Source organism: Canis lupus, chromosome 3, assembly GCF_048164855.1.
Source record: "Canis lupus baileyi chromosome 3, mCanLup2.hap1, whole genome shotgun sequence".
Lineage (NCBI taxonomy): Eukaryota > Metazoa > Chordata > Mammalia > Carnivora > Canidae > Canis > Canis lupus.
Window position 1 is genome coordinate 77824350 of NC_132840.1, and position 121896 is coordinate 77946245.

General features: G+C 45.9%; 2 protein-coding genes, 1 long non-coding RNA gene and 1 other non-coding gene across 6 annotated transcripts; 1 reads left to right on the plus strand and 3 right to left on the minus strand.

Moving 5' to 3' along the window:
• Window positions 1-15408: 15408 nt before the first annotated feature.
• Window positions 15409-20246, minus strand: HSPA8 (heat shock protein family A (Hsp70) member 8). 2 transcript variants are annotated; one of them, XM_072822423.1, is made up of 9 exons: window positions 20123-20246; window positions 18996-19205; window positions 18477-18682; window positions 18093-18245; window positions 17432-17987; window positions 17008-17210; window positions 16563-16761; window positions 16132-16364; window positions 15409-15834 (listed from the first exon to the last, which is right to left on the minus strand). In XM_072822423.1, the coding sequence occupies exons 1-9, from the start codon at window positions 20142-20144 to the stop codon at window positions 15649-15651; spliced, it is 1968 nt and encodes a 655-aa protein (XP_072678524.1). In that variant the 5' UTR covers window positions 20145-20246; the 3' UTR covers window positions 15409-15648. The 2 variants fall into 2 exon arrangements, with proteins under 2 accessions (XP_072678524.1, XP_072678526.1); XM_072822425.1 differs by lacking the exon at window positions 20123-20246 and adding an exon at window positions 19848-20007.
• Window positions 17281-17368, minus strand: LOC140631346 (small nucleolar RNA SNORD14). The gene has a single exon (XR_012028972.1). It is a non-coding gene; the product is annotated as a small nucleolar RNA SNORD14 (small nucleolar RNA).
• Window positions 20247-20316: 70 nt separating the features above from the next.
• Window positions 20317-22492, plus strand: LOC140631146 (uncharacterized). Of its 2 annotated transcripts, none has more exons than XR_012028794.1 (3): window positions 20317-20465; window positions 21113-21209; window positions 21629-22492. It is a non-coding gene; the product is annotated as an uncharacterized lncRNA (long non-coding RNA). The 2 variants fall into 2 exon arrangements; XR_012028795.1 differs by lacking the exon at window positions 20317-20465 and adding an exon at window positions 20699-20860.
• An 87-nt stretch (window positions 22493-22579) lies between these two features.
• CLMP (CXADR like membrane protein) lies at window positions 22580-121642 on the minus strand. The gene is given in 8 exon segments (XM_072822426.1): window positions 22580-25524; window positions 25527-25774; window positions 26890-27031; window positions 27830-27952; window positions 28766-28933; window positions 29629-29830; window positions 45033-45190; window positions 121518-121642. Coding segments are annotated over 8 exon segments (1158 nt in total). The 5' UTR covers window positions 121552-121642; the 3' UTR covers window positions 22580-25441.
• Window positions 121643-121896: the final 254 nt, after the last annotated feature.

The following is a 121896-nucleotide window of genomic DNA, read 5'->3' on the forward strand; positions in this document are numbered from 1 at the left end:
AGTTAATTTTATGGGCTGCTGTAAAATAATGAGGTGCAATATAATATCTAATACTTTGTGGTCTACCAATTCTGTGATTCCATACTCTTAGAAATGAGGACTTTGTAACCTCCCAAGTCATGAATTTACTTTTTAACTAGCTTTCATAGCTTGTAGGAAAAGCTTTCTCAACAATGATAATTACATCAGGGCCCAATTAGGAAACCAGAAACCACAGAGATAGGAGCCGTCACCTCCCCTAAGGCTGGGGCAGGCTGTGGGAGGAGGGGTCCCTAAGCCCCCAGACCTCTGAGTGCTACCAGGCTGGTTGCTATTCCCTCAGAAACTCAGAGGAGAGCCTCATGGACTGGGATGCAGACCTTGGGGTGGGGGTGGGGGTCAATCCACCCAGTGCTGACCACCTCTGAAGGGCCACAGTGCTATCTGTTCTGGGTGTGCTGGAAACTAGAACCAACTATCACTGTCACGGTGGAGGGTGTGATGCCATCAGCAACAGCAAACAAGAGGGTGAAGTCCTTTGTCCTTTCTCCTGCTTTCTAGACTCCCTTTGACACCCCTACCAGGGAGACTTAAGAGGGATCCAGTTGGCAAGGAGAAATGTGATTTTCAGAGTCCCAGGCCCAGCATCAAAGTCTTAAAGAATGGGGGCCCCTAGGTGGCTCAGTGGGTTGAGTGTCCGACTCTTGATTTCAGCTCAGGTCATGCTCTCAGGGTCTTGAGTCGGGCTCTGCACTCAGCATGTTGTCTGCTTGGGATTCTCTCTCTCTCCCTCTCCCTCTGCCTCTTCCTCTACCCATCCCCCAGCTCATGCCTACTCTCTCTAAAATGAATAAATAAAATCTTGAAGACAAAAAAAAGTCTAAAAGAATGTTTTTGGAGCTAGAGGCAATAATCAGCATATTAAGCCAAACTTCTTCCTGTTACCTCAAGTCAACCATGGATGCCGGTTCTGACCTCCAGAGTAATACCAACATATTCATATTCTCCAACTATTCAAAAATTGCCACCGCAACCTCCCCAAGCTCTCCGTTTCCTGCCTAACAGAACCTTTTGTTGATTTCTCCACTTTGGACTCCTTACGACAGGGGGTCCAGGAGTATCGTTTCAATATGCCTCTGAAATCAGGGTGACAACACCACTACCACACCAGGGGCTTTCTCGGCATTGATGTGAATTGTCAGGTTGTTCTAAATATTAATCAGTCTTTGTATGGAGCCCAAATCAGCCTGTCCTCAAAGCAAGTGGCTCATCTTCACCCCTCCCAAGCCTCAGCTTCTCTGCTATGATTACAGTTCAGGCATTCCCCTCCAGTGAGAACGCTCTATCCCACACTCAAGGGTTGAGAGAAAAGAGACTAGTGGGATGTGTGCCCTCAGCACCTCTCCCTCACCCTTGGCCTAACTGGTCTTTCCTCTTCACACCAGTCAGAGGGCTAGAGTGTCAGCCCATGGAGATCCTTTGTAAGAGTAGTGGGCCATCAGGAGAGGTTAACCTTTGACAAGCAACAAGGGGTAGTCTTGCTTGTGCTGCTCACAAGAGTCAACGTAGTGTGGAGAGTAACCCGTCAGGTTCGGGAGTCAGATTCCCTGTGAGGCCTGATTCCTTGCTCTTGACTATGGGACCTTGGACAAGCAATTGGGCCCCACTTACCCAACTAAAAATTAGAAGTACTAAGGGCAAGAAACACAAAGGCTAGTTCCTATCCGTGACAAATGATGGATGCTCAATATGAATTAATTACTTCTGAGGGCAAGGTACTTGGCACTATTCCAAATGGCATTTACACCTGTCCTGTCATTTATACCCTTACACACCTTGCAACTGGATACATCACACACACCCCTTTTATAGGGTAAGAAACTGGAAGTCAAGGAGCCACATAGACAAAAAAAAAAAAAAAAGGCAGTGCCAGGGTAACTCCAGAATCAGGGCTTGGGGTGATACTGCCCCCTAAAGGGCACTTAAGAAATTTGTGGGAACATTTTTGGTTGCTGCTAGGATTGGGGTAACCACCCACCTTTAGTAGGTAGAAGAGAGGGATGCCTGGTATCTTGCAATATTCAGGTCGGTTCTGTACATCAAGGAAATTTCTATATCCCAAGTGACTTCTGAATATCTTCCAATTAGTCTTACAAAAGAGAAAACTTTCCATATTTAACTGTTGTACAGCAATAACATGAAATATTTCTTTCAGTTAAAACATACTGAATTTTCCCTGGCTGCAAATATCACGCAAAATGAGAGACGAACGCCCTTTGTTTCGTCTGGGACAATACAAAGATTTGCTCACCATTTCAGAAAAGCATGTCTCAACAGGAGTGTCCCTGCTCTCTGAGCCACCAAAGTATTGGCCTGAGTCTGTCGGAATTTGTAACTGGCTTTCACCAAGTTTCTGTAGGAGTGAGCATCTCACTCAGCTCTTTGTGCCTTCCTGTTCATCTGAACTTGAGCATTTATCTTTTGAAACATAATATTTTACAAGTTGTTTTTCTTTTTTTTTTTAAGATTTTATTTATTTATTCATGAGAGACACAGAGAGTAACAGAGACACAGGCAGAGAGAGAAGCATGTTCCATGCGGGGAGCCCGATACAGGACTCGATCCCAGGTCTCCAGGATCACGTCCTGGGCTGAAGGCAGATGCTCAACCACTGAGCCACCCAGGTGTCCTGCAAATGGTTTTTCTTTAATTCTCATACAGATTTATATTTATGATGGAATATTTTGGTTATTTATGAATTTCACTCCATGATAGGAAAGAGGATATTCCAAAATATTTTTTTAAGATTTTATTTATTTATTCATGAGAGACACACACACAGAGAGGGGGGCAGTGCGGGCAGAGACACAGGCAGAGGGGGAAGCAGGCTCCATGCAGGGAGCCTGATGCAGGACTCAATCCCGGGTCTCCAGGATCACGCCCTGGGCCAAAGGCAGGCGCCAAACAGCTGAGCCACCCAGGGATCCCCCCAAAATATTTCTTATAAAAGGGAGGTCTGGGGATGCCTGTGTGGCTCAGTCAGTTAAGCATCTGCCTTCAGCTCAGGTCATGATCTCAGGGTGTCCTAGGATTGAATCCCACATAAGATTCCCTGTTCAGCAGGGAGTCTGCTTCTCCCGCTACCCCTCACCCTGCTCTCACTCTCATGTACTCTCTCTCTCTCAAATAAATGAATAAAATCTTTAAAAAAAAAAAAAAAAAAAAAAGGAGGTCTGAGCAGGTTAGGGACCTCACTGCATTACAGAACTTACTTTCTAAAGCCTGGTAGGATTTAATTAATCAAGTTTCCATTCAATTCAGGGATCATGCAAGATTATCTCTTTGTTCATGTCTAGGCCACACCTCTGTTCCAATACAAAACTGTGTCCCTTCATTCAAGAAATACGCACCGCTACATAAAGAGCAAATAGCAACCACCTCTAAGATAGGTATTATTTTTCTCTTTTTATAGATGAGAAAAGGGAGTGTCCAAGTAGTATTAACCTTGGTGCAAGTTCTTAGAAGGGAATTATAACCTAAAGAAAAGTATTTTCAGAGGGAAACTTGCTTGAGGTTTTCACAGCTGGAGAAATATGATATGCAAACCCCAGAGCTCTGACTCTGCCCCATGATTCCCAGAGAGGCAGGGCCTACAGAAGGCAGATGTATGAAAATAAAGGCACAGCCCCTACCTCAGAGGATCTCTCTGTCCAGTGGAGGGGATAGCCAGGCATGTGAACATCTCCGAAACGTGTGGAAAAGGCTATAATAAAGGTGCAAAGCATTTGGAAATGCAGAGTGGAGAAGTCACCAACCGCATCTAGGAGAATTCCAGAAAGGGGATATTTCAGCTGGCTGTTGAAAAGTGAATAGATCCCCAGGTAGAGAGGAAGAAAGAAGCCATGCTAAGCCCACAGGTCCTGTGCTGAGGATGTTATTCTGTCTTGGTTCTACCTTTCTCCTTTCTTCCTGGGCTATTTCTGGAAGCAACATCTTGCAACCCTTCTTGCTACTTCAGTTCCAGGCATTTCCTCGAAATGGTGAGCAGCTATGTTTACATGCATTCGCCCTCTTCCTCCATGCTGGTCTCCACTGGCAGTTTTGTCATGCATAGATTGCCATGCTCAACGAATTTGACACTGACTATAATCATAATACCAAAACCCAGTTTGTTAAAAAGATCTATGAAAAATCCAAAGTTAACATCACATTTAATGGTGAAATATTAAATGCTCTCCTCCAAAGATCAAAAACAAGGCAAAGATCTCTGCTTTCAATGTCCTTCTACTCAACATTTTACTGGAGCCTTGCCAAAGTGATAAGGAAAGAAAAAGAAGTAAAAGGTGTAAGGACTGAAAAGGAAGAAGTAAACCATCTTTCCTTTTAAACTACAAAACACTGCTGACAAAAATTTAAAAACACTTCAGTAGGTGCACCTGTGTGGCTCAGCTGGTTAAGCTTCCAACGCTTGATTTCAGCTCAGCTCTCAATCTCATGGTAGTGAGTTCAAATCCTGCATTGAGCTCTGTGCTAAGTATAGAGCCTACTCTAAAAAAAAAAAAGGCTTAAACAAATGGAGAGATACATCATATTCTTGGATTGGTACTCGATACTAAGATGTTAGGTTTATCCACTTTAATCTGTAGAGTCATTAAAATCCCAATTATAATTCAAGCAGGCTATATTTATGGTAGAAATTGAGTTGGCTTTTTTCTTTAAAGATTTTATTTGGGCAGCCCTGGTGGCTCAGTGGTTTAGCACTGCCTTCAGCACAGGGTGGGATCCTGGAGACCCGGGATCGAGTCCCATGTCAGGCTCCCTGCATGGAGTGGAGCCTGCTCCTCCCTCTGCCTGTGTCTCTGCCTCTCTCTCTCTCTCTCTCTCTCTCTCTGTCTCTCATGCATAAATAAATAAAATCTTTAAAGATTTTCCTGGGGGAAGCCCGATGAGGGACTCGATCCCAGGACCTCAGGATCACAACCTGAGTCAAAGGCAGATGCTCAACCACTGAGCCACCCAGGCACCCTGAGTTGACTTAAAATGTACACAGAGGGATGCCTGGGTAGCTCAGCAGTTGAGCATCTACCTTCAACTCAGGGCATGATCCTGGGTCTGTGGATTGAATCCCACATCAGGCTCCCTGTGAGGAGCCTGCTTCTCCCTCTGCCTATGTCTCTGCCTCTCTCTGTGTGTCTCTCATGAATAAATAAAATCTTTTTTAAAAATATACATGGAAAAGGAAAAGATCTAGAAGAGTCCAAACAAACTTGAAAAAGGAACAAAGTTGGAGAGTCATAACCTGATTTTAAGACTGTAACTATAGGGATGCCTAGATGGCTCAGCAGTTAACTCTGCTTTCATGATCAGGGTATGATCCTGGAGTTCAGGGATCGAGTCTCACACTGGTTGCCCTGCATGGAGCCTGCTTCTCCCTCTGCCTGTGTCTCTGCCTCTCTCTGTGTCTCTCACGAATAAATAAATAAACCTTAAAAAAAAAAAAACTAGGACTACAAAGCTATAATAATGAAACTTGATCAAAGACAAATTTAATCAAATCTAACTGTTCCAGTTATCTACCACCATGTAACAAGTCACCCTGAGACAGTGGCTTAAAACAATGACAATCATTTACTTTGGTCATAAACCTGGCGATTAACTGGGCTCAGCTGACCAATTCTCACTCAAGTCTCTTTGAAGGAAGATGTAGTCAGTTGAGGGCTGGGGCAGAGTCATCTTCAAGCCTTTGTCACTCACATGTCTGGGGCACAGACTAGGACCATTCAGTAACTAGGGCTCCTCCTTTTTTTTTTTTTTTTTAGTATGATTTTTTTAAAAAAAGATTTTACTTATTCATTTGAGACAGAGCATGAGCAGGGAAGAGAGGCAGAGAGAAAAGGAGTAGCAGACTCCTTGTAGAGCAGGAAGCCCTACACAGAGCTCAATCCCAGCACCCCAGGATCATGACCTGAGCAGAAGGCAGATGCCCAACCAACTGAGCCACCCAGGCACCCCAGGGCTCCGTTTTCTATGTGGTCTTTCCACTTATGGGCTTCACGGGGGCAGAAGTTCCTAGGGGGCAGCCAAAGATTCCTACAGTGAGTGTCCAGAGAATCAGGTGAAAGCAGCATGGATTTAACAGTCTAGACTTGGAAGTTACCCAGCCTCTGTCTCTAAGCCAGCCCATGTTTAAGGGAAGAGGAATTAGACTCCATACACTCAGGACAGTAGTGTCAAAAAAAAGTTGCAGGGGGCAGGAGCACCTCAGTCGGTTAAGTGTCCAACTCTTTTTTTCTTTTTCATTTTTTAAGACTTTATTTATTTATTCATGAGAGACACAGAAGAGAGAGAGGCAGAGACACAGGCAGAGGGAGAAGCAGGCTCCATGCAGGGAACCTGACGTGGGACTCGATTCCGGGACTCCAGGATCATGCCCTGGGCTGAAGGCGGCACTAAACCGCTGAGCCACCTGGGCTGCCCAAGTGTCCAACTCCTGATTTCAGCTCAGGTCATGATGTCAGGGTCCTGGAATCGAGCCCCACATCAGGCTCCTTGCTCAGCAGGGAGTCAGCTTGAGATTCTTTCTCTCCTGTTTCCTCTGCCCCTTCTCTCTCTCTCTCTCTCTCTCTCTCCAAATAATAAATAAATAAATAATAAAGTCTTTTTTTAAAAGTTGCAGGAAAAAAAAAAGTACAGACATCTTTTAAAACCACTACCTGGGTCAAACAAGTGAAGAATCAGAAATAAAACTTCATATTTGGCCTAAAGAAGAGTATAGCAGAAATAAGAAAGCCTTGGATAAAATGATGGGAAATGTCACTTGGGACCTGGATGGAGCTTATTTGAAGCTCCTGATGAGATTAATCCTCAATTGCAGGTGGGTAAAGATAAGAAACCAGGGGGCGGGGGTGGAGGGAGACTTCTCCCCACCTTACTCAACTAGGGGAGGTCCACAAAATTTCATGGGCCTTCTCTTTCAGTTCCAGGCCTCTTAAACATGCTGTTCCCGCTGACTAGTATGCCCTTCTCCTGTCTAAGACTATCTCCTACTCATTCTTCAGGTTCAGCGGAGCATTTGCTCCTCTAGGAAGCCCTCCTTGACTGACTCTCCCCTCCATGGGCTGCCATAACTCCTGGCACTTTGCCCTTTCTCGATGCTTATTAGTGTCTTGCTGCCTGTTTGCTATCGATCCCTCTCCCAGATCCTTTACTGGGGTTGAAGCTCCCTGAGGGCACGAGGCAGGATTTTGTACACCTCTGTCTCCACAGCACCCTGAGAAGGGTGTGGCATGTTCCTGAGCTACGACGGGACTCAAAGCCACAGGAGGAAGCAGCCACAAGATCTCTCGCTTTGTCCCAAAGTGCCGTCCCGCACAGGCAAACCAGAAGTGGGCAGAGCAGACCCGAGAGCACGATTAGCGAGTCCGTTGGTGTGAAGAATCCACACTGCAATCTGCTCACCCGTGGTCTCCCCTCCGGCCTCCCCAAATCAGCCAACTCCCCTTCCCACCTCCTCTCTGACAGCAGAGAGACCTGCCTCCCACTAAAACCACAGACACGATAATAGGAAGGGGACAAAATGTGGATGGGAGGACAATTGGTGGCAACGAGATGAACACAGATTAATGATGTGGACCTCACCCTGGCCACCCCAGCCCGGGCTGGGGAAGGTTCATAGTTGATACCCATTAAAGGGCTTAATGAAATAATTATAATTCGCACCCCAGAGCATCAAAGAATCAATGCAGGGGAACTCTGGACCACTCTGGGGGTGGCATCCCACTGGCTTCGCAGCTCAGCGCAGCAGGCAGAGCTAGTGGAAGTAAATGCGGCTGACACGGGAGTTGCATTAAAAGAGGGCAATGAGAGATTAAAAGCTGCCGGGATCCTGGAGACCAACCGTCAATATCCTTTATTCCCTCCCTCGTCCCAATTCTGCCTCCTTCCGGCACTATTAGCCCAAATCAATGGGCTGTCAATTGACATCACCAGATCCAGCATTAATGCGAGCTCACAAAAGAAGTCCGGCCCTATATTATCACTCCTCTCGCTTCCAAATTACCACATAATGCAGGCCGCCGGCTGCCTGTGACATGTTAACACTACACACGATTTGTTGGGATTGGACTAAACATTTCATGGCTAAAGATTTCATCAGAGACTTGATGACAGAAATAAACTGCTGCCCACGGGGAAATCACTGGCAATAATAGAATTAGGCATTCGTTTGGGAACCTGGAGGGACGGTGGGCTGGCGAAGGGACGGAGGGAACACTGGTGCCCACAGCTGGTGGCCTGTGGCGGGACCCTCGAGGGGAGACGAATGAAAACGCCTTTTCGTTGGTCCCATGAAAGAAGAGATATTTGGATTCTCATGGATGGGTTTCGATTTTATTTTTTTAGAGATTTTATTTATTTATTCATGAGAGACACAGAGAGAGAGGCAGAGACACAGGCAGAGGGAGAAGCAGGCTCCCTGCATGGAGCCTGATGCGGAACTCGATCCCAGAACCCCAGGATCACCACCTGAGCCAGAGGTAGATGCTCAACCACTGAGCCACCCAGGCGCCCAGGGTTTTCTATCTTTAGGCAAAAGCTGGGCAGGGGACTCCTGTTCTGTGATAACAGGGAATGTGACTGTTATGGGTTGAATTGTGTACCCTGCCCACCCCACCCCACCCCCCAAAAAAGTCTATGAAAATTAATAAAGGGAAATCTCAGTGAAGTGGACTCAGGATGCCAGAAGGGGAGGCTGGAAGGGGAGCCTGGACCACTCATGTCAGTTATAAGAATTGTCAGGTACAGATCCCAGCAGAAGATAAGCCAACAGGAAAGAACCATCGATTAATTATAAACTCCAACAGAAAAAAAACTCCAACAGAGAAAGAGGCACACTGCATCTCCTGCAAAGAGATGGACTATCCCTGCCACTCACCAAGGGAGAGACCATCATCACCCTACCTCTTTCTTGCTTTTCGCCAGTAACCATGTCTTCAACTCCTCCCAACGTCCTCCTTCTCCTGGGTAAAATAAAGTTCCTCCCCTTTGCATGTGGGACTTGCCTCTGGTGTTGCCTGAGCTTCCTTGTCTTACGTTGCAATTCTGTTATTCCCACATAAACCCATGTGGCTGGTAAAATAAGCGACAGCTTTATTTTTAAGGTAAACAAATCCTAATCCCCACTACCTCAGACTGCAGTCTTGACCAAGGAGATCAAGTTAAAATGAGGTCATGAAGGAGGGCCCTGCTCCAGTACGACTGGCGTCCCTGTGGAAAGCAGAAATTTGGACACAAAGAGACGCACACGGAGGGAGGTCAAAGTGAACACACGCAGGGAGGAGACGGCCATGTGACTGGAGTGGGGATCTCCAAGCCTGGGAACATGTGAGGCCACCAGACCTAAGAGAGAGGCACAGACCAGCTCCCGCCTGCCCTGGTGCATTCAGACAGCATGGTCCTGCCAACGCCTTGACCTCAGACTGCTGGCCTCTAGAACTGCGAGACAATACCTTTCTGCTTTAAGCCACACAGTCTTTGGTACCTTGTTATGGCAACCTTAGGAAATGTTAATAACTATTATTGTTACTTAACTAATCATTAATAATAATAGCTGTTACTGAGCACTTATTCTAGGAGCCAAGTAGAGCGCTACATACTCCACATATCCTCATTTAATTTGCATAACAAACCTAATGGTTGATTAATTTAATCCCCATTCCATAAGATACTCAGGTTTTTTTATAAAGATTTTATTTGGGACGCCTGGGTGGCTCAGCGGTTGAGCATCTGCCTTTGGCTCAGGTTGAGTCCCCGTATGGGGCTCCCCGCAGGGAGCCTGCTTCTCCCTCTGCCTGTGTCTCTGCCTCTCTCTCTGTGTCTCTCATGAACAAATAAATAAAATCTTAAGGACCCCAGGATCACACCCTGAGCCAAAGGGAGATGCTCAACCACCGAGCCACCCAGGTGCCCCAAGATATTCAGGTACAAGAGAGAATAATTTGCTTAAGGTCATACACCTAGTAAACGACAAAGCAGGTCTCAGAAATGTCATAAAAGCTCAATCAACAAGCAAATAAAAAGGTTTCTGCCTCCCCCTCCACCCCCCCATGGCTCACTTGGTTGGGTGGCTGCCTTCAGCTCAGGTCGTGATCTCGGAGTCATAGGATTGAGCCCCGCATGTGCAGGGAGCTCCTTCTCTCTCTCACTGGCTCACTCACTCTCAAATAAATGTAAAGATCTTTTTTTAAAAAAAGGGGTTTTGGTGAGTATTTCCAGTTTTCAAATGATTACCTGCTTGCTGCCTGCTTTCTTTCCAGTCCAATCTAATTTTCTCAATCCCTGGGTGTGGAACCTGTCTCTACTTGGATTAAGAGTCCACATCATCTCCAATAGAAGTGCAGACGTTTGAAAACAACCACAGCGTGGGTGGGGACAGGCTGGTCAAAGGATATACACTTTTGGCTGACAGGGTAAGTACGTTCTGGGGGATCTAAGGCACAGCATGGTGACTGTCGTCAACAATACAGTAGTATGGATATTCTTGAAAGTTGCTAAGACAGTAAATCTCAAGTGTTTTCACAAGGACATGGTAATTAATGTAAGGGCATGGAGGTGTTACCCTCCTGTGGTTACCACGCACACTACCAAAGTATCGGATCGACACGCTGTGCACCTTAACACTACGCAACAGTGTCTGTCAAGTATGCTGATAAGGCTAGGGGAAAAAAGGAAGGAAACAACCGAAGAGCCATGATTACTGGTTTCCTTGAAAGTAAGAATTTTATGTATTTCAAAAAAAAAAAAAAAGAATTTTATGTATTTCTATTGTTCCCCCCTCCTTCACCTACCCATTTGCCACTGGCGGGGGGGGGGGGGGGGGGGGGGGGGCGGGGGGAGCTCTCTCTCCCTCCTCCTCCCCATCCCCTGGGGAGGCCAGCCTCTTTTTTTTAAAGATTTTGAGAGAGAGCAAAAAGAGAGAGAGACACCATGAAGGGTGGGGGGCAAGTGGAAGGACAGAAGGAGAAGGGGAAGGAGACTCCCTGCTGAGTAAGGGGCCTGATGTGGGGCTCGATCCCAAGACCCTGGGATCATGACCTGAGCCAAAGGGAGATGCTTAATCGAGCCACCCAGGTGCCCTGCCTCTCCTTTTCGGGCTTAAAAAAATCATAAACTGCTTTATTGAGACATACCACATATATGCCTTTGGCTCAGGTCATGATCTCAGGGTCCTGGGATCCAGTTCCATGTCACTGGGCTCCCTGCTCAGTGGGGAGCCTGCTTCTTCTTCCTCTGCTGCTCCCCCTGCTTGTGCTCTCTTGCTTGCTCTCAGATGAAGAAACCCTTGTCTAATCCAAGTCAAGAAGATTTGCAGTCTTTTTTTTTTTTTTTTTTTTTTTTAAGATTTATTTACTTGAGAGAACACACAGAGGGAAAGGGAGAAACAGACTCCCCGATGAGCAGGGAGCCCAATGCGGGATCTGACCCTAGGACTCTTGAGATCATAACCTAAGCTGAAAGCAGATACTTAACCAACTGAGCCACCCAAGTGCCCCTGCAGCCTTTTTTCTTGGAGCTCTGGGGCTGGCTGCTTCCCTTGAGTGCCCTGAACCATGGCCTAGCTTCTTAGGAGAGGCCCCATTCCCAGCAGGCTAAGAGGTCTGGCTGTCCTCTCGTATTGCAAAGACTAGCTGCACTGGCTCTGCGGGTTCACCCCACTCACCCCATGTACTGGCCACATTTCAGAGGCAATCTAAAGACATCCGGAGTCCAATAGGCCAAAGGTTTTTGACAGTTGTTACTGTCAACTTTCATTTGGCTAGAGCTATTCCCAGCTTGATCATTCCCTCTTCTCATCCAGCTCTAATCTTGGCTCCCTAATTCTGCAAGGAGCAACTGTAGAAGAAAAAAAACCTATGGGGGCGGGGGCCTGAGCTCAGCCAGCCTCTCACCACCCCAAGAACCATGACTATGACCAAACCCTGATAAAGCCCAGAGAACATTCCACCACTGAACTCTCAGTGCTTAACTCCTTTTTATTCTTTCCCTTGACGAATAGAACGTGCCAGACACTGGAAATATAGGAGTGTGAATATTCTTACATTTTTGGGTTTGAGTTTGAGGGAGGAAAAATTTTAGCATCTCATGCAAATATGATTAGATCTCAGAAGCAGTTCAAAGGTGATAAGGGAAATAAAGCAGGGGCTTGAATGAGGAAAAGCGTGTCAGTAAAGACTACTCTACCCACTGAGATATACCTTTTCCCCCTTCCATGTTTCAAAGCTTTAAATCTCCCCACAACCCCCAAGGACCCTGAGTCTCTACTCAAAGCTGTAACCCCAACCAGGGCACTTGCTCAACTGTCAGCTGGGAATACTCTACCGGGAAACGGCATGTGAGAATATTCAGGACTGACTTCCCTCCTCAGCACTTGCTTTGCTTCTTGTAGACAATTTGTGAAACAAAAAAGCACAGACTTCAGTGGACAAGGTCCAGTAGCTTTCCTCAGCTATCCCTGGAGTGGTTTCCTATATAGCTACTGCCATCTAGTGGGAAAAGAGGTCCTTACGTCCACAAGCCGACCTCAAAAATGAAAACTCTCCACTTTTCTTTGTTCCACCAATCCCTCCACTCTACCTTACCAGAATCCAAAAGGCTGTTTTTCCTCTGAAGGTGGAGGATCTGGAAAATTAGAGGTACTCCACAGATACTGTTGGAACAAAGGACTGTTTGCAGCTATTACAGTTCCATTTCTTGGTATTACATTTTAAATAAACAGTAATACTGTTGGAAATAAAGGCACTGCTGTGGCTTTACAGGTAAAAACTACTCCCTTAGTAGTTTAACAAGTGCAACAATTACTGGTGACCAAAACTTAAGTTCTTGCTAAATATGGTTTAGCTGAAAACAGCACTAACTCTTGAAAAGCTGCTCATGGAGATGGAGTGGACTTTTTGCTCCCTTTCTCTGATCCAGTGGGGCCCTGTGCAAATTTAAGAGACAGCCGTCGAGCACAACATTGCTACTCAGAACCACAACCTCCTTAACACACTGGAACTAAAACTGCCTTTGCCACCTGTGTAGATTTATGCAGGTGTAACTGACCAGCCAACCATCCTTCTTGAACGTTGTTAAAAAAAAAAAAAGTGGAAGCCAAGTGTTCACTCTAAACTGAACAGTGATAAATACTGCTGTTGTCTTTTTCCACCTTCTCTCATGTTCTCAGTGTGCACCAACAACTTCCTATACTTCTCACCAAGGTCTTCCTGCAAACATGTCATTTTATACTTTGTAAAACCACTTTGTAGTTACCAATTTATCTTTTGTCAGAGGCCAGAACACGTTTCTACCAATTTTTTATCTTATCCTCATAAACCAGGCTTATCTCACAGCAAGAAAATTGAACACAAAATATACAACTTGATTGGACTCATTGAGCTCCTCAAACGACCAGATTGCTTAGACTGCCACTTGCAAAAGGCAAATCTCCATGTGTGAACACCTCAAGTATTGAAAAAGGTCACTCACCATTAACTCAAACGAGGAATTAGCAAAGGAGTAATATCAGGACCAAGTTACCAAGTACACAATTGCAGGTGCTGAGCAAGATTGCAAAACTCCTTTAAAGAAAATATTCCTTGCAGGAAGTTCCAGATGCTGTTTCGAGGAGCTTAACTCACACGATGAAGGAGCAAAAACCAACACAGGTTTTGGAGTTAAGCCTGCCAGAATTGGATTATCTAGATCCTCTCTCCTACTATGCAATCTGAGACCAATTCAACTTTGATCCTGTGTCCTCAGCTGTAAACACAACCTTCTCTGGATAACTAAGAAAATCTAGCAAATAGTTAAATTTCCATTTTCTTCCCAAAGCCCCATGATTTTCTAGTACACAGGCCCAGCTTCTCCCATATGCACTAAGGAAAACCACCATTTCTCAATTTCCAATTTGTTTCACTAAGATTCATGGACAGAACATTAACTTGAAATTGAATTGAACTTGAATGTTGAATTTCAACATTAACTTGAAATTCAAGTTGTGACTAAAACCTGTTAACTTTAAGAGGTCTTATGTGGTTTCACGATCACATTTGATCCCAATCCTGTTTCAGAGCACCAAGAGCACATTCTGAGCGAAGTCTCAAACCGTTTGCTCCAGATTCATAAGGAATGTATTAAAATACCTAAAACCCAGATCAGATCAACTAAGGGGTGGGGGGGAACCATGCAGTTTCTACATACAAGCCATGGGCCTTTCCCCATGGAAAGCATTACTTTCAAATTTCAAATGACCCTTAGAAAAAAATCATGTATGGCACCATCAATCTCTGCAGACTCCAAGCATTACACGGATACAGTACTAAATCATTAGTCAATGTAGTATCAACCACAGGAAAATGATCTCTATGAAAGGTCTTAGACCTTGCCTAATGCTCTTAAGTATTGAATTATTCTACAAAACCCGGGTATATGTGTACAATATTAGGTCACTGAGGGACCAAGCTTTCTGAGACCGGTTAAGGTTGCAAGTAGATCAAAGCTGGGCTCCTCTGCTGGGAGCATTCTTAACACTTAGTGGAGTCCTAATTGACCACCAGGTGGCAGATGTGTAGCACCCCCAGATGTCAGATTTATCACCCTTAACCTGTTTTTTTGGTTCAGGTTTTAAGGACTGAGGCCTATCAGAACAAAGTGACATAGGCACAAAGGACTTCCAGGACTCCAATTCCAAGGCGGAGTACTTTCAGCCTGTAGCTAACCAACCATTATTTACTAAGAAACCTAAATTCAACCCCTTTCCTAAACATCGCAAAGAACCAAGCCACGTAATCTTTAAACGAGCCAACGATGTAGTTTTCCTTTATAAACCCTTTACCTAAAAGCAAACCGGTAACCTGTCAAATACAACTGTACTAACATCAGCTCAGCCCATGGTTCAGGGTTAGCCTGGCGGTTTTAAGACATGAATGCACAATTAGCTGCTCTAGGCCTTTCCTTTCCAGTTGATTCTATGGTAAACTCCAGAGTTCTATGGGTTAGCACCCAGCTCAAACAAGTCGAAAGGGAATAAAGGATATGCTACAGGGGTTTAACTTGATTTATTCCTACATGACCAACTACTTCCCTTTTAGGTATCTATTATTCAAATTTTCCATTCCCAAACTACTTTCTTCATGCCAGATGAAGCAGAAGTTGGATTCTTCCCTTTTTTCTTCCCCATCAACTTCAAGAGCACCGAGTGCCTAGATCTGCAGCTAGCTTCAATTTATCATAGCAACCATAAGCCTAGCTAATGGCAAACCCAAACTACAATTTTATCGATTTGGAACTAAACCTGAGCCACTTGACAACCCAGTTTCACCACTAGGCCAAATATCCAGCCCTCCCAAAAACCAAATGCTACCGGTTGCCCTTGTATACATGGAGTCAGACAACTTTATGGTGCCAATTTTAAATACAGTTTTATTTAAGACATTGCATTTTCCACTTAACAATACAGTGCTTATAAAGTGCAATGTTTATTTCCTTTCCCTGTGCACATATTCCATATTCAAGTATCAAGAATGCCCAGTATATTTACTATAGCAGCTTCGACTTTAAAACTGCCATGGAATTTGCTACAAATTTGGGTCCTTCAAATGTGTGGAACAATGCTAGACCTGTCATCAGGTTGGCTTAATCAACCTCTTCAATGGTAGGCCCAGAGGAGGCACCACCAGAGGGAGGAGCTCCACCACCAGGAAAGCCTCCAGGCATTCCTCCTGGCATGCCTCCTGCACTCTGGTATAGCTTCGTAATGATGGGATTGCAGACTTTCTCCAGCTCTTTCTGCTGATGTTCAAATTCTTCCTTCTCTGCAGTCTAAAAAAAAAAAAAAAAAAAAAGACATACTATAAATTCCTCAAGAAACTTCATGCCTGGTATAATCTGACAGTAACACTAAACAAAAACCTATCCCTATATTCAAGTCTTGGTCACCCATGAAATGTTGGGTCACTCAGACATCCAAGGAAGGAAGCTAGTTGCCAACACGTGGAATTCTGGTGGAAACCGCGAATGTTTGGACCATTCATCATCGTGACCTGTATTTTTAGAAACCCATCTAATCTTTTCCTGCTGAAGCCCTATACCCACCACTATTCAGTAGGAATCACAAACCTGGTTCTTATCGAGCCAGTTGATGATTTCATTGCACTTGTCAAGAATCTTCTGTTTGTCTTCATCATTGATTTTGCCCTGAAGTTTTTCATCTTCAACAGTTGCTTTCATGTTGAAAGCATAAGACTCAAGTGAATTCTTGGAAGACACCTTGTCTCTCTGCTTCTCATCTTCGGCTTTGTACTTCTCAGCTTCCTGGACCATGCGCTCAATGTCCTCCTTGCTCAAGCGGCCTGTGAAGTTTAGACACGACCTTAAAATGTGAACCTTCTAGTTACCCTATAACATTTATAACCCATGAAAGAAAGCTTCTAGGATAAATGCCTTCAGGAGGGCTTTGGGAAGTCAAAGGTTTTGGAAATACTATCCTTAATGACCCACACCATCTTGTAGAACATAAAATAACACTCAAACCTGTGTTTAACACTTACCCTTGTCATTAGTGATGGTAATCTTATTCTCTTTTCCTGTGCTCTTATCCACAGCAGACACATTGAGGATACCATTTGCATCAATATCAAAAGTGACTTCAATCTGAGGAACGCCACGAGGAGCAGGAGGTATGCCTGTGAGTTCAAACTTGCCAAGTAGGTTGTTATCCTTGGTCATAGCACGCTCACCTTCATAGACCTTGGTAGGAAAACAAATCATTAAGAAGCCGCAAAAGTTTAGCAGTTTGTAGATTTCTGCATAAAGTCCATTATTAGGAGGAAAGACTGATCGCTCAGACATCCAAGGAAGGAGTTGGCCAACACAAAATCTTCTGGTGGAAACTACGAATGGTTTAGGTCAAATCATCACAGCGGGACAAGTCTTTCCAAAGCTACATAGAACCCCTAAGTATAGCCAAATCAGTACCAACAGTATAATCCATACCTGAATAAGCACACCAGGCTGGTTGTCAGAGTAGGTAGTAAAGGTTTGTGTCTGTTTTGTAGGAATGGTAGTATTGCGCTTGATGAGCACAGTCATGACTCCTCCAGCAGTTTCAATACCAAGAGAAAGTGGGGTGACATCCAAGAGCAGCAAATCTTGAACATTTTCAGATTTGTCACCAGAAAGAATGGCTGCCTGGACAGCTGGTGGAATAGAAACAGTGTTAAAAAAAAACAATCCCAACCACCCTGTTAACTCCCTAACAAAGGTCAATCGCTCAGACATCCAAGGAAGTTGGACCATCATTAGCTAAGCTTTTGGTGGAAACTACGAATGTTTAAAGAATCAATCATCATAGCGAAGCAGCCTAGGGCTTAACAAGTCCACTGGTTACAACTGTTTAAAGGTTGAGGAAATAATTTACCTGCACCATAAGCAACAGCCTCATCAGGGTTGATGCTCTTATTCAGTTCCTTTCCATTGAAGAAATCTTGCAGAAGTTTCTGAATCTTGGGGATACGGGTAGAACCACCCACCAGGACAATGTCATGGATCTGAGACTTGTCCAGCTTGGCATCTCGAAGAGCTTTCTCTACAGGGTCCAGGGTGCCACGGAAGAGGTCAGCATTTAATTCTTCAAACCGGGCACGAGTAATAGAGGTATAGAAGTCGATTCCTTCATACAGAGAATCAATCTCAATACTGGCCTGGGTGCTGGAAGAAAGTGTACGCTTAGCCCGTTCACATGCAGTACGGAGACGGCGGACAGCCCTCTTGTTTTCGCTGATGTCCTTCTTGTGTTTGCGCTTGAATTCTGCAATAAAATGGTTGACCATTCTGTTGTCAAAGTCTTCTCCACCTAAGTGAGTGTCTCCAGCTGTGGACTTGACCTCAAAGATCCCATCTTCAATAGTAAGGATGGACACATCAAAAGTGCCACCTCCTAAATCAAAGATCAACACGTTCCTTTCAGCTCCAACCTGCAATTAGAATATGAGACAGTTACTCATTACGCACACCTCCTAGGTCTCTGATCTATATATAATATAGTAAGGTGAGTCCTATTCTTCACACGTGGTACATACCTTCTTGTCTAAACCATAAGCAATAGCAGCAGCAGTTGGCTCATTGATAATTCGAAGTACATTAAGACCGGCAATAGTTCCAGCATCTTTGGTAGCCTGACGCTGAGAGTCATTGAAGTATGCAGGTACCGTGACAACTGCATTGGTAACAGTCTAAGAAGACCAAAAAATGGCTGTAAATCATCTGTAAAATTGTCCGCAGTCACATGGCCATCGTCTACTTTTGTGTGCTCTCAAAATATCAAAAAGCGTGTTTTAAACGTTTAACTTATTAGTTGTGGCCACTAGATGTTCCACAGCACTAAAAATCCCATGCATTCATCAGGGAATCTGGTGCATGTTTCAACCTCCAACTACCTCCCTGTAGGGATGCACACTACTTACCTTCCCAAGGTAGGCCTCTGCAATTTCCTTCATCTTCGTCAGGACCATAGAGGACACCTCCTCTGGATAGAAACTTTTGGTCTCCCCCTTGTACTCTACTTGGACTTTAGGCCTGCCAGCATCATTCACCACCATGAAAGGCCAATGCTTCATATCAGATTGGACGACAGCATCATCAAACCTACGTCCAATCAGCCGCTTGGCATCTGTAAAAGGTCACCGAATGGAAAAGTTTTGTTACACTACTATCTACCGAGGAAGAACCTAGTCCGCCATCACTCAAACGCCACGAGGACTAGTAACCAAATTACTTTCTAGTAAACGGACTCCTCCTCTGACAGTTATCCAAACTATTTCTTAAAATACCTCAAACTTTTGCAGAACGTTACGTAATCACCACTGCAACAGATTTTACGATTCTTTTCCAGGCTTTCACGGCTGCCTCACACTCCATAAACTTCTGACTTCCACCACCCGCAACCTACACTCCACGCCAGAAGATCTAAGCCAACGGCTTACCGAAAACCGTGTTGGTGGGGTTCATCGCAACTTGATTCTTCGCAGCATCACCGATCAATCGTTCGGTGTCCGTGAAGGCGACATAACTTGGGGTGGTTCGGTTTCCCTGATCATTGGCAATTATTTCCACTTTCCCGTGCTGGAAGACACCCACGCAGGAGTAGGTGGTGCCAAGATCGATCCCGACTGCAGGTCCCTTAGACATAATTGCTAGGACAAAAAAAGAAAGCGAGCCCCTGGTTTGAGAACGGGATTGAACGCCTCGGAACGCTTCCTGCGACAACTAAGCCACCACCGGGCACGAGCCCGCTTCCCCCGCCCCGAATCGCCGCCCATGTGGGAGAACCCCGCGGGACGCCGGGGCCGGCAGCGCTGCAGCCGGGGTTGCCGTGCCAACGGCGGCGGGGCCGGCCCACACCGGAAGGTGCACCTGCCCCGAGGGTCTGCGACAGTTCCGAGCACGTGGTGTCGGGCCCTGGAGCGCCGCTTCCCCCCGTCGCCGTGACCCGCGCTCCCGGAGACCACACAATGCGGCCCGGGGTACGTGCTCCGGCCGCCCCCCCCCCCGCCCCGCTCCCGGCGCTGGCCGCACGCCAATGGCGGCTCGCTCCTCACAGGACCTGGAACTTCCGCGCCCCGAGGGCGGAAGCGGCCCGGACGCCACCCGGCCGCCGCCGGCCCCCGAGGCTGCAGCCCACGCCCCGCGGGGAAGGGCGCGCCCCAGCCCGGCAGGGAGGCGAGCGGCGGCTCCGGACCCCCCCCCCCGCCCCAGGACCTGCACACGAAGGCTCGGGGCCCCCCGGGCGCCGCCCACCCGGCCCGGCCGCCGCCGCCCGCACGCCCGGGCCTTACCTTCTGTGTGGGCCGGGCTCGGCTCGCGGAGACAACAGCCGTCTGCAGATCTGGCGCCGCGTTCAATGAGACCGGTTTCCGCCCGCCACCCTGTCTCTTATACCCTGCCTCAGAACCTTCCAGAAGGGGTCCACCCCTGCCGGCTGCCCATCACGGCGGCGTCGGCCAATGGGCGCGCGGCCACCTCGGCGAGCCCCAATGACGACGCCGGCTCCCGCTCCGGGCCTCGCCCCCTCCCGCCCCCATCCCACCCCCCCTCGCGATGACGCACTCACCGCAGCGTTCTGGAACTTTCATTCTCGCCCCCGCGCTCCGAACGGCCCCGGGGAAAGGGAGGGTGGAGCCGAGAGAGCCCGCGCGCGGGAGTCCTCAGTCACCTCAGGCGGAGGGGGGGCGGGGGGGGGGGCGGAGGCCGCGTCCGCTTCTGCGCAGGCGCCGTCGCAAGCGCGCGCGGGAGGGGCCGGAAGGAGGAGGAGGGAGAGGGGCGGGCAGCGTGAGAGCCAGCCAATGGCAACGGCCCTGGCCGCCAGCGGGCTCGGACGCGGACCCGGGGGCAGGGCGGACCCGGCGGCCCGGGAGGGAAGGCGGAAGTGGAGCGAGGGCAAAATGGCCGCGAAGGTTGTGCGCCCCTCCCCCCCTCGGCGTCGCCCGGGGTCCCCGAGGCCCTCGCGGGGCCCACGTTCCCGCGTCGCCTGCCTGGTGCTTCGGGCCGGGTGTGCGCGCTGGGGCTGGGGGGCGGGAGCGGGAGCGGGAGCGGGGGCGGGGCGGGTGAGCCAGGCCGGCGCCCGGAATCCTCAGGCTGCGGGGCTCGGGCCCGCGCCCTGCCCCTCCCCCCGCCCGCCGCCCGCCGCCCGCCGCCCGGCCCCCACCCCTACTCCTCAGGTGTCTGTGGAAGGAAAGAAAGGCCCGCGGCTTGCTTCCGCCGAGGAGAACCAGGCATGAGCGGCCTGGGCGCCGGCGGCCCCGTGCCCTTCACCTGGGGCTTCCCAGGCGCCCTTATTTTCAGGGACCAGGTGTGTGGTTCTCTGCCCTTCCTGGATTTCTAAAAAAGCCCGCGGAGCAACCGCCCAGGGGCGTCCTGGAACAGGCTTAACCGAGTGCGCGAGACGGTGGTGCTGATAACGGAGCCGCGCGGCCTGGGGGCCCCAGTTCCTTGAACTGCCTTCCAGGGGTGTTCTCTCCAACAGGCCCGGCCGCTGGTACTCTTATTTAATGGATAAATGGGCGGATGAAAAGATTATTATTATTTTTTTTTTTTTCTAAAGACCACCTAACCGTGCTGTGGCTGTAATCAGAAAAGCCCTGCAGACGGTGCCTCCACAAAGCCTGTCAGAAGAGGACACCTTGTCCTTGTCCAAGACAGTAAGGCCTAAACACAGATTCAAACATGTGAAGGAAGGGTGGGTTTTTGTTGTTTTTTTCATGTTTTGCCTTTGCATTTTCCGGGGGTGGGGGGGTGGGGGAGGGCAGCGTTGGCTTGAGCACGTGGTGGCATGTGCTTGAATTTTGCCCCACTTCCCAAGAAATTGTTTTTAGGGTGCTTTTACAACATATAGAGTTCTTTCATTCGTTAATATATAACCACCGGAGCAGATTTCTGGGGTACATATCGTATATTCCTGTATTAGAAGGAAAATGAGGTCCAGAGACGCTATCTGTAGGATTTACAGTTGGCTGAGCTAGAATGGAACCTAGCGCATTTGATTCCAGAATCCTTGGTCTGTTTTTTTTAGTTGCCCTATAGTGCAGTTTTTTTGTTTGTTTGTTTGTTTTTTTTCTAGAAACACATGTAACTCCCAACTCGGAGGAGGAAGATGTGTGCCGTGGGAGGCTCCTTTCCAATTTCTTTGGTATCTACATCTTCCTTTTCCCACTCAGCCTATCAAACACAATCTCTGAACTATATCCTACATTTTGCAGCTTGTGACCTCTGGACTGCCTCACCTCGTTTTAACTATTGAGCCACCCGACCATGGAAGAAGGTCCCAAATCCAGTGCCTTGGAGTATCCCACCTAAAGTCACTGATGAAAGAAAGTAGATAACCTGTGTGTGCGGTCACTCACAGCACGTTGTAGAACTTGGACTGTGCACTCATTAAATAGAATGATTCAGAGTGTATGTATATAAAGTTTATGACCAATGTCCTGTCTCCGCCTGTTTACAAGCTTTCAGACACATTCAGGATCGAAAGATTAAAGTTTGGGGGCATAGGGACTGCAGTGAAGTCTGAGGCATGGGGTTTCTGGCTGGGGAGTGGGGTCGTGAACTACTGGAGTCCCTGTCACATATCCAAGCACTAAGGGTTCTAAGGGCTTTGCATGTATTACCTCATTTAATTTTGTGAAGTTTTTTTTTTTTTTTTTCAGATTCATTTGAATCTCTCGGTGCTTACTCCTTTTGAGATTTGTTTGAATCCTTTAGTGTGTAGTTTTGTCGGCACCTCACCTTGGCATAAAATATTTGCATTGTGAATATTAGTTATTTTGATAAGGTCCTTAAAGGCAGCATCTCTGTCATAACTTGGTATTCTCCCGTACTACTAAGCATCTCACTTTGTTAGGAAACAGTACTTTAAAAAAAAAAAAAAGGAAACAGTACTTTGGTGTATTTGTGACTGAAATCAATAAATAATAGATGATATTCAGACTGAGTTCTGTTCTTCTTTTGGCAGCAAGCTAATGAACACATTTCCAGTGCAGGTTATATGACCTTCAGCTTCTCCTACAGTATATCACCTTTACTTATTTATTTTTTAATTGCTGATACAGATACATCTGTAATAAATATTTGGTTTCTGTGATCAAATACAGTCTCAATTACAAGGCAACTTAGAAGTTAAAATATAAACAGATTAACACCAGAAATTAAGCAAAATTGTGTGTTTTTGCAAAAGCAATTCTGAAATTATTTTTATACAGTGTAACAACAAGGGCATCCACTTCATTGTTTCACAAATTTAAGTTTGGTTTATATATTTTACTGAAATGGTTGTTCTCCGAACATTCACATCCTTCTGTTGGAATCTTCACACTAAAAATGTTTTTCTTTCTACTTTTTAGTTATCTTTTTTGTTTCATATTAACGGATCAGATTTATTTGACTTAAAGTTAATGGAATATGGTTTGAAACCAGTAGTGTCTCAAAACTTTATCTTAAGCCCAGAGCTTGCCGTATCTAAACCCAAAAACCTGACTCCAAGAAAAGTGCACTATCATTGCTTAAACTTGAGCACCTTATCTCTCAGAAGTTTCAATTCCTTAGAATTTCTCAGATTTTAGGTAGTTATCAGTCTTGTGAATTTTTTTGTAGATTGCCGGTGTGAATAGATTTCCAAAATCTGGCTATTCAACGGGTATTTTAGTCTTTTAGTAACTAACATGTTTAAATAACCTCAATCTTCATATCATGCAAAGGGGACTGATTCCTGCCTGCAAAGACATATGCAGGAAACCTTAGGTTCAAAGGTAGTAAGTAACGATTAGAGCAAATTGCTTGTGATGATAGAGCTGCAGCCTCCATAGTGACTTGTTTGGCTCAGGTGCTATAGGAATGAGAATCCTCAGAATTACATAGCAGAGGTGATAGGTTACCACATTACCAGAAGAATAAAAAAGTATAGAGCATGGAAGGGGTTTTATCTTACAATGAGGCAGTGTTAGTATTAAGCATTCCACATATACCAGCCTTCTTAAATTAATAGACATTCTTTACATTACTTCCTCAATGTCTCTTATCTCCCAGCTTTTTTTTTTTTTAAGAGGAAGACAAACCTCAAATTACAATTTTCACCCAAGCATAAACCCCCTCATTTCTTAAAGAACCTTAGAAAAAAATGTATTTGCACTATATGAGGGCTGTGGTAGAAGAATTAAATGTAGAAAGGAAAAACCAGAAAAATGGGGCCAAATCCCAGATCTGCCTTTTCAAGCATCTGATTCCCATTTTAGAAACAATGCTTTCATCTCCAGATTCAGCATGACTTTTTCTTTCCTCTGACTTGCTGCCCTTTTAATCATAAATATTTTGCACTACCAATGGAGATCTGTTGACATTTGCCCTGAGGTCCTTGCAGGGCTTTTTCAGGTCTATCATTCTTGCCATTGGATGCATTTGACTCACAGGATAGTCAACACTATTAAAAAGGCAAGTTCTCGTATTGGAGGCTGCTGCTTGCTTTTTATTTCTCACACACCTTTCTTCCATGAATCAACTCTTAATGATGGTTATTGTGGTGAATCATTTCTGTTCATTGTTTCCAAGATGCTGACAGTTCAAATGTTAGCAGTCACTAATCCGGCCCTGTCCTGCCACCCACGAGTTATCCTCACCATCCCTTCCCTAAATATAATTCCCTTTCCTTCCAAACCTGGACTTCCTCAGAGGCTAAGCTGGGAAATTACTGAATTTATTTCAGCCTCTCAGGAGGGAATGATTATGACGTCCTTGTAATGCCATTAGGAAACGCTGGCAATCCCTGATCTTTTTGATAATTTAAGCCCTAGAATTATCAAAAGTCCCAGGTTCACATCTTTCTCCTAAAATGAAAGAAATGGAGGACGCTCCAGGTTTGGTGTAATAAACTTCCTTATATTAAGAGATAACTGATCTAAGCTCCCTTTATAGTTTAGTCAGTCTTAGAATTCTGATTTTATAGGTTCTCAGAAGAGAACGCAATGATATATCAATGATCTTTTAGCATCTCTGAAAGATCTCTCTCTCTCTCTCTCTCTCGAAAAAGCTTCTAAGAACATTGTCAAATGACACATAGTGAACGTTGTGCTCCAGAGATATCCAGCAGGGAAGTCCTCAGAGACATCTGATTTGAGGGTTACTCCACAATTGGTCCAGTATGGATTTCTGGTATCTGTCAGTGACCCTCTAAATGAACATCATTAAGATGGAAAGTTTTTCACAGGCCCCTGTCACACATTTTGAATTCCTTTCTTAGTTCTCTTACGGTTCTCTATAAGTGGGAGGTTAGGAGTGGATAGAGGGGGGAGAAACTCAAATTATTCTTCACCTCCTACTAGTTCAACTCCTTATAAAATCAATATCCAAACCTTATGGTAAATGAAGTCAGAAGAAACATATTTCCTTTTTTGAAATTTCTCAGAAGCAATATGCCCAGTACGTGGTGCAGGTAGGTGAAATATAAGGCTGTGGGTTCCACTTGACTGAATAAGCACAATAATCCAGTAGGTTTGCAGAAATGCATAGAAAATTTATGAACAACATTTCATTTCTTCTTGACAATGGTGAGTCGAAGTATTGATACAAAACATCTCAGGTGAGAAGTTTTAAGTGTGTGCAGTTCCCCTTTCCCCAACCTTTTCCACCACAGGTCCTGGTCAACAAATACACAGATTAGGACCCCTGCTTTCCCCACTCTGGTCTCAAGGCACCATGAGATGCCTTTCTGGAGATGATCAGCTTACATCTTTTTCTTGTTTGGTGCCATATAAAGAAAGTGTTCATTTGAATTGGGTCCATGCAATGCTCACTGCTACTTAAATGGCCTGTCATCTGGTTCGAGGGGGTTTGTGTGGCTGGTGACTGAGCTTCAATGACTAGAAGAGTCCTAAGATCCTGACTCCTAGGAAAGCATGGGAGTCAAGTCCACTCTAATTCGGATGGTTTGGAAGGCTCTGGTCTGGCTGGGGATCATGCTGGGTGTGGCTCTGCTTTGGTCAGGGTAGCATGGTGGACTTTCTTTGGTTCAGAACCTCTGCCCTCTGGCCCCACTAGGCTGTATGCATGGGTGGCCAGCCCTGGCTGGGGCGCTGCTTCAGTTGACAGTGTCCGCTGGCTGCGTGAGGCACTATTAGCTGTGGAGCGAGTGGAGGAAGAACCAGAGCGTGAGCTCCGAGATCCTGAGGAAGAGGAACTAGGTTTCACGAGACGGGCTTTTGGGGCTTCTGCATCTTCCCTGAAGAGAAAAAACAGCAAAGGTAAACTTCAATACAGGCAAGACCAAGATAGCTTCCACTATGGTTGCTTCCTTCTGAGGTTTTCCAATAAAGTCCTCAAGCTGTAAACTTCACATGATCCCACTGAGGGGCAGCCCTTTAGGGGAACGGGGACTTCCCTGGTCCCTGAGACTGTATCAGGTTGGTTTGGGCAAATGGATGTTTTGTTAGACCCGAAGTCAACTCTATTACTCTGGGAAAGCAGGCACTAACCATTGAGATTGATTTGGGGTCTGTCTACATAAACCTTTTTTTTTTTTTTTTTTAAAGTAGGCTCCACACCCAGCATGGAGCCCACCACCCAGCATGGAGCAGGGCTTGAACTCATGACCCTGAGATCAAGACCTGAGCTGAGATCAAGAGTAAACGACTGAGCCCACCCAGGCATCCCTAAGTAAAGCCTTTCATGGCCCATTCTTCACCTCATGGCCCTTTGTAAGTGGAAGTGAATCAGAAGTAACAAAGTTGATCTTTTTTTCTTTTTCTTTTTTTAAAGATTTTATTTATTCATGAGAGACAGAGAGAGAGAGGCAGAGACACAGGCAGAGGGAGAAGCAGGCTCCATGCAGGCAGGCTCCATGCAGGACTCGATCTCGGGACTCCAGGATCATGCCCTGGGCCCAAGGCAGGTGCTAAACCGCTGAGCCACCCAGGGATCCCCCAACGTTGATCTTTTAATTCTCAGTTGAGGACAGTTTCACAATAAAGGCAAGGTAAACCTGACCTGTCCCTAGGCTGGAACTCCTTACCTAACCAGAGTAATCCTTTGAACAGATTCATAGTTAAGAGGAAATGGGAGGGGTGCCTGGATGGCTCAGGTCGTGATATCAGGGTCCTGGGATTGAGCCCTGAATTAGGCTTCCCACTGAGTGGGGAGTCTGCTTATCCCTCTGCTTCTTCCCACCAGGCTCCTGCTGTGTCTCTCTCCCTTTCACTCTTTCTCTCCCAAATAAATTTTAAAATCTTTTTAAAAAATAATTTAAAAAGGGGAAATGGGACATTTACGTTGGCTAGTCACTATGGAGCTAGCCCAGTAAAGGAAGTCTAGTAGAAGGGATTTTGAAGGGAGGTTTACCGAATTTCATTAGGTCTCTCTTCTTCCTCATATCTCTCTTTGTCTTTCCTTCTGATTAGCAGCCATACCAAGAGGAAAATCAGCAGTGCTCCAGCCACCATGCCTGTCACTGCTCCTGCAACCATGCCGATGCTTTGTACATCTATTTTCTCAGAAACAAAAACAGAGGGAAAAACCAAACATAAGCTAAGGAAATACATGAATTTAAAAAACATAAGCCCTGGCATGCCTGGCCAGCTTAGTAGGTGAAACATGTGATTCTTCATCTCAATAATTCTTGATTTGGGGGTTGTGAGTTTGAGGCCCACATTGGAAATAGACTTTACTTAAAACAACAAACAAAAACATAAGCACCAGATAAGATGAGTATTTCCAGATCTTTGTTTTTGAGTTTCCTATTTACTCTTGGTGTATGACTAACCTTCTTGATATTGAAAGGTAGCAGATTATACTACCCCCAAAGTATGCCTCTTTACCATTAGGACAATTTTACACTGATTTTTTTGAAGGAGTTTCCACCCAGTGTAGGGCTTGAACCCATAACCCTGAGATCAAGAGTCTATCCTCTGCTGACTAAGCCAGCCAGGTGCCCCCTTAAGCTGATTATCTTTGAGACACAGCAGACCCAGGAGAAGTTCTAAAAATAAAGTTGGCCTTTTATAAGGGAAATTTAAATTTACATTTATAAAGGACATCTCCATTTGGTCCCCTCCTGGATATAATAAATTTCTTTAGGGAGCTGACAAGTTCACACATGTTCCTAAATACAGAGTTAGCCACAAGAGTGGAAAGGTCATTGCAACTACTGAACTTACCTTATTGATAGCCGTGTCCTTCTGGAAATAAAAGCTTTTACCCTGACCTTACTCTTATTTGTGACTAAAGTGTTTTACACGGAACTATCAATGCAAAGGCGAGAACAAGCCCTTGGGATACTTACACCGTACAGTCACTCGCACCACACAGCTTTCCTTCCCAGCCTCATTGCCTGCTGTACACTGGTAGAGCCCAGAGGAGGACATGGTGAGATTGTGCAGCAGAACGCGTCCAGGGTTATTGTAGTCTATACAAGCAGAAGGAATGATTGTAATCCCCTTAGTGACAAATAAAGTTTATTGTTTACTTTATTGCATCATTGACCTAAGATTCTCAAATACTGTTTGGTAAGAATGAGATGATAGATTTTTTCAGAATGTGGAAAGAAAGGTGAACATTCTTTTAAATTGCACATCCTCTGAATACCTACCATTTACATCTACATGGATGGAACTGGAGGGTATTATGCTGAGTGAAATTAAGTCAATTGGAGAAAGACAATTATCATGAGGTCTCAGTCATATGTGTGGAATATAAGAAATAGTGAAAGGGACCATAAACGAAAGGAGGGAAACTGAGTGGGGAAAGTTAGAGAGGAAGACAAACCATGAGAGACTCCTAACTCTGGGAAACAAACAAAGGGGTGTGGAAGGGGAGGTGGGTGGGGGATGGGGTGACTAGGTGACGGGCACTGAGGAGGGCACTTGATGGGATGAGCACTGGGTGTCATGCTATATGTTGGCAAATTGAACTTAAATAAAATTTATGAAGAGTCTTACAAAAAAATCGCACATCCTCAAGAGTTACAAAAGACTGAATGGGTAAGGGATAGTGAGCACAATAATAAGATATCATGGGTATGTTGTACATTTCCCCCTCACTTCTTTTGCCACTTTTATGTGCCATTTGAGGGAAGAAAAGATGGATGAAAAAATAGAAGCTCAAAGAGGTTCAGCAGTGTGTTCAAGGTCACTGGTAAGTTGCTGACAAAACCAGATTTAGAACCCATGGCTAGAGTACCATTCTGTTGCCTCAGCAGACTGGTGGAAGGATGACCTACCAATCCTAGACTTGGGAGGGAGATGCTCATCCTCTCCCTCCTTCTCCCGGATCCGCTGCCAGTAATACATGATGGGCTTTGTGCCAGAGGCTGACTCACACTGCAGAGTCACGTCACTTCCTTCTGTCAGCTCTCCTTCCAACTCACATTTGGGCTTTGATGGTCTCACTGGCAAAAAGAAAAAGCTTCAAGAATTGCCAAACACCAGATTCAGTGGAAGAGCTATGTGGTGTTGAGTTGTTTCTCTAGCCATCTGTTATGGTCAACTTCTGAGTGGGGGGATTCAGTGACCTTTTGCTACGTAACCATGCTTTATGCCACCCCCAGAAGTACACCCACCTCCATCCCCTGCACACACACACCCCCAATTCCAGCTGCTTCCAGTGGCACTACTGTAATTTTCAGAGGCTGCCCCAGAAACTCTCTCGTCACTTCTCAAAGAAGACACTGTTATTTAATTGGAAATTTTATGACAGTTGAGTGTGATTTTACTAATACTGAAACAGGGATAGAAGTCCACTAACTCAGAAGCAATTAAATACAACTTAGTAGCTCTTGCTGCCAGAAATGGAGTTGAATCGTATTTGAGAGATGTCAGGTAAATGTAAGAATATCACTTAAACATTAGAGGAGATTTAAATTTTGAAAATGGTCTATGATGGAAAATTGTGATTATTCATTCTTCTTTTATTATGTATAGAATATAGAACATACTTCTTCCCAGGGAACTGGACTAGGTGATCTCTGAATGCATAATACAGGGTATTAAACAAAGTTATGTACCACCATGATGCATTTGGCTATTCCTCGCAGAGACCGTATTAATAAGATGGAGGCATTTACCTTGGAACACTCTAGCTTACCTAAGACTTTTAAGATGACATGGCTCCACACATAGCGCCCTGAATTTTTCACCTTGCAGCTGTACCGCCCCTCATCACTGGGCTTCAGAGGCTCAATCTGCAGGGAAGCATCTCCTGCCAGGAAATTGGAAGCAAAGGCCACTCGGCCCTTCTGTTCCTCAGTCAAGTTACTGTAGACATGACGGCTGGAGTAAGTGATCACCTGTGGAATAGACCAAGTGGCTCTCAGCCTTCATCTTTTGATGATGTCAAGATAAGGAAAGGGAATACTGCTAATGGAACAAAGCAGTCAAGCCCAGGGCTGATTCTCAGGGTCAAGAGACCTCTGATCTAAATAAAGTTAAAAGCACAATATGTTTGGGCTTGGGCCTTGCTTCTTCCCAAGCTAACATCTCTTATTTGGGTAGCGTTTTAATTACATAGCAGTAACCATTTCATTAAATGCTCAGAAGCACTTCATTTCATAGGTAAGGAATTTTACATTTGAATTACATGTTCAATCAAGTTCACATAACAGTCATGGAAGGAAGGGAATGCACAATAAAGGCATATAATGGTATGAAGAGTTGGCTGTGAGATTTGGTAGAAAAGGATAGGGAGGAGGGAGGAGACTTCCCTTTCCCTTGCATACCTTTTTTTTTTTTTTTCTTTTTTTTTGAGAGAGAGTGAGAGACAGCACAAGTGGGCTCTACACCCAGCCCAGTGTAGAGACCAACACAGGGTTCAATCCCCGCCGACCTTGAGATCATGACCTGAGCCAAAATCAAGAGTTGGACACTCACCGGCTGAACCACCCAGGGCACCCCTCCCCTGCGTACCCTTTCTGACTTTTTTAATTTCCTTCCACCGTATATGACCTATTCAAAATACACTACATTCCTTTTGCTCAGCACTTTTACATCTAGTTTATTTATCACATAATGTTTTTGCAAGTTAAGTAATTCTTCCCCTTCTCTGTGGTTTCACTTCCCGTGATGTCAGTTACCCAGGGTCTGGAAGCAGATGATCCTCCTTCTGCCATACTGTCAGAAGGCCAATAGTAGTCTAACACTGTATCACAGTGCCGTGTCATCCCCCTGACTGTCTCATTGCGGAGGCACTGTATCATCTCACATCATCACAAGAGGAGTGGGTATGGTACAATAGGATTTTGAAAGGAGAGAAAAACTGCATTCACAGAACATTTAAATTATTATCGTTAATTTTTTACTGTGCCTAATTTATAAATTAAACATTACCATAGATGTATATGGATAGGAAGAAACATATATAGGATCGTATATAAGATTTGGTACTATTCATGGTTACAGGTATCCAGGGGAGGGGGAGGTTGGAACATACCCTGCACAGATAGGAAGGGAATACTGTAGTCATTATCCCCATTTCACAGATAAATAGCATAACTGGGATTTGAAAATAACCATCTAAAACCATTTAGTTCATTGTCCTGGTACACCAGTTACCTCTCTCCCACTTCCTGTGGCCATCTGCATTCATTTTACTGCTAATTAAGTACTCTTCCAGAAAGTTTGGAAATGAAGGTGGGAAAGTGACACTGTAAAATCCACCTGCTTTGTTCTTACAAAAGTTTAGAGCCCAGCCAAAGGGACCGGAGAGTTAAAGAATAGAAGTCAATGCTTAAAATTGGAGTCTGATACTGAGGACTTCATTATTGGGCTTTCCTTTGGGCGGCTTCACTGCCAACTAGTAAGAGGAAGTCGGGGGAGAAAATTACATCCCTTCCTACCATAAAATACACATGAGCATCATGTCTTTATTTTTCCAGGTAGAGACACCAAAGTCTAAAAATCCTGGGGTGGCTGGTTGGCTCAATGGGTAGAGCATGTGACTCTTGATCCTGAGGGTTGTGAGTTCAAGCCCCACATTGGGCATTGAGCCTACTTAAAAATCATAATAATCTTAAATTTTAGTGAAATTCCATCTGCCTGCATCACAGCCGATAGTTCTTGAATCCTTTCCTGGTTCTGTTTGTCCATCACCTCGGTAGGTCCTGTCAGTCACAAAAACCATGCTGATCTAGTCCACCAAGACTTCAAGCTATACAACTTCAGCTTTGCCCTTTCTGCCACTCAGCGTGCTCTTAAACTCATTTTATTTTTTTAAAAGATTTTATTTATTTATTTGAAAACTCATTTGATTTTAAGTGTCAGCAGACATGAGGCTACTCAGATGAGTAAAACCCTCTTCCTGTCTTCAAGTAATTTATCATCTAATGGGATTAACAAGTAGAGAAGTACAAACATAGAAAAAGGATTAATTACTTGAAATAGTATCAGGGAGCAATGTCCCAGAAAAGTTGGAGGCATTTGTGCTAGGCTTTGAAAGATAAGCAGACTAAATGAGAGATAATGGAGTCAGGGAGAAGAGGGCTGCAGGGAACATTCCAGATACATGCAAGGACACTACATGCAAGCATACAGGAGTCTCCTCAGCACATTTCTGGCTGCAGCTGTTCAAACTGGTTGCATCAACTCAAGTCAAACCCATCCTCAATCACGTGACACCCTGCAACCATACATCAAATGCTTTCCTGACAATATTTGAGGCCATCCAATAAAATGCCCAACAATTCTCTCTCCATTATATCAAAACTCTTCAGTAGAATCCGTTTGCCATCACCACCTTTCTGAAAAATGTGTTTTTTCCTTTCTCTGCATGCTCTTTTTCATCAGCAAATATTTATTGAGCTCACATTCCAGGGTACTATGCCGGATGCCGGAAAAGAAGCAGGAATAAGACAGCTCCTACATTGAGGACCTCACAGTCTTGGGGTGGGTGGGGGTGGGGGATGAATATGGAGGTGGGGGAAAAGTAAGAGAAAAATAAAAGACACTGTAGCTGATAATAAGTTTAAGACATTTTCAGATTTCAGCTTTGCCCACTTATTTCAACCAGCACCACTACTGTGATAATTCTCATATCTTTATCTCTATCCCATCATAGTTTTGACCTCCGGTTTCATATTTCCAACTGCCTGGCTGCTGTGAATTTCTGCCCTCTCCAGTCTACCTTACATAACAATATAAGTGGATGCCAAGTTAATACATCAGCTCTTTTCCAGCTCAAAACCCTACAGTGGCTTCCTGCCACCTCTGAATGATGGCCAGATTCAGTCTCTAGTCCTCACAGTGACTTTTACATTACCTTCCCAGTCTCTTTTCCTCTTTTGTCCACCTCCCATACCTGGGTACCATCAGATAATACTGTTTCCCCTTCTTTAATATGATTCATGCTTTCTTGTACTCAGTGACTCTGCCCACTGCATTTTTCCATGGAGAAACTCTCCACGTGAAGAATTCCTATTTATTCTTTCAGGGCACCTGGGTAGTTCAGTCGGTTAAGCATCCGACTCTTGAGTTTGGCTCAGGTCATGATCTTAGGACACAGCTCTGCATTGGGCTCTCCACTCAGTGGATAGTCTGCTTGAGATTCTCTCCCTCTGCCCCTCACCCTACTCACATCCTTTCCCTCTCTCTCTCTCTCTCAAATAAATAATTTTTTTTAAAGGAATGCCCTTTCATTCTTTAAAATCCAAAATCAGTGTTAATTTCTCATGAAACCCTCCCTGATGACACTCAAATGGCCTTTTTTTTTTCTCTCACCCATAGCATCTCCTTGTAGCATTTTTATGTGAAGAGAAATGGTGAAAGACTTGGATTCATAGGTTGCTAGATCCCCTTCCTATAATGCTTAGTGTTGTCCAGAAATCTATGGGGCCATTCTGGTTTTATATGTCTATCACCCTTAATGATCTTGGCTAAGCTATGTTGCAAGTCTGCCATCCTTTCTTTTCTTTTCCTTTTCTTTCTTCTTTCTTCTTTCTTTTCTTTTCTTTCTTCTTTCTTTCTTTCTTTCTTTCTTTCTTTCTTTCTTTCTTTCTTTCAATATTTTATTTATTTATTCATGAGAGACATAGAGAGAGAGAGAGAGAGGCAGAGACACAGGCAGAGGGAGAAGCAGGCTCCATGCCGGTAGCCCAACAGGGAACTCAATCCTGGGACTCCAGGATCACGCCCTGGGCCAAAGGCAGGTGCTGAACGGCTGAGCCATCCAGGGATTCCCTGCAATCCTTTCTTGAATACACATTTACTGAAGATTACTGAAAACATACTCTGTGCTTAGCACTGTGCTAGAGATGATACCAATACAAAGAAAACTGTTCTATGAAAGTGTTGAGGACCAGGACATTAAACCCCAGAATATGCCACTTTGCATGTGCATAAGAATTAATTTCAGGGGCTCCTCGGTGGCTCAATAGATTAAGTGTCTGTCTTCGGCTCAGGTCATGATAGAGCTCCACCACGTCAGAGCTGCTCAGCAGGGAGTCTGCTTCTCCCTTTCCCTCTGCCCCTCCACCCTGGTTGTGCTCTCTGTCTCTCTCACTCTCTCTGTCTCTTAAATAAATAAAATGTAAAATAAATAAATAAATAAATAAATAAATAAATAAATAAAATGTTAAAAAAAATTAACATACTAAATGAATTTGAATTCCTAAAGTCCCTTGACTTAAAAGCAGGGCCTTCCAAAACAATTTAAGTGTCGTAAATCCCCTCCTGAGAATGACTCTAATCTTCTCTTCTGGGAGACCAGAACTCTATACTACACCCAGACAGACAAGGTCACAAGCTAACATATCTCCCATCTGTTCTTCAAAGGGCCTGTTTATCTTCTTCAAAAGTCATTTGTTTTTCGCTAAGTGTCCTTCTTCCTCCTCCCTTTCCCCTACTAAGTTGGGTATATAGTCCAAATACTAACCACCCCTTGGAGTTACTCATTTGTGGGTTCTTACTCCCACATGTTACGTACATGGTATACAGAAGTTGATAAACTTGTTTTTCTCCTGTTAATCTGTCCCTTTGGTGTACACCCAAAACTAACATGTCAATTATATCTCAGCAAAAAATTTTAAAAATTTTTAAAGATTTTTAAAATTTATTTATTCATGAGAGACACAGAGAAAGGGGGGGCAGAGTCACAAACAGAGGGAGAAGGAGGCTCCATGCAGAGGTCCTGAGGTGGGACTCGATCCAGGGACTCCAGGATCACCCCCGGGGCTGAAGGTGGTGCTAAAGCACTGAGCCACCTGGGTTGCCCTAAAATATTTTTTTTTTTTAAAGAGAGAAAACCAACCAACAAACCAATAAAAATTGTCTTTTACTGGCCTAATTTATAGTGCCCCAGCTGGAAAACCTAGGAGGGGAAAGGGGAAAAGATTTTTTTCCCCGTCTCCTTTAGTTTCAAAGGACAACTTTAAAACAAAAAAAAAGTTAAAACTATGGCCTTCACATACATAGAAAATAAGCATATGTCAAAGATTTTATTTAACCCATTAATAAATGATGGAAACAGAAAGATTTTACAACAGGTTCAAATGAGAATCGGAAAATATTTGTAGTCTCTTTTGGACAAAATTCATTTGTATCTCTATCCACAGGAACCACTGAGGTGCTATGAATAGGAAACAGGGATGTCACTATGGGCATTCCACAAGTTAATTTCTATTTCTGTGGAAATTAATCTCATCTCCTGAAAATTTGGAGTCTAAGCTTGAAGATGATGGTTAGGAGGGACCTCCCTATGGTATACTATGTGTGCAGAGGTGAAAGCAAGTGTTCAGGCTGGGGTAGGGAGAAACCATTGGTAGGACAGTAAGGGGAATTAGATCCCTTGAAGGCTATTCACTTCTGCTCCCACCCCTTTACTGCTCCCTCCCTCAGCAGGTGGTTTCACAGTTCAACTCTCTGGGTCTCTAAATTAGAATACCTACAGGCCTACTAAGAAGAGCGTGGGGGAGTGTTTCCTTCTGACTAGGATGAGGAGTGATGGAAATGGGAACTAGCTTCACTGGGACAACACCACCAGCTGCTTCACGAGGCTATGATGAACTCTTTGGAGACATTTTACAGCAAATTGGTAAGCACGGCCAGTTAGAGAATATTTAGGAAAGAGAATAGAAGGTAGGAGAAGGAGTGATCTATCCACATCCATCCAGAGAGTGAAGGAAAAGCTGAATTTGAATGCTGACCTAAGGAGACCCAAGATGGGTCATTTATTCAACAAATCCTGAGGCTCCACAATTTGCCAGCACCTGTGGCAGGTACTTGGAAGATCTCAGTGAACACAGCACGTGAAAATCCCAACCCTTGGGGATTACATGTTCTAGTGGCAGGAAAGACATGAAAGAACACTGGACAATACTGTGAAACTAATAGAGCAGGGAAGGCGGTTGTAGGCCAAGGGGACAGACTGCTATTTAAATGAGGTGGCCAAAGTAGACCTTACTGGAAGGAGACATGAGGGTTAACACATGAAGGAGACCCAGAATTAGCCCGGGAGCTATGTAGGGGAAGGAGTTGTAGGCAGAGAAAAGAGCCAAGGCAGAGACCCTAAGGTGCAAGCATGCCTTGGCATGTTCGAGAAATGGCAAAGAGGCCAGGTAGCTGGAACAGGCCAGGGGAATAGTAAATGAGGTCAGGCAGGGGAGCCACACCCTGCAAGGCCTCTGGTCCATTGTAAAGATGATGGCTTTTGCTCTGCAGGAAGGGGGGTTGGCTATTATAGGATTTTGAGCAGAAGAATATCATGATATGATTTGGTTTTGCGAATAGGCATAGGAGGCCAAGAATGGAAACAGGAAAACCAGTTAAGAGTCTTTTGGAGTCAGGGCGCCTGGGTGGCTCAGTTGGATAAGTGTCTGCCTTTGACTCAGGTCATGATGTCAGGGTCCTGACTCAGGTTATGATCTCAGGGTCCTGGGATGGAGCCCTGTATTAGGCTCCCTGCTCAGCAGGGAGTCTGCTTCTCCCTCTGCCCCTCCCCACCTGTGCTCATGCATTCTCTCTCTCTCTCTCTCTCTCTCTCAACTAAATTAATAAAATCAGGACGCCTCGGTGGCTCGGTTGTTGAGCGTCTGCCTTTGGCTCAGGGCCAGATCCCAGATTCCTGGGATCCAGTCCCTCATTGGTCCCACTTGCATGGAGCCTGCTTCTCCTCCCTCTGCCTGTGTCCTGGCCTCTCTCTCTCTCTGGGTCTCTCATGAATAAGTAAATAAAATATTTAAAAATTAATTAATTGATTGATTGATTGATTAATTAACTAATAAAATCCTTTTAAAAAGAGTCTACTGGAGTCAAGATCCAGGCAACAGATGCACACCGTCTCCAGGGTGGTAGCAGTGGAAGTGAGAAGAGGTGATCAGAGTATTTTGAAGGTTCTCTCACTAAACTAACCACCTTATTTAAATGTGTATTTATGGTATGACAGAAATAGAGGAGGCCAGGACCACTCTCAGGTTTTTTGCCGTTACCCCATGAAAAGAGTGAATGGCTATCAAACAAGAGAGAGGAGAGGGGGCAGAGAAGGTTTGAAGTCAGAGTGTGCAGGGTGAGGGGAATCGGGAGTTTTGTTTTGAACTTACTACATTCGAGAGACCTATTTGACACCCAAAGGAGGCATGGGGTAAAGCAGTTGCATATAAATGTGTTGGATTTTCAGGGGGAGGCCTAGAAATACGCATTGGGGATTTCTAAGCGTGGGGATGGTATTTAAAGACATGAGACCAGATAAGATCCCTGAGGGCACAAATATAGAGATTTTTAAAAGGAGGGGAAAATAAGGCTTTCCAAATAGTGGGTATCTAAACACAAAGATTAGAATTCATTAAAATACCACCAACCTCAGAGTAAAATTGATGACTGTCCTATCTCTTTAGCTGACTATTCAAGTCCAGCCTTTGCTCACATTCCCAGTCTTGCCCCTGATGGCAACTCTTCCTCCTACCCTCTCTTTCACAAAGACTCAGTGAGGAAACCCTGAAGCCACCTGCTGAGGAAGGAGGCAGTGGGGAAGTGGGGGCCAGGGGAACAGCCTTGAAGAGGTCTGATTACACTCATTATCCTCCTGATTGAGGATCTCCCCCAAACCCAGCCTGAACACTTGTTCCCCAACCCCACATACCATAGAGAGATCCCAATGGAATGTCATCCTCATGCAGAGGAATATCCTGGAAAGTACAGGAAATACACGATTTCAGTCAAACGTCCAGTGCTTACTCCCAGACAAAAATTTTGTCTTGAATTTCTGCATTCTTTTCAAGAGAAGCTGTAAGTTATGGGGGAGTAGGTGCAGGGAAAGAAAGGGATTTAGCTTTAGGAATTAAGGGTTTAGATCCCAGCTCTGAAATCTGTCTTGGGCAAGGGCTTTCAAAGTCTAAAAGGCATAGAGCTCAAGTTTTCTGGGGCCAAGTTTGAGATCCAATTTTCCTCATGCATTAAAAGAAAATTAGGACAAATCTTAGCTACTGACTTCACAGGCTTCTAGTAAGAATTTTAAGAGCAGAAATCTGCGAAAGGACATCATTCCTTTGCTTGCTTAACCATTCAGTGACTACTCTGTGCCAAGCACAGTCCTTGGCTCTGGGCTTAGGAAAATATGCATCAAGCCTCAAAATGAAAATCCATCAACACAATGCAATACTTTCAGGGCAGGGATTTCTGTTTTTATTTAACAAACACGTATGAGGTATTTATTTTGTGCAAAGCACTGTTTTAAATACTTCAAAAGTATTAACCCCTTGCATTAAACAGAAAAATACCAAGGCAGTGAAAAATTCATAAGATTAAGGAGATTAAGGAGTGGGTCTCCCCAACAAATTGCTTAGACTTAAGGGCATTCTTTTGTTTCATAAATATTTAGAGAGGGCCTTCGATGAGGTGGGAACATAGATCCTACTTTGAAATTGGGGCAGCTGCAGTCTATCCTGCTCAAGTGGGATCATTCTTTTGGACTCTCCTGTGTTCACTGATTCATAACTGTATTTCCCATGGAGACTGGGCATCCCAGGAGAGAGTTCTTAGGGCCAGAGAGAGGTTTCTTTCTTATCCCTTAAACTGCAACCAGCTTCCTGTTCCAGGGTGTGGCCAGTGATGTGGAGAACAAAGGCAAAAGAAATGTAGATAAAATTAAATCTCCTTACAACTTGGAGCCCGGGACAAAGACTTGAGACCCGCAGAGTAAGACATTCCTCCAGCTACTCACAACTGTCTTAATGGTAATAACTTGCTAGAGGCTGAAAAGCAACCTTAGCTTGATAATAGCCAGATCTCCAGGATCCTGTTAAGTCTTTAACATGAAAATCCTTTCGGAAACCTTTATCTCTGACCCTCTCCATCTGAAAGTATACAATCGGGGCCCCTGGGTGGCTCCCTACAGGGAGCCTGCTTCTCCCTCTGCCTTTGTCTCTGCCTCTCTCTGTGTGTCCCTCATGAATAAATAAATAAAATCTTTTAAAAAATAAAAAAATTAAAGTATACATACAGTCAATCGCTCCTCACAATCCCAGGGTCCTATCCCTGTGCTTTAATAAAAGCCACCTTTTTTTTTTTTTTGGCACCGAAAAACATCTCAAGAATTATTATTATTTTTTAAGTAGTTTCCATGCCCCGCATGGAGCCCCAAGTTCTTTCTTGACTGCTCACTCCCGGACCGCACATCACATCCTATCAGCCAGCACCACGTCTGAGGAATTTCTTTGTCCTACACCTCACTGCTTTTTGTTTTTCTCCCAATCAGATAAAACCTATTAACTCTGACCCAGAAAAAAACAAAAAAAAAGGTACATATTATTTTGCAAATAATTTGATAGGGTTCCTAGCATCCAGTTAGGGCTCTGTACTTTAGAGACTCAGACCAGGAAGAGCCAGGGTCCCAGCCCTTCTGATACAGTAACTTGTTTGTTTTAAAAGTTTGCAGGATGTTCATGGCCACACATCCTGTTTCTTGCGTAAAAAGGCTAGGTTTCTTGGGGCGGTGGAAGGAGCTGCCAGAGAAATGCCAACTCACTGGGACAATAAGGAAATATATTAGCAACAGAAAGAAAACAAAAACAAAAACAAAAAACCCTGGAAGCTTTAGAGCTTACGTGCTCTTAAGACTGAAAGTGGGAGACTGATGTTTGGAGGTAGGACAAGTAAGCTGGGAATGCCTAACAGGTACTCAACTAAGGTTACTTTCTTTCTGACTTTTTCATATTACCTCCCAGGTTCATAATCTCTATGAGGAAGTTAGTCTGCTTCCTAGGAAGAATGAAGAGATTCTAAACCTAGAAATCAGTAAAAAGCTGGGGATTTGTTTTTAAATTTTTATCTTAAGTAAACTATGCCACACATGGGGCTCAAACTCACAAGCTCAGAGATCAAGCGTCGCATGATCTACCGACTGAGCCAGCCAGGCATCCTAAAAGTCAGGTCATTTCTTAGGAATTTGGGGGTTTTGTAGGATTTGGGAAGTTGATGAACCTTTTTAGTCTAGGGGATTTCTTTCTTGTTCATGTTAATATTTGGGTTAACACCAGGAAATACTTTTGTTTTGAAAGCCACACTTGACGTTGGAGAGACTTAGTAGGTGTGGTCCACAGTAGACTCTGGCTGTTTTAAGTATACTACACTAGGAGCTTTCAAACTTTGAACAGACTCACATCAAGAAATACTTTTTTCAGGATGCCTGGGCGGCTCAGTGGTTGAGCATCTGCCTTCTTCGGCTCAGGTCCTGATCCCGGTATCCTGGGATCAAGTCCCGCATCAGGCTCCCCACAGGGAGCCTGCTTCTGCCTCTGTCTGTGTCTCTGCCTCTGTGTCTCTCATGAATAAATAAATAAAAGCTTAAAAAAAAAAAAAAAAAAACCTTTTCCACCATGACCCAGCACACACAGAGTTTACACATACAACTAAGCATAAATTTCATGAAATAGCATATGTGCAATACACTCTGATATTTTCCGGTCTGTGTTAAAAAAAAAAAAAAAGTCTGCTGGCTTAGAAACCATTACTGGGTCCTGATATTGAAAAACGCTGCCCCAGGACACAGTGATTGCGAGTGAGCTGGCAGGGTAGTCAACTGGTTTACATTCAAATGGGAGCCCCTCTGCTCTGCACCTTTGGTCTGTTAATTAACCTTTCCAAACCTCAAGTTCCTCAATTGTAAAATGGAGGTAAGCCACTTCATAGAGTTTTTGTGGGAATGAGATAGTAAGCACTCAAGATCACTTTTAGTAGGCTGGTTCTAGGTTCGTGAGAGCCCTTAAGATTACCAAAACTGTCCAGCCCAGTATTCAGAGAATATTAGTCATTTCATACATTTGTGTGTGTGTGTGTGTGTGTGTGTGTGTGTTTAAGATTTTATTTATTTAGAGGCACCTGGGTGGCTCAGTGGTTGAGCATCTGCCTTTGGCTCAGGTTGTGATCCCATGATCCTGGGATCAAGTCCTGCATCAGGCTCCCCATAGGGAGCCTGCTTTTCCCTCTGCCTACGTCTCTGCTTCTCCCTCTGCCTACATCTCTGCTTCTCTCTGTGTGTGTCTCTCATGAGTAAATAAATAAAATCTTAAAAAAAAAAAGATTTTATTTATTTAACACACAGAGAGAGAGAGAGAGAGAGGCAGAGACACAGGCAGAAGGAGAAGCAGGCTCCATGCAGGGAGCCCCAGGTGGGACTCGATCCGGGGTCTCCAGGATCATGCCCTGGGCTGAAGGCGGCGCTAAATCGCTGAGCCACCCGGGCTGCCTTTTTTTTTTTTTTCTTTTTTTTCTTTTTTAAAGATTTTACATTTCATACATTTGTATAGCAAAGCTGCCCTATCTGAAAACCTGCGTCTGCTTTCCATCACCTGGGCACACTGTGGACTCAAGCTCAGCCCTCTGAAGGTGGCACCTAAGGCCAGTGCAGCCTGGCCTATGCCTCATCTTTGGTCTCAGTCCTTGCATCTCTGAATAGCCTTGTACCCAAACTCCATGTCCCTTGATTCTGAACAACACCCTCTGATGTGCCTTTGCCTTGGATCATGCAGCCTTCTCCTTTTGAAATGCCTCTCTTTTATTTTTGCTTAAACAACACCTGCACAGGCCTCAGGCTCAAGCTCAAGCAAGCTCAAGCTCAAGGGCTACCTTCTATGTATTATAGCCTTTCCTGGGTCCCCGTGTAGAATCACTGACTTCCTCCTGCGAGCCTCAACCCTTTGGACTTATCTCCACCACAGCACTTAGTCATTGAGGCGGAACTGACTCTCGAGTGCTTTTCTCCTTTTTCCCCCAAATCCTGTCCCATTATTTAATGAAGAAAAAAGAGTGGGAGGATTGGGGGGGGGGCGGGGGGAAAGACAACTAAGGAAAGTATTTAACATCTTTGGAAAGCAGACATTGCACAACTCCAAAATAATCTTACTATAATTAAATAGCCATTACCTAATATGAACATTTCACACCCACTTAGGACACAGGCTGGGGCTCAGTTACAGCCTTGGAATTTGGCGCAGTTTTTTTCAGACATACACTGGATATCAGATACGTGTGTGTCTCTTTGTTTTAGTGTGGCTTTAATTCTAGAAAATGTGGAGCTGAGACTAAGCCCTTGTTGGGGTGTGATGGGAGAACGGTGAACATAAATTTAATCCTTTTGCATACAAACAGAAATATGAAGTGTATGAATTACAGCTGTTGTGATGCTGTGTGTCTTAGGACTTTCTTGATGGACCTGTTCATGACGTGGTTTGAAAGACAGGAGGAAGAGACAAGACAATTTGTTAAGACCTGATGGAACAGACGGAGCAGCTCAGCTTTCTGGCAGTTGCTCTGGTGTGCCAGGGCCCTGCGTGGCAATCATGCAACCACCTTGAACAGAAATGCATGGAGGCCCCCCTCTCTGCTTTTAATCAGTATTTTTCTTTTCTTTAAAATATTTTATTGGGGCACCTGGGTGGCTCAGTGATTGAGCATCTGCCTTTGGCTCAGGGTGTGATCCGAGGGTCCTGGGACCGAGCCCCACATCAGGTTACTCGCAGTACGCCTGCTTTTCCCTCTGCCTGTGTCTCTGCCTCTCTCTGTACCTCTCATGAATAAATAAATAAAATCTTAAAAAACAAAGTTTGTTATTTTGTTTTAATTATTGAATGGCTTTGCACTGTAAGCTACAGGAAGGTAGGGGCTTTGTAGCCCAGTGCCTATCTTGGCATACAGTAAGTGCTAAATAAATCCACATGCTCTGAATGACTGCATAAACGGTGACACTTACTTTGGAGTATTAACTGAAGACAAGTCGGGGAACTGTGGCTGCTTAAAGCCTTATCAGTTGCCTGCTTTATTTTTTTTTTTTTTCAGTTGCCTGCTTTAATCAGCAATGAACTTTTCTTTTTTTTTTTTTTAAGATTTTATTTATTTATTCATGAGAGACACAGAGAGAGAGAGAGGCAGAAGCAGGTTCCATGCAGGGAGCCCCACGTGGGACTCGATCCGAGGTCTCCAGGATCACGGCCTGAGCCAAAGGCAGCACTAAACCACTGAGCCACCCGGGCTGCCCAGCAATGAACTTCTAAGCCTTATATTCACTTGGTTACATAAACAAGCAACTCTTTTTTTTCTTTAGTTTAAATGAAAACACTTGGGGGAAGTTAGATGAGTGGAGTCATTCTTTTTAAACTTTTGTAAAAGGAACACAGCTCTTATTTCCTTCATTCAGAACAGACAGTATCATGTCTACGATTGACAAAGAATCTGCTAGAAGAAATACGCTCAGTTTAAGGTGACCTTGCCCTACAGAGAACAGAGTCTCAGGATGACGTACTAGGAGAACAAAATGACAAGCAGTATCGAAATGATAAAGTGACGTAGGAGCTGAAATCCAACAATGCTCCTGGATTTTATTTTAGTGAAAACTTTAGCTTCTTCCAGCACGGAACCATCATATGAAATCAGGAGTACAGACAGAGAAGAAGAAAGGATAACCTTTCACTTTGTAGTAGGGCAAGAGGTAAAGTTCTGAAAAGGAAAAAAAGTCTAAAGTCAGCTTTTCCCTGGGTTATTTTATGTGATTTTGTTTAAATCACAAAACTATCAACCAAAAGTTTTGTTTTATTTTTAGGTTTTATTTTATTTTTTTAAAGATTTTATTTATTTATTTATGAGAGACACAGAGAGAAAGGCAGAGAGAGAAGCAGGTTCCATGCAGGGAGCCCGATGCAGCACTCGATCCCAGGACCCTGGGATCAGGGCCTGAGCCAGAGGCAGATGCTCAACCACTGAGCCACCCAGGTGCCCCTAGACTTTATTTTTTAAAACAATCTCTACACCCAACATGGGGCTTGAACTCACAACCCTGAGATCAAGAGTGGCATGCCCCACCAATTAAGCCAGCCAGGCACCCACACCCAAAAGTGGGGAAATGGAATGAGAAGAGTTGTGCTAGAAAAGCCAGGCTGAGGAAAGCTACAGTGGCTGAATGCAGCCAAGGCAGACAGATAATACAGTAGCTACTTACTTCTCACTCGCCATAGACACCAGCCTCATGGATCATTGGGAGCAAAGCACTGCAAATTCTGTTCACACTGCCCAAAAGCCCATAAGCACCAATGGACCTCCCCATCCTGAGCACATAAGACCCAGGGCCAGATCCTTCATTTTCCAACTCCAGAACCAGCATTAATTCTTTCATTGGCCAATTATATATGTGTTAAACATTTCTAGTCATGTCCTGCATCATATGTTTCATCATATTACACAATCTCAGAGCTTGAAAGTCATGAATTTGTGCAAAGCTGCAAATAAGCAGGCGGTAATGGTTTCAGAGGAGGAAGAGGAGCAGGTTTCCTAGTATAGATTTGGGGTTCTGGCCACTGGGTTAGGGTATCAAGCTACTGCATGCTAGCTCCCTTCTTAGGAAAGACACTAAGAGTACAGATTTCCTCTTTGAACAACTGATAGGTGGCTTTCTTGCTTGCCCAAAGAACACAGAATCTCTTATCTTTAAGACCCAAATACCTTTCCTTGTTTATAATTTTTGTCTTTAGAGTCTTTCAACAATAAGCTAGATGAAAGAGCACTTCTTTCTTTCTTTTTTTTTTTTTAAAGATTTTATTTATTTATTCATGAGAGACACACAAAGAGAGAGTCAGAGATGCAGGCAGAGGGAGAAGCAGGCTCCCTACAGGAAACGTGACGTAGGACTCGATCCCGGGTCTCCAGGATCAGGCCCTGGGCCGAAGGCGGTGCTAAACCGCTGAGCCACCTGGGCTGCCCTTTTTTTTTTTTTTTTTTTTAAGATTTTATTTATTTATTCATGAGAAACACAGAGAGAGAAGCAGAGACACAGGCAGAGAGAGAAGCAGGCTCCCTGTAGGAAGCCTGAAGCAGAACTCAATCCCAGGACCCCAGGATCACGCCCTGAGCCGAAGGCAGACGCTCAACCACTGAGCCGCCCAGTTGCCCCTGAAAGAGCAATTCTAGCTCTTTCCAACCCAACAAAAAACTGGAGGACTGAGGAAAGACAGCCATAGGAGGATGAGGGGAAGAGCAGGGGTAGAGGAGGGAAGGCAGGGCTCGGGCCAGTTGTATACTTACCACTTTCTGGTTCCCTTCATTATCAGTCAGCAGCCATTCAATATCCAGGGTATCTTTTTCTGGAAGCCCCAGTTGATGGTGACAAGGCAAAGTGACCTTTTCTTCAGCCACTCTCTTGATCTCGGTGTGAGTCCCCAGGGTTCCAACATAGTAGGAAACTGGAAGAGGAGAGCCTCTAATGAGTAATGCAGAAACTGGATAGCAATGTGTGGGAAGCAAACGTTACAACTAATAATTCCTAGGTGTTCCTGTAGGCAAGGGGCAAATCATGGTGTTAGAAGAATCCTAGACCGCAGGTACCAGAAGTCCTGGAATCTCACACTGGCTCCTCCATTAACTGAACTCATTTATTTTCTGTAGCCCCCCGAATTATACTCTTACCGATGTCTATCTTTCCTTCCTTATTGTGTTTTTATGAATTCTCTCCCTTACCAGTAGAGACTTCCAAAAGGACAGAAACTAAAGGAAAGGCAGGGGTTGGCACCTCCCAAGAAAGGCTCCAGATACCACTTCACTCCTTGAGAGTCACCGTAGAGACAGGCTGCCCCAGGATGCCTCAGGGAACAAGTGGGATCTTACAGGCTGTTCCTGCTTCCCTTAGGGACACTCATTCTCTTTCCCCCCAACTTCTGTCTTCCACTCTCTATAGTTTCATCTCACATGGCTTCAAAATATGAAGCAACCCCTCCCATCCAAAATGAAATTCCAAATTACCACATTTGGATGCTGTCCCTCCACCCATCCGGGATCCCTTTGGCCAATGGGATTTCAGAGTCACTTCTGGCTTTATCTCTGATTTTCACCTTGTTCCAGGAACGGTATCCTGTCAGCAACTCTAGGCTCCCAGCTCACCCTCTCTCTTCCCTATTGATTTCGGACATTGTTGACTATGAAACCCACAGTGTTAAATAACCTCACTTGGATTCAAGGTCTGATATGTCCTGCATCAAGATGTGCTTTAAGATCCTCCTTTGTCTCCTTACACAGGATAAAGAAGCTCAGTGGGAAAAGTGGTCTCTTTCTAGCCATTCACAATGTTCTAGTGCTACATTCACAAGGTAACAGAATCATACAGCCTCCACGCTGGAACAGCCCCAAGGGTCAGGGCTTCTGGTGACGTCCCCTCTCCTGGGGAGCACTCACTCTGCCATGTCAGAGGGTCTTAAGCACTAAAGATCAAGAAACATGACCAACAGAAGCACATAAACTACCTCTCGTATTCCCTGTTTATTTCCCAAGATAGATTAGCAGTAAATCTGTTGGGAAGGAAAAGGGCCTGAAAGGAGGAAGAAGGGAACAGGGGCGACTGTAGTTCCCTCTAAACGGGGGTGCAGATTGGGTTGACATTGCAGGGTTGGATCTTCAGAGGCACCCACCCTACGAGAAGCAGCAGGTGGATTCCCAAGCTCTGTGGCAAAGAAAGGGAACCACAGAAATCTGTGGGGCATAGAAAGGGCTTGCAGAACCAACAGGACAAGACCCTCGTGGGGCCTTACTGACATTCCCAATAAAGTTTCTGTTATCTCTGTTTAAAACTTAAAATTGCAATGAGAGTAGCCACGATTTAATGAGTCCGTTGTGTGGTCTGGCTGTATACTGAGCACTTAACCGTAGGAAGAAAGGGTGATTACCCAAATCTATGGATGAAACAGAAGGGGCAGCTTAGCAATTTGCTCAAGATCATACAGCTGGCAATGACAGATCGGGAGCTCAACCCCAGATCTGCCTCCCTGCAAAGCTCAGACTCTAACAGTCATACTCTGCTGCTTCTGTCCTATGTCTTATGTGGCTTCCTGGACCTGCTCCTGTTCTCCCATTAGCCTGTAAGCTCCCGGAGATTCCCCGTTAACCACTACATCCCCATAGCGCCCAGCCCAGAGTCCCTGACACTGTAGGTGCTTAACAAACAGTTGTTGGATTGACTTCAATTTAACCCGTGTACTCATTTCACCCATAAGCAAACTGAGAGCCAGGGATAAATGAGTTGCCCTGCAGTCCTACAACTCCTTCAAAGACAGAATAACCCATATAAGACCCATCCTCCCCCATCCCCATAAAGCAGCTATGCGACAGCAGGGAGAGCAGCCAGTGTGCATTGCACTAAGCTAAGTTGTAAGAAGGAGCTCTCCCCTCCAGCTTCTCCCCCTGCTCCCTTTCCACCGGGCACAACAATGATCAGAGGAAACCAGCCTCCCATGCCCCTGGCAAAGCTGAGAACCCAGCAGCAATTTGGCGCATACAGTGGGCTCTATACATTAAATAAATAAATGCAAAGAAACAGCTATGAAAGTTGCTGATTTGAGCCACTAGAGGGAATCAAAGGCTCAGATTTGCTTGACGTCCCCAAAGGAAAGGAACACAGTGGTGGGTGGTGTGCTTTGCCAGAGTGCCAAGTTCTATTTATACCATAACCAGAATTAAATACGGGAGTGCAGGGAGGGGGCCGCCCAGTGAATACAGATGACTTTCCCGAAGCAGAGAAACTTGAGATCAGAGTGCATTCACCTGTGGAGAACCTCAGCTCCCCAGACTTCAGGGGTCCCTGGGATCCCTGCAAATTTCACAAATTCCTCCTTCTGTGTTTCGCCTCCCCGCCACATCTGTGATGTGCAGCCTAAGCAGGTAGGGCCCTGGGTTCTGTATAGAATTCTCAGGCTTGGGGATGGGTAAGGCTGCCAAGCACAGGTGTCTGCGGCCCGGTGTGTGAGTGCGCAGAGCCAGCCCTGGGCTCCCAGGCATTGAAAGGTTCCTCTTCATTAAGAGAGACTGTTAGGGGACACCTGGGTGGGCTCAGTGGTTGAGCCTCTGCCTTTGGCTCAGGGTGTGATCCCAGGGTCCTAGGATCGAGTCCCGCATCAGGCTCCCTGCAGGGAGCCTGCTTCTCCCTCTGCCTGTGTCTTGCCTCTCTCTCATGGCCTCTCATGATTAAATAGATAAATAAAAAAAGAAAGAAAGAAAGAAAGAAAGAAAGAAAGAAAGAAAGAAAGAAAGAAAGAAAGAAAGAAAGAAAAAAGGACTGTTACAAGATCATCAAAATTTAATTTGGTAGGAAACTGAGAATTTAAAAGTTAAGTCACACTGATGTGGGAAACAAAGGCAGAAGGAAATATAGATAAAATTAAATGTCCTTATCACCGGCAGCCCACTGACAAATACTTGAGGCAGGCAGAGTATAATGTTCTTTCAGGAAGTTCCCAACCTTCTCAATGTGAACGCCTTGCTAGAGGGAAAAACAACCTTGGCTCGACCAGAGCAAGGCCTCTGGTATCCTGTGTGGGCTTTAGCATCCGAAGATCCTCTTGAAACTTCCCTGATGGTTGCTTTACCCAACTCCAAAGTAGATCATCAGCTGCCCCTCACAATCCCGGGCCAGCAGGGAGCTGCAGCCCTTTCTGCCCTTGGGTCCTGCCCTCGGTCCTGTCCCCGGGCTTTAAAAAAAACCCACCATTTTGCCCCAAAGATGTCTCAAGAATTCTTTCTTGGCCGTGAACTCTGGACTCCACCAAGCCTCACCTACATTCTAAACCTACATCAACAGGGCTGGCGCTGGTGGCAGCAGGCCACAAGTAGGCAAATGCAGCTGATTCTGGAACAATGCAGGTTTAGGGGCATCACCCCCCCCACACCCTAGTCCCAAGTCCACATGTGACTTTTGACTCCCCCAAAACTTAACACTGTGGACAGGAAACTTTACATAACATAACATAATGTAGCCAGTCCACACATAGACTGTATGTTATGTGTACTATATACTTTTTGTAATAAAGTCAGCTAGAGAAAAGAAAACATTAAGAATATTTTGCGGAAGAGAAAACACAGGCACACTAGTGTACTGTAAGAGCTCCACGCATAAGTGCAGCCACACAAGCCAAGCCTGTGTTGTTAAAGGGTCAACTGAAGTCTCCACTGGGCCTCTAGGATGCTCTGGGCACTTGATGGTGAGGGGAGGTGCTAGAAGGTAGCAGTGGTGCGAACATTCTCTGTGTGCGTGTGGCAAGATTCAGCCCTGGAAGCCTCACCTCAGGCTCTCCCTAAGGGAAGGAGTCTCCTACAACTCAGGCACTTAACACAGGCCCTTGAGAGCTCGAGCTTGGGACAATGACCCTCGCTGAGCCTTACTGTTCTCATCTGCAAAATGGGGATTAAAGGACACCCTGAAATAAGGCACCCAGCGCAGGGATGGCACATAGGGCATTCGTTTCCTCCTAAAATGTCAGTTCCCTTCCCCTGCTTTTCTCCACTAGCAGAAGGGTTGTTTTATTTTCTACATTCAGCTAAGATTAAAGATTTTATTCTCTAAAGGATATTTACATTTCCCAAAGATTCTCTTGAGCCTTTAAGACCTTCAAAGGTGGGGGTGGGGGGGAAGACCTTCAAAGGGATGGGGCAGGGATAACTTTTTGTTTTTCTGTGTATACTTTTATATAACTGAGGGAAATAAGACACATATTTTGAAGATGAGTCTATTGGGAAGATAATAGTACATTTTATTTTATTTTTTTTCAAGATTTTATTTTTATTTTTTTCAAGATTTTATTTATTTATTCATGAGAGAGAGAGAGAGAGAGAGAGGCAGAGACCAAGGCAGAGAGAGAAGCAGGCTCCATGCAGGGAGCCCCATGTGGGACTCAATCCCGGGACTCCAGGATCACACCCTGGGCCGAGTGCAGGCCCAAACCGCTGAGCCACTCAGGGATCCCTCAAGATTTTATTTTTAAGCAATCTCTACACCCAATGTGGGGCTTGAGCTCATAACCCTGAGATTAAGAGTCATATGATCTACTGTCTAAGCCTGCCAAGTGCCCCAATAATAGTAAATTTTGGGCAGCCCTGGTGGCTCAGCGGTTTAGCGCCACCTTTAGCCCAGGGCGTGACCTTGGAGACCTAGGATGGAGTCTCACGTTGGGCTCCCTGTGAGGAGCCTGCTTCTCCCTCTGCCTGTGTCTCTGCCTCTCTTTCTCTCTGTGTCTCTCATGAATAAATAAATAAATAAAATCTTAAAAAAAATAAAAGGATGCTTCTATAACCAAAAGACTATTCCATTCACATCAAAACATTTATAATCAAAGCCTCTTAAAAATGTTATGCTCAGAGAGCTAACATTCTTTCTGCTGTCGGTAGATGTTTTGGATAATCCATTCAAGAAAGTCCACTTAGTCCAACTAAACGAAGCCTATATAGGCTTCACATACTGTGTTTCCATCACATATGGGGACCATATTTCTGGATCGGCCTGTGCCAGTTTGAGCAGACACGGCAAGAGCAAGGACTTGGCGAATTTTCTCAGATGACTCTAGCAGAGCTGCTGGTACCCATCTTGATTTCACGGATGCAAGGAGGCAAAAGGCCAGGATAACTTTTAATAGAACCAGGATGCTGCTTTTAAAATATCTACTCCTTCTTCTTTCTCTAACAGAGAATTCTTCTGTTTCTTAAATACTTACTGATGCCTACAGGACACAAGTTGCCCTAGATCTCAAGTTAAGTCTGCATGCTTACTCCTTCCAAAGGATGGGTCCTCCAGCACTGCCATCCTCAACATTGACATTCAACATTCTCTGGGACCTTCATCTAAGAGAGGCCACAGTGCTTGGTGCACAGGTCAACAATGGGTAGCTTTTTTTTTCTTTTTTTCTTTTTTAGATGTTCTTTATTTTTGAGAGAATGAGTGAGCACAAGCAGGAGGAGAGGCAAAGGGAGAGGGAGAACCTCAAGCAGACTCCCTACTGAGTGCAGAGCCCAACACAGGACTTGATCCCACAACCCTGAGATCACAACCTGAGCCGAAGTCAGATGGTTAACTGACTGAGCCACCCAAGCGTCCCTAGGTTGGTTCTTTTCCTTAAGAATTGGGTTGTTTACCAGGGTGTGTACACATGCAGTTTGTGAGTACCAGAGTTAGAGAGCCATGGTAGTTACTACCTAGTGTCAGGTATAGGAGCTGTGCCATCATACTGTGTAATGTACAGGGGAGCCCCCACCAATGGCCCATCCAAGTGTGCAAGCACCTCCTTCCACTCGGCAATTGAACTTTTCTTAGTGGACCTGGTCACTTAGCTGGATGGGAAGATAATTTCCTTGTGATTCCCTTTACATATTTTGGAAAGCCTCCAGAGAATCACAGTTACTGAATGTCTGTCAGAAAAATAAAAAGGACTTTGGATATTTTTTAAAAATATTTTATTTATTTAGTTGAGAGAGAAACAGAGATAGTGAGTGGGAGGGAGAGAGAGAGAGAATCTGAGGCAGACTCCTCGCTGAGTGCAGAGGCCAACCCGGGGCTCGATCCCATGACCGCAAGACCATGACCTGAGTTGAAACCAAGAGTCAGATGCTTAACTGACTAACTGAGTCAACCAGGTGCCCCAGACTTTGGATATTTTTAAATCAACGTCTCTCATTTTACAGATCAAGAAACTGAGGCTTAGAAGAAATGACTCAACCTAAGGCCTCATGACTTTTAGACTAATGACATACATAAAATTCTGTAGGGGTGGGATGTGTGTGTGTGTGTGTGTGTGTGTGCACCTTCCTGACTGTTTCTGGAACACAGAGTGCAATTCAAGAGTTGGCATGATGCAGGAGACGGAGCATAAACTTTGGAGTCAAATCAACAGAAATTTTAAGTAGTGCCCATTAGTCCAGTTAATTTCCTGACCACTCTGGGTCTTTTTTTCTTCCCTGTGAAATGAAGAGAAAAAAACATCAGCCAGGGAAAACTGTCGTAGGATTATACATGATGTATGTAAAGCGTGTAGCACTGACACTTGCACACAGGCCTACTCAACACATGGCAATTATTATTCATAGTTGTACATACTGTACTTCCAAAGACAAGAAAAACCAGAAGAGCATATGCTGAAGAGGTGAAACAGGAGGGTGAGGAGTTTGGAAGTCATTTTGCTTGATAACTGCTAATATTTGGCCATATTTGCTTCATCTCTCTATTTTTTGCTGCACTGGTTGAAGTTAAGTCACAGATAGCACGACTTTTAACCTCTAAGTGTTTCAGCAAGGACCTCCTAAAACTCAGGGCATTCTTCTACACAACCATAACATATTATTGCACCTAAGAAAGTTAACAATATTGTATGGAAGGTCATTTTCTTTTTTTAAGAGATTTTTTATGGCACTTGGGTTGCTCCATCAATTAAGCATCTGCCTTCAGCTAAGGCGGTGATCCCAGGGTCCCAGGATCATCGAGTCCCACATCAGGCTCCCTGCTCAGTGAGGAGCCTGCTTCTCCCTCTCCCCTCTGCTCATCTATTCCTCTCTCTCAAATAAATAAAATTTTTGAAAAAATTAATTAAAATGAAAACTAAAAAATTATGAAGACTTTTTATTTTTAAGCAATCTTTACATCCCACATGGGGCTCAAACTTATCACCCTGAGATCAAGAGTCACATGCTCTACTGACTGCGCCAGCCAGGTGCCCCTGGAAGATCATTTCTGACAAGACTAAGGAAGTGGGACTGACCTAGTTCTAGAAAGGCAGACATGCATTCCTGCACGGACCCGAGGCAGCTGTAGGGGCAAAGTGAACAGTAGGCAGCACTGTCTCCTCTTGTCCCCTCCTTCAGGCCCCCTCACTGTGAACTAGGGATGTTTCTCTTCTATACATTTTGCTTTCTCAACCCCATACCCAGCCCAACCCCAGAGTCCCTTGGGTCAGCCCCCTTTTTGAGATCTTAGGAAAAGGAAAACCACATTCACTGTGAGCTGTTAGGCAACTAATGTTCTAATGTCTTCTCAAATACAAACATGTCTTTGATGTTTAGAGACAGCTACAGCTAACACAGTGAGGCTTGCAGGTTAGCAGCATAATTTCAGACATCTGGGAATCAGTGTGGTGCCTTCTGGTCACCCCACCCCACCCCCAGGGGGAAGTATTTGTTCCTGGAGTCCCTAAAATTAGTGGTGCGTGTATACAAGGACTGAGGTGGCAGCCTGAGAGGTGGGCTTCAGTGTGTGGCCCCCAGCCAGATATTAGGCTTCCTCCCCTCCCCAGTCTGTGGGTTGGTTTTGGAGGAGAAGAAGGGGGAGAGAAGGCTGGGGAAGGAGGGAAGAAGGAAGAGAAGAGGAAGATGGAGTGGGGGAGGGGTGGATGAAAGAGGAGAAGAAATAGAGGTGCTCCTGGCAGGAGTTATAGGGGAAGAGGGCAAGTGAGAGCCTTGCACTGGAGAAGACAGTTGAGGTCTTCAGACTAGACCTGGCCTGATGACAAATGATCAAGTCACCTCCCCTCCCCCTCTGTGACAACTGTCTAGTATATACATTGTTTGTATTTATCCACATTAAAAAACTCTATTAAGGTGCACCTGGGTGGCTTAGTGATTGGGCATCTGCCTTCTGCTCAGGTGGTGATCCTGGGATCCTGGGATCGAGTCTTGCCTCAGACTCCCCAGGGGGAGCCTACTTCTCCCTTTGCCTATGTCTCTGCCTCTCTCTCTGTGTCGAATGAATGAAGAATGAATGAATGAATGAATGAACAAATAAATATCTTAAAAAACAACAACAACTCTACTAAGATCTTCCCCTGGTCTAGCACTGGGAGTGCCAAGTTGGTAACCTTCACTCCTCACTCAAACCATGTGAAAGCTACTGATTAATAGCACTTGAGGTTTGTTAGCTCAGCTCACTCCAGTGCATTATCTCATGTGAGCCCCATGACTACACAGTGAGCTCATGTCATCACCTCTGTTTTAGAGAAGAGAGAATTGCGGACTACGCAGCTGATGGGTGGCACTGTGGGGACATGAGCCCATCTTCTGTTTTTATTCTATTCTCTTTGCCTAGAAAAGAGAAACACAGGGAAACACAGAGACCATGTCGATGGCACAGAGCTAGGTGGCAGAGCTGGTCTGATCATACACACTTAAGATGTATCATTATCTTGCTCGCTGGGATCCTGAGCCAAAAGTGAGAAGATATTTAAACAGAGACAAATGTTAGAAGTTGCAGCTAGACACAAGCACCGAGTGGGAAGATCCAGAGGACACAGGGCTCTACAAGATTTAAATTAACCACCAGTGGGATATGGCTGCTGAAAAAAACCAACAGAGTCTGGGCTGCGTTAACAGAGGTCTGATGCCTCATACATGGAGGGTCACAGTTCTATCGTACTTGATACTAGCCAAAGGAGGACATCCAGAGCATCAGAGATGCTGCATGCTAGGAGGGGCATTGACAAAAATGTGGGCATCCAGATGTTTGTAACTGGATATTGGGGTCTGAAATACATGTCATATGAAGAAGAGTTGACACAATTATAGAGGGCAAGTTAGGAAGATGGGAGACTAAGGAGCAGCATCGTAGCTACCTTCCAACATTTAAAAGGCTATAAAACAAGTATTACTTGTCACTTGTTGGGTAGAATCAGGTCCAGATGGCCTAACAGCTTCAACCATAAAATGATAGACTGGAAGATCTCCAATACCTCTTTCTAGTTCGGAACGATCTGGTTTTCTTACAAAAGATTTATTCTATGTAGGCTTCATATGTTGATAGATTTTCTAACAGTCCTGCCTGATAAGAGAATGAGCTGATTCATTTAGTGAACTTTCCATTACTGGAGTCATTCAAGTAGGGTTATGTCAGGAGCTGTAAAAGGGATCCTTATACGTGGAAGACGAATCAATATTTAATGTCCTTTCTAACTATAATATTGTATGAAATATTAACTGATATATTAATATTCAAGGCTCTGTCTTAGCTGAATGGAATGCAAAGAACAAGATACAAATATATACTATTATCTGTCAATGTGTTTTGTCACCATTGGTCAGCTCTTAGGCAATTTATACAAGTGATTTCATTTTGTTTCATTGTTAACATTGTTTTTAAAGATTGTTGAAGTGCTTTTTATTTTTATTATTTTTTAAAGATTTTATTTATTTATTCATGAGAGATACAGAGAGGCAGAGACACAGGCAGAGGGAGACGCAGGCTCCCCACAGGAAGCCTGATGTGGGACCCAATCCCAGGACCCCCGGGTCATGCCCTGAGCCAAAAGCAGACGCCCAATCACCGAGCCACGCAGGCGTCCCAAACTACTTTTTTAAAAGTAGAAAAAGAAACTGACCCAAGCAGTTACAGCACTTCTTTCCTAGCTGTGGATGTTTTAATCCACAAGGGGGCAGGATTTACTTAGAGAGGATTAGCCATGCCTCCTGTTTAAGGCAGTTCTTATATTAGTAAGAAGGATTATAATTGACAAAGAATTATAGATGACCTTGGATTTAAGCTTGATAAGCACTTTGTTGCCATTTGTGATTATATACTAAATTTCAAACGACCCGCATTTAATTTTCAAGGGCAACAGAAATCAGAAAATATGGTCAGACATTTGCGAGGAACTTACTAAGGAAATAGAAACATACACTACTCTAATAGCTTAAGTTCACTATTTTCACTTTTTCCAATTGAAATCTGTGTTTACTGTGAGACCAACAACCTCATTTTAGTTGCAGAATTCATTATGAAACAAATCAATTACTCAGGTGCTGTGAAGAATGGTTTTAGTTGATAGTCAATAAAAAAGGACAAAAGGAAGGAACAAAAACCCATCACAGATGGTTTTAGAGAGACTGAGGAATCAGCAAAAGAACTCTCAAGGTCCTTTCAGTTTTGACGTTTAGTCTTGGTTCTAAGCCAGTCACTTACAGAATTACAAAATCCTGGAATGTTTTAGTTATATGTAATTTTCAATCTCAAGCTTGGAAAGGCCTACAGAAGGTCACTGTCTTGCCTTCTGGACAATTTTATATTTAAAACCTGTCGGCTGAAACATATCAAATGGTTCATATTCTCTTACCATCATTGAGAATCTGAAATCACAGCAAAACTGTTCCATGATATTGACACTTCTCTGTTGGTATCAATTTTTTTTTTAAGATTTTATTTATTCATTCATTCACGAGAGACAGAGAAAGAGGCAGAGACACAGGCAGAGGGAGAAGCAGGCTTCTTGCAGGGAGCCCGATGTGGGTCTCGATCCCCAGACCCCAGGATCACAACCTGAGCCAAAGGCAGACACTCAACCGCTGAGCAATCCAGGTGTCCCCAAATTTTTTATTATTGTATATCATGAGATACTTAGGGATACTGAATTCTGTATAATAGGATAATCAGGGATACTGACTTCCATAGAATATCTTCTTTTTTTTTTTAAGATTTTATTTATTTATTCATGAGAGACACAGAGAGAAAGAGAGAGGCAGAGACACGGGCAGAGGGAGAAGCAGGCTCCACGCAAGGAGCCCTACGCGGGACTCGATCCCAGGACTCCAGGATCACGCCCTGGGCCAGAGGCAGGCGCGCCAAATCACTAAGCCACCCAGGGATCCCTCCATAGAACATCTTTAAACAAACACCTTTTCCTCAATGCTTCAGATTCTGGTACCACAAAAAGGAACATTGGCAAGATAGTTGGCACCCATAGGGGATGCACTTTTGTTTAATGAATATGAGTGGCATTCCTGCTACCATACCAGGTGCTGTGGGAAACAAAGATCAATGACATTGTCTTTTGTCTATGAAGAGATCATAATTATAGAAAAACAAACAGGTATTCAACAGACCCAGTTTAAGGCAGTGTGTGAGCAATACCAATATGAAGTTGGGAAGTGGTAAGGGAATTCAGGAGAGGAAGATCACCAAGGCGATCAGAGATGGCTTCATAGAAGAGGCAGTATTACATCTGGCCCTTGAAAAATAGATTGCTATTTTAGCAGTTATAAATAGGGAATGACATTCCAAAGATTGGAAATGGTGGCCCGACTACTTAGAAAACTAATTGCGAGGCTGACCTCTGTACTTGACGGATTGGAGTATCACCATGGACCCTTGGTCTTGAAAATTCCCACAGAATGATCAGTAATATAACCCAATATAATGGTCAAAGGGCATGTGAGCTGTGTCACAGTCCTACAGAGTGGGCATTGACTACAAGAGTAATATTTTATCCTGACATCTCTAGTAATAATTGTCAGAGAAAGAATACTGACCTGGTCCACAGGGATCAATCATCCCACCGCTCAGAAATACACCGGAATCCTTCAGAATTCTGTTCTCAGGAATGTTCTAGTACATGTTCCATACATGTATTCATGTTCACATATGCAAAAAACCACACCCGTGCAGGGAACCTACAAGCATGCCTGTGTCCATACACAGATCAGACAAGAAGGTGTGCCTCTGATTCTGAGGCACTAAGAACTAGATCCCTCACTAACCTATTTCATTGACATGTCTATTTATAGCCTTTGTCTCATTCCAAATGCTAAGTCTCATTCTAAATCTAAATCTTTTATTACCTTTGGCAGGGAGACTTGAACAGAGGGAGGAAATTAAAAATCAACACAGACTTACGATGGAGAGTAATTGTCAGTTTTTAGGGGTTCATGGCAATGGAGAATTGAGATTATGCTCATAAAAATCCACTGATGAATTAAAGCATCAATTCAGCCTTTATCTATCTCATCTACCTTCCCATAAAAACTAATAACCAAGGGAAGATGATCTTCAAAGAGATCTCTTTGTCATTAAGTCACCTCCTCCAAGGGTAGAGAGTCAAGCCATACTTTGAAAATGAATAAAGTAAAAATTTCATTCAAAACAGAGTTGGGAAGTACTAAAGTAGACATACTCATGAAGGTATCACTACTTGAAGCTTACTTTATCTACACCAGCAGGAAGAAGGAAGGTTTTCACTTTGCCCAGCAACAACCTAGCCAATGAGAACCATAGCAACTCAGACAATGAGAAGTTGCCACAACCTGGAATTCTCAGCCTTGTGCAATGGACTTTACTTTTTTTTTTTTTTTTAAGATTTTATATATTGTTATTCATGAGAGACACACACAGAGAGACAGAGACACAGGCAGAGGGAGAAGCAGGCTCCCTGCAGGGAACCCAATGCGGGACTCGATCCCAGGACCCCGGGATCATGACCTGAGCCAAAGGCTCAACCACTGAGCCACCCAGGAATCCCAGTGCCACAGTGTAACTCCAGCCATTTTAACTCTACCATCCATACCCTTAATGGTATATTATACTGCCTTCCAGCACATATATTTAACAAAAATTTCACTGATCTTGTGTTATGCTAGTATTCTTGTGAGTTCCTTCAAAATTTTTCTACTCTTGGTTATATACAGAAATGCTTCTTAATCTTTCTCTACTTATACTCCCATTTTTTACATATATATAAACTCACACTCTACTATTATTTGGAACATACTAAATACTATGATTAAGCAATGGCATTTTTGAGTAAGCTTTTAAAAAACTAGACATGAATATAATGTGGATCAAAAGAAGGTACACAAAAGAGTACATACTATATGATTCTATTTATATAAGGTATAGAAACTAAACAAAAAATTAATCTATGCTGTTGGAATTCCAGAGAGTGGCTACTCTCAGAACAGGAGACAATGAGTAGAAGGGAACATTGGGGAGGCTTCTAAGGTGCTGACTAGGCATAGTCTATATCTTGATTTGAGTGCCTGTTTGGGAATGTTCATTCTGTGAAATTCATCAAGTTGTACACTTACAATTGTGCATTTTATATATTTATACTTTTTTACTAATTATCTATTGGTACATAACTGTTCAAAAATGTAGCAGATCAAAATAAGTTAAGTAAATAAATAAATATCTTATCTCAGAGTTTCTGTGAGTCAGGAATCCAGACATAGCTCAGCTGGGTGGCTCTGGCATAGGGTCTTCATGAGGTGGAATCAAACTGTTGGATAGGGCTGTGGTCTGATCGGAAGGCTCAACTACGGTACCGAGAATCCACTTGTAAGTTTACAATGTGGTTGTTGGCAGGTCTCAGCCACCACACGGGCTTCTCCACAGGACTGCGTCACCACATGGCAGCTGGCTTCCCTCAGGGTAAGTGATTCGAGAGGGAGCACAAGAAAGCGCCTAAGATGGAAACTCAGAGTAGACATCTGCTGCCATGTTCTATTTGTTATAAGTGATCAAATAATTCCAGCCCACATTCAAGGAGAGGGGACTACCAGGAGGCAGGAATTATGAGGGACAATCTTAGAGGCTGCCTAACCACACATAAGAAAAGCTTTAAAAATTCCACAATAACTTCCTCTGCCTCTCCACTCACAATGATTATCATTGTCATATAGATTTTTTTTTAAGATTTTATTTATTTATTCATAGAAACAGAGAGAGAGAGAGAGAGGCAGAGACACAGGCAGAGGGAGAAGCAGGCTCCATGCAGGGAGCCCGACGTGGGACTTGATCCAGGGTCTCCAGGATCACGCCCTGGGCTGCAGGCGGCGCTAAACTGCTGCGCCACCGGGGCTGCCCTGTCATATAGATTTTAAAAGGCTTTAATAATTCACTAATTTTTTGGTAACCACAACATCCCTTAAGAGTAAATGGATGGCATGGATTTTTCATTCTGTTTTATGGGAACATAATAATAAGCTTGATATTATCACTTTTATATTTGCAAAACACTTTTTAGGTTTCACAATTCTTTCCCATCTATATTGAGTTTTATTATGCAGAATAAGTAAGAATTACAGTTTAGTGTTCGTTTATCTGAAAGTACTATGAATATTGTAAAAACGTTTTACTATGCCAGTTACTGGGGAAGCCTGGAATGGCTCAGTCGGTTAGGAGTCTGACTCCTGGTTTCAGCTCAGGTTATGTTCTCATGGGTCATGAGATCAAGCTCCACATTGGGCTCTGTCCTTGGCAGGGAGTCTGCTTAAAGACTCTCTCCCTCTGCTCCTCCTCCCACTCACTTGAACTCTTGGTCTCTTAAGTAAATAAATAAATGTGGGGTGCCTGGGTGGCTCAGGCAGTTGAGCATCTGCCTTCAGCTTGGGCCTTGATCCTGAAGTCCCAGAAGGGACTCTGCTTCTCCCTCTGACCCTCCCCCTTATCATAATCTCTCTCACACACTCTCTCAAATAGATAAATAAAATCTTATATCAAACAATCAATCTTAAAAAAAAAACCCTATATGCTAGTTACTGTATGCTAAGGAATACATATGTGTGCATATATATATATATATATCATTTATATATATTCATTATATATATTTATATATATTTATATATATAAATGATTAAATGAAATAAATGAGTATATACATTCACTTAATCATTTAGTCCTAGGAGACAGGCTTTTGCTTCATTTTATGGAGTAAAATCTAAGATTCAAAGAGGCTAATAATTTGCTTAGATTTCAGAGCTAATACTTGTTACAGCCAAAATTTCAATTCAAAGAGTCTGATGTCAGACCACCTAGGTTCTACAAAGAAGGTAACTATAATCTTCATTATCACTCTGATAATACATTTTCCTGGATATGTCATGGGGAAATTTTTATAAAAACTGTGCCATCCTGATCTGGGTGTGTGGGGGGAGGAATAGTCTTCAGAGATTATGGCAGATAAAATGTGAAAGACACTAATTCCCCGTATGGTGCTTGTATCTAACAGTAAAGAATATTATAATCTTTCTCCAAGAGGCTGATGCTACCGACTTGTGATAGTTCGGGTAAAGTGCTTAGAATATATTCTTACTAACATGTTTATAAAAAGTTGACCATAGTCATCATACTATTCATTGAACACCAACTCTTTTTAAAGGGCTTAAAAATAACTAGTGTATTAGATAGATATACTCTTAAGGACTGCAGTGGGCTTTAATGCTTCTTACATCAAGTGTGTGAGCTGAATTATAATCAGGCATAGCTCATGCTTCATCGGAAACATCTCAGAGCTTCTCTTCTCTCAGAGACAGATAACGGCAATTAAAAATCTGGACCTTGATTTGTATGCTGCTTAATGATGGTATGCAGATAAATCAGCTAAACCAGACTTCAGCTTCTCACATTAAGGTGGCAAGAATAGATCCAAAATTGCAATTTGGCTTCCTACAGTCAGGATATATCCCTGGAGACCGTGTCAGGTCTCTGCAAGGGAGGATTCGTAATGCCAAGTAATTTCCCCTAACTTTGCTCTCTTCCTGTTACTCACCCACACCCAAATGACTCAAATGGCTGCTTCATGCTCATTTATTCATTCATTCACTCATGTGTTTATTCAAATGGCCTAATGATGAGTCTTGGCCTTGGCTTGCCAGAGGATTGTCTTCCAGATGATCTTTGCATCAGCAGTACAAACAGGTTTCAGCTGAGCTCCCTTCCTGCCTGCCTCCACACCTGGTGTTCTTCACGCTTGCAGGAGAGGACTAGGCAAGAAAAAGACATCACCCAAGTGCTTTTATAATTTAAGATGGGTGACTCCCCAATCCAGTGAATTATTAGCATCACTTAAAAAGCTTTAAAAAAACTTATTTGAATAATGTTATAAAAGCATATGCTAAACAAACAGAACGAAATGGCATACAGGCAAATTAAGTCTCTCGCCCACATGTGGCCCTCAGTTTCCCTCCTACAGGTAACACTCGCCATCAGTTGCTGTGCATTCTGTGTGTCTCACACCTCATTCACGCTTCCACTGGGTATAGAAGGTTAGGTTGGATAGAATTCTTCCTCAAATTTCAATTGTTCCACTGGCTTTCAGCTTCCAGGTTACTGTTGAGAAATCTGATGCCATTTTTAATTCCAATCTTTTGTGATTGACCTCTTTTTTCTCTCTGGAAGCTTTTAGGGTCTTAACTTCATCCCCAGAGTTGGAAGACTTTGCTAAGATGGGTTTTTGTTTGTAAGTCTCTTTTTCTGCTCACTGATAGCCTAGTCAATCAAAAAACCTATCTCTTTTCAATGTCAGGAAATGTTATACTACTTAGAAATAATTTCTTCCATTTCCTTTTTTTCCTGTTTGTGTATATATGTATGTGTGTGTGGCAGATATTGGACTTCCTGGATCGATCTTCTAATCTTCTTTTTCTTGTGTTTTTTTACTGAATCGTTCTAAGAGTTTTTTTTTTTCATAGGGTCTCTTGGGGGGCATAAAGTAGTTATTAAAATCAAGGATTCAAAATATTTGGGAGATGCTCCTTTCTGGGTGTATAACCTTTGACAATTTCCTCACCCTTCCTGTGCCTCGGTTGTCTCATGTATAAAATGGGGGAAATGTACCCAACTCATGGGCATGAAATGTGGATTAAAGGATGTTGTGATGTTAAGTTAGCTTTCATAAATGCTTGGTACATAGTAAATGTTCCATAAATACTACTATTATTGCTATTAATGTGTTCCTTTTGCAAAACATCTTACAATTTCTTCCCTTAGTCTGTTTCTATTTGTCTTCCTTTTACTTTTTGCAAATGTATCATATTGGAAAGAGAGATACCAAAAAGCCATTTGTAAATGCTGTGAGGGAGCATGTCTTTTTGCACAGAGGATTTCACTTAGGCTTTTTTTTTTTTTTTTCACTGTGGCCTTCCCAAATGTCAGTGTCTAAGGCTTTTTTCTCTGAAGCTCTCCTATTTCTCCAGAGAAGAATTCTTGAATCACCCATCTGTCAGTGGGAGGCAGGCAGAGGCTGCCAATGATCTCTGAGCTGAGTGGGTAAAGGGGCTGGGAATCCAATTTGAGATGCAAATCAGTCTCAGAGAGAAGACACTAATTTGGGGAGCCCCTAGGTTTACAGTTGACCCTTTGCTCCTTACTGTGCCTGGGGTCTCTAAATCTGCTTTTTTAAAACTCCCTTCTCCTATGAAAGGTATTGAAAGAGAAACTTAGTGCTTCTTATTCTTTTTTAAGATTTTATTTATTTATGAGAGACAGAGAGAGAGAGAGAGAGAGAGAGAGAGCCAGGGGAGGAGCAGAGGGAGAGGGGCAAGCAGACTCCTTGCTTGAGGGCAGAGTTCGATGCAGGGCTCAATCTCATGACCCTGAGGTCATGACCTGAGCAGAAGTCAAGAATCAGATGCTTCACCGACTGAGCTACCCAGATGCCCTGAAACTTAGATTATTTTTTTAAGATGTATTTATTTATTTGAGAGAGAGAAAGAAAGAGAGAGAGAGAGAGAGAGAGAGAGAGAGAATGGGAGGAGGGGAAGAGGAGCAGAGGGAGCTGAAGAGAGAATCTTCAGCAGATTCCCTGCTGAGCAAGGAGCCTGAGGCGGGGCTCAATCCCAGGACCCTGAGATTAAGATCTGAGCCAAAAGCAAGAATCAGGCTCCCTAGAAACTTAGAACTTTTTAAAATGGATTTTCACCTGACTCCCCCAGCTTTAATGCCTCAGCTCCACTTTTCACTGTATCTGAGTAGCTTCCAGTTTTGTTTTTGTTTTTTAGATTTTATTTATTTATTCATGAGAGACACAGAGAGAGGCAGAGACACAGGAGAAGCAGGCTCGATCCCAGGACCCCAGGAAAACGACCTGAGCTAAAGGCAGACCCTCAACCACTGAGCCACCCAGGTGTCCACAGCTTCCAGTTCTTAAGCCTTTCCCTGAATGGCTCACTCTCCATAAGCAATGGGGACTCAGCTTTACCAGATTTATAATACTCTATCTTTAACCTGGTATATACCCTCTTTTGGGAAAAAATATTATTTATTTTTTGAGATGAGATACAAGAACAAGATTAGTCTTGGGGTTCCACCTTGAAAAAAACAGACGTTTGCACACAGCCCCATCTCCCACCCCCATATACTCATTTTGCTGGGCTCGCCACCACACAATGAAAACACACACACAGCCACAGGCTCCCTGCGTCTGTTTTGACGTTGAGAACTGCTGTTTGTTCAAGTCACAGATGCCCCATGTTATGCAAGGAGACAGCTGAATTGCATGTGTACCACACACAAAAAAAAAGAGTAAACAATGAAACAAATAGAGCAAGCTCCACCCAGCATTAGGGATAGAGATGACTTAAAACTAAAATGTAAAAAAAAAAAACAAAAACAAAAAAACAATCTTAAGAAAAAAAAGGAAACAAATAAGGCAAATTTAGGCAGCCGACATTCAGAACGTGGCCCAAAGCTAACACCTCTGTATTGTCATTAAAGGGTTTTTTTTTTCCTTAAAAAAAAAAAAAAAGTCTTTCTTTGCATATTTTAAACGTGAAAGGTCCCAGAGAATTTGGTAAGTTAGTTGTCTCTCCTCCATCTGTTCCTTTCATCCCAACATTTGCCAACATTTCTTTCATCTTTATTTCCTCCCCCGTTCTTCTGTCCGTGTGGATTGGCATCCATTTTATTCCTTTAGTCTCTTCTTTTTATTTTTTTTAAAGCTTTTATGTATTTATTCATGAGAGACACAGAGAGAGGCCAAGACACAAGCAGAGGGAGAAGCAGGCTCCGCGCAGGGGGCCCGATACGGGACTCGATCCCAGGACCCTGGGATCATGCCCTGAGCCAGAGGCAGGTGCCCAACCCCTGAACCACCCGGGTGTCCCTCCTTTCCTCTTGTCTTAATGGGATTTGGGGAGCAAACAGAGAAAAACACCAGTGTTCACTCTCCCACGTTACAGTAGGTGATGGGGGGGGTAGGCCACTTCTTTGATGCTGTCGGCATTTTCTCTGCACCAGTTTTGAGAATAACTAAAGACTTGATGGTGTCTTAGGTTTTTGGCCTCCCCCTTCATCTGTTCAGTGGAGAGTCCTCTCTGTGGGGCTGTGTCCCCAAGCTGGGACCCTGCTTCCACCCTGCGCCCGCGGGGACGGCCCCTCATCCTCACTCCAGGGATGCGCGTGTTGGGACCCGGGGGTCACACTCTCGCCCCAATGCATTTCTGCTCTAACGCCCTTTGCTCAGCCTCATAGAAAAGGGAAGGAGGCTGTGGTTTCCCAGCAGATTCTGTTTCTTCTCCACAGGACCCAGCCAGAGAGAAGGGTACAGAAAAATGCGAAAGCAAGTCTCATCTGGAATGAGGACACTGTCCATCGTTTTGCTAAATCTGACTTAGGAAACCCACAGAGAAAAAGTGGGGGAGGATTTTGCTAATGTCTTGGTTTCCTTCCTTCCTTCCCTCCCTTTTTTTTTTTTAAGATTTTATTTATTTATTCACGAGAGACACACACACACACACACACACAGAGGGAGAAGCAGGCTCCCTGCAGGGGGCCGATGCAGGACTCGATCCCAGGACCCTGGGATCACGCCGGGAGTCATAAGCAGCTGCTCGACTGCTGAGCCCCCCAGGTGCCCCCCCTTCCCTACTTCTACATCTTATTTAAGCTATTTTGGCCAGATCGGAGAAAAATGAGCCGAGGTTCTCAGAACACGCTGAAGAGGTATAGGCCTCCTGAGGACACAGCCACTGGGCGGGCATAAACGAGGCCCCGCTCTGCGCAGCTCGGTTCCTCCCTCTACCCTCAGCTCTTTCGCTGTGTTTGCAACTTGGAAACCTTACCAGACACTGAGGCCTTCTGGAGAAAAATATTTGTTGAAATCTTTTGTTTTCTCTGTGGTCTTTCAAAGCCACTGTGGCTTTTAGTCCTGGAATCCGGTTTTCTGGGCCCTGTCACACTGGCTCCCGCTGTGGCCCTCCTGGGGGCATGAACTCTCTGGAACTCTGGCAGAGATATGAAGATCCTGGTTGATGAGGAGTTGGTGTGAGACCCATGAGGAGCTGTGTGAGCCACGCAGGCTGGCTTCCTGGTCTCACTGGTGAACCAGCCCCCTGACCGTGTACCAGGCCCCAGCCTTGCACAGAATTCCACGGAAGACACGAGGGTAGGATTAACACGCAGGCCTGATTTCTGCCCTAGCGGAGTGCCCAATACTGCGCTAAGTGATAGGAAAGAATCAAAGAATGTTCTAAGACAGCACAAAATTGGTACAAGCTCAAAAGCCAAAGGAGCTCAGAGGAGATGGCAACCCATGGGTGATGAAAGTCAGTGAAGGAAGTAAGACTTCCAGTTTGAGAGATCGTAGCATTTCGGTAGGTGGGATGGGTGACTGGGCGAGCGGAACTTGGCCAAGCCACAGAGGCAGGAATGAGCGCTGGATGTTGGAGCAGGAGTGAATTCATCACTCAGGGTTGGACTGCAAGGGAAAGAGAAGAGCTGCAGAGAGGAAGGAGTGAGTCATCTGAGGTGAGATTTATGAGAGGGAAACTTCTAGAAAAATACTCTTTGAATTGGCCCCTAGGCAAGAGCTCTAATTTGTTGTTGTTATTTTTAGTTTAACAACTGTCTCTGTTTTTATGTACAATTTTCCCAGCTCGCTGGTTCACTGTTCTTCAAGATTAATTCAGAGGCAGGTCTTTGTTTTTGCCACCCACCCCCTCCTCAACGTTTCTTAAATCTCCACGCTTTTGGTGGGCTGTAGTGTCGCAGGTGAGTGAATGGAGACAGACAGGGACATGGCTTTATTTCATTCAGCACACAGGGCCTTATGCGGTGGCAAAGGCCAGAGGTGCCAATATGCCCGGGCTGTGTCTCTGAAATAATCTAACAGCCATCTGTCCCTATCACTTTTATTTTTAAAAGATTATTTATTTATTTATTTGAGAAAGAGAGAGCAGGAAGCAGGGGAGGGCGGAGGGAAGAGTGGAGGGAAAGGGAGAAGCAGACTCCCCAGTGAGCAGAAAGCCCAGGTGCTCGATCCCAGGACCCCGAGATCAGGACCTGAGCAGAAGGCAGATACTTAACCGACTCAGCCCCCCAGGTGCCCCCTGTCCATATCGCTTCCTAGAATATCTGTTCAAATCACGTGATTTCTCGGCCATCATTCATTCATTTAATAAACACTTACTGAGCACCTGCTAAGTGTCAGACATGCTGGGGATATAGCAGTGGGCAAAATGGGTGTTCTCTTTATTTTGTACTTCTCAAAAAAATATGTTCATCTCCCTGGGGGTCGTGGCTAGTATGACAGGGCCACAAAGAGCCGCGGAATAATCATGCAACCAGTATTTTCTAGGAGGGTCATGGTAAGTAATTGAAAACAAGGGCCTGTGTTTTTAAAAATATATATATGAGTAGAACCCAAAATTCATCTGTACTGGGGATGGTTGTTCTGGGCTGTGTTCCCAAGTCCCCAGGGGCACACACGCTGGCTCCTCTGCACTTAGGCACACTTGGGGGGAAGCTTTGCAAAGCACGGCCCTCCTTAAGGGGTCCAGTGGCATCACCTCAGCTCACAGGATCAAGTGGAAACTCCTTCGTGAGTATTCAAGGTTCTGCAGGATGTGGTCCTGGGCCACAGCAGGATGCTTCCTGCTTCCTACACCCCCTCCTACAGCAGGAGTGGGCAGGCCCTCAACAGATGGTTACTGAGCACGTAGTGAGCACCCATGAGGCTGTGAGCTGGGACAGGGTCATTGTCAGAACACATTCTTGTCCACAACCCACAAAGCATTGTTTGGGTCCTTTCCTGCCTCATCTCCCTGCCTGGACAATCCCTCTCTCTTTCTAGGAGGCAGCCCAAGTATGTCAGGTTTTCTGACTAGCACCAATTTCTTTTTTCTGTGGCCCACAGTACCCACTAGGCTCGTGCATTATGGTTTTTATATTGTCTTGGGCCCACATATATATATGCTGCTCATCTTTTCTCCCATTGGACATTAAGCTCCCCAGGTAGGGGCATTTCTTTCTATCCATCATTGTAGTTACACAATGCTTGTCACCCAACAGGCCTTCAATGGATGTAAGCTGAACTAATTCGTTTTTCGAATACATACAAAATTCCCTGGAAGCTTGCCTGAAAGCATTAATGAGTTTACTCATTATCTATTCATTAATTAAATATTTACCAGCTTTCTATTACTCAGCCAGCTTTATGAAGATAATAGTAAGGAAAATAGAATTAGTCTCTCCTCTAATGAAGTTTGTAATTGTGTGAAGTAGACTCACAAGAATAAAAGAAAAATACTTAATTGTAAGTATTTAATTATATTTAATGTGATAAATTAATATGATTAAGTAATCATATCAAATCTATAAATGTGGGGCAGCCCGGGTGGCTCAGCAGTTTAGCACCGCCTTCAGCCCAGGGTGTGATCCTGGAGACAGAGGATCGAGTCCCACATCGGGCTCCCTGCATGGAGCCTGCTTCTCCCTCTGCCTGTGTCTCTGCCTCTCTCTCTGTCTCTGTGTCTCTCATGAACAAATAAATTAAAATCTTTTTTTAAAAAAATCTATAAATGTGATAAATGTTATAAAGTAAAATTATAGGAAGCTATAAACATATAATTCCACCATTAAAAATATTTGATTTCCGAATATCCTATGCAGTTAGATTGGTTGATTACAGTAGAATTCTTCCCTTTTAAATTTTTCCCTAATATTCAAGCCCTTTGGGATGCCTGGGTGGCTCAGTGGTTGAGCATCTGCCTCTGGCTCAGGGGGTGATCCCGGGGTCCTGGGATCGAGTCCCACATCGGGCTCCCTGCATGGAGCCTGCTTCTCCCTCTGCCTGTGTCTCTGCCTCTCTATCTGTGTCTCTCATGAATAAATAAATAAAATATTTTAAAAAAAAAACCCTCTGGGCGCCTGGCTGTCTCAGTCGGTGGAGCTTGCGACTCTTGATCTCAGGGTTGTATGTTCGAGCCCCACGTTGGGTATAGAGATTACTTAAAAATAAAATCTTAAAAAAAAATAAATTCTCAGCAGACCCAGAAGAAAAGGAACTTACTAAAAAGCAGAAAACCAAAACTGAAACAGAACCACCAGTTAAAAAGTGAAAAATAATGAAAAATCTAACCATCAATGACCTTTTTAAAAATGGAGTCATAAAATGTATAGACGGGGAAAGAACCCTGTATGTATGTGGAACTTCTGTGCGCTCTTGCGGAGGGCTCTGCAAACATTACCATTTTTTTATCCTTACAACCACCGTATCAAATAGGTACAATTTATTCCGATTTTACAGATGATTAAACTAAGGCTTGGAGAAATCAAATAAATTTCTAAGGAAACACAGTGAGTAAACAGCCCAGAAGTTTGTGGTCTTAACAGCCGTCCTCTCTGCTTCTCCTCCAGCCACATTATCTGACAGATTGGACAACTGAGTGTCATGCTAGGTGATGGCAAAATTGGGACAGGAACTCAGGCCTTCAGACTCCCAGGATCCTGTTTTTTTTTTTCCAGAAACTTTGTGTTACTTTTACATCTAATCCTCCCATCCCTTCCTTGTTACCAAAACACACATTTTTCCCCCCATGGAAGCTCCAGGCCCAAAATGCTAGAGAAAGAAATATAATTTAGAGAACCAAGGATTGAATTTCATCTTCCATTCTGTTTCGTATTTGAAACCACGAAGCCGCAGAGAGGAGAGGATGCTGCCCACAGTCAGAAAAGAGCATGCAGAGGCAGGACTGGGTGGAACCCTCCCTTCCGAGGAATGCAGACGGTGAGGAAGTGCAAGCATTCTAAAGGGGGGAAAGAAATTTGGGGGTGGGGGAGTAGCAGAGAATACTACCTTCCAGAAATGTGACACTCTGGGGCCTGAAGGTGCCCCTGAAGGATGTGAGTACCCCACAAGGCCTAGGACTGGCCCTTCTGTGACAATGATCACTTCCCACCCAGTCCCAATCAGAGCCACCAGCACCTCTCAGAACAGCCTCAGAGAAGTGGCCCCAAGGGCTCAGGAGCTTTGTCCTGCCTTCTGGAAAGCTTCAGCAAGGTTAAAAAGGAAGAGTCCCACATGGGGCTCCCCGCAGAGAGAGCCTGCTTCTCCCTCTGCCTATGTCTCTGCCCCTCTCTTTCTGTGTCTCTCATGAATAAATAAATAAAAATCTTAAAAAATAAATAAATAAAAATAAAACCTTCTTGCAATGGGAGATAAGAAGAAAAAGGGTGTGGCTGGATGGTGGCTGGATGGTGTCTGGGCAGATCATAGCGAGAAGAACCAGGTCAGCGCACTGCCTTTGACAGCAGGTGGTGGCCCCTAAGGGATACTCGCACCCAGAAAGAAGTGAGTCCACCTTCCCTGGCAGGTGCCCATGGTGAGCAATGTCATTCCTGTGTGCTCCCCAAGAGCAGAGAAATGTAGAGCAAGCATTCTGAATGGTGGAAGTTGAGGTATGAACAATGTGTGGGGGGAGAAGAGTGGTTCACGAGTCAGAAAATAGTTCACAAATGCAAAACTTGGTTGACAGTTGCTTCTAGGGGCACCTGGGAGGCTCAGTTGGTTAAGGGTGTGCCTTGGGCTCTCAGGTCATGATATCAGAATCCTGGGATGATGGGCAGCCCAGGTGGCTCAGTGGTTTAGTGCTGCCTTCAGCCCAGGGCCTGATCCTGGAGACCTGGGATCGAGTCCCACGTCGGGCTCCCTGCATGGAGCCTGCTTCTCCCTCTGCCTGTGTCTCTGCCTCTTGCGCTCTCCCTCTCTCTCATGAATAAATAAATTAATTAATTAATTAAAAAAAAAAAAGAATCCTGGGATGAGCCCAACATCAGGCTCTCTGCTCAGCAAGGAGTCTGCTTCTCCCTTTCCCTCTGCTCCTCCCCATCTCTCCTGCTGTCTCTTTCTCAAATAAATAAATAACATCTTAAAGAAAGAAAGAAAGATTTTTCTGGTAACCACAGAGCCTAGACGATAAACACGGAAAAGAATATTTTGATTCTTGGAGGGAATACTTAACTCCTCTTAGCTTAATTTTATGGACTTTTAAGATTAGGAGCAAAATAGGGATGCCTGGGTGGCTCAGCGGTTGAGCGTCTGCCTTCGGCCCAGGTCGTGATCCCGGAATCCAGGATCAAATCCCACATCAGGCTCCCTGCATGGAGCCTGCTTCTCCCTCTGCCTGCGTCTCTGCCTCCCTCTCTCTGTGTCTCTCATGAATAAATAAGTAAAACCTTTAAAAAATAAATAATTTTTTAAAAAAAGATTAGGAGCAAAACAAAACAAACAGATAATAACAGCAAAATAAGCCCCAAACTTACTCCTTCAAACTCTTAAAACTGTAGGTTTAAAAACTGTGGACAATGGGCACCAAAGTGGGCTTGGGTCAGAAAGGAGTTCTCATGCTGCCATTTACGAAACGGCCTCCATAAAATCCTTACCTTTACCAAACCTACTTTTATTATCCATAAATTGCCTAATAACAGTCCGGATCTCACAGGGCTGTTGTGAGGATTAATCACAGGAAGCCTTGTTTTAAAGCACACGGTATGAAGCATATCTTCCCTGATATAGTGAGGAGTATAATAGTGGAAGGAAAGTAATAATCCTAGCAAGAGAGGATGTGCCGAACTAACCGTAGATACGGAGCCAAGGCCTCTGCTGGCACCTTTTTTGAGCAAACTACAGAAAGACAGGATTTCTATCTTCCTCCGGGCTGGCTCAGCCCCACACAGGACACAGGCTGGCAAGTCCCTTCTCACAGGGACTCAGAAAAGGAATGGTTACTTTGGGGGTTGTCCAAGACGATCACTGTACGATCCCACTTCCACGGGGAACAGGTGAAGCTGTTTGGAGGGTGGACGTGCAGAAATCTGTTTCCTACTAGCAGTTACCCCAATGTTTCCCTATTTCTCTGTGCTGGGACATTATAATCACACACAAAGGCATTCCAGAGTTGGTGGGAGGACCTGCAGAAATGTTCAGGGAAAGATGAGATATTTCCAGAGAGACTTCAGTAGAGAATTGACAGCATCTAAGGACTGGATGTGAGCTGGAAACATAGGATAGGGTCAGACCAGGAAAGTCTGCATGACACACGAGGAGATCAGAATGCATCCTGGAGGGGATCCTGGGTGGCTCAGCAGGTTTAGCGTCTGCCTTTGGCCCAGTATGTGGTCCTAGAGACCCGGGATCAAGACCTGCATTGGGCTCCCTGCATGGGGCCCCGCTTCTCCCTCTTCCTCTCTCTCTGTGTCTCTCATGAATAAATAAATAAAATCTTAAAAAAAAAAAAAAAAAAAAGAATGCATCCTGGATGCACGGCCAACTGGGGTCCAGGGGAGTTCGTAAGTGGGGGTGTTCCATGTTCACACTGACAGCTCTGTTTGCGGTGTGACAAATGAACTGCGAGGAGGGGCTTGGGTCACGGGAGCCAGCTGCAATAAATCTGAGAGCTGCAATAAATAAACAAACCGTTTAGGATCCTGTGAAAATTTCCCCTTTTCCTTATTCACTCAAGAATAACAAAATACAGGGCACCCGCTGGCTCAGTCTGTGCAGCATGAGACTCCTGGTCTCAGAGTCGTGAATTCAAGCCCCATGTTGGGCGTGGGGCCTACTTAAAAGAAAAAAAAAAAAAAAAGAGCAGAATAGCAAACTGCTCCAGAAAGTCCTCAAACATCGTTGTGATGTTCATGCTGGCGGTCTGAAAAAGCAAAGTATTTCTGTGAAAATGGCAACGCTGATTTGCAGAGTCTACAAACCATGGGTATGAATGGTCAAGGCCAAGGGGAGACAGTTCCACCGCAAGATGATAGAATGGTGGGGAAAGATCCCGAATGTGGTGTCTGTCAGAGATATTTTCCAGGAGTATTGGGTTGCCCGAAGTAAGAAGATGGCCCATAGATTTGCATTTCCTGTGCAACATTTCATGGCTGGAACCCAGATTGTTCCTTTGAAGCAACACTTCAGCAATGTAGGCCCAAAGTGTATCTTTAACTAATGACTTGCCATAAGCGGAATCTTCCTTATGGGCTGGCTAACAGCCCTGGGATTTTACAAGTGGCGAGCTGCCCACCCCGCCTGACAGGGTTTGTCCGCCTTCCAAACTGGGTAAGTAAACCTCCCCTGCCCAGTTCCCGGAGTCCCCCAGAAGTTTCCATGCAACCCTTCTTTAGGAGAAGATCAAATTAACCTTCCACTTGGGGAATGTTGCATTTTCCCTTCAATCCCCTTCTGGAAAGTTCACAAACTGGGGCATCCAATTCAGAGAAAACCGGTTGAGAAGCCGGCAGGGGCAGAGGGAGTGAGAGCAGAAGAGGCCTGTGGAGTCTGCGAGGTCCCAGGGGAGCATCTCCGGAAGGAGGAGCATCTCACCAGAGGCTGCGCTGGGGACAAGTGCTCGCTGTTGGCTTTGGCCAGCGCTGGCAGGGAGGTCACGGGGTTACTTCCCCCCAGGGACCCTGAGCCGCCCCAGGCAGCCCCTGCTCCCCGAGCACAAGGCCTGCAGCCTGCAGTTGTCGCCTGGGGCTGCCCCACTATTTCCGGAATTTCATAGAAAGGGGAAGGCCGCCACCCCCGCAGGGCCCTGGGCTCCTCAAAACAAAGAAGTGAAGTCACAGCCCTGCAAGCTGCTGGGCTTCTCCGTGATTGAAACCACATGGGCTGATGGGCTGCAGGGATCCAGAGAGAGGGAGGGAGGGAGGGAGGGCGGAAAAGGGAGGGAGCCAAGACCCCCTCCCCCCAGACCTCCAGACCCCTAGATCCCCAGGCTGTATAGCCTTTTCTGGCTCCCTTATCCCTCTGGCTTCCAAAGACAGATCTTCCAAGGACCCTGGACCACCAGTGTCCCCACAGAAAAAAATACTACTGCAGTTGTTTTAATCCCCCTCCACCGCCTAATTTAGTGTAAGGGCATCCCTCACCTCCCCACCCCCAAATCACAGAAAAGGACCAGAAACCCCCAAGGCCTGGGGCCTCTCTACCTGTAGGAGGTTCCCCAACTCCCCCAGGTAAAACAGCAAGAAGGACTGGGAGGCAAACTTATCAAGCTAGTGTAAGGGTTAATGTATATTAACCCTTTTTAAATTTAAAACTTTAGGGGTGCCTGAATGGCTCAGTTGGTTAAGCCCCTGCTTTCAGCTCAGGTCATGATGTCAGGGTACTGGGATCGAGCCCCACGTGGATGGTGCAGAAGGTTCCCTGCTCAGAGGGGTATCTGCTTCTCCCTCTCCTCTCTCTACACACCCCCTCCTCGTGCTTGCTCTCTAGTGCTCTCTCTCTCAAATAAATAGAATCTTTTATAAAAAACAAAAAATAAATTTAAAACTTTAAAGAATTACAGGACTAATACATACATATAGTTTCCTTATTTAAAAAAAAAATGGGGCACCTGGGTGGCTTGGTGGTTGAACATCTGCCTTTGGCTCAGGTTGTGATCCTGGGGTTTTGGGATCGAGTCCCACTTCGGGCTCCCCACAGGGAACCTCTTCTCCCTCTGCCTATGTCTCTGCCTCTCTCTGTGTCTCTCATGAATGGATAAATAAAATCTTTGAAAAAAAATAATTAATTAAGAAACCAGGAACTTTAAGGGCTCCCTTGACCCATTCTCCTCAAATCCCCCTGCCTTCCCTCACATAATTTCTGATACCAATTTCGAGAACATTCTTCTAACATTCCTCTGTGTCTTTTTTTTTTTTTTTTAAGATTTTTATTTTATTTTTAGGCAGGCGCTAAACTGCTGAGCCACCCAGGGATCCCCCCTCCGTGTTACTATGCTACATACATACTCATGTATGTATAGAAAACTTTTTTTTTACTTTGAACAGAACTGGACTTTACTGTGTGTATGGTTTCCAATTTTCACTAGGTTTCAGTTTTTCCATGCTAGCGTACAGAAGAGCTACCTTCAGTTCCCAAATGGGATTGATAACATAAAAGGTGGGGGAAAAAAACAAAGCAAGATAGAAGGATTATCTAGAGGAGATTATCAGCGGTTTTGACCTCAGGCCAAATCTAAAAACTTTTCCTGTCCCTGCCCCGCCCCCTTCCTATGGCTGAGAATTAAAAATTGAGAATGGCTTTTACACTTTTAAGTGGTGGAAACACAATAAAAGAATAATATGCTCTGTCACATGGGAATTATATGAAATTTAAATTTAGTGTCCATAAATCAATTTTATTGGAACACAGAGCTACACTCACTCGGGTATGTATTGCCCGTGGCTGCTTTCACACGACAGCAGCAGAGCCGAGTACTTGAGACAGAAACTGTATGGCCTACAAAGCCTAAACTATTTACTCCCTGGTCCTTTACAGAAATGCTTGGCAAACCTCTGAGCTGCAGAACAGTTTTCAAGTCATGTACCTTGGATAAGAGATGTTCAAAAAGTTATTGGAGTCCTAGACACCAGAAATAAAACGCAAGAAAGAGGGTCACCTGGGTGGCTCAGTGGTTGAGCATCTGCCTTTGGCTCAGGGCGTGATCCTGGGGTCCTGGGATCAAGTCTCACATTGGGCTCCCCACAAGGAGCCTGCTTCTCCCTCTGCCTGTGTCTCTGCCCCTCTCTCTCTGGGTCTCTCATGAATAAATAAATAAAATCTTTAAAAACAAAACAAAACAAAAACACAAGAAAGGAGACTGGGCTGTGTGCTGGGGGCCTGGGTTCAAGAGCTGGTGCAGGACCTTAATTCCCTCTCTGAATGGCCCAGCGTCCCTATCTGTAATACTGAGTAGTGACACAGGGGCTCCAGGCACCCTTTCAGTGGTAACATTTTAAGATTTTTGACATTGTGATTCTGACATCTGTTGTGGCTGGCCAGCCATGTCAGAAGATGGGTTGTCATGAGTCTGGGGAGAGAACCCTCTAGAACAGTGTGTGGGATGGTGGCTTGGTGTCTCTATGGTTCTGCCATCTGTGGCTTCACTACACTGCTACCCCACCTCCCCCAACCTTTGCTAAAAGGCTTCCTCTCTGACTACTCTAGATCAGAGTTTTTCAACTTTGGTTTGATTTCAGCTTTTCAGCACTGTTGACATTTTGGGCCAGGTAATTCTCTGTTGTGGGAGCTGTCCCGTGCCTTATAGGATATAGAGCAGCATCCCTGGCATCTGCGCACTATACGCCAGTGGCACCCACTCTGTAACAGCCCCTCCTTCAAGTTGCAACAACAAGGGATGTCTGGGTGACTCAGCGGTTGAGTCAAGTCCCTTACTGGGGTCCCTGCATGGAGCCTGTTTTTCCCTCTGCCTGTGTCTCTGCCTCTCTCTCTCTGTCTCTCATGAATAAATAAATAAAATCTTTTTTAAAAAAAGTTGCAACGATCAAAAGTGTCTTCAGACATTGCCAGATGTTTCCTGGCAAGCGAAATTGCCCCCATTTGGGAATCACTGCTCCCTAGGGGATCTTTCTAAACCCGGCTCAAGTTACCAGATTCTGGCTCACAGTGGGCTCCTCCATCTGCGCATTGGTGAGGCATTCACTCTGTATTGTAATTCATCACTTAAGCATACAAAATTAATTACTGAGTTAATGTAAATAATTTTTCACGAGGTGGCTTATATTGTCTCGTTTTCACCATTTGTAGTGTGTAGATCTCATCCCCCAGAGCATCATGAATGGGTTTTGAAGATGGGGACTGTGTTGTATAATTTCCTTGATTTTGCACGAGTGCACACAAAGACTTCGATAGTACTCATTCACACAAATTTTCTCCTCTCCATTGTAGCCTAGAAGATGGACTACTTCTTTGGTAGAGCCAGAAAGAGAGAATTAAGTTGATCTAGTCAAAGTTCCTCGCGTTGGATCTTGATCCTGGGTGTCAGGGGTGGGGATAAAGAGATCTGATTGTCTAGGCACTCCCCTTAGGGATACTTCTGTGATCTCAAAAGTTGAAATGTGACCCTAAAATTAAGGAGCAACTCTTTAGGAAGTCTCCACAGCATCCAGCACAGGGGACAAAGGAACCTATCGGAGGTGGCTCTGACCTCTGAACCTCACAGTCAAAGTACTAAGTGGGAGAAGGAGTAAATGGGGGTTATTTGATTTCTGTTGTAAAACCACCTAAGAAGAGTTGTGGTTGAGGTTCCTGGCCGGATAAGATATCTTAAAATAGGCAGTCTGCTATTGGACATGAGCCCACAATTTCTTTCATCCAAGCCAAAGTCCCATATCTCATCTCTGGTGTGTCTCCTGTGTAGCTCCAGGGAGGGGACACATCAAGAAACCAGCGGAGGTTCCTGACAACCTATTCCCTAGGCCAAACCTCTCCTGCGTAATGGTACCCCAGGGTTCTGGGTGGTCTTATTTCTAGTCCTACTCCCCATTTTTTAAAAAAGATTTTATTTATTTATTCATGAGAGACACAGAAAAAGAGAGAGAGGCAGAGACACAGGCAGAGGGAGAAGCAGTCTCCCCACTGGGAACCTGATGGGGGACTTGATCCTAGAACCCTAGGATCATGCCCTGAGCTAAAGACAGATGCTCAACCACTGAACCACATGGGCATCCCAAGAATTAAGTAAATTAATATCTGTAGGGCACATACAATAGTACCTGGTGTGTTTTAAGTGCTACATAAGTGTTCACTGTTATGTTAGAGTTGCAGAGCTTTCAGGTAGCTTTCAAAGCCAGCATTTGACTCAGGGCCTTCTGACCTCAGAGCTTACTCTGTTTCCATCATGCCATGCTGTTGCAGATTTGTGTGAACTCTGCACAAAGGCATTTGGATGGAATCTGAATGGAAAGAGACAGAGCATCAGTGGTCTGAAGTTCTGGCAGCTTAAAGCTTAGTGTGCAAGGATGTGCCTGCCTGCAAGAGAATGGGGAGAAAACTTATCCCCAACATAGGATCACCCCAAATTTCCATGCTCATAAAATACATTGGTTCCTTGGGGACACCTGGGTGGCTCAACAGTTTAATGCCTGCCTTGGGCCCAGGGTGTGATCCTGGAATCCCGGAATTGAGTCCCGCATCTGGCTCCCTGCATGAAGCCTGCTTCTCCCTCTGCCTATATCTCTGCCTCTCTCTCTCTGTCTCTCATGAATAAATTTTTAAAATCTTTTAAAAAAATACATTGGTTCCTGTTCTAATTCGCATCAGTCACATAACAGACAAATATTGTCTCTTGATTTACCTTATGAGTGGGAAGGATTTTGATGCCTACGATTGCTTCCTTAGACAGTGGGAATCTTTACCCCCAGAATTCAGGCCTTCTAAGAGATGGACGGATCATGCATTGAAGAGCTCCAAATCTGAATGCTAAACCCCTAACCTTCTGCCCTCATCCTCAGTGGGAAGGGGTGCAGTTGGGTGCACCTCCCCAGTTCTGGTCAGTAGTAAACACTTTTTAATTTAGTAAGACTTTTCCTTCACTTACTTACTGCCTCTGTCCTATTCCATAGATGCTGAGGTCTAGGGTGTCCACCTGACGTCTTTGCTTCTCCCTGAAACATCAGTAGCACATTAAGGGCTACTTCCTGCCTTTCATGGCTGTACCCCCACGGAGCATTTGTTCACTGCTTTGCAAGGCAAGGGTTATATCCTACTTCCTGTATAATCAAAGCATGTGCTCAAGCAAGGGGAAGTGGCCTAGGATGTGGTGAGGGATGGGCAAGCTGTCTAGATGATGACCACAAGAGATGACTGTGAAGACTATGCCACAACACTTGGCTCTGAAGAGCCCACTGAGCCTTGGTGAGAAAGTATTATTTAACTTCTGGAAATTTTAGTGCTTACTTCAGCAGCACATATAGCAACCTCTGGAAATAGCACTTCCACCACACGCATGAGAATGGGATTTGCTCGGTGTAGAAAGGGCAGAGAAATTCAACACTCATCAGGAAGACATTGCTCTTCCACAAAGAGAATAAATTCCTGGAAGGCAGGGGCTGTCTGGTACCCACCTTGGTATTTTTCACAAAACTTGTGTATTGAAACAAATGAACTTCAGAGCCCCTGATTACAGTTATATCCCATGGAAAACAAAAGGACAGCAGGTCAAGTGATTCCAGCCCATGGAGGCTTCTTGATAAACCCAGTGAGAGAACAAGTCGCTCTGATGTATCTGGGTCTTTCTACCTTATCTCACCACCTTTCTTCTAATGCCAGACTTGTCCGTTCAGGAGGGGGCCCTTCCATGTGCCAGGGAGAGATGCAGGGGGCATGGCAGCCAGGAGCAGGACGGGAGAGCAACCAGGAGCTTAGGGGAAAGGACCTCTGGAGCACTAACAGGTAAGGCCATGGAGAAAAAAACCACTCATTTCTCTAGAAACCTATTCTATGATATAAGTTATTTTATGTTGTCTGTGCCATTTGCCCTGCAATTCTGTATAATGTCCATACACTTTATAAAGCTCACTATATAATTCATTTTTTTTAAGGTTTTTTTTTTTTTAAGGTTTTATTTATTTATTCATGAAAGACACAGAGAGAAAGAGAGGCAGAGACACAGGCAGAGGGAGAAGCAGGTTCCATGCAGGGTCTCGATTCCGGGTCTCCAGGATCACACCCCAGGCTGAAGGCGGCACTAAACCGCTGGGCCACCATGGCTGCCCTATATAATTCTTCATCGTAAAGTTTAATAATCCTATATAATAAAGTCCCTGCTGCCTGCAGTGACCTGATGGTCAAAGCCACTTATCTGAAGTTTCTTTGGCCTTGTAGAGCTCTCTTTTAGGTTGGATTTACCTGACTGCCCATGAGGCTATCCTGGGGACACCTGTGAAGTCTCTGACTCCTCTGCTTTTTGTGTTCTTTTCTTCCCCACTGCTGGTGTCCTACAGGCTCACTCTGTCTCATTCATTCAAAAGATGTTTATTGAGCTTCAAATCACTGAAGAATTTTACTAGGTATTGGATATACAAAGATGAAAAGACTGTCACCTGCCCTGGGGCAAATCATCATCCAGGTGGGGGAGCCGGCTATAGGCACACACAGTTCCAGTACAATATACAAAGTGTTTCTCAGGGGCATAGGGGAACATAGCTGCACTTGTGTCCTCCTGTTCCTACGTCCCAAGCCAGAAAAGAATCCGATCAATTAACTCATGCTGAGATACAGAAGGCTGAGGAGAACCAAGTACGGTACCTTTCCCAGAGGCATTTTTGCTTATTTCTCAGCATCTTCATTTTTTGCATGCTTATTGATCAAAATCAACATAGCATGTGTGTTTAAACTGTTCCAGTTCTAGGACCATTTCTCTAACTCAGGCTTTCACCACTGCACTCCTGTTCCTCTTTCTCGTAACTCCCAGCCCCCTGCTCCTCGCTCTGCAAAGGCATTCCAGCCTGTCGGATGAATTCGCCTGGAGTGAATTCTGATCACAGCCCTCACATCTGCTGGTCAAGCAATTTATTTATTTATTTACTTACTTACTTAAAGATTTTTAATTTATTTATTCATGAGAGACCCAGAAAGAGAGGCCGAGACATAGGCAGAGGGGGAAGCAGGCTCCCTGCAGGGAGCCCGATGGGGGACTCGATCCCAGGACCCCAAGATCATGCCCTGAGCTGAAGGCAGATGCTCAACCACTGAGCCACCCAGGCGTCCCCAAAACTTTTTTTTTTTAAAGATTTTATTTACTTATTTATTTGAGAGAGAGAACATGCACACAAGCTGTGGAGAGAAGGGGTGGAGGAGACTGAGGGAGAGGGAGAAGCAGATTCTCCAATGAGCAGGGAGCCCAGTGTGGTGCTCGATCCCAGAACCCCAGGATCATGACCTGAGCTGAAGGCAGACTCTTAGCCGACTGAGCCACCCAGGCACCTGTTCATGAAAAAATCATAAATAAGGGTTGTAAGAAGCGATATGCATGTTATTCTTGATACTACTTTACTAGCCAGCCTAAAAGGCGCTGGATGGGAGAGAAAGTCTATCTGCAGCCCATCCCCTACTTTCCACTTGCAGCCTGTTGCCTCAGGCTCTTCTCTCCTCCTGTCCTACAAAATGAATGCTCCAATCTTAGAGGAGCTCCCTCCGAAGAGCCTGCTTCTCCCTCTGCCTATGTCTCTGCCTCTGTGTGTGTCTCATGAATGGATAAAAAAATTAAAAAAAAAAAAAAAGGAAAGGAAAGGAAGACTTGGATGAGGGTAGTGGGGGTGAACAGGAGACGGGGAGAGGCAGAAGGAATAGCCTGGAAGATGGTGCAGATGAGGCGCTAAGGAGACCTGCTTGGGGGATGTGGACCAGGGATCACAACCTGAGCTGAAGGCAGATGCTCAACCCCTGAGCCACCCCCAGGTGTCCCCCTTTCCTGTTTAATTAGTTCAATTTCTACTCTTCAGGACAGACTTCTCCAAACCACACTAGCTCATGGCAATTTCTCCCTCTCCTGAGCTCCCTCCCATAGTATCACACACCTGGCAGGTAGCACCGCCACCATATAGATAGACTTTTCAATGGGTGTGAATTGTTTCCTCCTCTAAACACTCCCTATATGGGCTGAATTATGTCCCCCCTCCCCATCCAAACTCAAATATTGAAATCCTAATCCCCAGTACCTCAGAATGTGAAAGTATTTGGAGACAGGGTCTTTAAAGAGGAATTAAGTGAAAATGAGACCATTAAGGTGGGTCCTAATTCAATCTGATGTCTTTATAGGTACAGAGGAGATTAGGACACAAACAGGTACAGAAGGAAGACCATGGAAAGACACCTGGAGAAGATAACCATCCACACCTCCACTGACACCTTCCTTGGTCCGGGATTTCTAATTTCCAGAACTGTGAGAAAGTTAATTTCTGTTGTTTAAAGAAGTCACCCAATCTATGGTACTTTGCTATGGCAGCCCTAGCAGACTCATACCACCCGGAAGGGCAGCCACTTTTGCCTTTCTCCAAAGCTCAAATTGGGAAAATACTTGCCAAGTACCTTCTCATTTTTTTTTCTCATTCGGCTCCATATTACCCCCATGTCTTTTCCCGTTGTGTATCATGTATGTCCCAAGCAGGCTGTCAATTACTAGCACTCAGTGCCATGTCACCTAACACACATACCCAGTAGGGCCCAGTAAGAGACTCTGAGCACAGAGGTTGTATAAGAGATGCCTGGAGGGGAAGCATGTTGGAAAAATGTTTCAGCCACTGGGCTGATCCAAACTGCCCTCCAAGGAAGTTCATTGAGGACATTTGTTCTCTTCTCTAAAGGTTTTTCTCTAGGAAATGAAATCTCTTGCAATGAAATGCATCTGGCTGAAAGAGTACAGAGCAATGACATTAAATATAATTGACATTAAAGCATCTCCCCGGACTTCTGTTGATGGAGCTCCCAGGCTTCAGGGCTCGGGTTGCACCAAGCACTGACATTCAAGCTTGCCCATCGTCCGGAACACTGAGCCCTTCTCCTCTATCCAGGCACAGAACAGCCTCTGGGTTTGAGCAGATAGGAGTTTCAACTACATTCTCTTTATGGAGGAAGATGCAACTCAAAACTTTTATCTGATCTTTCTCTCTGAGGTTCCTTTTTTCTCCTGCCAGCTTCTCCTTTGAGTCCTATTGCTCGGGCCACATAAATATCCCCAGAGATTTACCTCCCCCACTTAAGATTTTGGCCCAAGTATGGAAAATACAAAACCCATTTTCGTGCCCTTTAATGAAGCAGAGGCAGGCTGGAACATTCGAAAAGAAACTGACTATGGACTAGCAGGGAAGAGGCCAACAAACATAAACCCTGCACATAACATTTGTGAAGCATTTGTCTTTAAACAATTGGCCCACTTACCTCGCTCACAGACACTATTCTTTCCACATCTAGGCTGCGTAAATGCCTCTTTAATTCTTCAGCTTTTCTTCCTTTGGTTCTTTTCGATTCCCTTTCAGACAAGGCATTGGGGTTAGACACCTGTCATATACTGACCTTCTGGCCAAAAAGTGGGTTGATGGCCTTCCCCAGGATGAATATGGAGCCCTCATATTTCTCAGCTCTCCTACTCTGTGACAAGACAGAGCATGGGCTGAACCATGCCCTCTGTCACCCCCTACTCCATACAGGTAGTGTCAAAGATGATCTCATGACTTGACTCCTATCTGCCAGTGAGAAGCTAGCTTTCTCTTTGTAATTGGAGTATGGACCAGCAAACTTGAAGACACAGAGCTAGCTCCCTATCCTAAAGCCCTGACTAAATAGCTCTAGAACTTATGGGCATCTTGGCTAGTGGGACAGCCTTCCATGGAAGCCACATGGGCATGGCCTGTTCTATGATACTTACGGGGCTACATTTAGGGGCTTGGGGGTCCTACCCATTTGTGCTATCCATGCAGCTGGGACTTTGGGAAGGTAGATATTTAATCCCAGAGTTTTATGATGTTAGACTGAAGGAGACCTTAGATCTCTTACTGTGGCAGATATCATGAAATATGGCACAGCACATCAAACAGGTAAGATGACTATTTAAAATTTGGGGATGGTTATTGGCTTGGTATCAAGAGGTCCAGGTTTGAGCCCTAGATCTATGACTAACGAATCTGAATGATCCTGGATTAAATCCCTTCATTTGTCTAGGCCTCTAAAATAATCATTGCTTCGCTTTTCATTGAGATTATCACAACTCAGTGTGGAAGCACCGATGATCAGAATTTCTGATGGGCAGTTATATATGCTTTAATGAATACAGTGGGAACTGAAATATGCAGTTAATAGAATTTGTTTGGGGACTCAAAAATATTTCAAAATATAGGGCTTACTGAGAGAAAAATTAGAAGAAACTTGGTTTAAAAAGTTGGGAGACTATTAAGTCTATATGATACGGAAGTTACTCTAGTCCATCAGTCTACAATTCTTGTCTTGTGCTGTCATGGTATAGAGGTTGTCATTGTATAGAAGAGGGAAGGTTGGAGAGGGAAGGAGTATTTGCTTGATGACCACTACCTGTGACACAATGAATCTATTCTCATTTAACACAAACATCCTATGAGGATGGTGTATCATCCTATTGATGGAGAAAGTAGGCACAGAGAGGTTTAGTGTTCGTGTAGCTTACAATTGGTGGAGCTAGGATTTGGCTCCAGCTCCAGGTCTGCTATAACATATGTCCTTTCCCTGAAACTGTAATGTCTTTTCATCCAGAGATGTGGTAGCCAGACTCCAAGATGGCCCCAGGGACCCTTGTCTCCTGGCACTCATGTCCTTGCATAGTCCCTCCCTACCCTGAACAGGACTAACCTGTGTAACTAATAGGATTTTGCAGAAGTGCCAGCCTGTGACTTCTGAGGGCAGGTCATAAATACACTGTGCCTTCCATATTGCTCTCTTGGATTGTTCTCTCCGGGACACCAGGCAGCATGGCATGAGGATGGTAAAGCAACATGTGGGAGAGGCCCACATGGGGAGAAACTAAGCCCTCCAGCCCACAACCAGCACCATGTAAATATGCCACCTTGGAAGATGTTGTAGACTGAGTGTTTGTCTCCTCCATTATTATTGCGTTGATGCCCTAACCCCCAATGTGGCTGTATTTAAAGATAGGGCCTCTAAGGAAGTAACTGAGGTTCAATGAGGTCATGAAGGTGGGGCCTTAATCTGGTAGGATTAGTGTCCAGAGAGACAACAGAGAGAGCTGCCCACCCCTCCATGCCCTCAACCAGGTCTGCTGGCTCCTGTGCCCATCAACCAAGAAGAGGCCATGTGAGGACAGTGAGAAGGTAGATGTCTGCAAGGAAGAGAGCCCCATAAGAAACCAAATTTGCCAGCAGCTTGCTCATGGACTTCCAGCCTCCAACTGTGAGAAAACAACCACCGTCTAAGCCACCCAGTCTGTGGTATCCTACTACGGCAGCCCAGTAGAGAAACAGATCCTTCGGCCTCACCAAACCTGCAGACGATAGTAGCCCCAGCTTGACTGTAAACTCAGAAGCCATCCTGGGCCAGAGCCATCTAACCATCTTCTGAATTCCTGACCTGCAGACACTGGGAAACAATACATGTTTGTAGTTTGAAGCCACTAAGTTGGGGCCTGGGAAATTTGTTATGCAGTAATAGATACTTGATGCAGGAGAAAGGGAGAAGGCCATTGATGCCGAGGGCATTTTGCGTGGCTGCAGGAAGGCGGCATCAGAGAGGGGTCTTAATTGTGCGATGGAGCCCAGCTCTGCTCTGTCCCACAGGTAAGAGCTCATACATGATGCTTCCTTCCTCTAGCTCTGCAAAACAGTGGAGAGATGAAAGTAAAGAGATGCTCAGCTATGTTCTGGCCCCTAGATCACATCTCACAGGTGATGATTCCTTCTTCCTAAAAAGATTTGCTGAGCATCCTCAGCAGCGGCACATGAGGCTCCAGGGAAAACCACCAAGGCTATCACCAGTTGGACACTTTCTTTCCAGAGCTCCTTTATCTTGCTAATAAATTATTTTGGTTAATATTTCTATTGAATACTGAGGCTTATGACCTCAGTAATGTTTAATAGTTTTTTTTTTCCTTTTTAAAGATTGTATTTATTAGAGAGAGAGTGAGGTGAGAGCGAGAGCAAGAGCAGGGGGCAAGGGGCAGAGGGAGAGGGAGAAGCAGACTCCCCGCTGAGCAGGGAGCCTAATGCAAGGCTCCATCCTAGGACTCTGAGAGCATGACCTGAGCCAAAGGCAGATGATCAACTGGCTGAGCCACCCAGGCACCTGTTAATAGTTTTATCAGCAGAAACACTGAGGGATACATTTAGTCCTGGCATAATGGAGGAATCACGGAGGGCAAATACCTGGGAACAATTTATCAGCTGGCTCTGCATTCCAAAGGCAGAAGAACTTGGGAGAAGTGATGGTCACAGTTGAGTAATATTCTGAGTGGGTTTAGGACTTTAGGCCTATACTTTTTTTTTTTTTTTTAAGATTTCATTTATTTATTGGACAGAGAGAAAGCACAGGCAGGGGGAGTGGGAAAGGGAGAAGCAGACTCCCTGCTGAGCTAGGAGCCCAACGTGGGGCTCAATCCCAGGATCCTGAGATCATGACCTGAGCCAAAGGCAGACTATTTAACCAACTGAGCCACACAGGCACCCTGGGCCTAAACCTTAAATAATCCCAGGTCAGAGGAACCCTAGAATGTCAGAGCTAGAATATACCTTAGAAATCACCAGGACAACTTCTTTATTTCATGAATAAAGACAAAATAAAGGCGCAGAGGCTCCATGCCCTGCCCAAGGGTAAGTGAGGTACAGGTAAGGATGCAGCAGGCTCTGGAGGAGCTCTGGCTCTGAGTTGAAGTTGTCCCAAGTGCCTCCAGGGCACCCTCCAGAGGACAGTGTGGAACCACCGCCTTCTCCTAAGGCACCAGACTGAGGGATGGACTCAGCACCTGCCCCTTTCTGCAATCATTTCTTTATTACCTGAATTTTTTCCTGCTCCTTCCTACGTGGTCCCGTCTACACAGAAACCTCAGGTTTGGCCACACAGATCACACATCACCCCCCTGAGAAGTACTCTATGCTGCTTGGCTCAAATTCTGATCACCAGCAAGCCTCCATCAGAATCCAACCTAAGATGCTGTAAGAGGAAGTGTGCTGGGTGGTAGGTCTGGTTAGGTGCTTGGGGTTCTAATATCGTCCACCTCAGACCCACCCTGGGATCTTAGGCAAGTCACGTACTGCTTCTCAGCCTCGAAGTGCCCTTCCAATTATAGCCTGCCATCCCATCTATCAGAGTGAGCAATCCCTTTTAATGAGTTAGCTAGCTAACTCTCAGCACACCCAGATAACATAATGCTGTAATCTTGATAAAATGCCTCGGTCCTGGAGAGAGCTATTTAAGAGCAAGAAAATAGTCGAGAATTTAGGCACTGTGGAAGGCCTGAGTGCCAATATCCACTGCTGGAAATCAGACTCGGGGACTTCAGGGACAGTGCCACCATGGCCTGCTGGCTTTGGGTGGGCCCATTAACCCACGTGGGTCCCCCCATCTACCTCTTTCAAAGGCACTGCTTGTTATTTCCTCATATATGTTATGCTCTTGGGTATGTTATTTTAGTTTTGCAATAAATCACAAAGCCAGCAGACTACCCAAATATTTACAGTCTCTAAGATCAAGGTTTATTCAACTGTTGACCTCATATCGTGCTATGGTAAATATAGGGGTTCTGGAACTAGATGGACCTGGATTTATTTATTTTTTTAAGATTTATTTTCTCTATTTATTTGAGAGAGAGAGAGAGCACAAAAGCGAGAGAGCACAAGCAGAGGGGAGGTACAGAGGGAGAAGGAGAAGCAGGTTCCCCGCTGAACAGGGAGCCTGGATGCCAGGGTCGATCCCAAGACCCTGAGATCATGACCTGAGCCAAAATCAAGAGTTGGATGCTTAACCACCTGAGCCATGCCCCTCCTGTATCTGATTTTTTGGACCCCTCTACATACCAGGAATTGTGCTAGGCACTGGGGATTTCAAATATAAAAGACAGTAGTTTTCTTAAGAAATTCGTAAAGTAGTTCCAATCAAGGCTTGGTTTAAGACCTTCAGAAAATGTGGGAAAGACCAATCATCTGTCAAATCATTAAAGATACAAATGTACTGGGCATCTGGGTGGTTCAGTGGTTGAGCGTCTGCCTTTGGTTCAGGCTGTGATCCCAGGGTCCTGGGATTGAGTCCCACATTAGGCTCCCCACAGGGAGCCTGCTTCTCCTTCTGCCTATGTCTCTGCCTCTTTCTGTGTCTCTCATGAATAAATAAATAAAATATATATATATTAAAATTTTTTAAATTTTTAAAAATATTTTTTAAAAAGATACAAATGTGCTTAAATATGGATGTGTGTGTGTGTGTGTGTGTGTGTGTGTGTTATTTTTGAAAATGATCATGATGGTGTCTGGAAAGCTCAACAAAAACCCAGTGTCTCCTGGGAGCTATTTAGCAGCTAATTTCAGTGAGAAGATAAATATCAGGCTGTGAACCTTCCAGAACTTGCTCCTGCACAATTACCTGCAGGCCACTGTGAAGACAGAGCTGCTGGTCCCAGCCTGGGCAAGCCTGGGCATGAGGGGAAGGGGAGGAAGAAACAGACCCAGTGGGTGAGAAGGGTATATAGTGGCTCCTAGTGTCTGTCTGGGCTCTGCATGCTGCAGGCAAAGAAGGAGGCCCTCCCAGCAGGTGTGGGAATCATCTCAGTGTGTGTGACATCTGGACGAGAGGATGAGAATATGTAGCTTGCTGGATGGAGTCAGCAAAGGTTGAAAATTTGTGTGCTGCGTCGGGTATAATTTACATTGGTGTTACTGCTTCTGTCTTAACCAGCTCATGCTTAACAGGATAGAAGATGGTCAACCAACTGTTGGAAGACACTGAGGTTAAGTGCTGTTATGGTGGAGATGCCAAGCTGTGGCGGGGGCCACACAGGAGCGGGAAGACTGGGGAGGCCCTGGGCCTAGGAGAGGTGTAGGAACACCCACGGTATGGTGGGGATGCTGAGTCTACAAGGATGAATAAGTGTTTCCACAATTCTCTGCAAATACTCAGTTGATTAATAATTTCTGCTTTAAAAAAATTATTTTAAGGGGATCCCTGGGTGGCTCAGCGGTTTAGCACCTGCCTTCAGCCCAGGGCGTGATCCTGAAGTCCCGGGATCGAGTCCCAAATTGGGCTCCCTGCATGGAGCCTGCTTCTCCCTCTGCCTGTGTGTCTGCCTCTCTCTCTCTGTGTCTCTCATGAATAAATAAATAAATAAAATCTTTAAAAAAAATTATTTTCAGGGCAGTCAGTTAAGTGTTCAACTCTTGGTTTCAGCTCAGGTCATGATCTCAGAGTTATGGGATACAGCTGGCAGTGAGCTCTGTGCTCAGCAGAGTCTGCTTGAGATTCTCTCTCCCTCTCCTTCTCCCTCTCCCCACCCCCACCCTTGCATGTGTGTGTGTGTGTGTGTCTCTCTCAGAAAAAATTTTAAAAAATCTTTTCAGTTTCTAGTCCAAAAGTGAAAAAATGAGGAATTCATCCATTTTCATATTATATCTACCATGTTTGTTTGTTATTAAGACCTCCTGCCTAGGGACACCTGGGTGGCTCAGCAGTTGAGTGTCTGCCTTTGGCTCAGGGTGTGATCCCGGGGTCCTGGGATCGAGTCCCACATTGGACTCCCTGCATGGAGCCTGCCTCTCCCCCTGCCTATGTCTCGGCCTCTCTCTGTGTGTCTCTCATGAATTAATAAATAAAATCTTTATATATATAAAAAAAGACCTCCTGTCTAATGATGATTATTTTATTTTTCTAACAAACTGTTAAAACATTCTGCGAAACACAAAACAAACCTTGGTAATAAGGATTTATTTCAATAATCCAGCTATATATCCTCTGAACTTAATTTTTTTTTTTTTCCCTGGGAAGGTAAATCAATACTGACATTTGGGAAAAGATGGTCCTTAGGAGCATGTTTTGTTGCATGGCTTCTTGGGACATTTAATGGTTTCCTAAATGCTGGCTCACATGCACATTGATTATTGATGGAAATTCAGAGACCACAATGGATATGCATCACAAGAACCTTGGCAACAGGAGCTGATTTATGGCAAATTTTGGAGATGTTGTGGGAGGGAGGGAGGTCTTCAGTTTACTGATTTCCTAAAATGTACAGAGTGAATGGCTTGGGCCTCCTCACCCCTAAACCTATCAGGCAGGAATGTTTCAACAAAATTAACAGAATTTGCCCTCCTACTTATTGATTGAAACAGGCAATTTTGGGTTTCCTTAGCTTTCCTCTGACAGCAACACTGAAAAGGGGTAGGAAAAGCTGTTACTCGCTCAAAGGAATGCATGGTGTGCAAACCCAGGGCCCAGTCCTAGGCCATGCCTGGTGGAATTTGCCAGAGAAGTCCTCTAAGAGTTGGTCTCCAGCTGCAAGCTACTTATAATCCACTTGGGGAGGTAGGACTAAGATAGATGAAGCAAATAATTTAATCCATTAAGTATTTATCAAGCCTCTACTGTGCCTGCCTGAGCCCACTGTGATTTCTCTTCTTTACCTACAGAACGGCTAGACCTCACCTCTAGGGTAGCCAAGCTCCAAGAGCTGTTTTCAAATGGTGTCAGTGTTGTCTGGGCACCTGTTACAAATGCTAATTCTTACTCCCAACCTGCAGTGTCTGGGGTGGGCCAGGGCTCTGTGTTTTAATAAGCCCTCAGGTGCTTATGACTCGTACACACACTCGAGTTTGAGAACCATCTGATTGGGTCCCTAGGGTGGGACCTGTGTGTTTGGGCTCCTGAAATCTTCTAAAGCTTCCAAGGGATAAATATGCGAGGCTAGGCCTGGGGACCACTGTGCTTTTGCAACATGAGGGATGCGGGGCCAGAGACTCACAACAGAAAGGGGTTCACAGCTTAATGGATGACATGAGGAGTGAATGTTGCTGGAGGCCAAAGAACAGCTCGTCTGGGGGGAGTTCCGTGAGGGGCTGGAGCTCACCCTTCATCCTGAAGTTAAGCAGGACCCCAAAGAGCTGCAAGAGGACCTATTGGGGGACAAGGTGAGCAAAAGGGCCAGAGGCAGGAAGGAGTGGGAAGGGCAGCCAGTAACTTGCTCTTTACTCAGCCCTGACGAGAGCATCCATTTATTCATTTAACAAATGTTTCCTTAGTGTCTACTCTTACAGCTGATTATTTATGACTTATTACTCACCAATTTCCAAAAAGGATTTGAGGTGGTTTACAATGTTAAAACACATCTAACACGGGAACATAAATAATGCACACAGGACAGAGTCCCATTAAAAGAACTGGGAAATAGATCCGTCAGGCATCTGGGTGAATTAATTGAGGGCTTGCCGGGAGCACGGCCCCACAAGAGATGCTATGAGGTTTACAGAGAGCCAAAGGCATGCACAAGGGAGGATGCACACAAATAACCGTATTTGGGCAAAGAGCTATGCAGGTTTGAGATGGTTTCCAGCTGTGGAAGAGGGTGCCCAGGCCCTGAAGGAGGGAGAATGTTTGGGTGCTGAGATTAGAGCCACAGGAAGGCGCATCAATGGAAGGAAGAGTATCCACAAAGTTCCCAAAGCACAAAGTCATGGTGATCATGGGTAGGATAAATCAATGGGAACCATGAGATTTCTCACACTGAAAAAGCTGAGGCTAAACGTTAGACAGTCTTTTTTCTTTTTTTTTTTAAGAATTCATTCTTATTTGAGAGAGAGAGAGAGCACAAGCAGGGAGGAGGTGCAGAAGCAGATTCCCCGTTGAGCAGGGAGCCCCAATGCAGGGCTCAATCCCAGGACCCTGGGACCATGACCTGAGCCGAAGGCAGATGCCTAACCAACTGAGCCACCCAGGTGCCCCATCTTCAAGGGTCTCCATTTCAGTTGGAGAAATTTGTGTCCGGTTTGCTGGTCAGTGGGGAGTCACTGGAGGCCTTACAGCAAGAGAGTAATGTGAATGAAGTTACATTTTAGGAAGCTGAATTTAGCAGAAGCATGTAGGATGGGGTGGAAGTAGGGAGGAGAGGCAGGGAGACCACTCAGGAGCTTGGGGCCTGTCTGCAGAGGAGTAAGGATGGCCGAGCTGGGGGCAGTGAGAGCATAAGGAAGCGGAGGTCACTGAAAGAGAGGTTTGAGGGTCATAACGGACAGCTTGCTCCTCAAAGTGTGGTCCTGGGACCAGCAGCACCAGCAGCACCTGGGAGCTTATTAGAAATGAAGGACCTTCAGCCCCAGCCCCACCCCCACTGAGTCAGAATCTGCATTTTAACCAGAGCCTCCAGGAGATCTGTATACTAGTAGGTTAGAGAAGCATTGGTTCCTCAAACCTGGCTGCCTCCTGAAGGTGGGGAGGACAGAAAAGAGATCCTAAGGTAACGTCAGATGTTTTGAGGATTGGATCTTCAGGGGTTGCTGGTAGAGTCAGAATAAATTTATGGTGAGTGGGAGACGCCCAGACTAACGGCCAGCTCGTGCGTTCAGGAGCCCATAGCAAGAGGGATACATTGGGAGCCACAGTGTTTGCTCTTAAGTTTTGTATCTGTACTCCAAATCCGAATTGTCTGATGCAGCCGCTTAAATCATGTTGTGTACAATTTTCTCCAAAAAATGGAAAAATGACAATATCACCCAGATTTTATAAGCTTTATAGGAAAAAAAAATCCAAATGGATTCACTAAATGTTTGCCAACGATAATAGTGATGATACTAACAACATATATTACCATTTATTAAGTGCTTGCTCTGTTCCAGGTAACGTACTAAATACTTCACTTCTATGCAAATCAGTAATCATACGCCTACCAAAACCTGGCCCTTATTTGTTATACATTTTTATCACCTTTGCACCATATAGTCTATCTATCTACCCATCTACCTGCCCCAATAGGCTCTTCTGTATTTGCCCAGTACTTTTTTTTTTTTTTAAGATTTTATTTATTTATTCATGAGAGGCACAGAGAGAGAGGCAGACACACAGGCAGAGAGAGAAGCAGGCTCCATGCAGGGAGCCTGATGTGGGATTTGATCCCAGGTCTCCAGGGTCACACCTTGGGCTGAAGGTGGCGCTAAACCGCTGGGCCACTGGGGCTGCCCTGCCCAGTACTTAATATTGGGCCTTCTAAGGATGCCTGGGTGGCTCAGTGGTTGAGCATCTGCCTTTGGCTCAGGGTGTGATCCCAGGGTCCTGGGATTGAGTCCCACATCGGGCTCCCTGCATGGAGCCTGCTTCTCCCTCTGCCTGTATCTCTGCCTCTCTCTCTGCGTCTCTGATGAATAAATAAATAAAATCTTTATTTAGGCCTTACAATAAACTCAGGTTTTTTGGGATTTTGTTTCAATGAATGAAAAACCAATGGAGTGAGTAACGATCCATATGGTGCTTTAAACATTGTGCTATTTAGGCACATATTACATTGTATTTGTTTATGCATCTGCCTCCCCTAAGGAGAGACAAGCTTCATCATTCTCCTGTACCCAGAAGTGAACCCACCATCAGGCATATATTTAAGCGCTCAATAAATTTGGACAAATGAATGCACTTGTAGTTTGCACTAAAAGGTTTTTAAAATAAACTCCTAACATTAGTAAAAGGGGCCTTAGAATCCCCAGGATCGAAATTAACCAAAGACTTGTATAATAAAACCAAGTATGGTTTCATTTGGCCAAGGAAGAGAGGATGTCATAACTGAAGAGTCGTGATCTCTGCAAAGTTTGAGAAAAACGAAACAGAAAAATGAGGTTTTGATAGTGTCGTTCCACTCTGTGCAGGGAACAGGCTGGTTTTCTAATAAAAACAGACACCTCTTCAAGCTGGAGATGACTTCTTGTTATACCAGCCTGATAGAACCTATTGCAGAACCTTCTGGTCTGTAATCTGGCTTCCTCAGGACCTGTAAACCTCCGCCCCCTCACCCTCCGGGGGAGTGTTCTAAACAAATACTAATCTTGGTACAAGCTGCTAAAAACACCCTGACAGGAGTGCTTGGGTGGCTCAGTCGGTTGGAGCATCTGCCTTTGGCCCAGGGCATGGTCTCAGGGTCCTGGGATCAAGCCCCACGCCGAGTTCCCTGGCTCGGCGGGGAGTCTGCTTCTCCCTCTCCCTCTGCTGCTTCCCCTGCTCATGCTCTCTCTCTGTCAAATAAATAAATAAAATCCTAAAAAAAAAAAAAAAAAAAAAGACTGAAAGACTTTTTTCTACGAAGTTTGACTCCCAGCTCCAACCATTGCTGAGTCTGAAACCTTGAGCAATTTACTTGGCTTCCATGAGCCTTAGCTTCACCATCTGTAAAATAAGAATGAATCTAACCTTCCAAGGTGGGCAGCCCGGGTGGCTCAGCAGTTTAGTGCCGCCTTCAGCTCAGGGCGTGATCTGGAGACCCGGGATCGAGTCACACGTTGGGCTCCCTGCATGGAGCCTGCTTCTCCCTGTGCCTCTGCCTCTCTCTCTCTGTGTGTCTTTCATGATTAAATAACTAAAATCTTTTTTAAAAAAATAACCTTCCAAGGTTATGAACATTTAGAAAACAAAGTGGTGTGTCTAAAGCTCCTAATGCAGTGTCTAGAACCGAACACACTACCAACAATGCTCCTGTCCATCCCCACCTCTGTGCATCCTTCCCCCACCCACCCACCACCACCCACAGAGGCCCCTCTCATGGTTAATAAAGGCAGATTTTTACTCTGTATTCCTGCAGGTGTATGCAGGCCCACATGAGCACCTCCAAGTACTGTTTTCCTGTGGCCTCAGCGGCAGCAAGCCCTCCCATCCTTATTTGCGGATTCCTGACTTCTAGTAACTCCTCCAGCCGACTTTGGGGACAGTGTTCTTTTTACCCAACCAAGTCTGCAGGACAGGTTCCAGACCCTCCTTTACTCTTTCCTCCTCCTTGGGGCTAAGAGAGCATGAGGTCTACGTAGGCCCCATGGAATCTAGTGCCCTCGCCCCCAAGCAGAGACCATGGGAATCACAATGATGCCAAGGGCAGAGCTTGTCGTAGGTCAACAACCAGACTGGACTGTGGACGCCCTCAGGCCGTGTTTCCCTTTACCAAGTGTTAAAGGTTTGCTGCTTCCCGTTTGCAGAAAAGGGTCTTAAATTAGATCTCAAGAGGAAATATTAGAAAAATGTAGGGGTTAAGGGACTGGATTTCCTACCGCAAAGCCATATGGGCTTGTCTTGTGTTGAATCTCCACTAAAAACTCTTAATTTGAGGCCCTGATCTTTCCATTCATTCCACCTTCCAACCTCCCTTGGGAACTGGCTTGTTCTTACCGTACAAGCCTGAAGGAGGAGCCACTGAGCCCAAGCTCTGGGAAATCTGCAGTGTTTGGAGGTAAGGAGGTTTCTCCTAGTTCCTGCCTGCCTCCCCTCTGCCAGGTGCCTCTCTTCCAGCTTCTTCACTTTCGTCCAACCCCAGGGCGACACCCTCTTCAGAGGAATTGACTATAAATGGTCATCAGGGGGAAGCGGCCAGAATGCCAAGAGCTATAAGCCCGACAGAGCTTGTGTATCAGCCTGACAGCTTCAATAGCCCAGAGTCTACATGGAATCCCAAACAGGCCTGGTTTCTTCCTTCCCAGCCACGGGCTGCCTGCCTGCCTCCCTGGCCTTGTTTCAACAAGAGACAGCAAGGCTGCGTTTGGACGGGAAGGCTGGTGACCTCCCCTTGGTGCAGGAGAGCAGGTCAGCAAGTCACTGCTCAGACTTGACCATGAACTGTTTCCCCACTTTTAGGTCTTCCTGACCCCTAGACACCGGGGGCCCTAGGGGTTTTATCATCTCAGAAGTCTCCTGCCAAAGGTGAGACGGGTCCATGAGCAGTGTCGATTATTTGGGTCCGCAGATAGTGATCATTACAGCAAACATGACTGTATGCCAAGCATGGCTCTGGGTACTTGGGGGTACTGTGCACAGTGCTTGGCATGGCCCTTGGCACATAGCAGGTACTCAATAAGTGACAGTTACTATTATCAATGATCTCCGAGCTCTTACAGAGCATCCTATGAGGAGGTATCTGTCTGTTTTTCTTTCTTTCTCCTTTGGCTTTTGGCAACTGAGGAAACAGATCCTCAGAGAAGTTCAAAGACTTATTCAAGGTTTCATGGCCATCAAACCAGAAAGATGGAGTATGGAGGCAGCCTGGTTTGGTTGCGGAGATTATTCCGTGCCACTGGAACCCAGGACTACAGTCCCAGCGCTGATTAAGTTCCTGCCTCCTTCTGGCTTATAGCAGGAGTCGAAATCAAGGACCTCTAAGGATCCTTCCAGTATAACGAGCTGTGACTTGGAATTGCCAATGTCAGGGAGAGGGGGAGCTCCTCCCTGGCTGAGAAATCTGCCTCCTTCCCTGTCTAAGAGAAAGCCATTGCAGATGGGGGCCGATGATAAAGTTCCCTGCAAGGCAAATGAGGAGCTTGGGCCCTCTCATCAGGTCCTAGGTGAGCCAGCATCTGGGTGAAGGACACTTCAGAGAGCAGAATGTCTGTTCTTCAACTGACGGAGGACCCCCAGCTGCCAAGGTGGGCAAAGGAAGTGGGTTCCCAAAGAACCTGAGCTGAACATGCTCTCAGTGCTTGGAAATCTACCTCCATAAATTCCTCTTTTTTTTTTTTTTTTTAAAGATCTCATTTATTTATTCATGAGAGACACACAGAGAGAGGCAGAGACACAGGCAGAGGGAGAAGCAGGCTCCCCTCGGGGAGCCCGATGTGGGACTCGATCCCAGGACCCCAGGATCACTACCTGAGCCAAAGGCAGGTGCGCAACCACTGAGCCACCCAGGGGCCCCATAATTCCTCTTTCCACTTCAGCCACTGCCTTCCTCACATCCCCTAAATGATACGTAGTTTTTCTTTTTCACAAGGAATCTGTAGAGCAAGGGCCATATATCTCGGCCAGGGCAGTGCTGTGGCATTGCACCCCAAAGCTGAGGCCAGGGCACTCCAGCTTTAGCCAGAAACACCAAAGCACAGCCACCCACACTAGGCTCTCCCCATATGCATCAGGATTCAAATGGCTTCGTTTTGTGGCTCTTCTCTGAAGGTCCTTTCCCTTCAGTCTTGGAGACAACTGTGGTTGTGCGTTGGTCCCATCGGAGAGGGCTGCTGTTGGGAGTCTGAGGACCCCTGGGGCCGCCTTCTTCCCTGCTGTTTCAGTTGTGCTGTGGTGCCTCTGGGAGAGGGAGAGGGTAGCCAGTCAGCTGTCCCTGCCCGACAGTCCCTGTACCTTCCTAACTCCACCCTTCCCCCCCAATCCACCTCCTCCCAGAAGCCCTCTGAGATTGGATCCCACAGCACTGCCTACTGGTCCCCTCTGTGGAAATTACAAGGTTTGTATGCTACTAATTATGTTCTCATTTATCTTTCTCTGAGGTTGGTGATGTCTCAGTTTTCGACTTTTTTTTTTCCTTCTCTATTTTGTGTATCCCATTAGATAAGGAGCCCTTGAGGAACAAAAAGCCCTGAGTCTCCTCACTTCCCTCAAGTCCTGGGTTTTGTGGCATCCAATCTGGGCTACGCTGCATTCACGCAGCGGGTCCACTCTGCCCTGGAGTCTCCAGGATCGGGGCATATGAGAGGGTGATGGGGAAATCCCTGGTCTTCAGAGACCTTGGCCCTACATAAGGAGGGGAGGGGTGGAACAGAGCTGGTCCCCCAAAGGACCAAGTGTCTATTTTTGCACCCTGCAAATGAGTTGGCGGGCCCCTGCTGGGGAAGGGCTGCACGGCCCTCGGCTCCTGGGAGGCAGCTGGGCTCAGAAGGTCCAGGAGGAGGTGCAAAGAGGGAGAGAGTCTGCTTTGGCTGCGAGGGCCTCCGGGACTCCCAGGGGAATCCACAGGCCTCATATATATTTATGTGAACTTCAGATGCTAATGAGTGCTGTGGAGCCAAGGGCCCTGCTGGGCTTTGGGAGCAATTGGCTCTACTCTTAACACAGTCTTCTTTGTCTGCAGGGCTTTAGGTTCAAATTGCAGATCTGGGTTTGGAAGTGCAGCTGACATGGAAAGCTGCCCAGGCCTATAGCGGAATCACAGTGGGCTCTGGGAGAAAGCAGAGCTCCAGACCCTGTTTCCTTGGACAATACACTGAAACCCAGGTGTGGCTGAGGTCACCTTGTCTACTTTCCAGGCTCCAAGAAGGGCAGTACCCAATTCTTCTTAGACAGGGAGGTTCTTACCCCATTCTGAAGGCATCACCTCCCCCTTCTCCCCCTAGTCCCCAATCACTCACCTCTTTCAGTAATAACAACCTGTGGAAGTTCCTCCTTTTGCCTACCTGAAATCTGTTTTGCTGCAGGAAAGCCTGCCTTTTTTTTTTTTTTTTTTTTTTTTTTGCTGTTTCTAGAAAGGAAGGTCAGTCCACAGCCATCTTGTAGACTACCTACTTGGCCATGGGGACGCCCCACTGCCTCCTGTGGTCCAGCTACCCACCAGTTTCTTTATCTATTCATCCCTGAGCACCTACTCTGTGCCAGGCACCAAGCATACCAAGACGAACTCCAGAGAGGCAATCATATGGTCTTATATGGGGAGAGAGGCAGGAGGAGGGAGCAAGAAACAGAAAGATACATTTATTACAAGTGATACTGGCTAAAATAGAGCTATGGACAAAGTCTTGGGGAGCAGAGCCAACAGCAACAAGCTCACCTCTGAGCTTGGCCATGGAGGCCAACTAAGACATTCCTCAGGATGAAAAAGGAAGACAGAGGGTGTTCTAAGCAGAGGGAAGACTGTGTAGGTACCAGAAGGTCTGCAAGGGTCTGCCCCATGGGGAACAGCAAACCATGCAAAGGAGTGTGAGCTCTGTCTTCCAGTCTAGGAGCAACAGGCAGCTGGAGCCCGTGTTAAGCCAAGGGTATTAACCCTGGTCAGCTCGGAGTCACAGAAGGGAGCCCTGGAGACAGGACAGGCTGGGTTGGGAAGGGAGTGTGGGGCCAGAGGGGGAAGAGCAGTGGGGAGTCTGCTGTGCTTATCCAGGCAAATGAGAAAGCCATTTAAGGAGGAGTGGTGCTGAGATATTTAAGCCATTTTTAAAGGAATGTTTAAATAATAAAATTTATACCTAACTTTTTGTACCAAACCTGGCAAACAAGGACAAAAATAATGAAGAAAAGAACGGTCCCCAGTAAAATTTCCTTCCAGTCTTTTTTCTGTGCATTTACAGACAAAGTGGTGGTTTCATTACTTTCATTTGCTCAACGTGGTATCACAGGCATCATCCAAGTCATGGTAATTCCTTGTTATGTTTTGCTTACAGCATCATATTCAACAGTACAGATTCACGAAGCGTAAGTCACTTAGCCATTTTCCTATTTGGGGACATTTAGTTTGTGCCTGTGTTTCTGTGGCAGTAAACATCCTTGTACAACAACTTTGCACACTCTGAATCTCTCTTTACCGTAGGTCCCCAGTGATGGCATTATTGGGCCAAGGATGTGAGTGTTTTTGATTCCTGAAGCAGACTTCTAAACTGTTCTTTGTTGGTCTTTTGGGAGTTTTTTGTTTTGTTTTGTTTGGAGGGGGGGTGTTGAGAGAGAGAGGGAGACAGTGCATGTGAGCAGAGAGGGAGTGATGACGAGCAGAGGGAGAGGGAGAGACAGAACCTGGAGCAGACTCCAGGCTTGGAGCAGAGCCTCATGTGGGGCATGATCTCAGGACCCTGAGATCATGACCCGAGCCAAAATCAAGAGTCTGACACTTAACCAACTGAGCCACCCAGACACCCCTGTAAACTGTTCTTTAAAATGGTTTGTGCTGGGGCACCCGGGTGGCTCAGTGGTTGAGCATCTGCCTTTGGCTCAGGTCGTGATCCTGGGGTCCAGGGATCAAGTCTCACATCGGTCTCCCCGCAGGGAGCCTGCTTCTCCCTCTGCCTGTGTCTCTGCCTCTCTCTCTGTGTCTCTCATGAATAAATAAATAAAATCTTTAAAAAAAATAACACAAAATAAAATGGTTTGTGCTGATCGCATCTCACTAATCAAGGATAAGCCTTCTCAGAGGGACAATCTGGAAGGGCCACAGTCTTCCTTTTCATTGTTTGATGACACCTTTCCAGGGTGCAGGACGTATCATTCCACCCTTGGGCACAGACCAGGAGCCTCTCTCTCCTCTTTAGCATTTCCTCACAGCCAACACTCCCTTTTCCCAGATTCCCCAGAATAATGATCAGTAAGAACGGATATGGTTTGCCTGAATCTCTTAGAAAGAACTCATTTCTCAGATAGGACAGCAGGTCCAGGATTATTCCAAAGTGAGCCACACGTCACTAATGCTCAGAAGATCATGCCACTAATGCTGGCATGAGTCAGAGCATAAGCAATTGTTCCCGATCCGGGACCGCTTTTCCTATGGCTGAAGCCACCTCAGAGCCTGGATTTCTGGGAGACTCCCTGGTTCTGTCCTGTTATTGCTACAATCTTCTTATGCTAGTCAGACCACAAACTTCCTTATGTTTGTAAAGCAGTCTTACATGAATATATTCATGGACACATGCAGATGTGAGCTGACACGTCTCTTTGTGCGTGCCAGATGGAAGTCTGTGCCTAATAACCACAAGGGAATGATTGCACAGACCCTGGCTCATTACAAACATTTTAATGTATATGATCTCATCTCAAGAGTTGGTGTGGTTAGGGAAAAGAGCACAAGCTTTGCAATAAGATATATACAGGGTTGTGACTCTGGCCAAGTTTCTCCGTCTCTAAGAGCCCTGCCTTCCTCCTTTTGTGAAATGGGAATTGTATCCTCATTTTGCAGTGGTAAGTGACATACCCGGTAGAAAAATGGAGCTCTCAAAGGCTTCCCAACTCCCCATCAATTTTTTTAAAAATTCCAGCTCTCAAAAAAAAAAAAAAAAAAAAATCCAGCTCTCTGAGTCTAAACTTCCGTGACCCTTAAGCTTTCTACCTGACGTAGAGGCCAGGACTTATCTCTAGAGTAACTCTTTCTACACGTCCTTTGATGCTTTTCTTATACAACATGCTTCCCCGTATTGGCCTCCAAATCCAGTTCTTTGGGAATAGGGAAGGAGTTTAAAAAATTTTTTCCACATGTACTAGGAACTCCCAACCATGACCTTCTTTCCTATTCAGGGAGACCTGCTGGTTCAGACAAAGGGGCAACATGAACAAAGATCACTTGGACTTAAATCACATTCTCTCCTGAATCTGGCACCTCTTCCACCTGGATACGAAAGTGCTATCTCCTGAAATGAACTATTTCTCATCTGGGCCTGACATTGGGTCTCCTTGAGCTGATTTATTAAGCTTCGGAAAAATAAATAACAGAGTCGCCCACTTGCTTCCTTCTTTTGAAGATGTGTTTGGTCTCTGGGGAGACTTTGTAGTAGATGACCTTGCAGGCCTGTCCATTTTCTGCGGAAGGCCCTTCTGCCTAGAGGGAGCATCCTAACATGGTTTATATTCTCTTTCTATTTCAGGCCCCGTGGATTTCCTTTAATCTAGAAATTAGGAAACACTTAGGGTTGGTTTTTGTTGTTGTTGTTGTTTTAATGGTTGTATAGGGTTATTTAATTCATACCCTGTTACTCAATCCAGCATTCTTTCCCCTGGCCTAAACCATCTGGTTTGTGTTCATTGTGAAACATGATAGTGGGATATTAAGCTTTTGAAAGTTCAGGCAGGAAAAGGGGCGGGAGAAGGGGGAGGCTCTATCTTGCAAAAGTGGTAGCATTTCCTCCATCTTTCATGACCCACAAATGTAGTTGGAAGCACTTTAGCTGTGGCTGGATTGTGATTTACTTGGGCCACTGCATTTGTCGATAAAGGCTGCCAGCTTGTGAGTCTCAGCTGCAAGGGGAACCAGACCTCAACGGATCCCATATATCAAAGAAACTTCAGAGGAAGATGTTTATCATCTGAATCCTGCAAAAAGAGCTGCTCTGAAGGATCACAGCCTGGACTCTGCATCAGGTGCAAACTTTAAAGTTTGTAGAAGTTTTGACTCCTACGGCTGTGAGTTGCCTCATGAAGTTTTCTCATCTGGTGATTTTCTTTTTTCTTTCCTTTTTTAAAAAATCTATTTATTTAAGTAATCTTTATACCCAATATGGGGCTTGAACCCCCAACCCCGAGATCAAGAACCACGTACTCCTCTCACTGAGCCAGCCAAGCGCCCCTCATCTGGTGATTTCCTAAATCTAGGATATAAGCAAATACCACTGGCCCATGATGAAATTTTCATAGCTTCATGGGGAAGACAAAACATAAATGATGCAATATGTATGGTGTAAAACAAAATAATCAACAAAATAATAGTCAAGTACTTGGAATGGCACCCAGCATATAGTTAGCACTCAGTCTGTTAGTTGTTGTAGACGGAGTTGTTCTTGTATGGTTGTCATTTTGTCCTTTTGTTATTACTGTTGTTGAAATCCCACTGCTTTTTAGGAGCAATTTTAACTGCATGATAGTAGTTTATATTTTTATTTAATTATTTGTAGTCAGTCATATTTGAAAAGTGGGCCCCAATTTCATGCCCAAATTTATTATATTCCCTAAAATCGAAAAGTCTGAGAAACAAAATCTAATTTTTTCTAATTTGTAAATGAATTCCTTTTTGAATGACTTAAAGGCAATTTAACCACCTTTCCACTTCTGTCTGCGAGGCATGGAGATCTGTGGATAAGGAATTAGACTGGTGGCCCATGAGCACCACAGCTCTGTAGCCTTCTTTCCAAGGTCCAGATTGAGCAACTGGGACCCCAGTTGCTGAGACCTACACCCTGTTGCTCAGAACAGTAGTTCTCTCTCCCCTTCTATCTGTTCTGATGGCTCATTTGCACCTGCTGGAACCACTGGAGGCAGGAGCCCTGTTTCCCTGGAGAGGTTGCCTGATTTCCCACTGTGAGCCAAGCTCGTCAAGCCAAGCCTCGCCTTCACTTAGAATTAACAGTGTATGTAAAGAAGACAGAGCATGTATCTCCTTGGCTCTATTTATATCACACGAGTGAGAATCACCATTTTGGGTGTAATACTTCACATGTGACGTCCACTGTGAGAGACACCAGGGTAATGTACGTTCAGTTCTGAGTCCTAACCATTGCAGAGCAATACAGCTGTTCCCAGAGGCTTAGGACAGGTGAGTCATTCATGCATTCATTTGTTCAGCAAGTATGGTTGCGTACCAGGAGTTCGACACAGCAGGGGATGCAAAGAGGGATCAAACCAGGATCATACCTTCAGAGAGCTTACAGTGAAAGAAGATGTGCGTGCGTGTGAACAATTGTATTTCAACGGGTAGAAGGTGCTTGCTGACAAAATGGAAAGTTTATGGCAGTTTAGCGTGGACAGATTATTTCAACTGGGGGGAATAAGGATGATCTTAGGGTAAAGACAGTATTCAAGCCATTTCAGCCGTCCTACAGCAAGGGGTTCTGAACCCTTCCCTGGAAATCCTCACTCCTTTGGGATGTTTTGCTCCCTTTGATGCAGTGTGTATTGGGGGTGAGGGTTCAGGAGGCAGAGATAAGGGCTGGGAAGATGGGAAGTGGACATGACCCTGCAGCTCCTGTCTTCTGAGTCTCCTCTTAGAGGTTCTGATGGATCATTTCATTCTTGCTGGATTGAGAACTCTGAAATTTGGGGCCTGAGCCACAAGACCAACCCCACTGGGTTCCATTTTACTGAATTTTTCAGCCCCAAGAACTTGAAGGTTAATTTTTCCTTGAACCCAAATGGAAGGTCCATGGGAAGCCAGAGATGTCAAACAGGGCTGGAAATGTGGGCTCTGGATCAAAAGACATCAGAAACCACAAGGTAGCATTAACAGCTAGGAGGCTGAAAGGTCCTACCCCATCTGGACCATTTGGGTCTACACCTTCGCCAAGGCTTCCTAGGACAGGAGATGGGTTTTCATCTGTTCCCGCCACCTGAACCCCCGCCCCCAATACACACTGCTTCCAAGGGAGCAAAACACCCCCCAAAATAGTGAAGATATCTAGGGAAGGGCTCTGAATGCAGAGACAGAGGCTCACTCTCAGATGGCTGAAATGGCTTTCATCTACTCTCCCCTAACCCCACTACCCGCCATGAAGATCAGAACTTATTACAAAAATTCATTACTAGGGCTGCCATTCTTTTGGATTTATGACATGTATTTTAAAATATCTTGGGATGACTGGGAGGCTCAGTGGTTGAGTATCTGCCTTCAGCTCACGGGATCCAGAATCGAGTCTTGCATTGGGCTCCTTGCAGAAAGCCTGCTTCTCTCTCTGCCTCTGCCTGTGTCTCTGCCTCTCTCTCTGTGTCTCTCATGAATAAATAAATCTTTAAAAGATATCTTGATTATGGTTATGGTTTCATGGGCATATACATATGCCAAAACATAATAAACTGTATACTTTAGGGCATCTGGGTGGCTCAGTAGTTGAACATCTGCCTTCAGCTCAGGTGGTGATCCCAGGGTCCTGGGATTGAGTCCCGCATTGGGCTCCTTGCTTAGCAGTCTGCTTCTCCCTCTGCCTATGTCTCTGCCTCTCTCTCTATGTCTCTCATGAATAAATAAAATAAAATCTTAAAAAAAAATAAACTGCATACTTTATGAGCAATTTATTATGTCTGGTATATCTCAATAATTGAGGCTGTTTTTTTTCTAAGTACTTAGGATTGATGTCAAATAACCTCCCCAGAGGAGCGCCTGGATAGCTAGGTCAGTTGAGCATCTGACTCTTGATTTTAGCTCAGGTCATGATCTCAGGGTCATGGGATCGAGCCCTGCATTCAGCTTTGCACTCAACACTCAATGTAGTCTGCTTGAGAGTTTCTCTCTGCCTCTCCCGCAGCCCTCTCCCTTGCACACTCTCTAATAAATAAATAAATAAAATCTTGAAAAAAAAAAAAAAAAACCCTCCCCAGAGCAATGCCTTCAATACCTCCAGACCCCACATTCCTGCACAGATCAGGTTCCCTGCTGAAGGGCCCTGTTTAGCTAAGTTAGTCTATAGGGGAGGCCAAGCGTGCCAACACAATACAGATAGTTACGACGGGAGAACAGCCAAATTCATGTCATTTCTCATTCAGATTCCCGGTGTCTTCATTACAGCCCTTTACCCCCACCTCTTCCGTCATTTTCACAGTCTAGGAGACCCAGGCTCAAATCCTAGCTTGCTGTCACTTACTAATTGAGTGACATTAAAAAAATTACTTCTCTGGGTTCCGGCATCTCGTACATCTATAAAACGGAGATAGCTTAGGGCTCTGATTAATTCAGTCTACGTGTTGGGTACCTGGCACATGTCATGACTTCAGTTAAGGATGGTTGGTCCTACTATTATGATAACTAGAGAAAACAGTTCAAGGAAACTGGAGGGCTTGTTTCAGAAAGAGCAGACCAGGAGGGGAGACATACGTGAAAAGACTTCTATCAGCTATTAACAGGACTTTAGGGGTAGGAGGAGGATGTATGGCTCCAATGTGCTAGAAAGGACATTGTCTCTGCAACTTACTGGCTGTGTACTGGGATTAGTCACTTAAACCCCTCCCTCCAAGCACAGTTTCCATATTTGTAAAGTAGAGATTGATACTATGCACTTCAGGTGTGGTTGTGAGTAGTGCATCAGGTGACACGTATATGAAAATGTCTAGCACTGGGGCGCCTGGGTGGTTAAGTGTCTGCCTTCGGCTTGGGTTATGATCCCAGGGTCCTGGGATCAAGCCCCTGTGTCAGGCTCCCCGCTCAGCAGAGTCTGCTTCTCCCTCTGCATCTCATCCTACTTGTGTGATTGCTCTCTCTTGCTCCCTCTCAAAAAAATGCATAAAATCTTAAAAAAAAAAAAAAAAAGAAAATGTCTAGCACAGTGCCCATCACTGATAAATGCTTTTAAAACATCACTTTATAAAGTGGAGGCCCCTTCGCTTGCAAGGCGATTGTGGCGGTTACTAATCTTTGCAGCCTTGGTTGGGGGCAGTTTCCAGGAAGGCTGACTCCAGCTCAGAGTAGAAAGTCCTTCCCAACGGTAAGAGGTCTCTCAGATTGGAAGCATTTGTAAGTATTGAGCTTCCTGTTGTTCGCTCCAATGAAGGACAGATGATCATCTTCCAGAAGGGGATTTCTGCTGGGTGGAGGGTGGAACAGACAGATGTCAACGTTTTCAACAAGTTTTCATTTAATCTTATGTGTCAGGAAGAAAGGAACAGGGAATGGTGGGGATGGGTGGAGGTTGCACAAATGAGCTGATGCTCCTTCTAAAAGCTGCTATCATGCCAAACCCTTTGGCATCCTGAGGGAATGTGGTAAATCTGAGGTAAGGGCACTATTTTTGCCCCGTGAAGCAGAGGGAGTGGTAGGGGGTGTGCTGGAGATCACACGTCAAGGCCGTGTTAGGAGGAAGTTTAGAAGCTCTGAGAGAACCATTCTTGTCTCTCGAAGGAAGAACTGTCATGGCCTGTCATGGGAAGGCCAGTGGCAACCAACCTGGCCATGACCCGCTGGGCCAGAGGCCAGGATCATGCACCCACCCCCCCCGCCTTTGCAGTCTCTAATTCGGGTGGCCACATGCCTGCAAACAGTCTTTGAAGACGTACACGTTTCCAGATGCCTGGGACTGGTGAGCTGCCAGAAGGGCCTGGGGCTAGCAGTGGGGACACTGGGCTGGAGTCCCAGCTCGGCCATTAACTATCCATAGGGTCTAACGAAACCCACCTAATCTCTGCAAGCCTGGTTCTCTCCCTATATCTCTCCCTTCCTTCCTGAGCGGCATTTTCCCCGGACCAGCAGCGCTGGCTGGGAACTTGGAAACAGGATCTGAGTCTACCACTCTCCCCAACCCCGCCCCGCCACCAGACCAACTAAATCAGAGTTGGATTTTAACAAGATCCCCAAGTGGTTCATAAGCACCTGGAAGTCTGAGAAACACTGGTTTAGCGGCTTTGAATGGTACTTAATTTATGGCACCAGCCTGACAGTCAGACTGCCTAGGGCCAAATCCTAACCTCATGGCGTGCTAGCTCTACAGCCTTCGCCAAGAGCTTGACCTCTGTAGCGTCCCATGTTCTCCTCCGTAAGATGGGGCCCCCATAGACCCCCATCGTCAGTAGAGTGACGATAATGTATACGATGATCTCTGCACACAACAGGAGCTCCTCAATGACTTCTGGCATCTATAAACTTTCTCTGTCGCCAGCCAGGTCCTACAGGAAAGGGCACACGTGTTTGTTCGTCGCACCTGTACTGAGCATCTAGCTCTGTTCTTAGGGCTGAGGATACAGAAGTCAAGGACACAGGCAAAGCCCAGACTCTGGTAGAAATGAACAGTCAAAGTGTATGAACGGAGGTAAAAAGAATCTTTCAGACTGTGATAAATGTGAGGGAGAAAATATAACAGGGTAACGTGAGAGCTGGCAGGCAGAGCTCTGGTTGGACCAGGGAGGCGGGTGGGGCTCAGGAAACACTTCACTGAGGCCATATTTGCCCTGAAACCTGGAAGGCAAGGAGCCGGCCTTGCAAAAATCAGGGGAAAGAGCATCCCTGGGGGAGGGGAGAACAAATGCAAAGAGCTTGAGCCTGCAGCGACTTTGGGGACAGAGGCCCGGGCAGGGTCAGGCTGTGTGGGGTCCATTCTAGGGCAAGGGAAAGCAGCAGGGGCCCAGCCAGACCAGCAGGAGGAAGCCTAGGGGCTCCCGGGCTGAGGGGCGCAGGTGAGAACAACACCAATCACTTGGGGCTGCAGCCTCCCACGGAGGAATGCACAGAGCCCTCCATCTGCAGAGCTGGAAGGACCCAGAAACTCTCTATTAACATCACCCCCCCGCCCTTGCAGGGAGAAAACCAAGGCCCAGAGAGTGGGTTGCTCAAGGTCACTTCTCAACACCACCTGAGGAAGGCCCCCAAATTGGCCTGTAAGCCAAGAATGTGTGGTCTCTCCAGAGACAGAACAGCTATTTCATGTTGGTCTCTGCCCCCCATGGCGTGTCCTTCCCCCTGCACCCCGCCCCCCCTCTGCCCCAGTCTATCTGTCCAGCCTCCTGCCATCCCCAGCCCCAGAGACAGCGCCTTCAAGCCACTGTGTATTCAGCTCACATTGGGCACGTTTCTGCTCCACTGTGGGCAGAAGACCTTGCACCTTAATGACTATCCTTTTCCAAAACTCCCATTCACTTCCGGGAGCAAGCACTTCTGCACCAAGCATTTACATTATGGCATTTGATTACGTCCTGACCCACATCTTTCACCAATTTCCTTTCTCTGGCACTCTGGTGCCCGCCTCCACAAGACTTTGATGAGAGGGGTCTTGGGTCATGTTCAGGTCCACCTCCACCCACCAAGCACACAAGGCTTGCTCCATAATGGAAATCTGTATCCTCTTTATTTTTTTTAAGGTTTTATTTATTTGTTCATGAGAGACACAGAGAGAGGCAGAGACACAGGCAGAGGGAGAACCAGGCTCCATGCGGGGAGCCGGATGAGGGACTTGATCCCAGGACCCCGGGATCACAACCTCAGCCGAAGGCAGATGCTCAATCATTAAGCCAACCAGGGGCCCTGTATCCTCTCTAAAATCCACCCACAACCAAGCCCTTCTGAAATCCCAGGGAAAACAACATGCACAGAAGAAATGGTTCCGAACCCAATCAGCCTAGGTCAGAGACATCTCTCCCTATTATAAGAGAAGTGATGGTTTGTTTTCTTGGTGTCAGGGTGGGATTAATATCACAGCCAGAAATCAGCTTTGGCTGAAACAGCTCTAACTGAACGGATGAACACATTCATCTCCAGGCCCGCCTGTCACTCTGTCCCTGGGGCTGCTCTTATTTCCAAGTCTCTATTGGGCGTGTGGCTTGGAATAGAGAGAAAGTTGACAAATGTGGGTTATGCTTCTTGGAATCTGAGGCCACTCTGGCAGCCCAGAAAGACAAACATCTTTCCCTACCTGGTGCCTGGGATTTTAACGTCAGCCAGTCAGATTCGAGAGCACAAAGGTCACAGAAGATACCAGGCCACCACCATCACGAAAAGGACTTGAACCATGGCTTTGACTCAAGCTTCCTTTGAGAAAAGCCAAGGTCTAGGGAAGCTGTTGAGACGGATGCGCAGCTGGCCACCACCTCCTCTCCTGGAGTGAACAGATTCAATCACTTCTCGTTTGCGAAGCTGTGTTCAGCTCTGGAGACGAGGAGCCAGATACCAAACAGGGAAACAAACACACGGGCTCAGAATTCTGCTTTTACAGCACCCTTATTCCTTCAGGAAATAACTCCCCGGAGTCTGCTATTTGCCACATGTGGCTCTGTTATGTGCCATGGCCCTGTGCTTTTTTTTTTTTTTTTTAATTGTATTTATTTATGAGAGACACAGAGAGAGAGGCAGAGACACAGGCAGAGAGACAAGCAGGCTCCATGCAGGGAGCCCGATGTGGGACTCGATCCGGGTCTCCAGGATCACACCCTGGGCGCTAAACCACTGAGCCACCCAGCTGCCCGGCCCTGTGCTTTTATTTCAGGTGTCTGAGTCCCCCGCCCCAGGAGCAGAGCCTGCTGCTGCCCATGCGTGCGCTCTGCTAAATGTGCTGCCTTCCTCCTGACAGTGCCAGCCTCTCCCCAGTCAGAGGGAGGACAAGTCCAGGAAACTTCAGAGCCTGTGTAAGAACATCAGCATCTCACACAGAAGAGCTTAGGCCAAGTCTAGCCTTTCACCCCAAGTGGGTCACACGTGGGACTCCTGACTCCTTCCTTCCTCGGCCTATACACCTGTCTGGGTGTCAACACACATCACCTGAGGTTACGGCCAAGCTTTTCCCAGGGCAGGTAACTCAGGTGCGAACCTTCCATTTCCCCAACCCCTGTCAAAGGCGCCTTAGGTCCTGCTCTACAGTGTCTTATTTTTTTCTTTTAAGATTTTATTTATTCATGAGAGATAGAGAGAGAGATAGGCAGAGGGAGAGAGAGAGAAGCAGGCTCCGAGCAGGGAGCCCGATGTGGGACTTGATCCCGGGTCCGTGGCCAAAGGCAGGCGCCAAACCGCTGAGCCACCCAGGCGTCCCTCTACAGTGTCTTAGACGTTTCTAATGTTCTGTGGGGATCTTGGGCAGGTTTTACAGAATCCGGTCCAGTGGGTCTGGGGTGGGGCCTGAGACGCTGCCTGTCTAACCAGCCCCCTGAGAGAACACTGCTGCTAGTCTGAGCACCAGACTCTGGGTAGTGAGATGGTTGACCAGTAGACCGGCTTTCTCAGAACCTTCATGGTTTGGTGCTAAAAATCCTGCACTCTGAGTCCTGAGAAACCCCTCAGTCTTGGACAAATCAGGATGGTTGGTCACCATACATATCAAATCGTAAACCTTCCCAGAGTAAATAGCCATATCTGGCAACGATGTTCCACTCTGCACACTCGGTGAGCTTTGGTGGCTAGCGGACAACCAAGGACAGGGCGGGAGCAGTGAAGAGGACCGCTGAGTGCTGTGGGATGCTGGAGCTCCCAGGCCTGTGGAGGAGTGGGACGGGCAATGATTGGGGGGCCAGGAGAACTGGTTTCTTGTTCTGGTTCTGCTACTAACTAGGGAAAACTCCTTAACCTCTGATCCTTTTCTATAAAATGGAGGCTGACACTACCTGCCTCATGACGCCGTCATGGAGAGCTAACATGTGAAAGCACTAAGCCTGGAAATAAAATAAAATTAAGTTACAACAAAACAAAACAAATGAAATAAAAATATCTTTAAAATCCCACCAGTGCTTTCTGTGATCATTGACTGACTTGTGTTTCTTCTGCTCGCCATGCCTCAGTGATAGATACCACGCTGGCTAGTGACGCGTGGGGTAAATCCACCAAGATAGAGGAGAAAGGAAAGCAAAGGAGGACTTTCAACTCTATGTGCCCCAGAAAGAGCCATTGACCCCCAGAGGGCCTAGAAAGGGCCAGGAAATGAGCCGGTCAGCATGGCTGGGTTGGCTTTCTCCGCTAATGAAGCTAAAAGTTCAGATTATGCTGGAAGGAAAAGCCACGTGTTCCCCAAATTATTACAGTACATGGAAAATAAATCACCAAAGTGTAGAAGGCCTGAACAACTACAGGCTCCCCACCACGAGATGTAAAGCAGAGGGTTTTCAGGGTGTCTTGCCACCTCCCACCTGTGGACCTGCTCACCGTGCATCTCTCACCATCCCCTTAGAGAGAGGGTGTAGGCCCTCCAGGGAGCAGCTCAGTGTGGTCCTGGTCGGCCTCCCAGGGGGTAGGACTTCGAGGCCACTCTACCTGCAAACACTTCCACCATCTTCTGTTCCCTGCCCACGATGACCACTTCCTCGTTGGGGTGTTTTTTAGTCTGTGTGCTGCCAAAGCAAGCACTCACTGGGGTCTTTTTGATGATAAAGAATCCTCATTACAGATACCCTAGGAGGGGCACATGGTTGGCTTCAGGGGTTGAGCATCGGCCTTCCTCTCAGGTCATGATCCCAGGGTCCTGGGATTGAGTCCCACATCGGGCTCCCCGAAGGGAGCCTGCCTCTCCCTCTGCCTCTGTCTCTCTTGGTGTCTCTCATGAATAAATAAATAAAATCCTTAAAAAAATAAAATAAAATCCTTTCCCAGGTACTCTGGGAAAAGTTCACATCTTTACTTTTATAAGCTTCATTTTACATTCATTAACTTTTTCATTCCTAAGTTTGTTCACTCATTCACCTGTTTTTCCAAGTACCTACTGAGTGCCAGCCCCTGGGCTTGGTATCACAGACAGTACGATACTATCCCCTGCTCGCAGTCCCACGGCACCGACAGAGAACCCCAGACCATTGCATGATGTGGCCTAGCTATTGCAACAGGAGCAACAAGGTGCCATGGGATTCCAGAGGGGGGGGCCGCGCTCTCTGCCTGGGACCATCAGGGGAGCCTTTGCGGATGACACGATGGTGCAGCCTGTGGTCTTAAAAGGTAGGCGGGAAAAAAAAAAAAAGGTAAGCGGGTGCCGAAAGGGGGGCAAAGCACCCCCCTTTCAGGGAGGCTTCTTTGCAGAGAGTGTGGGTGTGAATGTGGGCATGTGGGATGCAGGACAGAAAGGGAAAGTGCACACCAAAGATGAGCTTTACAGAGTGCACACTTGTGTCGTCTTTCTCTGTGTGTGTGTGTGTGTGTCTCTGTGTCTCTCTGTCTTTGCCCATCTCTGTTTCTCTGTGTCCTTTTTGTCTTTCTATGTCTCTGCCTGGCTCTGTTCGTCTCTCTTTCTCCTTCTGTCCTTCTCTCTGCGTCTATCTCTGTGTTTCTCTTTCTGGCTCTCCCTCTGTCTCATCTCTCTATAACTTTCTCTCTCTCTCTCTCTCTCTCTCTCTCTCTCTGTGCCTCTCGGTCGTTCCATGCCAGATCTGAGAGCAGGACACACCAGGCCCAAAATGAGAGAGAAAGAGTGAGGGGAAGGTCAGGCTAAGGTGGCAGGCATGGGAGGGACTGTCGCTGGATTGCTCAGGGCCTGGGAAGCTGCAGGACTCCAGGCACAGGGAGTGAGAGGCAGTGGAGCAGAGAGGGTGGCTGCGGAGAGGTGGCCCCGTTTCCTCCGCTCCTCCTTTGCGGGTGGAGAGGGGAAGGCGGGAGGCTGCCGCACGTCGTCGTGGCTCTTGGCCGGAGCAGCCGGGGCATGGAACTCCACCAGAGGGAAGCAGATGGAGAGCAGGCCCCGGCTGGAAACCCAGACTCTACCTGCCTGGCCCCAGGATCATTCTGAGCAGGAATTCTAGGTCTGCAGAAATCTGGGACACTCGGCTTCGCCCTGTTTAATGAGGAGGGATGTCACCCTCTCTGCTGTTCGGGTCAGTGGAAAAAACAGACATTTTCCTTCTCACCTTGAGGTTTTCCTGTCCTCCCAAATTTAAAAAGGAAATAGAACTCAACACGTCTTGAATGTGGGTGTTGGGCACACTGCAGTCTAATTTTGGTTGGGACAAATGACTGCCTGAAAAGTGGAAAATGCAGGGACTTACACCTCCTTCTAAGGCCACGTCCTCAAAGACACTCAAAGGCAGGGCGCACCTGGGTCCCCAAGTGGTGTCCCGCCTGTGCGTCGCCACTCGCCTGGGTGCCACCCGCCTGTCTCTGCGCTCCCATCTTCCCCAGATCAGTGCAGAGGCAGGAGGCAGATGGAACATAGGACAGAACCTCTGACCTCTTAAGTCTCCACATTCTGAAGAATGGGGTCATTCCTGCCTCCCGGGTTATTATGAGGATACAAGAAATCACTCGTAGGAAAGTCCCTCCGCGATGCCGAGGACACAATAGATGCTCAATAAAACATGACCCAGCACCGAAAGCAGCAATGGGGCATGGGGTGCTTGCCTGGCCGGGGCAGCCCGGGGTTGGCACGGGCTTTCGGGAGCGTGTGGCAGGGAGGGCAGGGCCTGGGAAAGGCGTGCACACTGCGGCACCGGTCCCAGCGGCCTGCAGACTGTCTGCCCAGCAGGGTAAGGAGGGCACCTCTTGCCCAGAGCCAAGCCACACAAAACGTCCCCCTCCCAGACCAGCAGCAGGCAGCCAGTCGGGGCTCAGGTGGGTTCTGTGCACCTCTTAGGGCCCCGGAGCAGGGCGACATTCCCCGAAGGACATCTAGGAACCTGTGTGCAGGGTGGAGGAGCGGTCGTGGCTGAAGCTCCCAAGGCTGGCCTGGCTGGCCTGGTGACCGCTGACTTGAGACAGAAGATCCCCACGTTGTCCCAATCCCCAGCAGGGACAGCCGGGGTCCTAACCACAGCCATTCGTTTACTCTGTGCCAGGCAGGGCGTTGAGATCCTTTATATGCATTACCTCGTTCATTGTCGCAACAAACCTATGCCATTGGTGTCAGATGCAGGGACTGGGGAGAAAAGCAGGGGCAGGACGGGGGCAGGTCACGTGATCCCCAAGTGGCATCTTGGCACTTCCACGCTGGGGTCTCAGGGCCCCGGGGCCCGGGCCCCTACAGAAGTTGCTCCACTGCTGGTCCCCACAGAAGCCTCCCCTGCTCTTCCCTTGAAGAATGATTGGAAATAATTGGAACTGTCACTGGAAGTAATGAAAAGTGACAGAGGCTGGGTTAGAGGCTCATTGCTCCAAGTCTGAACGATGCCGACCAACCCAAGCCTAAATTTAAACAATGAAGTCACAAAGCAATTTCCCCCTCCAAGATTTGATTTCCCCGCCCTCCCGCCAAGAAAAGGAAGACGACGGCGGGGCCGAGTCTCTGCTCAATACAATGGATTTCTTTTGGAACAATAAAGTCCTTCTTGGCTTGATCCCATTTGCTCTCCATGTAGACAAATACCAATAACAACCCTGGGTGAGCAGACTACCATTCTAAATTAAGAGATTCAAATTCATCGATATATCTTTCCCTTTTTCTTTCTTTCTTTCTTTCTTTTTTTTTTTTTTTTTAACATCCCCGGAGGGATGCAGAAGCAGAGGTAGCTATGTCGTTGGCAGGTGGTGATAAAGAAAGAGACCATAATTTTCAAAAGGCAAGGACATTAGGAGGTTCAATCCCTCCAGGAAGCACCTGGCTGAATGCCAAGGACACACACCGCTTAAATATCCTTTCTGATGATGATGGGGGGTGAGCCAGCAAGCCACCAGCTGTTTATTTAGCACCAGCCTCACGATGTGCAAGTGCCGTGAGGGACGCAAGAATATCAGGCCCAGTCCCTGAAGACCCACAGAGAAGAAATACCCTATTTCCACAAGACAGCTCAAAATTAAGCTCCTTCCTCCTTGGGACTCCTAGAAATCTTGGTACTTTCCTGGATGCTACTAGCACTTTCATTTATCTGTAATTCCTTGTTCAGGCACACGTCACCCCCACTGGGCTGAGTTCTGAGATGGTAGAAATGGCACCTTTCGTGTGACCTGGGAGCCTAGTACGGGGCCTGAAGCAGACAAGGAGCCTCCCTTCCACAACTGTTTTGTGAGAGCCTGTGGAGGAAGTCAAAATTGTGTAAATGTGGAAGGGAGGCCAAGGAGCAGCCGATGCCATCCATGAGGCAGCATGAGCTCGGAGAAGCTGCTCGGTGAAGGCCAAGAGCTCCATGGTTTGGCTTGGCTCTTCATTCTCTGCCATTTCTAGTTCTTCCTTCTTCTCTCCTGTTGCTTTTCTGACCTGACCTCTCCAGATCCCCCTTGCGGCCTCGCTTCAGAAAAGCCTCCCCCATATTCCCCACTGACTGGGGACCCATTCTGAGGATGGCTGCCCCCTTTCCCCTTCCCCGTAGGCACAAAGGAAACCACTTTCTCCCCCGATTTCTACTGAAACGAAGCAGCCTTCAATCTTATCACCGCCAGACTCTGGCTGACGCTAGACACCCAGCGACCCGGCTGACTGTCACTAACAAAATAAAGGTTGTTTGAGTTCAGCATTCCTTCCCACTTTGGTCTATATGGTGCCAAAGGAAATAAACTTTGGTTTTTCCAGAATCCAGACAGTTAGGAAGTTCAGATAACTAGATTTTTTTTGAGGGGTACAGTCTGCATTCTTTTTTTTGGGGAGGGGGGAGCAAAGGAGTCAAAACTGGTGGAAACAGGAATTTAACTACAAGAGCAACATAAAGGGCAATCATACCCAAACCTACACCATCACCACCCACGGGCTCAGGATGGTATACTAATTAGGATAGCTAATGAACCTAACCCCCCCCAGCAGGGCAAGGTGTCCACAATAACCTTGATTACTACCAGAGCCTTCTGATTAATCAGAAGAGCTAGTAATCCCTGTAAGGATAGATGCAGGAATCCTTAACCCAAACAAACCAGATGAACCATTTGAATGAGATAGCAGAAAGGGGGTAGGTGATAAATGTTCTCACTGAATTTTCCACTGTGGGATTTATTGTTTGGCATCCTATATACAAAGCCTCTGCTTCTTGGTAACACAGAAGCCTTGATTTCAGAAGAACTATGTCCCTCCTGGTAAGCGAAAAGCAGATGGTCTTTGGAATCCGAGGTGCTAGGTTTGTGTCCTGGCTTAGCTGTTTACTAACAGGGTAATCTTGAGACACTTACTCGGTTTCTCTAAGCCTCAGTTTATTTATCTGAAAAATGGCATAACAATGATATTTACCCTCAAAGAGTGATTTAAAGATGAGGTAAAGTATGTTAATATACTTTGTAAATTGCTGAACCCTGTACAAATGTTAGACATGAATTCTACTGTCATAATAATCCTACTCATATAATCCTCTCTCAGATACTATAAGTAACCTAATAATACCCAATTCATATTTCAAAACCCAACCAAAAGTTCAAACCATGCAAGGAACCCATTAAACCACACACTTAATAGGCACACCTTATTATCTGTGAATTATGCCTTAATTTTAAAAATTGAGGGAAATGCTTAACATTTGCAAATAGCTTCATTAGACCCTCTACCCAGAAGTCTAGCCAGGTGTCCATGCTTGGGCCTGTTTTATAGGTAACTCTGCTTAGGATGAGGTCCTTTAGGTGAATATTTCAGTTACTAAACTTGGGAAATAGGTCGCTGACCATCTACCATGACCTGAAATGATGCTCCCTGGCTAACAGTGCTACAGTACAGTCCTACTACTGCTCTCTTCACATTAGGTAGCTGGCCCCTCTAGATTTATAATCATATGCAACCAATTGCCATGAGTGGACAGTGCCTGAAAAGAATCAGATACTGCCATGCTTACCCACATGTTCCTAAACACTACCACATCTAGACCAACCAGCAAATTCTCAGAATTTAAAAAAAAAATCAGACAATGTTAGTGGTATAAGGAAACTGAGATAACCTTAATCTAATAATCTCATTTTACAGCAAAAGAAATTGAGGCTCATGGGACACCTGGGTGGCTCAGCGGTTGAGTGTCTGCCCTCGGCTCAAGGTGTGATCCTGGGGTCCTGGAATCGAGTTCCACATCAGGCTCCCCGCATGAAGCCTGCTCCTCCCTCTGCCTGTGCCTCTGCCTCTCTCTGTGTGTCTCTCATGAACAAATAAATAAAATCTTAAAAAAAAGAAACTGAAGCTCAGAGTGGTAGGACTTTCCCAGAATAACCTAGCAAAATTATGAAGTAGCTAGAGCTATTGGTTTCCCATTCTATTCCTTATCACACACACACACACACACCCCTTTGGAACTTTGGGTATAATCCTTTTTCCAGAATACAGCAGACATTCTACAAGACACTGTAGAAGTTTCCAGGATTTCCACTTAGGATGGCTAACTTGAAATGTTACGACATCTGCCCTATTTTTCAGGCAATTTCTCAACATAAAAACCAATGCCAATTATTCAGCATTTAGCTCATTTAACTGAAGCATCTGAAGAGCAATTGTGATCTTGAAGTTTGACTACACGAGCTGAAAAGGAAGGAGAGACTTTTCTAGTTCAAGAATGTGAGATAGGACAAATTATGGAATTTGGGTTCTAGTCATGGCCCTTCTATGAACCTAGCTGTTTAACTTTAGCCAAGTCTCTCTGAACTTTGGTTTCTTCATCATAAAAAAAAGGGATAGGTTTTGGGATGCCTGGGTGGCTCACCAGTTGAGCATCTGCCTTTGGCTCAGGGCGTGATCCTGGAGTTTCAGGATCAAGTTCCACATCGGGCTCCCTGCATGGAGCCTGCTTCTCCCTCTGCCCATTTCTCTGCCTCTCTCTCTCTCTCTATGTCTCTCATGAATAAATAAAATATTCAAAAAAAAAGGTGGGGGGATAGGTTTAGATCAAGGATTCACTTGATAGGAAGGGCATCAGGAGGTCCCTAGAAGTTTCGACAAAATGCAACGTATGTGTCTTTTTCTAAGCAGTTTTGTGGTTTTCATCAAATTCTCAGTGGGGTCTGAGATTCCAAATTTTAAGAATCTTTGATTTTTAGGGATGCCTGGGTGGTTCAGTCAGTTAAGCATCTGCCTTCAGCTCAGGTCATGATCCCGGGGTTCTGGGATCAAGCCCCACATCAGGATCCCTTTTCAGTGGACAGTCTGTTTTTCCCTTTGCCACCTGTCCGTACCCCGTTCATGCTCATGCTATCTCAAATAAATAAATAAAATTTAAAAAAAGAACTTTCCATTTTTAGACAGTCTCTTAGCTTCTCCCCAGTTCTGACAATCTTTGGCTCCACCTTTTAAAAATGTCTATCTAGTTCATTACCATTAGGTACATTCATGAAATACACTCATGTATATACTGCCCAGCTGAGTACAAGACAAAAATAGGATGAGACAAGACAGGAGCCTACTGGAGGAATGTATCATTGTTATGGCCATCATCATTAATGTGGGAAGATGAAGGCAGATGAAGGCAGGGCATGGAATCCTACTGAGACCTGTCACTGAACTACAGACCAATGGACCATGCAGTCAAGCCTTCCTCAAATTCATTTTCTGGGAAACAAAGCTCCTTCCCACCCTGGTAGAAATTTCAATGAAGAAATCTATCGTGAATCTGGTACTAATGTCCTTCCTATAACAAAATAAGTTTGTGTAACAAATATATTATCTGGTCCCTGTGCATGTGATGTTCTATATATAATTTTTTTAAAAGGTACTGGTCCTGTTTGTATAAATGGACAAGAAAGCCCAAAAGGAAGTTGAGTTAAAACTAGGCTATGTGTGGAGCATCTGAGTGGTACAGTTGGCTGAACATCCATCTCTTGGTTTTGGCTCCGGTTGTGATCTCAGCATTATGAGATCAAGCCCCATGTAAGGCACCACACTCAGCACGGAGTGTGCCTGAGAGTCCCTCTCCCTCTCCCTCTGCCCCTCCCACTAGTGCACTCTCTCTCAAGTAAATAAATAAATCTTAAAAAAAAAACAACAACCCACAACTGGGATCCTTACAGTTGCGTCATTCCATAGAGTAGCAATCCTCCTAATCCTTTGCCTCTTGACCTTAAGTGTTCCAAATGTTTAAAAAATCTGAGTATCTTAACAATTGGCCCACAGCTTTGAGTCTATGCAAGGTACTGAAAGTGGCACACAGATGAATGAGACACTACCCTGTCTGCATGGAGCTTAGGCTCTCACTGGGCCATTAGATGAGCATTAGGATCACCATCACGCAAAGCCACATAACAGAAAGGCTACTGTGACTCAAAAGAAGGAAAGTATATCCTGATTGGGGGAAATCGTGCATAGGCATATGGAGGAAGTGGTATTTGGGGTGAGATCTGGAGTGTGAGCATGATTTCGATCTTCAGGGTGGAGAGTTAGAGGGCATCTTTGGTGGAGAGACTATCATAAACCGAAGCATAGAAACGGAAGGAAACACGGGGCATGTTTAGGGCACAGGAAAGAATCTCAATTCCCTGCAGAGTTGCCTGGAGTGGGAGGAACAGAGTTGTGAATGACACTGTAGCATCTAACAGGAGAATGAAGTGTTTGTACTCAATGTCATAAACAATGGAGATTTCCAAAGGTTTATGAAGGAAGAGACTAAGGTCATAGAATTATAGAAATTGTATTTATTTATTTTTTAAATTATTTTTTAGAATCATAGAAATTTTAAATGAAAGATCTCCTTACCTGTGTTTTAGGGACAAGAGAGTCAGAACAAGAACCCAGAGAGTTTGCCAGATTCTAAAGTCCAGGGTAGAAAAGGGGGTTCAGGCAGGAGGCCAATATAGTGGCCATCATAGAAGTCCAAGTGAGATCTTAAGGTGAAATGAGGACCTGAGCATCAAGGTGGGGTGGTGGGGGGAGAAGGCAAGGGGTAAGAGGAGGGACTGGGGCCGGGGAAGCCTGTGAAGTATCCCTTCTCTCTCCTCCATGGAGCTCAGAACATTTCTCAGTTCATTCACATCAGAGAGGTGTGGCATTTGATTTCATTCACTGGCAGGTCCAGAAAGCATGAGGTCAACGGGTCCACCCTTGCTCAGATTATGAACACTGAGCCCTCCCAACTCCCCTTCAGCACTGTGCATTCTATAGAAAGAAAAAAAAAAAAAAAAGGCCAGAGATCATGCCAGCAGCGATCATAAGCAGCCCTGGAACTGTCCCTTTAAGGGACCAGTAGCCGATTTTAGGATTCAGGCAACTCTGAGGCTTTTCTTTCTGGCTTCCTTAGAGTGCCAGGCATACCAGGGCTCAAAACCGCTCAGCAAATAAGGTCCATCCCACCCACAGGAGTGCTTCCCTGGGGCCTTCCAACCCAGGAAGGAATGTCAGGCATAGAGGGGTCCCTTCCAGGGTTTCTCCCTCCGTGGGTGATCTCTGGATCACCAACATCACCTCAGGTCTCCTGCCTTGTCCCTTGTCTGGATCCTTCAGCTTATGGACTCTGTGACTTTTCACTTGAACTCGGATGGCAGGAGCCTGAGCATGTCTGACAAAGAACACAGATGTGGCAAAAGCTGAATAGTGGGTGTGAGTGACAAACATCCAGTTGCGCAGAATGCTAAGTCTGTGCTCTCCTTTTTCTCTTCCACATGGCCTGTCGCCTGTCGTTTGCTCTCATTTTATAAGGACAGAATCAACAAAGGAATCGTGAGAGGCAGCTTCTATGATAAGAGACTATCAGCCCAACAGATTTGTTTTCTCCCCACAGGAACGGTCACCCACAGCAGGCAGTCAGTAAAGAAGGGACGGTGAACCAATGACATCTTTTTTTCCAATGACATCTTTTGATGCTGTCTCGCCAGTTCCTCTTTCTCATGAACCAAGAGGATGACTATTAGCAAGGCCGGCCAGTTGATTTCAACTGACCGTGGGGGACAAAGTCACTTGTCACTTTCCACTTGTCACTTTCCACTATATCCCTGGTATAGAGCAGGGGTTCAAACTCCTTTCGCTGAGCTTTCTATCCCTTGCCCAGACCCCTCCTTCAGGGCAGGTTCACCTTGACCTCTCACCCTTGGCGAAGAGGGCTACACCAGATGCCACTCCAAGGAACACCTTTAAGTCCTTCTGTAGGGACAGAAGGCTGTACATGGGGCGCTTTAGCGAGCACCCTCTCAAGGCAAACAACCTACATTCAAATCCCATCTCTGTTCATTAGGAGCTTATGGCCTCAAGCAAGTTACCTGACCTCTTTACACCTTGACTCCTTCAGCTGTACAACGGGGCAAACAACAGTGCGCAGCCAATAGGACCGGCGTGAGGGAGAAATGACTCAACAAGACAGTTCATATCAAGTGCTCAGCAGAAGTACTTAAAGAATCCCAGCTGTTTTTAGTAAAGGGGGGGATGCGTTTCTGAACTTTTGAGTCCAGTGAACATCTGGTGATTCACAGCGGGGTGGAGGCCAGGAAAGGTGACAAAGGTGCCACCCAGCTATGCCAGCTGTGCACAGGGGCAGTCTGGCAATACTCGGCCAGTATCTGAAGGAGCTGAGAAGGTAGTGGCTGCCCACCTGCCCCACCTGAGTGACAGCTGAGGCTAATCCACCCGGGTGACTGCTGACCTGAGGCTGGCCTAGAAAGGCGTGCTTGGGGCCTAGTCAGTTTGTAAGCTTAAGAACAAAAGAGAGAAAGCGAGCTCTAGAAGTCCCCTTCAGGGTGGCTTTTTAGTTGCTTCTTCACTTTGGTGTGGGGATTTTTCTAGACATCAGGCCCCCGCACACCCCTGGTGTTTTAGGCTGTCAGAGCTTACAAGGGATCTGGGAACCATCTAATTTGCTTGTTTCGAGCTAAGGAAACCGAAGCCCTGGGTGGTGAGCTGTCCGTGATCACCCAGCTGGGCAGCTGGAAACCAGGACTCGTGGTCAGGAGGTCTGGTGCCCTGGGCAGCGTGCACTCTACTACACCCAGCGGGCTCCTGGGTTTTCTGAACCCGGGGCTAACTTTTCGGCCTGGGGTGGGGGGGAGCCGGCACGCACGCACGGGGTCCAACGCCTGTCACCGTTTTTGTTGGGCTCTCCTGCCCCCCCCCCCCCCAGGCCCCCAGGGCCCCCGGGCCTCGGATGCTCCGGGTCCTCCTGTCAGTTCTTGTCCACACACATCCTTGGTGCAACTGCTGTCCTGCCCTGTCCTGCAAACCTGCCTGCTTCCCGCCCAGGTGAGAATGTGCCGCAGGGCCTCTCTCACACCCAGGTGGACACCCCGAGAGCTCTCCTCTCTGCCCCGGAACCTCTCTTTCTTCCCTTGCACTCCATTTTCTTCCTTCTTTCTGACCCTCTGCAGCCCCATCTCCCCCGTCCTGCGCTTCTGCTTCATATTCCCCTTCTCCCCTCTTTCCTCTCGAGCTCCCCACCCCTTGGGCTTCCCGGTCTTCTAGCCCTCGCCGGGGCATCTCCCTGGTCCTGCCTTGTCCCTCTCCACCTTTCGTCTCCTCCGCCTCTTCCTCCATCCCCTGCGCCTCCCCTCCAACACATCTGTTTCTAATCTGAGCCCTCGAGGCGCCTGTTTGAAACAAAAAAGCTCCCCCCCCACCCCCAGGAACCTGGCACAGAAATTCCAGAAGAAACCTTCCTCCCTCCCCCAATTCTCCCGCCTGCCCCAGAGATACTCCCGAAACCAAACCCCAACCACCCCCCGCCCCCGCCCCCGCCCAGCCCAAGCCCAGGCCCTCCACCTCGGACCGTTCGCGGCCAAACTCCGCCGGGAACCAGCCGCAGCCCGCGGCCGCCCCCGGGCCCAGCTGTGCGAGGCGCGCCCCCGGCCACTGGGCGGGCCCCCGCGCCAGATGTGCGCCCGCGGAGCGCCCTCCGGGGGGCTGCGGGCACCGCCGCTCGGAGCCGGGTCGGCGCGCCGCGGGGCTCCCCCGCCCCGAGCACTCACCTCGCCAGAGCAGGACGACGAGCAGGACGCGCATCCCGGCGCCCGGGCGCGGGCACGGCCCCGCTCAGCCGCTGCGGGGCTCCGGGGCGGCCGGGCGCAGCCGACGGACCTCGGACGAGCCGGGCGCCGCGCCTCGGGGAGCGCGCGGGGCGGCTGCGGCCATGTGCCGGCGCGGGAGCCCGCCCCGCGCCCCCGCCCCGCGCCCCCGCCCCGCGCCCCCGCCCGCGCCCCCGCCCGCGCCCCCGCCCGCGCCCCCGCCCGCGCCCCCGGCGCCGAGGGGCTTCCAGCGCTCGCCCCGCAGCTCGCGCCCGGACGGGAGCGGGGACCAGGGTCGCGGAGGGAAGGGCCAGGCGGAAAGGCGCTACCGCTCCGCGGAACA

Coding starts and splice junctions, on each gene's coding strand:
- HSPA8 (XM_072822423.1), bottom strand. CDS start 20,144: ATGAAAGTTCCAGAACGCTGCG. Junction 19,206..20,122: donor GAAAGTTCCAGAACGCTGCG/GTGAGTGCGTCA, acceptor TTTTTGTCCTAG/CAATTATGTCTAAGGGACCT. Junction 18,683..18,995: donor CCCCACCAACACGGTTTTCG/GTAAGCCGTTGG, acceptor GACCTTTTACAG/ATGCCAAGCGGCTGATTGGA.